The sequence below is a fragment of the Miniopterus natalensis genome, chromosome 7 (assembly GCF_054644295.1).
Source record: "Miniopterus natalensis isolate mMinNat1 chromosome 7, mMinNat1.hap1, whole genome shotgun sequence".
Classification (NCBI taxonomy): Eukaryota; Metazoa; Chordata; class Mammalia; order Chiroptera; family Miniopteridae; genus Miniopterus; species Miniopterus natalensis.
This window is the reverse complement of record NC_142087.1, coordinates 27,890,251-28,034,429: the sequence shown is the minus strand read 5'-3', so window position 1 is coordinate 28,034,429 and position 144,179 is coordinate 27,890,251. Positions and strand designations below refer to the sequence as shown.

The 144,179-nt window shown below is 44.9% G+C and overlaps 3 protein-coding genes across 3 annotated transcripts; 2 read left to right on the top strand and 1 right to left on the bottom strand.

Moving 5' to 3' along the window:
- The first annotated feature begins 16,125 nt into the window (after window positions 1–16,125).
- On the top strand, window positions 16,126–17,890 carry NKX2-2 (NK2 homeobox 2). The gene is made up of 2 exons (XM_016211957.2): window positions 16,126–16,384; window positions 17,328–17,890. Exons 1-2 carry the CDS (start codon window positions 16,126–16,128, stop codon window positions 17,888–17,890), a joined length of 822 nt encoding a protein of 273 aa, XP_016067443.2.
- Window positions 17,891–64,078: 46,188 nt separating this feature from the next.
- NKX2-4 (NK2 homeobox 4) lies at window positions 64,079–65,346 on the top strand. Its single transcript, XM_087818593.1, has 2 exons — window positions 64,079–64,532; window positions 64,745–65,346. The coding sequence occupies exons 1-2, from the start codon at window positions 64,079–64,081 to the stop codon at window positions 65,344–65,346; spliced, it is 1,056 nt and encodes a 351-aa protein (XP_087674719.1).
- Window positions 65,347–71,356: 6,010 nt separating this feature from the next.
- Window positions 71,357–134,951, bottom strand: XRN2 (5'-3' exoribonuclease 2). Its single transcript, XM_087818895.1, has 30 exons — window positions 134,822–134,951; window positions 125,620–125,747; window positions 125,429–125,540; window positions 123,397–123,508; window positions 121,859–121,917; window positions 121,693–121,782; window positions 120,537–120,609; window positions 120,343–120,393; window positions 119,709–119,866; window positions 117,335–117,409; window positions 117,115–117,248; window positions 116,960–117,017; window positions 116,769–116,876; window positions 112,414–112,458; window positions 110,897–111,028; window positions 107,294–107,412; window positions 105,075–105,210; window positions 103,759–103,866; window positions 103,578–103,667; window positions 102,853–102,925; window positions 99,095–99,178; window positions 98,078–98,175; window positions 97,361–97,440; window positions 96,118–96,174; window positions 89,118–89,186; window positions 88,892–89,023; window positions 86,833–86,960; window positions 78,961–79,024; window positions 73,978–74,116; window positions 71,357–71,906 (listed from the first exon to the last, which is right to left on the bottom strand). The coding sequence occupies exons 1-30, from the start codon at window positions 134,894–134,896 to the stop codon at window positions 71,841–71,843; spliced, it is 2,853 nt and encodes a 950-aa protein (XP_087675021.1). The 5' UTR covers window positions 134,897–134,951; the 3' UTR covers window positions 71,357–71,840.
- Between the last annotated feature and the right edge of the window lie 9,228 nt (window positions 134,952–144,179).

Sequence of the window (144,179 nt, the reverse complement as noted above, 5' to 3'; positions counted from 1 at the left end):
AACCACAGGATTTGATTCAACCAAGTCCATCTCCTGCCTAGTGGTCCCCTGTGCATAAGAAAACTACACCATGGAGAGAAACCCTACAACCAGAAACCGAAGCATCACACTTAGCTTACATTAAAAATACAAGCCTTCTTTAAACCGGTGTTACTTGAAAATGACGTGATTTTCCATCTCCATCTTCCAGAGTCCTCTGCTGCATCCTTTTACTGGAAAGCAATCAAACCATCCATGAGTCCATTGTTTATTTAGTCCTGAATGCCAGCAGCCGAGACTGTGACCCTCATTGCACCAGTGGAATGGACCATGAATCAAACATTACAAGGGGGGAAAATTAAAAGGGAATGGAGAAGAAAAATACAAGGAAGCTCCTTTCAAGAAAAAGAAACACTCGCTGGAATATCTCCAGCTGCCACTCGGTGACAAAGTCCTGTGACATGATGTGATGGTCGAGAGCATGGCCCCTAGGGTCAGGAAGATCTAGATGGGAATCCCAGCTTCTCTGTAATCAGAGCTCATAATGATAAGTAAGTAAAGCAAGAAGCTGTTGAGTGTCTGTTATGCACGAGGCGCCAGCAGACTCTGCACTGTACATACAGCCTCTCATCTCATCCTCACAACACTCGGAACAGGTTCTAGTACGATCTCCATTTTACACAGGAGGGAAACGAGGCTCGAGAGGTTATGTAATTTGCTGAGCTCATAAGAAAGAGAAGAGATTTAGGCCCATGCACTCTGGCTCCAGAATCTGTGTGTAATGTCCTTAGCTTTAAAATAAAAATAACGCTTGGTGTTCCCAAACTCATGGGAAGTTATGAAACTCTAGTGAAATGATACACAGAGGGCCTTGGCGCAGTGCCAGGGATACAGCGAGTGTATAACAAACCACGTGCTGCTGGGATAGAACCCTGACACTGCCTAGAACCCTTACCAGGGCCCGAAACTGTAGTTGATGCCCATTTTACAGTGCTCATCATTCTCTGATAAAAATTAGCTGAATATTAAGCATGGCTTACCCCAAACTTGCATGATTGTTGGAATTCAATATCCCTATTGGGGAAGAAAGCAGTCATATGACCTTTAAAATGTTGGCAGGCCACCCTGGCCAGCGTGGCTCGATTGGTTGGAGTGTCATCCCCTGCACCAAAAGGTGCTGGGCTCGATTCCTGGTCAGGGCACATACCAGGTTTCAGGTTCGATGCCCCGTGGGGGCAAGGCAGGAGGCAACCGACCGATGTTCCTCTCTCACGCTGATGTTTCCCTCTGTCTCTCCCTCCCTCTTTCTAAAATCTATTTTTAAAAAATTAAAATGTTGGCAGGCCTCTTAATTCATTCAGAGAATCGAGGCAGAGATCAACATTGTTTCAAAGTACACCACAACTAGGGCGATTGAGGACTCAGGGGTCCGTCTCTGGTCCGCGGCTCAGTTGATTGGAGCACTAAAAGCCTGTGGCTTCAATGCCAGGTCAGAGCAAATACCTAGGTTTTGGATTCGATCCCTGGTCGGGGCACATATTCGATCCCAGTCGGGGCAACTGATCAGCAACTAATTGATGTTTCTCTAGCACATTGATGTTTCTCTCTCAAAAAAAAAAAAAAAAAAATCAATAAAACATATCATTGGGTGGGGGTTAAAATTAATAAAATAAAATAAAAAAATATTTAGGGCTTCAAAAAACAGAAAAAGATTTAGGGATCTGTGGATTCAGTTTACACAGGGCAAATTTTGCCCTCCAAACCCAAAACAAGTTCCATGATCTTCCTCCCATCTACAAATGACTAGGTATTTTTTGGACTGCAAAATTCATTATCTTGGTCAAATGCATTTGTCTTATAGGAAGTGCAACTAATGCCTAATTTAAAACTTTGAATTATAATGAAGGGTGTTTACCAGGAACATCACAGTGAGTGTCCAGGCCAATGCTAAGATACAGGAAGGGCAAGATTTGGAGCAGAGGACACAGCATCGGGTGGCTTTGGGTGGCTGTAGCTGCTCAGAAACTTAGTTCAAGACTTTCCACAGACACTCCTGGACCCTGGAGTGGAATTTCTAACATCAGTTAATCAGGGGGTATGATCATTAATTTCATGTGTCAGCTTGGCTGGGCCACAGTGCCCAGATATGTGGTCAAACAGTATTCTGGGTGTTCCTGTGAGCTTGTCTTCAGATGAAATTAACATTTAAATTGGTGGGGTTTGAGTAAAGCAGATTACCTCCCACAATATGGGTGAGCTTCACCATTCAGTTGAAGACCTGAACAGAACAAAAGATAGGTATCCCCGCTCTGAGAGGAAGGAATTCTCCAGCCTGATGGTCTTCAGACTTCGGCTGGAGCATCGGGTCTTCCCTGGGTCTTCAGCCTGCAGGTTTGCCAGCCACTGTAATCGCATAGGCCTTGTTGCAATGCTATAGGACTTGGTAATCATTCCTTATTTTGATTGATTTTAATCTGTAGCACATTCAAGTGCCCTGGAAATGGGGAACAAGAGCTTTTTTTGTGGTTGGTGATGAGCCATTCACTGTTGGTTGGAAGTATACACAGAACTCTTCTGTGATAACTGGAGTTGCTGAGAACCTGTGAATTGCTTAGTCTATAGGTTCATGGGCTCCTCCAAGTTTTTCATCATTTTCTGTGTCTGACTTTTCCCTCAGCACTTTCTAGTGCATGGCCATGCACTGGACAATTGGGATAATTTAAGCATCAAAAGAATGGTGTTAATTAATTGTAACATGTTAAAAAATTTAATTCTATGAGCCCATAATGGGGGCTCAGGGAAAGGAATCTTTTCTTTACAGAAAAATACCAGCAAGTTGTGTGGACTGAACAACAGAATTCAGGCAATGGATGCTAAAAACCACTGGGTGAAATTTGGGGGGGAGCATAGGGGATATGTACACAGTGATGAAGAATATTGAAACAGTGCCGAAGCATCACTTATCTCTCAGATTGCTTACTAATCACTTACTAATTCACATGGGACAATCTGGCTGTCACCACCTTAACCAGTGCTCAAACTTAGCTTCACTAAGGGGGACGTGATTTGTTCCCAATGAGATACAGTGTGATATACCACACATGTGGCATTCCTGTCACAAATGTGTGGCACAGGCCTAAGGCAGACCCTAGATCTGACATCCAGTTTGTGACTGTGCAGTGGGGAGAGGGGCAAGGGCAACGGCACCAGGAGAAAACGGCCTGGCCAATCCAGAGTAGGGAGGGCTCTACTAATGGTCTGGGTGCTGGAGGGTCAATGCCAGAGAGGGGAGGGGAGGGGAGGGGAGGGGAGGGCAGGGGAGGGCAGGGGAGGGGGGGAGGGGAGAGGGGAGGGGAGGGGGGGAGGGGGAGGGGGAGGGGAGGGGGGAGGGGAGGGGAGGGGGGAGGGGAGGGGAGGGGAGGGGTGGGGGGAGGGGAGGGGGGAGGGGAGGGGAGGGGAGGGGACGGGAGGGGAGGGGAGGGGAGGGGAGGGGAGGGGAGGGGAGGGGAGGGGAGGAGGGAGACAACAAGCATGGTCATGGTTATAAAGTAAGAGAATGAACATAAAAAACTATAAAATAATAGTAATGAAATGTAGCAATGCAATGGGTAAACCCTGAGTAGGTTCTAGGTCTGAAAAAAAAACAACTGACTATAAAAATACATTTTGGGGGGTTAAATTTGAGAAATTTGAATAAGGAATGAATAGCAGATAAATTATGGAATTATTGGTAATTTTCTAAAGTGTGGTAATGAAGCTGTAATTATGTTGAAGAATTTCTAAAAGGAGACACATGCTGAAATATTCAGTGGGGAAGTATCCTGATGTCTACAAGCTTAATGCCAAGTACTTTAACAGAAAGAACATGCATTTATATACAGTGACAAAGCACATGTGACAAATGTTAACAACTGCTGAATCCCAGTAGAAGGTATACAAACGGTCACTCTACTATTCCTTCAACTTGTCTGTGTGTTTGAAAATACTCAGAAGAAAAATTGGGAAAAAGAAAAACAACTTTTAGGATCCCTTGTCTTCCCCCAACTCCTCCATGCAATTGTTGAGATATAATTATAGCTTCGTTGGGATATAATTCACATACCATGCAACTCACTCAATTTAATGTTTGACTCAGTGGCTTTTAGCATGTCCAAAGAGTTGTGCAACCAGCAGCACAACCATTTTAGAACATTTTCATCACCCCAAAAAGAAATCTCCCACTCTTCAGCCATCGCTCCCCAGCCTTCCCATGCTCCCCAGCCCTAGGCAACCACTGATCTAGTTTCCATCTCCAGACGCATTTAATTTGTACTTCTTGAGGATCTGACACATATTGCCAAATTCCTCGGCTGCTGCCAGCGCTTTAACCAAATGATCTGTGTCCTGCTGTTCGCTCACCCAGGTTCTCTGCAGGAGATAAGAGGAAGCTGTTGTCATTCTCAGCCTCCCGGGGCCCGAGAGCCTCCTAAGACCCTGCTGTTTGCCTTCTGGCTCTGCTGAGGGGTGCACTGGAGGAAACGAAGCAGGTCTGCTTTCAGGTATGTCAGGCGAGCTCAGCTGGCCCTTTCACTGGTTGAAGACACTGGCAGGAGGGGCACTGCCCATCTGCAGAATCTGCCCTTCCCTCCATTTTGCATTCTGATGATATTTGCAGATGCACAGAGCTCTCTTACAGCCCCATTGTCAGGGGTGGTGTGCACTGACTGTCCTCAGAGTCCCTCTCAGCTCTTCCCTCCATATAGAGCCGCTCTAGCCACCATGAGTGATGCCAAGGTCAAGTGCCAGCAAGGTACCAACCTTCCTTGATTGACTGCAGGGCACAGAGGCCCAAGCAGCTGTAAGGAAGAGTAACTCTCCCTGTGGGAGCCACCACATAACTCTTCTCAAAACAATGCAGTTATATCCTAACTTGGCTCAAGCAGTCTAAAGGTTATCTTGTTTAGGTTGACTCTGACTTGTAAGTACCGAGAACTGCTCACTCACAGGGTAACAGTGTAAGCACCTGCAGCTGATGATACCTTTGGGGAACTTCATGGAGAAAGGTTTTTCCAGGGTGAGGAGTCCATGAATTTTGAGTCCACAGATTGAACAGGAATGTCTCTGAGGTCATGATAACATAAATGACTATGGAACTAAGAAGACACTGCATGGAATCTGTTTAGATCTGGGGATACGTGTGTCCAGTTTAGCACGGGATTGCTAGGTAAGCCCAGAGAGGGCACGTGAGTTGCATCTAAGCATCGTATGTCATTTAAATCTTGCTCCCAACTGCATCTCCTTTGTAATGGACTTATTATCAATTACCTAATTGATGCCCCAGTACATTTATTATTTTTAACTAGGGCTTCCTTAATAGGGAAAGATATGGAGACTGACTTGATATGCGCTTCGCTTCATATCTCTCAGCTTTCCACTCCGAGTCTACGGCGCACAGGCTCTCTAAGCTCCCTGCTTTCATCTCTGTTCACTGCGTAGCAGGTAGTGGCGACATTGGCAGGAAAAACACATGAGCCTCTCTACAAGAAACTTGTGAGACAAAGCCACCCGTTCCCACGAGGGCACATATGTGAAGGTCAACCTTCCAACCCCCTCGTCCAATTTTGGGCACGAAGCAATCTTTTTACCCAAAGAAACTATTCATTGGTGATCCCAAAATTTACACTTGATGGTGATATAAACCCAAAAATACACTCTAGATTTTTTAACCACAAAAACTTAAAATCCAAGGGAAAAAAAAAGTGAAACGCAGTGGTAATTTTCCAAGATGAGTCCTTCTGGCTTGCCCCAGATGTCTCTGCACTAACGATTTCTGGGACTCGCTCTAAGGCCCAGGATAGCAGACCTGGAGAAGCGTCATTTGTGCATAGCGCTGACGGTTAAAAGGTTCATTTTCTGTTTGTTTTTGTACCTGTTGCGTGGGTTCCTCCTTGTCACCTCCACCCATATCCATTCTCGCCTTCTTCCCCACCCCCTTTCAGCAGCAGCATTTTCCCACCCTCAGCCGCTGCCTAAGGACAGTTATCCAGTGAACACAAACCCAGGGTAACTCCTAATAGTGAAGTCAAATACTTATGATTTTCCCTGTGGCAGGGCAACATTTTTCATCTATTTTCTTTGGCCAGATGGAAGATGTCATTCAGGGAACCCCAGGTGTTCTGAAGATGAAAAGGGAGGTGGGGGGCCTGGCTCGGTGCTTATTAACCACAGAGAGAATTTGGTTCACTTCAAGAAATAGTAAAATAATGGCACAGGGGAGACAATGACTCTTAATGAATTCATGTGAGTCAAGTGTGAGGTGACCAGTTTGGGGACATGGAGTCCAGAGGCCGCGCCTTCCTTCTGGAGGAGAAATTGAAGCAGTTGTTTTCTATGACTACAGGGCATTCGCCTCCCTTCCCTGAAACACACAGGGCCCCTGGGACTTGGCGTCCAATGCCAGGATCGCCTCTGAGCGTCTTGGCTGTCATTGGGTTTCAAAGGGGGCTTGACATGTGACACCGGAGTCCACAGTCAGGCTTGAGGTAGAAATAGGCTCAGCTCTCTCACCTCAGCCCTGCCATCTCTGCCTCCCCGGCCCAAACATCCCTTCCAGGAGGCCCCCCAGCCTCAAACCCTACCCAGGCCCAGGCTTGAGCGTCTTCAGCTTTCAAATTCCACCTTTACTGTCCAGACCCAAGTCTCAGGGAAGGTTAACAACCTCCTGGAAAATAAACCAGCCTCCCCCGCCCTGTGAAAGGAAACAGAAGAGCTACAGGAATAAATCACAGAGGCTGCCTCTGATCCCGGACAGGTGGCACCTTGGCACAAGTGCACCGAAATCACTTTCTTCCTGGGCTGCCCGGAGCCGACTCCCTTTCCCAGAAAAACCAACACCCCTCAATCTGGAGGCAGAGGAGCCCGGAGCCCGGGGCGAGAGGTCTGTGACCCCCCGCGAAGCCGGCCTTGGACCCGCGTATCTAGTGTAAACTCGGTTTCACACGTAAATAACGTGCCACATCTGGCCCTCCGGTTTTATGGCGTCTTAGCGACCGAGCAATTTATAGATGGCGACCTTGTTAAGCCAGCAGCCGGGGCGCACCACGCGCAAGCCGCAGGGTCCAAGGCACCGCCCGCGAGCGACGGAGAGAGCGGGTCCCCGGTCTCCAGCTCAGAGGGGCGCTAAGCAGAGGGGACCTACCCGCCTACTGGGGGGTCGGGGCCCCCGCAAGGTGGCAGCCCCCTCCCCCACCTGGCCATGTGGCAGCTGAAAGAGCCATCGAAGCCCAAGTGTGTTTGCGCTCATACCCAATTTATTACCGCTGAACATATGGCCAATATTTTGACTCACGTCAGTCGGGCAAGAAAAACAAACAGAGAGCGTGCGGCGCGGGGGAGCGGCCCCCTCGGCCCCGGCGGCGGCTGCTGGGCCCCGGCCCGGAGGGTGGGGCCGCGCGTCCCGAGCCGGGAGGGGGGCGCTCGCCGGCCGCGCCGCCGCCCGGACGCCCAGGGCCCCGCCGCCGCGGCCGGGCGCACGGCCGCCGGGATCTGCGCGCTCGCCGCCCGCTCGGCTCCCGCGGCGCAGCCGCGCTCCAGGTGAGTCCCCGCTCGGGCGCGCGGCCGGGGGGCTGCGGGACGCGGGGGGCGGGGGGCGCGGAGCCCACAGGCAGCTCGGCGTCGGCGCTCATTGCCGGGCACCGAGCGTCGGCTCCTCCCGACCCAGCCCCGCGCGGGCCTGCGCCGCCGCCGGGACCCGGGCGCGCTCCTGGCGCTGCCCCGGCGGCCGGCCCGGGAGGGGGTCCCCGCTCAGCGGTGCCGGGGGTCGGGGTGCCCTCGCTCCTGCGGCCCCAAGCCTCGGCGTCCGGCAGCAGCAGGTGCGCGAGGCTGGGCGTCTGAAGTCCTCAGCGGACTTCGCTGGTCCGGCCCAGGGTCCCTTGGGAAGGAGCGGGCCCCGCACGTCGCGCCCGCGGATCGGAAAAGTTTTACCTCCCGCCGAGGCCAGCTGCCCCGCCGCCGCTCACTTTCCCGCACTACTACAGGAGCCGGACGGCCCAGGGCGGGGGGGGGGCAGATGCGGGGCACGGAGGAGCGGGAAGCGGGGGCGGGGGGGTGATGGCGGGAGCGCCGCGGGCCTCCAAGCCCCGCCCGGAGAGCGCGCGGCGAGGGAGGGGCGCCTGGGAAAGGGTCCGGTAGGTGGAGGGCTAGATAAAGACGCGCCCGGAGATGCAGCGGGGCAGTCGCCGCAGCGCCGGGGAGCGGGAGGCGAGCGCGCGCCGAGCGCCGGGCCAGCCGTCTCCCCGCCGCCCGGCGCCCGACGCTCGTCGGCTGCCTGCGCCGCCGTAAGGAAGCGGCCGCCTCTGCACCTACCTTTGCCCGGTAAGTCTCCCCCTGTGCGTCGTGGGGGGGGGTCGCGATTGGGGGTTCAGGCAGAGGCAGAAGTCCCGAAGGTAATTTGGAGATGGCGCGCAGTGGAGAAAGGGGTTCTCCCCAGGCAACTGGGCCGCGAGGTGGGGGGCTGTGAGGAGGAGGAGGGGACGGGGGGGGGCCAGGGCCGGGCTGGAGCATCGGTCAGGGGTCGCAGGGGAGTCAGCTCCAGCTTGGACTTTGAGGGGGCAAGTGTGGCCCGGGCTGCGCCAGGAGCTGGACAGTTCTCCTTTGCGTCAGTAGAGATCGCCAGAGGATCAGAAATGAGCCTCCGTGGGGTCAGCCGAGGTCCTGGTCTCCAAGGGGCGACCCCTCTTCTCCAGCCCCCCCCCCCGTCCCCCCCAGAACTCATGGAACCGCTCTGGTGGTGCTTGGGGTGGAAAAGGGGGCGTTGCGTCTGGAGGAGGGTTGTAAACCTCTGGTGCTCAGATTGGAGGAAACAGAGGGAGATCCCCCGGGAGCCCCCTCTTCGCGTGCCCGGGGACCCTCGCGGGTCGGCTCCTTGTGCTTCCAGGCCCCAGCCCTTCCCTCGCAGGCGGCGAGTGCGCCTCCCCCGGGCCGGCGACGAGTGCGTTGCGCCGCAGCCCGCCTGGGCCGGCTTTCAGGGCTGGATTTTAACCCGTTGGAGAGGCCGCTTGGTTTTCGAAGTCCTGTGGTAACGAGTTTGTCACGTGTTAAGAAGTAAATTCAGATAAGAAGGCGCTTTCAGCGCCATGTTTCCCGGAGAAACCCCGGTCTCCGGCCTGGAAGTCGCCCTGGCGGGGTGGCGGGGCCGGCGGGGGAGCGCGCGCGGCCGCCGCGTAATCTCATTGTAGCAGATCTAATCGTCGGCGCCGCGCGGGCCGCGGCCGGGGGCTTTGCCCGGGGGGACGCGGCGTTTGGTTCCCCCAATAAACCCTTGACAATGGATTGGCTGGGGACAGTCTCATTTGGCCCAAGGGGGGCTTAGAGCTGCGTTTGAAAAGAAAATATTGGAAGGAGGCCGGTTCCATTTTGTGTGTAGGGCGCCCCGAGCCACATTTCGTGTTCAATTTAACATCCATGAAAGTTAAACGGCTTTTCTCGCCTTTTATTTTATTGGATGCATTTTTCAAAGATCTCATTAAAGTGCATTTATCAAAGGCCTAACATATGTCCGCGGGGGTCTTACGCCCACGCGATGAGGCTGATTAATAAGAGAAATCCTGATTTCTATTACAATGTATGGCCTCGGGAGATATCTGTCCCTTTTTAAGGCTGATAATTGGGGAAATGTGTATTTCAACTTGAAACACCAAGAGGGAAGAGGTAGCGACCTCCGATGTGTGCGTCCTGCACCCACAATTAATTGCACAGGGGCTCCAGGCTCAGATCCTAAGATCAGTTCTCTCCATGGCTTCACAGAGTCCCTGGGTCCCCTGGGAAGGTGAGGGGCAGCTTTTCCCCAAGACACAGAATCAGAGCTTTGTCTCTGGGTCTAAAAATCTTACCTGCCCAACACCTTCTTGGTGACTTGGGAGAACTGTCCTTTTCTGGGAGACACTCACTCATTCTTCCCCTCCTAGGGCGATTTTAAGGGGTTAATACAATATGGGTCAGAGAAAGAAAACACTCACCTTCAGCTTGAACCCAAAATGGGCAGAGATTTTCTTTTCCTTCACACTAGCCCTCACTTTCTGGTTCATCTGTCCAATGGCTTTGGGTCTCTCCCGCCCAGCCCCTATCGTGGCCTGGCCTCATTAGAGCTGCACACTGACCGACAGTGCTTTAGGTATCCTTGACCCAGTGGCTCCACTCTGCTGCCCAACAGGCTGCAGGGGCTTCCAAGGACCTCAGTTTCCATCTCCCAGGGCCAGAAGGTGCAGCCAGTAGGGGCTTGGACCCACTGGAGACAAGCCCGACTTTCAGTTTTCTGGTTAGGAAAGGCTCCTGCTTGGGGTAGTACCCAGGGGCCACACTCCTCGGCTTCTTTCACCAGAGAGGCCAGAGTGGGCACCCGCTTCTTGCAGCGTCTTCTCCCCCACCTGAAGTTGGAGATGCCTTTTGGACCATTTTGGAGGCGCACCTCTTAAAGGGGAGCCTCTGTGCCGTCAGGCTTGGGAACCAGATTGGGCAAGGTTTTCCTTCCCCATTGATTTCGAGTGCATGCCACGCTCCGAGTCTCCAGCCCGAGATAAAATAAACCTTACCCCTTGGACAAAACCTTTGTGTCCCCGGCCGCTAATCCTTGCTGGAGCAGGAAGGTGCAAACCCGCTTTGTTTCGGGAGAGAAAGAAGACAAACGCGTGCACCTTGGCGCTAACCAGACAATAACCTAATCCACTTGAAGGCTGTTATCTGAGATGGGATTGGGGAAGGGGGGGGGGCTGAGAGCTCAGCCACACACTGTACCAGAAAAGGAGTTTCTTTTCAACCCCTTTTCATTCCAAAATAATAATAATAAGAGAAGAAAGAAAAGAAATGAAGTCAAACAAATTAGTGTTTCCAAATAAAGGGAAAAGACCTTGTATTTTTAATCATTGGAAGCGCTTTTATGGGTGGGGAGGGCAAGGGGTGCCGCCTAGGGCTGCCCAAGCTTTGGGCTCCTCAAGGCCACCCCCCCCTTTAGAGCCCGCCCCCAAGGCACTCCCCCCACCCCAGGACTTTTCCTGCCCTCAACTCCACTGGAGGACTCACCTACCCAGCACCGGCCTGAAAGGGGAAGGTTGTGAGCAGAGCGCCTCGCGTTGGGCCCTGAAGCTCAGACCCGAGGAGAGATGGGGTGGCGGGGGCGCGGGTGCCACCCCAGCTCGCCCACTTCATCCTCAGGGCCCCTGAGCCGGGCTCCTAGGCATGGGGCGTGCCCAGGCCTCTCCTCACTTGCCAGAATCATCTTCCTTTCTGCGGTGCTCGCCGCTGCTTAGGCCTCCCCCCTCCCCCACAGGGGGCGTAAAGCCGCGGGGTGGGCAAGTGAGGAGCCCGGCCCCGGGGCTCCGAAAAGGCGCTCGTGTTTGAGCTACCTGGGAAAGTAAACAGGTAAACACTGGGCCGACTTGGAGGGCCACTTGTCCTCGAGTGGGAACACTTAGCCTGTGTACATTCACCCCCCACCCCCGGGCCTCCGCCGATTGTTCCGAGGCCCCGCCGCCCTCTCCAGCCTCCGGGGGTTCGGTCTCTTCTGAGCCCTGAGCTGCAGAGAACAGCTTAAAGGCCTGAGAGGCCTCGGAAAGGAGGTTCCCCCAAGCCTCCCGGCAGGAAGAGTCTTTCCTCCCCTCCCCCACCTCCCCTCGGGGCCCGCAGCTCCCTGGGCGCGCGTCCCGAGCCTGGGAAGCAATCGAGAGCTCGGGGGACCTGTAAGGATCACGGAGGCCCGACGCTGAAAATAAAGACCAGGCTGCCCAGGTGACCCTGGCAGGGGCGACGGGTGGAGTTCACAGACCATGGAGAGCCAAGCCTGTCTCCCCCCGGCCTAGAAACTTCTGTGATCAAACTTCCTGCACGCGCCTCAGCTTCGTCCCCAAGTGTGCAGCAGACGAGCTCAGAGCTCTCCCGGTGCTGGCCAGAGACCCCCAGGGCCCACACCCAGGCCTCATGGAAGGCAGGACGTCTCTCCCTCCCAGATGGAACCTGGAAGGAACTGACTCAAGAATTCGAGTCGGGCAGGCCAGAGCCTATCCAAGCAGAGTGGGAACCGCAGTGCGAAGGGTCACTGACACGTTCAGAAACGACAGGGTGGAATGGCGGGGACTCTGGACAGGGGGCAGGGCGCTGGCCTTGGCCCTCAGCCCTCTGGGTGTGCGGGATCTCACTGAGCAGGGGATCCCTGGCTCTAAAAGGCCGGGGTGTCGTGCTGAAGGCGACCTCTTGGGGAGTCCTCGGAAAGCAACCACCTGGTTAGTTCGTGTGGAACGGTGCCTTAGGTGTCGCCCCCCCCCCCCCAGCCACTGGGAATCCGGGAGACCCTGGCGCGTGCTGTGGGCACCGGACCTGCCACCAGCCACCAGCTGGTCCCGCACCGGCCTCCTGGCGTCGGCAGCCTGCTCCTGGGGGACTGGCATTTTATGATGTTCCTCTAACAAGCCGAGTTTCTCCCCTTCAATTATGAGCCTCCCAGGGGTCTCCCTGCGACATTTCAATTGCAAATGTCAGCGCTTTGGAAGCGGGCGCGGGAACCGCACGGGCGACGCAGAGACGCAGAGGCGAGGAACCTGGACTCGCGAGGTCCCCGGGGAGAGGGTGAGCGCAGCGGATCCGCGGGTGCGCAGCGCGGCGGAGGCGGCCAGGCCGAAGCGCCCTCCCGGCCCCGTTGCCCCGAGCCCAGGGCAAGGGAAACAAAACACAAAAAACCGGGGGCACGGACTGGGTGAGGGCAGAGGAGGGAGCGGGGATCCAGGCGCCGGCCTGCGCGGGCGAGGGAAGCGTGGCCCTGCGAGTGCTCCTGGAAGGAGGCCCGCGACCTGCGGCCTGGAAGGTCCCAGCTTGGCCGTGAGGCCCAGGGGCCGGCGGCGTGGGGAGCGCGGCCTTCGGTGAATTTGGCTGGGGCCCACCTCAAGGCGTCATTGTCAGCGCTCCCTCGCCAGGATCAGTTCCCACGAGCCAGGATTCCCACAGGAAAGGTCTCTCCTGTGCTCTGAGGTGCAGACCCCTGGGCGACAGACAGGGAGGAGGCTTGACGCACAGCGGCCCTGCGGAGTCCATCCAAGGAGAGAGGCCCACTGGGCTGCGGAAAGCGAGGGAGAAGCTGGGAACCAGATGGAACCAGGTGGTTCCGAGGTGAAGACCTGAGCAGGCTCCCTGGAAGACGTGGGGGGGGGGGGGTAAATCCTCCCAATGATGACTCATGGGACATGCAAAAAGGGACACTTCTCACCCAAAGACCCTTTTCCACCCAATCCAAGAACTGGCCCGACCCTTCCCCACCCCTGGAGCCTGCCCTGATAGTCTCAGAGACAACCCACGCCTCTCCCTTGGACGGAGGGGTAAGAGGAGGGACTCAGGAGGGCCTTTCCTGCAGCGCCTGGACTGGGGAACTTTTTCTGGCCAGTTATGTATTCAGCAGCTGAGTAACAATGGCTGGGGCAGGCCCACCCGACACCCCCCCCCCTTTCCAAACTCCCTCCTACCCCCCTCCCTCCCCAGGCTCCTGAGGAACCAACTTCCCTGCTCCGACTGGACGGGGGGAGGGGGAGACGGGCGGGAGGCGGCTGAGAAAGGCGGACTGGAGAGAGAAAAGCACAAACAAGAAAAGTAGTGGGTGCGAAGGACTCGGGTGAAAGCGGCTCTAATTCTTGCAGGAAAAGGGAGGAAGGAAGGCGAGAGGGGAGAATGGAAGAGCAGGGCGAGAGCGGGACGGGGAGCGTGGACATGAAGGGGCTTCCTTAATGTTGTGGACGGATTCGGACATGAATGAAGAGATAGTCCATTGAAAAGGGGTGAATGCCATGACAACTCGGAACAACCTTAGATTTATTCCAAACAGTTAGGGCGCATTGAAAGAGAGCGTCAATCATGTATTATTTCACCACTGAAATAAATGCAAAAACCGAGCCGGGACAAAGGCTTCCAACGGGAGCGGGACATTTGTCTACATTTCGTTCATTGTCCGCAGCTTAGCAATCGGTTTGTATTTGTGTTTGCCCGGGTCCGACCACCCAGGACGCGGCCGACGAGGCGCTCGCGCTAACCTGGGCCATTGTCACCCACGTCACATACTGGAGGCCAGGCAGCGAGGGCTACAGAAAGCGTCCGAGCGGCTCGGGGACCGGCGCCCTCGCCCGGCGCTGGCCACCCCGGGGGCGACACGGGCGCAGCGGCGACAGCAGCTGCAAGCGACAGGGACGCGGGGCCTGCGCGCTCGGGAGGGCCCGCGCCACGGCGCCCGGGCGGGAGGCGAGGCCGGGATGCGGGCGCGCGGCCCCGTCTCGCCCCTCCCGCCCCCAGGCACAGCGCCCCGCAGCAGCTCAATTGGGGGGCGGGCGGGCAAAAGGTAGCAAGGCCCCCTCCCCTACACAGACACCCCCCTCAACAACCTGCAGGGAGGGGCAGGAAGCGCGGCGCCAAGGAGAGGTTCTGTGCCAGGAAAGTTCTGCCCAGGCTGCCCAGAGGTTGGGAACGTGACCCGCACCTAAGGCAAGCTGGGGGCCCGCACCGCGTCCTCCGAATGCGCCCCTGGGGCGTCCAAAGGGGAACGAAATGAAAACGCGCTCGGAGCAGGAAAACGCAGCGCCATCCGCCCGCCCTGCGACCCCCACCCACCCCGCGGCTTTCGGGGTCCTCCCTTGGGCAGGAGACCGAGCCCCCACCCCCACTCCCTTCGCGTCTCCACGGCCGCACGAGGCTGCAGAGGGAGGGGCTGGAGAGAGTGACCTGTTAGGGGGCAGGAAGGTTGGGGGGGGTCTGCCTAACCGTGCTCCACCCGAAGCGCGAGGCCAGCGGAACCCCTGAGCCTCGGGCCCGGGTACCAACCCCTCCTAAGTTCCCCACCCCCACCCTCCCCTCCCGGGGCCGCCCCAAAAGCCGCCAGTGAACTGCGCGGAGACGGAGGGGCAGGCAGAGCGAAGGAAATAAAAAGTCTTTAGCGAATAAAGGGGCGCAGGGGGGCGGGGGCGTTGTCCCCGGCGTGGCTTCGGCCGCGCGGCCGGCCCTCTTCGGGGTCTCGGGCTCCCTCGCCGCGAACCAGAATCAATTAGTTGCCTTGTCATTTCCAGTGCTCATCCCTAAGCCTCAACCAAAATATTGACCTAGGCGGCTTACAGAAGTTGGGCTCTTGCCATTTGAACCGGATCTTGTTCGGGAGCCACCAGCGATGCGCAGGGGAGGTTTCCGCGGCTCGGCGGCCGCCCCCCCTTCCCCAAAGGCGCCGCCCGTCGCCCCTTTCCCGGCTGGGGGGGGGCCGGCGCCCGGGGCGGGGAGGTGGGGACCCGCGGGTTTCCTCGGGGGGACTTCTTCCCTCCTCTCGGTTCGTTTGGTACTCTCGCCCCCTCCCCCCGCCCCCGCTTTTTTAAAGATGCAATTTGTTCAAACGGCGCTTTCAAGTGTGTGGGCTCGCGAGCGACAGCGGTGGTCCTTTGTATGTAAATACCGAGTTTTTAGAAAAAGGCTCTCCCCGTCTTTGCAATTAATTGACACGTTACACCTCTCATCTCGCTCTAGAGGGCCGCTGGCTGGGAGCGCGGAGCTCCCCAAAACCCACAATTTCAAATCTGCAAATACAGTCTTCATCCACTTGACTTCCGAGACCCGCCCACACGTGTCCAACCTTTGGGTTTTAATGTCTCCCCCCCTTTTTTTTTCCGCCCTCCCCTCCCTCCCTCCCCCCTCCCCCTCCCCTCCCCTCCCCTCCCCCTCTCCCCAGGTTTGAGAGAGGAGCCCAGCCTTATATGGACTGATCGCTCGGGCAATGGCCCATTTCCCCCGCGCCACCAGCCGCCACCGCGCGCCCCGCGGCCGCCGGAGCCCGAGCTGACGCCGCCTGGGCTCCGCGCCGACGCGCACACCGGGCCGGCGCCGCGCCGCGCGGCTCCCCGCGTCCATTTCCGCGGCCTCTCGGCGAAGACGCAGGCGCCGCGCTGCGCTCTCCTCCTCCCCCCCTCCCCATCGGTTGTTTTTTTTTTTTTCTTCCTTCCCTTCCTCTTTTTCAAAATAATTATATCAATAATTAAAGCCCACCCCCTCTCCCCTCCCCCACCCCTCCCCCCCCACGGCCCCCTCCCCGCCCCGACGGGGGAGCGCCAAGAACTGACCAAGTGCCGCTACAACTTTGAGACCTAAATCCCGAGGTCCCGAGCCATGTCGCTGACCAACACAAAGACGGGGTTTTCGGTCAAGGACATCTTGGACCTGCCGGACACCAACGATGAGGACGGCTCCGTGGCCGAAGGGCCGGAGGAGGAGAGCGAGGGGCCAGAGCCCGCCAAGAGGGCCGGCCCGCTGGGGCAGGGCGCCCTGGACACGGTGCAGAGCCTGCCCCTGAAGAGCCCCTTCTACGACAGCAGCGACAACCCCTACACGCGCTGGCTGGCCAGCACCGAGGGCCTGCAGTACTCCCGTAAGTAGCGAAACTTGGCCGCCGCGGTCGTGGCCGCCTCCGCAGCGCTGGACGCGGGGGGGGGGGGGGGGGCCGGGGAAGGCGCCCTGGAAGCCCCGACCCCTCACCCTGCGCGCCTGCAAGATGCTTAACACTTGCTGGGGACGCCTGAACCGCTTCTCTCGTCAAGCGCTCCTAGTCCCCTAGATGGACTTGGTCTCAGATATATATTTTTTTTTTTTCAAAGAGAAAAATTAAGAGGAACAGGGCAGGGGAGTAACTCCCCAGGCGGGGTGCAGAAGCCAGCCCGGGCTGGGGCTCCCCGGTGGCTCCCCAGCCCCGTAAGGACAGGCCCCGAGCCCTGGAGCCGGCCAGCGAGCCCCGGGCGCCCGCAGAGGGCGGGGGAGGCGCTTGGTGGTCCGCGTATAAATAGCTCGCCCTGTCCCTGGAACCATCATAGAGGACGCTTTGTGCGGACCGGAAGGTGTCCAAAAAGGTCCGAAAACAAAACAAAAACGAAAAGCCCCCAAAAACCTGCCTTAAATGGCCTGGCCGATCAATGCCCGGATTGTGGGGGTTTTCTTTTAAAAATCTGCCCACGTCGCTCCGGAAAGAAAACTGCTTAAGGGGGCAGAAGCCCTTAACCCGCGATGATCTTCCCCGCGCGCCACTGCCCCCCAGATATGAACCCACACTGTGCGAACCCCTAGAAACACAAGACCCGAGTCCCCAATCCTGCCGCTTCTGCACGTTTCGCCGGGCGGACGCCAACGGCTTGGCCCGGCGCGTAGCAGGGCCGGGGGCCGGAGGGGGTGGCGCAAGGCGAAGGCGGCGGGGGCGCGCGGCGGGGCGCGGGGCCGGAGGGCGCGCGGCGGGCCGTTGGCGCACGGAGGGTCGGGGCGCGCGGGACCCGGCTGCCCGGTGCGCGGCCTCCGGGCGCCTCACGCGCTTCTCTCCCCCGCAGTGCACGGGCTGGCGGCCAGCGCTGCGCCCCAGGACGCGAGCTCCAAGTCTCCGGAACCTTCCGCCGACGAGTCGCCGGACAATGACAAGGAGACCCCGGGCGGCGGGGGGGACGCGGGCAAGAAGCGGAAGCGGCGGGTCCTGTTCTCCAAAGCGCAGACCTACGAGCTGGAGCGGCGCTTCCGGCAGCAGCGGTACCTGTCGGCGCCCGAGCGCGAGCACCTGGCCAGCCTCATCCGCCTGACGCCCACGCAGGTCAAGATCTGGTTCCAGAACCACCGCTACAAGATGAAGCGCGCCCGGGCGGAGAAAGGTATGGAGGTGACGCCCCTGCCCTCGCCGCGCCGCGTGGCCGTGCCCGTTTTGGTCAGGGACGGCAAACCGTGCCACGCGCTCAAAGCCCAGGACCTGGCAGCCGCCACCTTCCAGGCGGGCATCCCCTTTTCGGCTTACAGCGCGCAGTCTCTGCAGCACATGCAGTACAACGCCCAGTACAGCTCGGCCGGCACCCCCCAGTACCCGACAGCACACCCCCTGGTGCAGGCCCAGCAGTGGACTTGGTGAGCGCCGCCCCTCCGGGACTCGTGGCCCCGGGCCCGGGCTCCACCCCCGCGGCGGCCGCCGAGGCGAGGAGAACTGGGTCCTGGCGGCGGCGGCGGTGATGGTGATGGTGATGGTGATGGATCGTGGAGTCGAGCTGACTCTGGGCCGCGTTGGGGAGGCGCCGCCCCGGCCCCTCTCCCTGCGACCCTCGGAGAGGGCTGAGCTCCACGAGCCGTGTTTACAGGACGGGTGCGCGGCTTCGCTCTTTGCCCCCCCCCCCCCCGCGGGACCGAACCGAACCGACTCCGCGCTCACGTCCCAACTCGAGGAGAAAAAGACCAGCGCCCCTGCCCTCCCCCTGCTTCTGTGAATTTTGTTGAATCTGTTTGCGTGAGTAGCGATATTGTCAACAGTCTTCTAAAGCAAGTGGAGAACACTTTAAAATAGAGAGGGTTTGGGGTCTCCCCTTTTTTTTTTTTATAAGAAAATACTACATATTTATGGCCATGTAAACGTTCTGACAACTGGCGGCAGATTTCGCTTTTCGTTGTAAATATCGGTGGTGATTGTTGCCAACATGACCTTGGAGACGGGCCTGTGCTCCCCAGAGGCCCAGCTCCTTCCTTTGTGGTTTGTTTTGGTTTGCTTCTGTTCGGTTACCTCTGTTTTCTTTTCTTGCCCTTTTTATTTTGTCCAGTGCGAACATTTCTTAAATATGAAACAGGAAAAATGTATGGGCGCGAAGCCCCCGCCCGTCGCCCGCGTCCTGAGCCCCGGAACGTGGAGCTCAGTGGTTCCGGGAGGTTCCCCGAGAGCGCCGGGCGCTGAAAGCTTTCGATTTTTTTAAATAAGAATTTTAATAAAAATCCTGTGTTTAAAAAAAAAAAAACAAAAACCAAGCCCGGCCCTCCCGTTTGTCACTTTGTCGCCCTGCGCCCGGCCGGGGCTTTGGGCAGGGACCCCGGCCCAGCCGCGCTCCTCCCCGTCACCCAGGCTTCTCCTCTGGGCGGGGACCCGGGCCCGGCCGGCAGCGCCTGGGGTGCGGGAGAGGCTCGCTCCCGGCCCCGCCTCACCGCGCCGACCTCGCCGGGGCGGGCGGGGCGCGCCCCGCACCTCGGGCCCCGCGCTGGGGAGCGGGCGCTGCGCCTCGGGCCCGCGAGCTCTGGACCTTCGCCCGGGGTCGCCCGCGGGCTCCGCAGCCTCCCCGCCGGCCTGGCGCGCCGAGCCCCGGGCCGCGGCCTCCCGGCTTTGGCAGAAAAAGTGACTTTGGAAAATGCAAAGGCGAGGGAGCGAGCCCCCCTCGCTCGCCCAAATCTACGAGTGGCTCCTTCAGCCTGAGAAGCTGTTGAAGCCACTACACTCGATGACTTTCACTTTGTTGCATTTGATTTACCTCGCGCTAAGGAGGGAAGGGGGGGCGCAGAGGCTGAGGCGCGCCGGCTTCCCTCTATTCCCCACCCCCTCCTCAAAATCCCCGACCCGGGCTGTCGGGGAGACGGCCCCCCGGCGCGGGCTCGGGGGCGGGGAGAGGGGAGCCCTAGGCTGGGGCTGCAGGGGGGCGCCGGGGAGGGAGTGGGGCGCTGCGCCTCCTCTAGGCTCTTTGGCGAGGGAGAGCCGGGGAGCGGGGGTCGGTGGCAGCCCCTGCTCACAGGGGTTCCGCCCCCACCCTTCCTGCGTTTCAAGCCCCCTGCCCTGGGACTGGGTCCCCACCCTCCTCGCCTAGCCTTTGGCTCCGCGCAGTCCCCCAGGCCAGCTCTTTGGCCTGAAGTTGGGGGGATTGCTTGCTAAAAAGTAGGGGTTTGGGGGGGGGGGTGCGTCGGCCTCCAAGGCTGGGCTGAGAGGAGCGTAAAGTGAGCAAAAGCCCCGAGTTCGCCCAGGGGAGGGCGCATCGGTCCTTCTCTGGCGGACAACTGGTTGCATCCCCCGCTGGTGGCTGGGGGATCTCCCTGGCCGAGGCCGGCGCACACTTGCCCACGCAGGGGAGCGTCCAGGGGGTCGTGCGGACGTGGGAGGAGGGCGCGTCTCTCTTCCATCTGACGGATTTCCAAAAATACCAGGGGTTCGGTAGCTCGGAGCCGAGCGGGTGCTCCGAGACCCCTCCGCACTGAGAGCCCGCCCCCCTGGGAAACTGTAGGTCTCCTTTCCCCAACTCCACTTTCGTGGGTGGATGGGGGGGGCTGGGCGCGGAGGCTGAGCCAAGGGAGCGGTCCCAGCTGACTTTCTCGCTCCCTCTAGTTGATGATCAGATTTAATTCAATATCTAAAGCAAACATGATTATCCGTGTGACCAAATCTGCGCGTCAATAGCTCTCAGCGCTACACGCCCAGGGACGTGATTAAACGCCTTTCCCGCGTTACGCGCCAGCCTTGGATAACTGAGGGCGCGGACGTCTTTCTAATATGCTCCTAAATGTCCTTTCCCATCTGCAGGTTCATCCGGGTCCACCCAGGTTTTTCTAAACGCTGAAAAGTCTCCCTTTGTTCCCCACACTAGCTTGGAGACTGTTTTTGCTGTTGGTAAAGGCCAGGAGAATTCTCCCCTGGTCGTTTTTTGTGCAATAGTCCAGTGGCCGACTGGCCCTGGGACCAACCACTCGACATCCCACTGGCAGCTTCCCTGTAAACCCCAAATCCAGCCGGAAGGGAGCTGAGAGTTCAGAGCCGCGTGGAGTGGGGCTGTCAGGAGGCCTGGGGCACAGCCCCGAGACTGCATTCTTTGGCCCTAGGGCTTCAGAGCCAAGATGGATCATAGGAGCTTCCAGGCTTCCGAGGAGGAAGGAAGCTGCCTGGAAAGTCCAGATTCCCGTAGGTTTCTCCTGCGTGCGCATTTGGGGCAGTGGCCGTGCGCCTAGGCCTGCAGTTTGGGTGTGCCCCGAGCGGCAGGGAGCCAGGGAGGTGGGCCCGGCACCCGCCCCTCTCTGTCCTCGGGTCCGCATGGAGTCAATAAAAGCGCCCGTGGAGCCCTGTGTGGCCCTAACCCCAGCGCCCTGGGAGCGCCCCCGGCGGCGGGTCGCTTTGGCAGTCTATCTTCGCCCAATCTACAGCGGGCTGCACAAAACCGCACAATGGGAGCGCTGGGAGCTGGGGATGTTAGAGGCGTGCATATTAAAAAGGGACAGAGAATGGATCTCAGGGGACAGAGCGAGGGGAAGCAGGAGAGGGCCCCCCCTCCCCCCACCCACCCCGCACCATTCAGCGCGCTTATCGCGGGCAGTGAATCCCGGAGTCAGGCAGAAGTCTCCTTGGGGTTTTGTTGGGCCTGTCACTGGGTCCCTTTGTCATCTGCGGGCTCCATGCTGGATTCCATATGGCCAGCTGGGCCGAGGGAGCGCGAGGAGGGACCCGCACAAAACCCAAATTGTGTCCGGCTTTCAAACCCTTTATTGTTGTCTGTGAAAGGAAGACGCATTAAAAATTCGTGCTATATCTATTGGGGAGGAGACTAGAGGAGGGAAAAAAGCCACCCCTGTCTTTGATGGCTTCAGAGGGCGCTTGCCCTGCCCAGGCCCCGTGACACGCTGAGAGCTGGATCTCTCCCTCTCTCTCTCCCCCCCCCATTCTCTCTCTGAAGAGATCTCTCTCCCTCTCCCTCTCCCCCCTTCCCCCAACCTGGGTCTTTCTACCAAACATCTCTGTTGACTCCAGGGCTCGGGCCTTCAGTGTTTGGACTCATTGCGCTCACTTTTTGTGCCCTGGTTCCTCAGAACAAGCAGCTAGGCTCCCCCTTTCCGGGTGCCCTGCGTCGAAGCCTTTGGACTGTGCCAAGCTCAGAAGGAGACAGGGTGCCCAGGGCCTTGGGGATGCTCGGCCTTTTTGGGCTTCTCAGTCCAGGGTAGATGAAAATCCAGTCCCCTGGTTCCTGTACCGCACTGTCCTGAGCCCTGGGCCAGGGAGCCGCCCTTCCACGCGCTGCAGGAAAGGCTCGGGGAGGCCGAGGGGCCCCTCAGTCCTGGGCCCAGCTGGTTCCAAGCCACGTCCACCCCGCAGCAACACTGGGTTACCAACATCGTGTCATTCGAATTATGCACAGACATCCCACCGGCATCGTGGTGTGACCGGAAACCCAATTTAAAAACTTCTTTTACCATCCCCACCTTACTCCCTCACCCGGCGTCAGAGGACAGAGGGGCTTCCTCTTTAATCCTTAATGTCTCCAGCATCGTTTTGTTTGCAAAACTCAGCAACAGGGAGGCAGAGCGAAGCTTCCAGGGGATTTGCGGGGTTTTGCCTCACCTAAGCGTGAGTTTGCGCGGGGCAGTGGGAGACCTTCTGGGCCATGCACCTCCCCAGTAACTGGCTCAAAACCCCCACAAGCAACCCTAAGCAAAAAAATATGTGCTAAACAAAAGGAGCTCATGCTGAGTGCTGTGGAAATAAAAATAGAACCCACAGGTGTCCCCGCTTTAGCAAAGTCACTCAGGCCTAAGGAGCACAGCAGAGATGGTGGAAATTACAGCTAATCCAAAATGTGGGTGCTCCCCCTCTCCTAGTCAGTACTACTGGCAGATTTAGTAGATCAGATAACTTGGTAAGAGTAAGAACCCCCTTCACACACACACACACCCCGCCCTCACCCCGGCCAGGAAAACTACTTATTTTTCTTACCTATTGACCGTTGGGCTTAGCTGAGACCTGGTGTGGATTTCTCCAGCCTTTTCAAGAGCCTGGTCATTGAAAACCTAATCCAATATTTACCGAGCATAAGGACAGATCTCAGACGTATTTATTAAGGCCCGTGGCTAAGTGATTGTTTGGACTGAAGACATAGGCCAGGGGAGGGGCATCCAGCAGACCCAGGTCCTGGGGGTTGGGGGGTCCCCCGCCCAGAACTAGGAAACCAGGCGTGGACTTGTGAGATGCTGAGGTGGCCCTCCCATGCTTAAGTGGCATGTGGATTAGATATTGTGTTGGCCGGTATTTCAGGAAATATGTACTTGTGGCTTCCTGAGAGGCCAGGCGCAATGACACTCTAAACCGTGTCGATATATCATCTTTTATCCAGGATCTTCAAATAAACCCCTGATCCCCCCAGCGCATTATAGCCGCCGCTATCTCGCCAAGGAAGCGATCTGAGTTTTATTGCTTTCACCAGCGCCCCAAGTCTCTGTCTCTCTCTCCCCGCGCGCGCGCGCGCACAGGCGCACACTCACCCTCCCCTCCCACCCTGTCTGGTTTTTAAAGGTTTTAATTTTCTTTTTCCTCCCAGGGCGTCCTTGTTAATAAAAAGACGAATAGGCCGCGGCGCCGCCACTCGAGCAAGTGGGAAAATGCAGGCCCGCGCGGGGACCCCGCGTCCCGCAGACGCACCGCCTCTGGCGAGGGCGAGGGAACCGTCCTGGCGCGCGCGCCGCCGCCAGGGGGCGCCCGAGCTCCGCGCTCCGGCGGCCTCTCCGCGCCGGGAGCCGCCCGCTGCCCGCAGGCCCGCTGGTGCCCGGCTTGGGAAATGCGCGTCGACAGGAGCTATCTGCACTCGGGAACCCTTTTTACTCGCTTCAAAATACCCCCCATCCTTCTTTCTACACGAACGCGCCCCCTCCCTCTCCACGCCAGCTTCTGTCATGTTTGGGAACAAACAGTGAACTTGGTCCTGTGGTCCAGACGCGCCCTGGCCACGAGGAGGGCTCCACAGGGACGCCAGGGGCGGTCTCCGCGAGCCCGAGCGATCCTCAGGACCACAGGGACCCCGGTGGGTGAAGGCGGGGTGCGCGGCTCTCCAGGGCGCGGTGAGCCGGGAGTGAGAGCGTGATGCCCAAGGATTCTGATTTGGGTTGGGGGGAGGGGGGAGGGGGGAGGGAGCGCTAGGAAGAAGAGACCCTCACCCCTCGCCCACCGCGGCGTCGGGGGTGCAGCCACCCCTGCGCATCCCCAGCCCCAGCCAGGCGCACGGGCCACCAGCTCCGCGGAGTCGCGCCTTTCCCGGGCCAAGGGCGAGCGGTGCAGTGGTGCCATCTGGCCACCAGGGGGAGATGCCACACCGACACCTGGCCATTGGGTCTGGGGGTGACGGAGGCGAGAAAACGCCCCTCACCCCTGCTGAGATGACCTCACTTATATTGAGACCTCGCCTGGAGCGCAAGGGCATCCGAGACTGGAAAGGGCACCGGGTTGTAGATGCCTCCTGCGCCCCTTCCCGCCCTGTTGCCTTTCTCAGAGGATGGGTCTGGGCAGTGGACCAGGAACCGAAAGGGTTAAATTCTTGTGTTCGTAACCCTCCCCCCAATAGGGCCCGAAATTCCAGCTTTTTCAGCAAATGCACGAGGTGGCACTTGCTCCCATCAAAGGCATTCGTGACCCCAAATGTTGATCCCCGCCCTTCCTTAGGGCCGCCCAGCCCGCACCTGCGGACGCTTGGCAGATTAGGGAGCCTGCAGTGCCCGAATGGGCCGCCTGGTGGCGCGATTGGATAAAAAAAGACTCCCCTTCGGGCACTGGCCAGCGCCCAGGGTTGGAGAGACGTCTGGGTGAGGTCCCTTCACGCCAGGGCTGGGGGCGGGGGCAGGTGTTGTCCACTTATTTTGGAGAAGGAAGGACAGGTCGCCAAATCTTAATTCCAGAACAATCAAAACTCCCTGCCCTTGCCCAGCTGGCTTAGCTCTGGGCGTTGACCCATGAACCAGGAGGTCAGGGTTCGATCCCGGTCAGGGCACAGGCCGGTTACGGACTCCATCCCCAGCAGGGCGTGTGCAGGAGGAAGCTGATCGATGTTTCTCTCTCAACCATGGTTCCACTTCTCTATCCCTCCCCCTTCCTCTCTATAAAAATTAATAAAAACATTTTTAAAAAAACAACAGTCCCTGCCATTGAACTTGGCGCCTGGAGAGCAATGGAAGAGGCCAGTTGCCCAGCCCAGCCCCTTTCTCCCCGCACCCCTTAGTCGGGCTGCTAATGCCAACACTCGTGGGGCTGTCACCATCCTAACCAAGACCTAGAACATTGGCACCACCCCAGAGTGTGCCTCCTGCCACAATACTTAGAGGTATCGAGTGACAACCTTCATGAGAAAATCCCGTCCCTTTTCTGGCTGCTTGTTTTCTGCCTGTGGTAGTTTCGCCTTTGTTTATAAGATGGCACAGAGAAAGCCACAGTTCCCGCCTCAGCCCCTTACCCGAGGCAGTCGCCACCACCACCCCTCACTGAGTGCCCACCATGCCCGGACCCCCCTGCCTGGCTGCCACACCCTCAGCCCTTGGGCGGGTGAGGAAGCTGAGTGTCGGGCGCCTGCCTGTAGGAACAAGGCAGCATTCTCACAAAAAACAGGTCCAGGGGTGGATGTGCCATTCGCCAGGGTGTCCTACCCCATTTCAGGAGACGACAGATTCCCTGTTCTTCCGAAGGCAGCTGGGTGGCGGGCTTCCCCTTCCCTGTGGAGCAGGACCCGCCAGTCCCCGTTAGCGGCGAGGCTCAGGTCCCAGCCAGGCTGGTCTGGTCTTCTTTCAAGAAGCCTGCACACAGACACACACACGCACACAAACACAGACACACAGGCACACACATGCACACACATGCATACGGTACTATGTGAGGGGGAACCGGCCCGGGGGCCCACCTCAGGGGCACACTCGGTCTGTTCTCACTCCTGAGCCTGTGGCCTGCCATCTCTTTGGTTTTGGTGACAAACACAAGTCCCCTCTCTCCCCGGAAAGATGAAGGATACAAGGAAAACAGATTTTAATTGCAAGTTGATCCTATGTCTTTAAATAATTACCTGCCGTTACCCGATGTGGAGGAAACAGAAAGTTAAAATGTTCTTTTGAGCATAGTGCTGAGCTCCCTCACCTGAGACATTTACAGTTTTCGTAGGTATCTAATTTCAGACCTCTCCTGTTGCCTTAACTCTGCCAGCAACAGCATAGAAGGGTGGCCTCAGCAGGCTGATGCAAAACGGGAAGCTGGATTTATGGGGTCAAGCCACAGGAATTCAATTTTTGTGTCTTTTATAAGGAATCAGACACCTGCTAGTCTGACCAGTGCCAAGCCCTTCACCAGTCACCATGGTCAACTCCTCCAAGCACGAAAGGGGTGGCTCTGGAGGAGTGTTCACCGCAGACAGCACCGGGGTGCCCATTCCGCAGGTGCCTGGCGCTGCCTAGAGGGGGAGCACGAGGGTGTGAGACCCCCCGGGACAGCTTGCAAGTGCTGGGAGGTTCATGGTCTTCAACCAGTTTCAGATGAGGCTGGTGGGTCAGGGCTGTGGCTTCCTCGGGGCAGGTGGAACTGGGAGACGTGTTCTGTGCCACCCTCCAGAGGTCTCCAGGGCCCGCAGCGGCAACCTGCTCATGAACACGCCCTGTAGTGACCTCCCTCCCTCCCTCGTCTCACCTCCCGCTTCCTTGCAGTTCCTCCCCGGGACCCTCTCCATTAACTACTCGTACACGAAACCTCAGGGTCTGTTTGGGGGGAGCCGAACGGAGGGACAGGAACTTGAGGTCTCACTTCTTTCTTCACCCTGGCCCTGACGTTGGTCTCTCAGAGGTCACCCAGGAGCTCATGTCCCATCCCAGAGTCCCCTCTCCCCATGTATTCCTCGGGGATGTCCACCATTCATACATTCTTCTGTGTGTGTGGTTTTTTTTAAAATGCATCTTTATTGATTTTGGAGAGAGAAAGGGAGAGGGAAAGAGAGAGAAACATCAATGATGAGAGAGTCATTGATCGGCTGCCTCCTGCACAAAAGCACCCGATAGGCAGTTGGCGTCCCTGGAGTCCAGCCTCCATGGTGACTTTTGTCTTGGGAACCCAGGCCCCTGGGACACACAGCATGGCCACAGGGTGTGGCACCACGTGCAGAAAGAGCCACTCTCTCAACTCAGGAGAGGCTGTGGGGCTGGCATGTCACAAAACGAATTGTGTTTCCCCCGCCCCAGATTCACAGGCCTTAGCCCCCACTCCCAGTGCCTTAGGGTGCGACTGCATTTGGAGACACGGTCTTTGAAGAGGCGATTTTTAAAACAAGGACCTATGGATGGGCCCTAACCCAGTGTGACTGGTGTCCTTACAAGAAGAGCAGGTGAGCACATCCACACACAGAGGGAGACCATGCGAGGACGGGGCAAGGTGACAGCCACCTAAAAGCCGCGGAGGAGCCTCGGAGGACACCCGCCCTGCTGCGCCTGTGCTCTCGGCCGGAGCCTGTCTCCCTGCCGGTTGAAGGGACCCCGAAGTGCACGCCTGCCCTTCCTCACTCAAGGCATCACTAGGAGGCCGTGGCTGCGGCAAGTCCTTTGAAGGCTGTGGAGCTGAACTCCCTGCGGGGCTCCCTCACACATCCTTCCCGGCCCAGGACTTGGGGAGGGGAGGCAGGCGGGGCTCACACACGCAGGGTGCGTGAGGACTGGGGGTGTTGGAGAGAACAGCAGAAAGCTGGGGGGACAGGCCCAGGCCAGGCCCTGGAGGGAAGGGTGCCCCGTCCATGGACATTTCTGCGGTGAGGGCCACGTCCCGTGTCTGCGCTCTCCAACGTGGTAGCCTCGAGCCACGTGTGGCCGCCAAGCCCTGGGACCGTGGCCAGTGTGAGTGCAGAACTGATTTTTAAATTCTATTTCATTTTTGTGAATTTAAATTTAAATAACCACACGTGGCCAGTGGCTCCCGTATTGAACAGGGAACACCTAGACCGTACCCAGGATTTGTGTGGAGTTGTGAAAGGAAAATTATGGGTTAGCCCTTCCTACCACCCCACAAAATGTGAATTAACACCGTCGCAGTTACCCACCGTTCACAACTCTTCAGCTGCTCTTACGAAGCCTCCAGTTTGCTCTGGAATGAAGAGCCCTGTGGCCCGGGCGGGGGAGCGGGGTGGGAGTGGGCTGTATGTTTACCCCTAAACACACTTGCCTGCCCGCAATCAACATGCCTCAGGCTGGATAAAATCCCATAAAAAGGAAAAGGTTTGTTGTTTTTTTAGTTGAGAGTTTTGGTTGACTCCTGACTATATATCTGGCTGAACTGGGGTCCAGTGGGTTGGGAAAATGCCTCACTGCTCAGGCACCTCACACGGTTCTTTTTTTTTGTTTTTCAACCCTCACCCGAGGGTAATTTTTCCATTGCTTTCCAGAGACAGTGGGAGGGAGAGAGAGAGAAACATCGATGTGAGACAGACATCGATTAGCTGCCACCCGGCACATGCCCCAGCCAGGGCTGGGGATCGAGCCTGCAACCGAGGTACGTGCCCTTGGCCAGAATCGAACCCGAGACCCTTCAGTCCTCCGGCCGACGCTCTAACCACTGAGCCAGACCAGCCAGAGCTCACATGGGCTCTTAATCTCCTGTGTACCAAAGACCCTTGGTCAGGCCGGAAAACCCTATAGAATCTTTCTCAGAAGAATGAATTTTGGTTATAAAAGAAATCAAACTGAAATATTAACTCTACCCCTCAGGGATGAGAAACTGCAGGGTAAAAGCTCTTAACCTCAGCAGAGGGACAGTCCCCTCCGCCACCCCTTCCTCTCTCCCACCGGCTGCCCCTTTTGCCAACTCAGGGGACTCGGGACAAGACGACCAGCCAGGACGTGTCCTCCTCCCTGGGGGCAGGAGGAAGGCCTCCCGGGTCAGGGGAGAGCGTCCGAGGCCGCTGCTAACCAGTAAGTCACAGTGAGCCAGCAGAGGCGCAGGGTCTCCCAGGCAGAATTTGGTTTCACTGGGCACGTGGGCTGCAGCGTTGGCCCCGTTAACCCTTCCCAACTCCTCTCTCGCCCCTTTCTGCGGGCGTGGTAACATTTCGTGAAATTAGGCAGGATACCAGCAACGGGAGAAAGGAGGGAGGGGGCCTGAAACACCACGCTTGACGCAGACACCGGTTGAAGTTTGCACCCTGAGCCCTGCAGTTGGACCAGGCGATCAGGGGCCCTGCGGCCGAGCACCCCCGCCCCGCGGCCCCAAGTGAAAGGCGCTCGCGGAGACCCAGGCAGCGCCGTCGGAGAGGCCGCAACCGTGGCTGCAACCGTGGCTGCAACCGTGGCTGCAACCGTGGCTGCAACCGTGGCGGCAGCTCAGCTAATCAATCAAATGGAACCGGATAAAAGCTCACCCTGCCGCCGCAACCCAGAGCGTTCCAAAGCAAAGGGCGCAAAAGGCACAAGGCAACTCCTTCCACCCGAGGCCTTGCTTTTCATGACTACGTTGAAGCCGGTGCCCTGACTGAGCTCAGCCGCGTGGTGGAAAAGTCGAGAAGGCAACGCTAACGCACACTCTGGTCACGATCCCGGAATAATAAGCTGGTGCTGCTGCGAGACAGGAATTTTCCCCATCTTAGATTTTTACATTTTTGCTCCCCCAGCATTTATCGTGTGCACATTTATGCTACAATGTAACAGCGGCTTCTGATAAAGCTGGTCTTAGAAGCAACGCTGTTTTTTAAACATCTGAACACCACATAAATGTTAAAGGTTTTTCAGGTTTTACAAGGCAGGCAAGCTACTCAAATATTTTAATGAATGTTTGGTAATGTTTGCAACGAAGCTGTTCGTGGTTGTCTCAGACACGAAAAACGTACTTTTACACTAAATATCAACATTTTAGGGGTCTCTGCCGGAAAGTTCAGAAAAATCTGTTTCTAAAATGTACGGGAGGTCAGTTCCTCATGGTAAAAGTAACAGAAGTCAGGCGTTTAGTAAGCTTTGAAATGTCTGCCCTGAGTAAACAGTTTAAATCCGTGTGAATAACTGTCCGGGCCCAACGTGGACTTTCTGAGGCGCGGGACCAGGGTTTCTGGCTCACTCTGCACCTACTGCGTGAGCGTGTCTCCGCCCGCGCAAGGCCTCCAGCAGGAACGGCTAAAGGGTTGGCTTCTCAGATACCCAGCCGAGGAGAAAACTTCACGGCTGTAGCTGGAGACATAAAATGCTCAAACCGTTCCAGTTGATTTTTTAAAATATTTTTACTGATGTTTGAAGGGAGAGGGAGAGAGAAACGTTGATGGGCGGCCTCCTGCACGCCCCCTACTGGGGATGGAGCCCACAGCCTGGGCATGTGCCTGACCGGGAATCGAACCCGAGACCTTTCAGTACATGGGACAGTGCCCAACCAGCTCAGCCACACCGGCCAGGGCCCAACTGACGTTTAGGTGAATAAAAATTATTACTTTTAATAGGACTTCAGAAAATTAAGGACAATGCTAACTAAGCCTACCCACTGAATTGGATTATTGGTTCTTAATGATTTCGATCTCACTAAAGACCATTCTCTAATTGAACACACCGTTCAAAAATTATCGCTAACATGACTTGGATAAAATTTACGGAAATTCGCCCTTTCCTTTTTTCAATGGGCACAATCCTACCCCCGGCACCCCATCCCCAAGACCAGGAAGCGGTCTCCAGCTTTACAAAGCAAAACAGCGCCCCCTCCGCCCTCCCCACCGGCTGCCTCCCTGGCCGCCACCCCTCAGGCCTGATGTAACAGTTCACTTCCCTGCCCCCCCCTCAGTGTCGAACCCAGGCCTTTACCACCCATCCCAGTCTGTCCTTGACAAGGCGGCCCACCGGACACCCTGCTCCTAGAACCAAAATTATGTGCAAAGCACCTAGGCCAGCACCTCTCTGCCAGGAATACCTAACACGGGGTCACCGCCCTCGGTGTTTTTCCTGCTAGGACCGTCGGTCTGCATGCTGAACACTGGCTTCAAGTCCCGGCTCCAAGACGGACCAGTCTGTGCTTAGGTCAGACTCACTCCCGCGACGGTCGGGGCTCATTACTCAAAATCGCTGCGTCTTCACACAAACTGAGGGTTGCCAGGTAGGAGGGGGTCGGGGGCAGGGGTGGGTGAAGGGATTAAAAGTACAAACTGGCAGCTACAGACGTCACGGGAGCCCGAGGTACAGCACGGGGTGAAGGGAGCGGTGCTCTAACGGCTGCGTGTGGGGTCAGACGGCACGAGGCTGACTGAGGCGGTCATCTCATAATTTATACAAATGTCTACTCGCTGTGTTGTTCACCTGAAACTAACATAATATTGTACGTCAGCTGTAACTGCAAATAAAAAATTAGTTAAGAAATGTTCTGCCCTTCCTGTTCCTCACGATGGCCAAGCATCAGGGTGGGAAGAATCCCAGGCGGGAGCCTCACTCCCATGGGCTCTGCCTCGACGTCTGTGGGGAGCGGAGACCGCTGGCCGGGCAGCCGAGGTCCTGGAGCGGCCCTCAGGCGGACCCTGTGCTCTCCACGCCAGGCGCGCCATCAGGTCCTTTGGCATCGGGAGAAAGGGAAGGACTGCCGCCCGCTGCACAGTCCCTGCGGCTGGGGCAGGGGAAATCTTGGAGAGAGGTCTAAAGGCGTGAGAGCGTTTGTGAGCATGCAAAGGTAACTTCGCTGAGGCCGGAAACTGAGGTGTTGGGATCCAGGAACGCACGATCCGGGGATCCGATGGGACCCAAGCACTGGAATCTCTGGCCTGGACTTCCGTGCGGCTGGGGAGGCCGGGTCTCGGCGGCGCAGATGAGAAACGCGGGGCAGGCCGCGCTGGGGCCCGCGCAGAGGAGGCCACGCGGTGCCAGCAGGAGGAGGGCGGGACCATCCTTCCTGGGAAATAAATTCCCGTTTCTACCCCGAAGGACAATCAGATGTTTTCAGTGGAAAACAATACTTTCTGCCTTTTTCTTTCTTTCTTGCTCGGTGGAATGGGGCTCACAGCAACCGGGGCCCGGACACCGGGCGGACTGGATGTGATTCTGCATGAAAAGCCTCAGCACGGTCCCGGCTGAAAGCTCTCGGTGAGAGAGGCCCTCATTCGCTGCCCCCTCTCTCTGGCTGGCTCGACGTGTTGTTTCGAACAAACCTTCATAAGTACAGTTTTCTACCTTCTTGCTTTAGAAAGTCACGCAGCTCCTCAGGCTCTGTCGAGTGAGACACCAGGCTGTGCGGCGGGGCCTGGGCCTGTCATCATTCGCAAGGGCGCCCGCCCCCTGCCCCTCCACCTGAGCCCCCAAAGGATTGTTTAGTCTACCCAAAATTCCACTCCTTTTCCCTGCCCTGGTTCCCAATTTCTCGGTTTTCTTTCGGTTGAAGGCGGGCTTGGTCGTTCGCACCCGTCCCCTTTAGGCAGGCTGGCCGCGACTCGGGACAGGGTCTCCGAGGCCCACTCCCAGAGGGGACTCGACGACGTTTGCTGCTGCGGCTGAAATGAAACGAGAAAAGGCTTTAAAACCCACAAAGCACGGTGGGAGCTGGAGGTGTTCATGGAAACGTCGCTCTCACACAGATCGTCAGTCACCTGACGAGAGCTCCGAGGTGCATCGGCGACGGATCCAGGGGGTGACCTCTCTTCCTGGCATTTGCCGCCTGACGAATTTTAAGCGTGCAGCCCGCGAGAGCCCTGGTGTAGCAGGAACCCAAGGAGTAGGCTGTGCTCAGCAATTCTGGAGGAATTACTGGGGGGCGGAGTACACCCCTTAATACGTTCTGGACCAGCTTTATGAAAAGCAAAGTTTTTTCCGAATAAAAACGCACATGTTTCCCAGTCGCCTCCAAAGTCAGTGCAGGAGTGAATCTTAAAACCTTATAACCAGCCCTGGCCAGTGTTGCTCAGTGGTCAGAGCGTCGGTCCTCGGACGGAAGGGTCCCGGGTTCGATGCCGGCCGAGGGCACTTACCTCGGTTTTGCTCCCCACCCTGGTCAGGGCCCGTGCGGGAGACAGCCAGTCGAGACGTGTCCCTCTCACATCGATGCTTCTCTCCCCCCCCCCCCGCCCTCCCTCCTTTCTACTCTCTTTGAAAAAGCAGTGGAAAAAATATCCTCAGGAGAGGGTTAAAACAGACAGACAGACAGACAAAACCCTTGTAACCAGGCTGTGACGGCCGTTGTTTACCTGGCTTTTGGGAGGTGACAGGTTTAACTGAGGAACACACCACCACCTCTCCCGCTGTGCTTTCAAAAGCCAGGATTGGGGACGTTCTGTGACAAGACGTCAGCTAGACGAACGTGAAATGCTGCAGAGCTGCAGTTACCCCTGGCAACACCCCAGCATACGTTTACCTCCCCAAGTTCCACAGGGCGCATTCCCGCGTCAGGGGAAGCTTTGCTTTTTCGTTATTTCAGTGGTTCCCGTAAGGCGGGGAAAACCTGTTCCGAATAGTTCATTATGATCATTTTTTAAAGCACTTTTATGGCTTTACATCTGCAGGCCAATGAAACCTGCCAAAGCAACTACCGGTATTTGGAGACTTCCAGATCAAAAGGACACTTACTATTTTTTTCTTTAAGTTTGTGTTTTAAAATTATCTTACACGTCCAGAAAGTTGCAAAAACAGTTCAGAGAGTTTCCACCTGCCCCTGACACAGATTCGCCCACGACTGCCCTGTTACATACCCACACAAGGATTAGCAAAACTAAGAACTGAGCAGCCGACCAGCACTCCCAGTTACAGGCTTCATTTGAATTTCACCAGTTTTCCCACCGATGGCCTTTTTCTGGCCCTGGACCCGCTGCAGGATCCCACTTTCCATTTAATTGTCACGTCTGCTTAGGCATCTCCAATCTGGGCAGCTCCTCAGTCTTTCCTTGTCTTTCATGACCATGAAACCTGTCAAGGGTCCTCGTTGGTTACGTTGCAAATGTCTTTCAGTTGGGGTTTGTCTGATGTTTTCTCTTGAGACTCAAATTGTGCATTTAGGCAAGAATACCACAGAAGTGATGTTGGGGTCCTCTCAGCACAAGCTGTCAGGGTGCATACGGTCCACGGGCCTTATCGCTGGTGATGGTAACCCCGGTCGTTTGGATAAGATGGTGTGGCCTGGCTTCTCCACGGCAAGGCTGCTGTTTTTCCCTTGGTAACCAACAACTCTCCTGGTGGAGGAGGGGAACATATGCAGACATCCTGTTTCCTTCAAACATCTGCCCGCTGATGGTGACATTCAGTGACATATCTTCCTGTGGAGCAGGTATCACTGTGTGTTGATTTTTAATTTCCCTCATTCGCAAGGACACTTTTGAAAAGACGTGTAGATATTTCAAAACGGAGTTAACGCCCTTGAGGATTTCTTCCTAATAACAACTTCCAGTGATCTCGAAAACTATCCCTAGGGTCCCCTCCTCTTACCCCAACTGAGATTTCTCACCGCTGACGTTTGGCCTCACTACACCAAACATTAAAGGTATCCTCAAAGATGAAACGCTACAAAATCACACGATGAACAGAGTGGGGAGGAGGGGGTGGAAGTGCACAGCGGGTGGCCACGAACGCCCACATTGCCCTCATTCCACAATAGCGCTGAACGGTCATGTCCAAGCGCAGCCCCTTATCTTCTCATTGGTTTCTCAGGAGAAACACGGTCAAGGGTGCAGGTTTTTTGCCGCGAGATGGGAGGTGAAGCAACCTTCCACCCTACAGTGTAAAAGGCTCGATGGGAAAAACTTGTTTTAAGGGGCCAAGGGTGCTCAAGAACTGAAAACCCAACAGGGTAAGTCAAGGTCATTTTGATTTTCATGAGTAGACACTTGGAAACAAAGCGGATGGAGGAAAAGATTGTTCAAAACATGACCTGCCCAGCTCGGTTGAAATCTAAAGTCTTGATTCCGAAGGAATCCTCTTGCTGTCAGAATGAGCCTTACCTGCCGCCTGGGTGAATGCTCCATGCGGGGATGCCCCACGGGTATCCCAGTCCACCCCAGTAAAGTGAATTCTGCAATAAAGCGACTCACACAAATTCTCTGGTTTCCCAGAGCATATGAAAGTTACGTTTACACTATACTGTAGTGTATTAAATGTGAAAAAGCATTTTGTCTAAAAAACAATATGCATACTTAATTAAAAAAATACATCATTGCTAAAAATGTTAACCATCACCCGAGCCTTCAGCGAGTCCCCTAATCTTTGCTGGTGGAGGTTCTTGCCTCCGTGTTGGTGCCTGCTGACCAATCGAGGTTGCTGAAGGTTGGTTCGGCTGCGTCAATTTATTAAAATAAGACAACAGCGATATTTTCTGCATCAACTGACTCTCCCGCGAACAATTTCTCTGTAGCATGCGATGCTGTTTGATGGCATTTTACCCACAGTAAAACTCCTTTCAAAATTGGAATCAATCCTCTCAAACCCCGCTGCTGCTTTACCGAGAAGTTTATGTAATATTCTAAATCTTTTGTTGTCATTTCAACAATCTTCACAGCATCTTCAGAGCGGATTCCTTCTCAAGGCACCACTTTCTCTGCTCATCCGTAAGAAGCCACTTTTCATGCATTTAAAGTCTGATCATGAGATGGCAGCAATTCAGCCACATCTTCAGGCTCCACTTTAGTTCTCTTGCTATTTCTACCGCGTCTGCAGTTATTACCTCCACAGGGTTGGAATCAACCTCTTCCAAACTCCCGTGTGTGGGGTGAGGTGGGGTGGGTCCTGAACAACTTTTGGCCTCCAAAGTGGAGAGTGGTGTTTGTTCAGGGGGAGGCCCGGTCCTTTGCTCTAGGAGGGACCACGGTGGTAAGCTCTTTCTAATTGAGCAGATGTGAGGTAAGGAAATACTTGCTTCACTGTTATTAGGAAAGCCTTTCAGACTGAGACGATCAATATCCTGTTTAATGCTGAAGAGTGTTATCTTCTATTAGAGACCATTTCCACTGAGATTTTGAAGACTGACACTGGCCTTTTGTCCTGGGACTTGGAAGCAAGGACATGTAGGAGAAAGACAAAGGGGAGGGGATCTCAATTCTGGAACAAAATGTGTGGGTCATCGGAGCGAAGCCCAGGAGGGAATCCTGTGTGAGGGATATTGGCCCAATGGCCCCCAGGAGTAGCAGTATCTAATATTCCCTTTCAATCTTCCTTTCTATGTTACAGTTTTGTCTCTCTCCTTCAGAAAAGTTTGCAAGCATTTTGAGTTAGTTGTGTCAGCCTTATTGTCTGTTGCTTTGGCGTTGGCTTGGGCCCACCCTTTAGTACAAAACATCTCTGGCAGAAATGCTGCACGGTAGAGAACCAACAACCGAAGACAAAGAGGGGATGGACACTGAAGCCCCTTGCAAGCAGCTCCGAGCGACCACCAGGATGCATCTGTAGAACTTGACGGCATCCTGTGGATTCTTAGGGATACAAAGGAAAAGCTTCCAATGAAACACAGGGACCCTTCAGAAGAAACTAAAGATGTGATCTTGGACACTGTCAGTAGTAAAGGCCCTTGAAGAATGAAGACGGGTGCTTGCTTATTTATCTTTTAGTGTTTTAAAAGTTTAATATTCACTAAAAAAAAAAAAAAAAAAGACACATACAACAAGTGTATGGCTTGATGAGTTCCTGCAAAGTAAACTCTCATGAAACAAGCATCCAGATCAACAAAGAGAACATTCCCAACACGCCCTGGAGACCCTGCCCCTTCTCAGTCACCATTCCACCCAGATGGAATTATGACTCATAGTTTCTTATGTTCGGCTTCTTTCACTCAAGATTATAATTTCGAACTTCACCTCTATAGTTACATATAGTGTGGTTCCTGCACTCTCATTGCTGCGTGCATTATGTGAATATAGCACAATTTACATATCTACTGTACTATAGATGGGTATTTTGGGTAGATTCCAGTTTATAAGGCTATTGTGGATATTGTTTTCATGGACATTCTAGTCTATGTATTTTGTAGAGCAGATATACACATTTCAGTTGGGTGTATATCTAGGAGTGAAAATGAATTTGTTATTTTTTAATTTTAAATATCACCTATTTCCAAAAGGAATTTGAGACTGATTAAGGTAAAAATAAAATTCAAAAGTATTTATTCAAAATTAAAAGCCCTAAAGAAGGGAGTGTATTTTTATACATGCCAACAAAAATTAACTGTCATCCCCAAATACGGTTCACCTTATTTACCTTCTTTTTGTCAAAGAACTAAAACAAACTCTGTCTTTTAATGATGAATTAAAATTTATTTCTGAATCGGCAGATTGCTTTCTACATAATTTTCACTCCTAATAACTTCAGGGAAGGGTAGCAGTTTATTATATATACTGTATATACTGTGTATATGTATGTATATATAAATACACACACACACACGGTTTATATTTATGCCAAATAAATTACCACACAGCAACCCAGACCAACTTCAACCATATTTTATTATACATATTATATAGTAATAGATCTATATTTGCCTTGATAGTATTGTACCAATACAAATTTCCTGGTTTTGACAGTTACTGTGGTTTTAAAGATGACTATTTTTGCAATTTCTTGTGTCTTACTTTATCTCAAAATAAAGTTTTAAATTAAAAAAATAAAAATTTTAATTACCTTTCATTCTTTACCTACTAGAACTACCTTAATACTGCATATTTTCTCCTACTTTTGTCCCTATAATGTAAGTGCAATTTTTATAGGCTAATGTTTTCCATCACCTAATATATTGAAAACATTTCCCCAAATTTTCACACCAATCTTTCTAATGGTTGCATGATGTTAATTTATCCTGAACACTGAATGTTTAAGTTGCTTCCAATTTTCAGCCAAGATAAACCAAAGCCATACTACAGTTACACAGCCTCCCTAGGGAGGAGCAGTGAAGCAGATTGAGCCTGAGATCCCCTGTGTCTCTGTGGAAGACTCCTAATCAGTGTAAGTGCCACAGAGAGAAGGAGACGGTGCACTGGCTGAGCCACCTGTCCTGCAAAACAACCATCAGGTGACTGGGGAGGCTGAGACACTGGGCCCTACAGGACACCTACTACACAAGGCCACTCTACCAAATCCAGAAGACACAGCAGCTCTGCCTAATAGAGAAATAAACACAGGGAAGCAGCCAAAATGCAGAGACAAAGAAACATGTTGAAAATGAAAGAACGGGAAATCTCCAGAAAAATAACTAAATTAAATGGAAGCAAGCAAACTTCCAGATCCAGAGTTCAAAACAATGGTTATAAGGATGCTGAGGGAACTTAGTGAGAACTTCAAGAATCTTAGTGAGAGCTTTAACATCATGAAAAAGGACATGGGAACCATAAACAAGAACCAGTCAGAAATGAAAGATATACACTCACTGAAATGAAGAATAATTTACAGGGAATCAACAATAAAACAGAGGATGTTGAGTACCAAATCAGTGATTTGGAATATGAGGAAGCAGAAAACACCCAATCAGAACAGCAAAAAGAAAAAAAAAAAATCCAAAAATATGAAGACAGTGTGAGGAGCTTCTGGGACTTCATGCGTACCAACATTCGCATCATGGTAAAACCAGAAGGAGAAGAGAGGGAGCAAGAAACTGAAAACCTATTTGAAAAAATAATGACAGAAAAAAGGTATAAATGAGTGCTTATATCTACTAGCATACAGATGCTAGCATGTTCATAACAGCCAAATACTAGAAACACTCAAATGTCCATCAACAAATAAAGTATGGTATATCCATAATATAGAATACTACACAGCAGTAAAAAATAAAAACTACAGATGTAAACTGTAACATGGATGAATCTCAGAATCATTATGTTGAATGAAAGACATCATATACAAAAGAACACATATTGTGTGCTTCCATTTATATGAAGTTCAGGAACAGGCAAAAAGTAACCTATAATGACAGAAGTCAGAGTAGTGGCTACGTCCGGTTGAGGGTCCAGTATGAACAAGAAAGGGATATAAGAGAATCTTCTAGGGTAACGGAAATAACCTCCACTCTCTGGAACTGAGCGGAGGTTACATACGCAAAAATTCCTGGAGCTGTACATATGAGGTTATACACTATGTGTTCGTAATGGTTCAATAGAAAGAAAGGAAGGAAAAAGGGAGAGAGCGCGTGAGACTGGGGGTGAGGAGAAATGGATCTGGAGGGACCGAGAGAGGAAGAAAAGAGAGAAAGAACCAAACCCAGGAATGTGTCCTCACTTAGCTCCTTGTCTGTTAGGAGAGGCAGGTCGAGTATCCACCTCCTTGTAAGGAGCGAGGTGCTGAAAGAAGTAATTCGAAAACGAGATTTATAAAGCTCTTGTCAAAGCACTGGGCCTCATAAATACCTCCAATGGTAATGGCAGGGCCGAAACAGGGACATCATTTACTGAGTGGCCAGAAAAAGAAAAGGAATTTTTATTCATTTTCCCTGTACCACCATTTGAAAGTCCCACTTGGTGTCAAGGAGTGAAAGGGGTTTGGGCTCTGCGGTGACAGTGTCTTTAGTGCTGCGCCAGGCCCCCGTCTGCCAGGGGCTGCAAGAGATGCCACAAGCTCATTCGCTGCTGCTGCTGCTGCTGCAGAGGCTCAGAGGCAACAGAGAAGCACAGCAAGGATTCAGTTCACCTGGAGATGACAGAAAATTCTAAACGACAGCAGCTTATCTCAGATAGAAATTTCGTTTTCTCTCTCACAAAATAACTTGGGAGGCAGACAGTCCAGGAATGGCAGGGCAACCCCGCAAGTGTCAGCAGGAACGTGGCTCTCTGAAGTTCTCTGCTCTACTGTCCCTATAATGACCCCTGTTCTCATGACGCAGACAGTGATTGGAGGCCCAGCCATTGCATCCACCTTCCAGGCTGGCTGGAAGCATAAGGAACAAAGACAGACTCGCCCCTGCTCGTGAGGGGTATCAGACAACAGTTCTTCTTTCAATTCATTGGCCAAAACCTGGTCACAGGGCCACACCCAGCTGGGAAGCTGGAAAATGTAGCCTTTTGGTGGATCACACGTTTGTCCCAAGTAAAGTGGAGCTTCCTTTATAAAGAAGGAAAGACAGGGGTCGTAGCTGGCAAACAGCGATCTCCCACAGCAGCCAGTGTGTATTACAGATGGAGGTTCACGCACGTAAAAATGGCAATACTTTCCCCTCCACAATATGTAATTTTATCTATGAATAGAGTTAGCGGCATTTTAAAACCCTCTCTGTGGGTTTCCATATTTGGAAAAGATGCTCGTAATGGTTTTGCACTTTGTGGAGTTGAAGTGAAGCAATCATCTCGATAACAATATTGAGAGAATCATCTCTAAGTTTTATGTCAGTGCTCACAAAATCTTAAGGACCAAATAATGCAGAGAGATACTCAGTTTTTCCGTGAGTTTTGGATAATTCTGTGTCTCAAAGAACAAGGGATCGCACTGACCTCCGGTGAGCTAAGGGATTAAGAGTGAAGGGCAAATGAGGAAGGTTAGTCCCTTCTCATTCCTTCCCTACCATTAGAAAGAAATTCTACCCTCTACCTAAAGCACTTTTTCAAAACCACCTCTTTAAAAAGAAAATAATTTGTGAGCTGATCAAGAACCGAGGCTACCTCGTTTCCATTTATTTGGGGTCAGTGAAGCTAAAGATCAGCAAAACCCCTCCGTCCCCACATTGTGCAGGGACACGTGGCTTTGAGATGATCGCCACGTGGCTGTGGTCACGCCTATCACTTTAAACAGCACCGGCTGTTCTCCCGACTCATGTTCCAGTTAATAAAAGCTTAAATCAAGAGGTCTGGTGCTTTCCTTTCCTCCAGGAAGCAGTCCTGGGTTTGGGGCAGGCTTAGGATGGGTCGTAGTTTCCATTTCAGTAGCCGTTCCTGATGATTCTCCCGTCACGCCTTTTCTAAACTCTACTGTTGTTTAAGCAAATTTACTTTCAACTCTCTACTGAGTTCGCCAAAGACAAGTAATCCTCCTGCAACTGGCAGGGCTGAAGATTAAGCCACCCTGGGCCATTAAGTACATCCCGAGGTTCAGCTGGTAGGCCGCAATTTACATTAATCGCAGCCGTTTAGAAGGTTCTACGGCTTACGCCCAGCTCAAGGAGAGGATTTGCTCCCTTCATTAGCATTCCCGTGTCAGGCGAGGATGCCGGGTGGACCCCACTGTCAGGCCGCGTCCCAGCCTTCGGAGATTAGGGCCGCAAGCCCAGCCCGTCTGCCTCGAGTGCAGCCCTCGGGCACTCGGCCTCCTGGAGCAGCTGCGGCGCCTCTGAAGGCAACGCTGGAGCGGGTGCCAGCGAAGACGTGTACACAACCGGGCTTGACACACACGCTTCTGAAACTGGAAATCGGGGGTTCAACTTGGAATCAGGGCCCAACATGGGCACAAACGAACATGCCTTTCAGGATCTCCAATCGGATTTGTTTTTAAAGCAGCCCTAAGTTTGGTAGCCACGCGGCCGATCAGCGACCTGCTGCCGCGTGATAAACACTGTGCACCGGGCTCAGGAGCGCACCACACGCACTCGCTTCGCTCACCCATCTGCACGGCCGGGCGCCCTCAGTCTGGCGGGGGCCTGGCTCCGCTGCCTCGGCTCCGCTCCGCTCTCACGCTACTCCCGGGGCTGACAGGTTAGCCCGGACACGTCCTCCTCGTGCTGACGGCGAAACAGAAGAGCAAGAATCCACAGGCTCGCGCTCGTGTCTCACCCACTGGCATCTCATCGGCCAAAGCGGGCCATCTGGCCAGAGTCAGGGTGTGTGGAAGTACACCAGGCTCTGCAAAGTTACACGGCGAAGGACACGGACCCAGGAAGGCTTTGAGATGATGTCACCCGGTCACTGGGGACTGACAGCTGAACCAGAGGCGCTCTCCGCTGGTGCCTCCTGTGGGCCATCGGCCACCAAGGAGCCCCGGGGTTATCACTAGCGGTGGCCGTGCAACAGATGCTGGCTCCATAGGACAGGGGGCTGTTTAATTTGTCTCTTGCGAACATGAAGCCTCTTAAAACTATTATGTACTGGACATTGTCTGGAAAATTCCATTCTTCTGCAACACGGTTCCCCTTCAGAAAGAGCAGCAGTTTAGAATGAAAATGAGAGACTCAAACGAAGGAACAGCACGTCCGATCATCTGTGTGCGTCGTGATTACAGCGACGAGGGGACCCAAAAAAGGGGGCACGTTCCACATTAAAAGCAAAAGCCTAAATGGATAGGTACTGAGCAGGTGATGAAAAATTAAGGCAGAAATGGGGTTTTGCCTCCTGTCATTTGACTTTACTGCCCAAGAACGAAGTGGGGGACAGAGTGCGCAATCTTCACCCCACTCACCGTCTGGCCTGCTCAGCCTGCTTTCAGACAAGAGAGGAATCATTTGTTAGGTACGCCGAGCCCCGGGTCTCCACACGGCCCAGCACGCACATGCACACACACACACACACACACACACACGCACACACGCACACGCACACGCACACACTACTATGACAGTCCTATGCCATATTTCTCTACCTTTTCTTCTCTCTTCAAAAATGGGCAAATTCCATTTTTATTTTGGGGCACCCTGCATATCGCCAAACAAGTGGCTGCCACCCTTGTTTCAATAACAAGAGATGTGCACAAGACCATTAAAAAGACTAAGCTGTGGAAGTGTGCATTGATCTAAACACCGCGGAAAGAAATTTGGCAATTTTAGCAACAACTACGACGACTTCGAACACTGTGCCCCAAAACTCCATTTCTGGAAATCTACCCTTAAATAAGTCAAGGTAATAAAAAGGCACATCACTAAAACACATTATTTTAACAGCAAAAGTGGCATTTTTATTTACTTATAATCCTCACATGAGGACATGGTTTTTTAATTGATTTTAGAGAGAGGAAGTGGGAGGAGAGAGAGGGGACCATCAACTGGTTGACTCTCACACACACCCTCACCCTGGTGACTGAACCTGCAACCAGGTCTGTGCCCTGACCGGGCACCGAACCCACGACCTTTCAGCATGTGGGATGATGCTCCACCCAACGAGCCGCACCGGCCAAGGCCACTTTTATAACAATAAAATTGGAAGCAAACCCAAATTCTTACATGAGGTTATATTTAAATAAATTACTTTAAATTACCTAACAAAACATTTTGCAGCCATTAGAGTTATGGTTATCAAGACTAAACATGAGCACATTTACGCTATACATTAAATGAAGGAGAAATGCAAAATTGTATATATATGATGATATATCCTTGTAAAATATGAATATGGCCCCAGCCGGTTTTGCTCAGTGGTTAGGGCATCAGCCCGAGGACTGAAGGGTCCTGGGTTTGATTCTGGTCAAGGACACGTGCCTCAGTTGCAGGCTCGATCCCCGGCCTGGGTCGGGGCGAGTGTGGAAGGCAACCAATTTCTGTGACTCTCTCACATCAGTGTTTCTCTCTCTCTCTCTTTTACCCTTCCACTCTCTCTGAAAAGCAATGGAAAAAATATCCTTGGGTGAAGATTCTTTTTAAAAAAAGCTAACTGGCATTATGGGAAAGGTTATAAAACTGTTGATTTACTGAGGTTTTCAGCTTTTTATGGCTAGGAAGTCTTAAGCCAAAATTTGCCAACTACTGCAATCTAAAATTTTTTTATATTTGGTATTTGGTAAAACACAAAGATAGTATGTTGTATTTCTAATGAATCAAATAATGACACTTGCTGATATAACAACAGTACTGGGGAAAACTCTATTTCTGACTGCGATTTGGATTATTTCTCAGTATGCATTCTTAGAAGCGGAATTATCAGGCCAAAGGCTCTGGCCGCTTCCCTGTCCTTGGCACACGGTGCCACCCCCCCTCCCATGCTGGCTGCACAGAGTCTCACTCCCACAGCCATTATGAAGGCCCAGAGTCCACACATCAACAGCATAGCGACCTTCAGCCTTTTTAAATTTCCTGAACAGAATGGTATCTTATAGCTGCTTTAACGGACATTTCCTTCATTACAGATGAGTCTGAATTTTTTCACACCTTTGTCACTTACACTTATTTTGCAAAACTACCTAGTCTTTTCCTTTACCCACGTGTGTCTAGGGATTCGAATGTATGAATTTTTAATAATTTAAAGCCGTCATATTTGGAAATCATGTATCCACAGACTTTACTTTTTAGTATTTTATCATTTTAAAGCCTAAATGTTTATAAACTCAAAAATACTGATCTTTTGTGATTTTCCCCCCATTGTGCTTAAAAATGTCTCCTAGATACCAGTCAAATATTTATCAATTTTTTCAAATACTATGACTTACTTCTTTTATATTTAATTCTAAGTTCATCTAAAATTATAAGGTTTTAGCAAAGAATCTGTATTTACCCCGAAATAGCAAACTTTCTCAAAACACTGAGTTATCCATCTTTTACCTATTAATCTGTAATGATGTTGCTCTTAGCAAATGCTGTTTTCATAAGTACAATCATGTAGTTACCTATCCTGCCGTAACCACTCTGCTTTAAATGGTGCAGCTCTAAAGCACGCTTTTACATTTTACAGGGAATCTCCTCTCAGTGGCTTGACAGCACCTGCCTTTTTCTCTCTTTCAGGTGAATTTTAGAACTATTTCTAAACATCCTCAAAAACAAATCTTAAATTGCCTTAAATAAATTATCTAACTTGAGATTTATGTCTCATTACCCAAATTAGCCATCTCTCCAGAAACTCAAGAGTCTTCATTTATTTGAGGCTTATTTTATATTTCCTTTTATTGCTGAGATTTCATGTTAAGATTAGAGATTTATTTTTAAATATAAGTACTCCTGTTACCTGTAATATTTTCAAATTAGGTGTTATATGAATAGTCTTAAAGCTCTTGGAAGTTCAGCTGATCTTCCTCCCTGGCGGGCAGGTATGTATATGTGTTTGCATATTAATTTCAATTATGTTAATTCATTATCTCTCTTAGGTTCTATTTATACAGGAAAATATAATGAAGAAACAAGTTCAAGACCAAAAGAAGATTTACATGGATATTTCAGATAAGAGGGAAAGAAGAGGGCTGCTTATTTCAACTGGATCATTTGTAGAGATCTTAACTTCTCATAAGCAGATACAGTTTATTAAAAGATATACTACACTTGACTTTATGACAGTTGTTCTAGCTTAATACTGATGTATTTGTGTGGAATGTAAAAAGTTAAATGCCCAAAGTGCTTACTGAACACAGCTTTTCTTCTGATGTCTTTGGGTTCCTGGTAATAATTCCTTTATCGGATAGTTTTGGAAGCATTCAGGTTTTGCCTCATTTGGGCTCCCTGATACCAAAGCCACTGAGAGCACATTTCCCGCATGATGCAGGGGTCCACGTGGCTATATAACATTGTATTAGATGTTTGTTATTACTATATTATGTTAGTAATCTTCCAAATTGGTGATGTTTCAGGGTGACTCACTGTCCCTAGAATTTGCACTGTATACCGGGGGGGTTTTCACTTAATTCTCGGAGAACTGCAGGCACACATATTTGTTAATACTGAACACACGTCTGTCACCACTGGCTTCTTCATAGAACAGGAGTATGAATTACATCCTAAAGTGAAAAAAAAAATTGTCTTCTCAAATATATACATATATATCTATCTATTGATTTCAGAAAGAGGAAAGGAGAGGGAGGGAGAGAGAGAGAAACATCAATGGTGAGAGAGTCATTGACCGGCTGCCTCCTGCACGCCCCTGACTGGGGATCGAGCCCACAACCAGGGCATGTGCCCTGACCGGGAATTGAACCTCGATCTCCTGGATCCTAGGCCTACGATCGACCACTATGCCATGCCCGGCCGGGCTCAAATATTTTTTAAATCTAGAAAATATGATAATGGTTCTTTATATCAGAAAACTTTCATTATATTCACTTAGGAGAAACTAAGCCTTCCAACTGCAAAACACTTGGCTTAAAGATGAGGAAAGATTTGAAAACATTATACCATCAACATGGCACACAAGAGAAAGTGTTTTAGAGATAACACTGGCTTTTGATTAAAAATGTTTACAAGTTTACATAACTCAATACATATGGAGCCAAACTGCCACAGAGACACTTCCCCACGTCTCTCAATCTGCACTTGAATTTTCTACCTGGATTCTCAGCGACTGCAACTCTCTCTTCATTGAGTACTTAGTTGTGGTCTGTGATTTTTGAAGGTTTTTAATAGTTTGCTTAATGGACCAACTCTCCCCATTTCCCTGCAACAAATGCTTTCTGAAGGACGCTCACAGGCCTCGATCACATCTCTGCTTCACAGAGGGCTGAGCACTGCCACCTGACCCAAGCTCAGGAAAGCTAGACACTGCTTGATAGGAAGGAGTTCAATTATATATATATTTAATCCTGACGACTAAGCAATTCTTTTGAAGAATTTAAAGAGGCCAACTCTCCAATCAGACCGAAATTCAAAATCCTCTTTCTACGTCTGCCATATGGATTGATATCATTTTGAAAATCTGTGACGAGTTTTCTGAATTTCACCTCTATAAATTTCTATCCATGAGCAGTGTGCTTTTTCTTTCACTGCACCTTCAACCTACAGCCCTCACCCCATCCAGAGGCTTTATCCCCCCAGTTAACAGCAGTGTTTTGGAGATTATTTTTTTAAAATACTCATAATAGATAGAGGAATACAGTATATATCTTATCTTCTGGCGAGGAAATATCTATTATCATACCTTGAAGAGTGTTGACAGGGTCTTGTTTCACTCTGCACAATTTTTTTTAGAAGAAACAAGGGATATTAAATATTCAAAGAGGCAAAAATGAGAAAGAAACTTTCCTGTAATGACCTTATAACTACAAGTCAACCTATAGATAATTCCGGAATTAAAACATCTGTTCAGGATCTCTCAGTGTCATCAGCATCAAAATCATCAGGATTTGCAAATGTCTGTGGTATGTTCCCTATGTGAAGGTCCCGTGATTAGCACTTGTATGGATCAACTCAGTTAAGCCACGCGAGTTACTACTATTTCCACGCGCAGAGGAGGAGAGTTAGTGAGCCCTTGGCTGCAGCTCTCACGGGTAGGAAGTGGGAGCCGGGTACGAGCCCCGAGTCTTCATCACCCACTATCCCGTCCTGCTCGCGTCCTCAAGGTGCAGCCGGGAGCCAGTCTCTGACTCTTCCTCTCCCCCCCCTCTATCCAACCCCCCAAGTCTCACCGACGCCATTCCTCCCCCCGGGGCCCGCACCCGCTCTCATCAAATCTCTTCTCCAGACTGCAGCCTCCTGCCTCGGTCTCCCCACTCCGCCCAGTCCGCACCGGCACTGGGCAAGAAGCCACTGAGTTCGGGTTCCACCCGACAATGGGAGGGATGTGACCATGTCACTCCCCACTGATGGCAGAATCAAGTTTCACACCTTGAGAACGATATTCAGAGTTCCTGGAGCTGGGGTTGCAACGCCCCCTTCCAGCCTCACCTTCTGCCACTGGCCCCGCCAGCCCACGGTCCAGCAACCGGGATCGCCAGTAATTAATTATCCAGACAAGCCAGGGACCTTCCCAACTGCTCACATTCCCCCCTCTATTCAGAATGCCCTTTCTTCTATCTTCCCTTTGATCACCATTTTCTGTTCGTCAAAAGCCTACACTTTTCTCAAAACCTTGCTCAAGCGTCATCTTTCAACGCCCCCTGGACGTCTCGAGCCGGAAGCACCTGCTCTCAGAGCCGGTCTGCACAGGCCCACACTCCTCTGCTCACAGTTCAGGAATGCAACAGGCTCCAAAAATCAAGACTTCCTTTTGCAATTTTGATGCAAACTTTTTTGGAAGGCTAACCTAAACTGACGTGAAACTATTTATAGTCAGTGTGAAAATTCACATGTCACTCTAGAAATACTGACTTAAGAAATAAAAATTGGGTGTGATCACTGCATGCTGCCCCGATTCCCTTCAAAATAAGGACCAATATTTAGTCAGTTCCCATATGAGGAGACAGTGTCCTTCTGAGGTATTTACAATACATGAAAACCTACTTAGCAAACCGAAAAATATAATACATTCTGCAATCAAAAATTGGATCATGACTGCCTAGTACTAAGTAAGATGATCTATGGTTGTAAAATGGATTTTTATGGGGAGACTTTTATAATCATGAGTGATGCTATGTAAACGTCTCTTCGCAGAGGCAATGTAACATGGAAAAGGCAGTCCTTGTTCTGCCAGATAATTGTAAAATAGGAACTACCTGGAAAAAAAATCAGACATACTTTTCTATGTCAGGTTGTCTTCAGTAACATTGGGTTTGATTAATGTGGGGAAAAAGCAAAACTGAAATGAGAAAAATAAAAAAGGTTATTTACATCCTGCTTTGTCTGCATGTCCTCAAAGAAGCTACAATGCAGCACAATTTCAATGATTGTCACAAAATTGGTAGTTCTCAGCACATCTAAGATTCTCCATTGACCCGACTGTTCCTGGAATTCATTATAAGAGGAAGAGAAGGATAATTTTCCTGGGATTATTGTCAAGTGTCTGATTGTAGAAGCAACTGCCATTTTCAGGTGTTTCCTGATCATAAAAGCACAGCAAACAGAAAGCCGCGATTAGGGATAAATCCACAAAACACAATATTCAAATTCCTTGTCTATGTTTATATTTGTTCTGTCTTCTTTAGCATTCAAAAATCTGCCTTGGCTGGTCTTGCTCAGTGGTTAGAGCATCAGCCTGTGGTCTGAAGGGTCCCGGGTTCAATTCCAGCCAAGGGCACGCACCTCGGTTACAGGCTCGATCCCCACCAGGGCAGCGTGCAAGAGGCAACCAATCAATGACATCAGTGTCTGTCTGTCTGTCTCTCTCTCCCACTCTCTTTGAAAAAAACAATGGAAAAAATATCAAAGAAGGCAGAAACTTTTATTTTTGGATTCAATTTCACTTACTACTTACCTTCTGGTAGCTTATGTAAATATTTTTTTCTACTTCTTATATTTTGCATGTTAAATGCTTTATTAAAAAATGAATCTTCGCCCGGCTGGGCGTGACTCAGCGGCTGAGCGTCGACCTAGGATCCAGGCGATCGGGGTGCGATTCCTGGTCAGGGCACATGCCCGGGTTGTGGGCTCGATCAATGACTCTCTCATCATTGATGTTTCTATCTCTCTCTCTCCCTCTCCTTTCCTCTCTCTGAAATCAATAAAGCTATATTTAAATAAATAAATAAATAAATAAATAAATAAATAAATAAATAAATAAATAATAATCTTCTGGAAAAAAAGGCATTTTCTAAATAATGCATGATCCGTTTCCAAAATAAAATGTCTTCCCCAGCACTTAAAAGAAGTACATTCAGTTACAAACAGAAGTTTAATGATGCCTAATAGGAACTAACTGTATGATCATATATGTGATGACTTTTCTCGCTCTGCGACATTAAGAGCCAGTAAGCACAAATGTTTCAGTGTAGGTTCCTCCAAAATCAAGCCTTGAGACAAGGATTTCAGTGCAAGTGGTTTACTGGGAGATGACTGCAGGAAGCACCTCTAGGAGTGTGGAAGTGAGCGGAGAAAAGAAGGGAGTCAATAAAGGGTGCATTACTGACAGGTCACCACCATGTGCCAGTGGGCTCAATCCTGTTGGGGACTTCTGGGATTACTATGTAGAACATGTCTCAGAGTTGTCCTCCTTTGGAGACTTATATACCAACCAACCCCCATCTAGCATGGGGAGGCATTAACTTCTCAGTATTTCAGTCTTAAGGCTAAATAAAACCTTCAGCAAAAAAGTCAAGGTGCTGGTGGTTGGAAGCTGTAGGGTCAACATAAACAGGGATGGTGAGTGCAAAGGAGATATGGGCAGGGAACCAGCAGTTTCTGCTATAATACTTTATGCCCATTTTTTATCACTATTGCATCACCTAGCAGAAAGTGTGCCATACAGTAGATGCTCAATGTGAAATAAAGGAATGAAGAAAGGAATGGAGGGAGGGAGGGGAAGTTGCTTTTCTAAATCCAAAACCAATCTAAGCATCACAGTGAAACTGAATAATTGACGGATTTGTTCTTGATATGTCCTATGTATTCTATGTTATATATCAATATTGCCTACTGTGCACTGCAGCCTCCCCAAATTCTTTGAGGATGTAATAAATGCAATTGAAAAGTTAAACAGAAGCTAACCAGCTGAGAAAAAGCATAAGGAAGGGCAAAAATTTCATTTTCAGACAATCAGGAAAACCATGAAATGATGCATGCTATTCACTGAAGCACCATTCGTAATATCAAAAGACTGAAAACAACCTAAATATTCATCAGTAGGGGACTAGATGAATGTAGTGAATCCTAAAGATACTGCCAAAAAAACTACTAGATCTGATAAATGAATTCAATAAAGTAGCAGGATATAAAATAAATATCCAGAAATCAGCTGAATTTTTATACACCAATAATGAGCTATCAGAAAAGGAAGCTAAAAAAATAAAAATCCCATTTACAATTGCATAAAAAAAAAAAATACTAGGAATAAATTTAACCAAGGTTGTAAAAGACCTGTACTCAGAAAATTTAAGACACTGAAGAAAGAAACTGAGGAAGATACAAGTAAGTGGAAGCATATACTATGTTCATGGATAGGAAGAATTAACATCATTAAAATGTCCATAGTACCCAAAGTAATCTACAGATTCAGTGCAATTCCTATTAACATACTAGTGACATACTTCACAGATCTAGAACGAATATTGCAAAATTTATATGAAATTTAAAAAGACCTGAAATAGCTGCAGCAATCTTGAGAAAGAAGAACAAAGTTGGAGGGATCACAATACTGGATATCAAACTGTACTACAAAACCTCCTAATCAAAACAGGCTGGTATTGGCACAAGGACAGGCATACAGATCAGTGGAACAGAACAGAGAACCCAGAAATCGACCCACATCATTATGATCAATTAATATTTGACAAAGGAGGAAAGAACATACAACGGAGTAAAGACAGTCTCTTCAATAAATGGTGTTGGGAAAATTGGACAGATACATGCAAAAAAATGAAACTAGATTACCAACTTAAACCATACATAAGAATAAACTCAAAATGGACAAAAGGCTTAAATGTAAGTCGCAAAACCATAAAAATCCTAGAAGAGAACATAGGCAGCAAAATCTCAGACATCTCACGTAGCAGAATTTTTGCCGATACATGCCCTAGGGCAAGAGAAACAAAGGAAAAAAATAAACAAATGGGACTACATCAAACTAAAAAGCTTCTGCAAAGCAAAAGAAATTAGCGTCAAAATGAAAAGGGAACCCACTGAATGGAAGAACATACTTCCTAAAAGCACATCTGAATAGGGGTTAAGTTCCAAAATATATCAAGAACGCATACAATTTAACAAAAGGAAGCCAAATAACCCAAGGACCTGAATAGGCACGTCTCCAAAAAGGACATACAAATGGCCAAGAGACATATGAAAAAATACTCAACGTCACTAATCATCAGAGATGCAAATTAAAACTACAAAGAGATATCACCTCACACCTACCAGGATGGCTCCATCAACAAATCAACAAACAACAAGTGCTGGCGAGGGTGTGGAGAAAAGGGAACCTAGTACACTGCTGGAGTGAATGCAGACTGAGGCAGCCACTGTGGGAAATAGTATGGAATTTACTCAAAAAATTAAAAATGGAACTACCATGTGACCCAGTGATCCCATTTCTGGGACTATATCCTAAGCAGCCTGAAACACCAATCAGAAAGAATATATGCACCCCTATGTTTACAGCAGTGTTATTTACAATAGCTAAGATCTGGAAACAGCCCAAGTGCCCATCAGTAGATGAGTGGATAGAGTTGTGGGACATTTACACCGTGGAATACTACGCAGCCGTAAAGAAGAAGGATCTCGTACCCTTTGGGACAGTATGGAGGGACTTGGAGAGTATTGTGCTGAGTGAAATAAGCCAGTCGGTGAAAGATAAATATCACATGACCCCACTTATAAGTGGAATCTAATGAACACAATAAACTGACAAACAAAATAGGTCCAGTGGCATAGAAGCATGGAACAGACTGACGGATCTCAGAGGGAAGGTGGTAGCGGGGGGAGTGGGTGGGAGGAGATTAAGCAAAGAACTTACATGCATAAATGCATAACCCATGGACACATACGTATGAAATATTGGGGGCAATTGTGTAAAGAACTATATAGACACAACTGACATCATCAAACTGGACTCTTTGTTCTACTCAACTTCTATGGTGCTCATAAGATTCTAGTTCAACAGACCCATCAGGAAGTGACTTCATATTACCCTTCCCCATTCAGCATGGGAAGCCATCCTATAATATTCCCCCCCCTTAACAGATTCCCCATGCTTAGAAGGTTTTGAAAAATCACTAGAAGCAATAAATACATTTAAATATTTTCATAATCGTTGAGCGGAAAAGGTGTGAACCAGAAGCCACAATGGAAAATGCCAACACATTTGACTACATAAAAAATTTAAAGTCTATTTGGCAAAAGACACTAGAATCAAAATTAAACGGCAAACAACAAACTGGGGGAAATACTGCAATATACACACAAGAAGACAAAGAGTCTTTACTGTATAAAAAAAGAACTCTTACAAATCAATATAAAAATACGAACAATACAGTAGAAAAAAGACATGAACAGGCAACTTATAGAAAAATCCAAATGACTATTAAGTATCTGAAATGATACTCAACCCCACTAATAACCAAAGTGATGCAAACGGAATGAAATACCACGTTCCCCCGGGATGGGAATGATCTAAGACACATGAAAAAGAACATGAAATTCATCGCTGGCAGGGAGCAGGGAAAAGGCGATTCTTACCTACTTCTGGGGGGAGCATAGGTGGTGCTGCTTTTCTAAAGGGTGGTGTGTATTGAAATGGAAACTTCAGCCCCACCTGTGGAACCTGGAGGTCCTGGTTCTGGTCCTGGTCCTGGTCCTGGTCAGGCACAGGCCAGGGTTGTGCAATCAATCCCCAGTAGGGGGCGTGCAGGAGGCAGCCAATCCATGATTCTCTCTCATTATTGATGTTTCTCTCTCTCCCTCTGCCTTCCTCTCTCTGAAATCAATAAAAACGTATTTTTAAATATATTTATATGTGTGTGTGTGTGTGTATATATATATATATATATATATATATATTAAATCGATTCCACTTCTAAGGATACACCCTAAGTAGATCATTGGTCAGGTGCACAAAGTGGTACAAATACGGATGTTCATGGGGCTGTTCACAGCACCTGGAAGTTGAGGCAACATGAGCGTCAGTGGGTAAGGGCCTGGGGAAGTCAACGATGCTGCAACTATACAATCAAGTGTCGTGCAGCTCAGACACGGGAAACCTCAACATAGGAGTAAATAACCCAAGGCGACTACAGTCTTTGCATATAACCCCACGTATGTTTTTAAAAACGCATAAAAGAAACTAGAAGTCTATATACCAAATTTTTAAATGGCTGGTTCTGGGGATCACGCCTTAGAAGAGGGCTGAGGGAGGCGTGGCCAAAGGCCCTGGGGTCGTTTGCACAGGTGCCTCCTTAAAAGACTGAAATCTGGAAAGCCAACATGCAGTGATGACACCCGCAGGTAAAATCAGCTGCTGCTCTGGCTCCAGCGGGCTGCCATCCAGTGGTCCATCATTAAGGGGGGCGGGAGATGTCCTCTACATTGCAGTCCCTATAAATAAGGTCCCACGGGCACAATGGGGGGGGGGGCTGACCCAAAGGCTTAGAGTACACGTTCACCTAGCACCACCCAGCTGGCCAGTCCCGGCTGTGACCCCCTCAGGAAAAGGAAGGAGGGAGGGCACATTGTAACACTGGGGGGGGGGGGGGCACAAGGTGCTGAGGAACTCTGTGGCCCCCCCAGGCCGCCTTAATGACTTGAGCTCTGACCGGGACAGCGGGACCGTAAGGAGGGTTACTCAGCTCATCAGGGAGAAGGGAGTGGCATGGCTCAGGCCAGACAAGCTTCCCCTCTCACCCCGCTCCCCTCCACGGCATGGCGATCCCCAGGGATGAGTAACTAATGGAGACCTGAAGACCCCTGAGGTGTAGGCAGGGGCACACTTTTGTGTGGTTGGTGCTCCGCCCCTTGCTCCCTGCACCCCCACTATCCCAACGCGAGAGACAAAATCTACCTACAGTTAAAGCCGGGCTTGGACAGGTGAGTACTATAGAAACAGAGCACCCAGGGCCTGCAGCTCTTGTCAAAGGCACCGAAGCCGTCCTGCTCTGGACACAGACACAGGGGGAGCCGGGGTCCCCCAGTCTTGAAGTGCACCCTGCAACTCAACTCAGGCCAAGCAAGGTGAAGACGGACAGAAACGAAGAGGCTTTTATTAGGAGTCCAGGGGAAGAAATAGCTCAGCTTTCTTAGTAATGTTCTACTCTTGAATAACTTTAACATTGAAACAGATTTTCTAGAAAGTAGAAAGTAATTATGAAACGAGAGACAACCAGGGTTGCATAAATGGTGTCATGATGATATCAGGACAGGTTTGAGCATGTTAACATTTTCATTTCATTATACCAGCAACATAATTAGTTTCAGAATCTAAGTACCAAAGGTGTTCATCCAAATGCAATCTCTGTATTTCAGCTCTGAAATAGAAATGCCAATGAGTTCCAGTTGCCTGACACATTTTTAAAAGTAAACACACACACACACAGAGGGAGCTTCGCTTCGTACTTTCCTGGCACGTCACAGCTTGGGTAAGTCGTGAGATCATGAAGGCATCAGTGTTAGGTCTTAACCACACGAATGAGCTTTAAATTTGTGAGAATTATAGACGTCTAGGTCAATGAAGCAGAAGGGAGCGCTCAGAAGTTTTAGATATACACATATAAGGAAAACCGATCTTCCACGAAACAAAAAGGCAATTCCACACCTGGTTCAGAATAGCTGGATATCCACTCTCAAACGGAGGGACGAAGGGAAGGAGAGAGGAAGGTGAATTAAAAAAGTAAAATAACTAGATCCATACTTCCTTACATCCTCACAAAAATGGGCTGGAAATGAATCATAGACCTAAAAGTAAAATATAAAATTTGAAAAGGCGCGACTGAATTTTTTAGGTTCACAGAAATATTCCATGTTTTGATCCTGGTGGCAGTTACATCACTGTTTGCGTTTGTCAAAGCTCGCAGAACTGAACTTTATGTATGTATGTTACACCTGAATTTAAAATTTGTAAAAAATTATGAAAGGATCAGAAAGGATCACTTTGCGTAAAACCTACCAACTCTGCCACTAACCGTCACATGTAACTTGAGCAAAAACCTACATTTTCTGCGCTCAGCTCTTTAATAAATTCATTGAAGTCAGTATAAGTGGTTCCTGGAACACACAAAAAATATATTCATAAATGCATCTCGATTAGAGAGGAAAAAACAATGAATTATATAGAGTTCAGAAACCATGAGTTACAAAATTCAGAAACATTATTATTTAAAAACAATATCTTAACCCCTGAAAACAACTTTTAAAAGACTTGGTTTATTTTTTTAACCTTCGGGAATATAAACATTTCTTCAAAATAAAACAGTAAGATGTAGAACAGCTACCCAAAGTCTTTCCCTGTTTTATCATTAGCAATAATACAAAAGTTGTAAAAGCGGCACAAAGCAGCCAGACCGCCCCGGCCTCCCGTTTTCAGCCCGCTTACTGCTCGCAGCGTTTTCCAGCCCTGGAGATAAACCTCCGGTCCCCTGGAGCCCGACTCTTCCCTGCGCCTCAGCTCCTGCAGAGGGGAAGTCGCTTAAGGGGCTGTGCACAAGGAGGCCTGTTCTCTTTTCCACCTCACACACACACTTGTAAGCAACGTCACAACAGCCCAGCACCACACGCACGTGCAAATCTGCCCCTGGGGCCTGCGCTGCGAACTCCTACACAGTCTCGGGCCCCAGAGCCTTAGCTGCAACCCTGGCAGGGGCTCAGGGGCCTCCATCAGCTCCAAGGCCACCACCTTTGTGTGTGTAAATGGATTTAAACTCTTTAGCCTAACTTTAGAAGCGGACTTTTTCTCCTTCAGAGAATATAAAGGACACATTGTCTGAAAAATCAGAGTCTCCACGTTGGAGGTCACATAGCGCCACCTTCCATCCAAGACAGGTCCTCCTTTAGCATGATCCCCGAGGCGCTGGCACCTGTCTCTTCTTTCACAGACTCACCCAGTTACCTTAACCGAGTGGCTTGGAACTGAGGTCTCTTTCCCAAATCAACGCGCAGTCAGAAATGGATTTTCAAATTCATAAGCTACCACCTATATGTCCAACGCTGTTGAATCATTTTGCTAGAAGGTTCTTATACTGAATTAAAATGTTAAGATCTGCCTCCATATATAAAATTTCCACTAACAGACTTTTGGATACCATCAAGAACAAAGCTAATCTCTATTTTACATTATAATATTCTAACTATTTAAAGACAGCTTTGCCCGGCTGGTGTGGCTCATGAATGTACCTCCTATATTAGTAAAAGATTAATAAACGTTACTGGTTTTAGCTTTATCTCCACCTTACAAATGGGATATGTTCTAAAAAGTTCATTAGTGAGTCAGTTATTTAGACCCTGGCATGCACTTTCTTAGATACGATAGAGATATTCGTCTACATTCACATGCATGTATATAAACATATGTACATATAATTTTAAATAATAAAGCGATAGATATGCATACATACAATTTAAAAGTACTGTTTCACCCTGGCCAGTGTGGCTCAGCTGGTTGAGCGTTGTCCTGTGCTCAGAAGGGTCACTGGTTCGAATCCCGGTCAGGGCATGTGCCCAGGGTCTTCCATCCCCAGTCGGGGTGTGTACCAGGGGCAACTGATCACACTGATGTTTCTCCCTACCTCTTTCCCTCTCCCTCTAAAATCAATAAAAATATATTTTTAAAAAGTGCTGCTTCAAGATCAGCATTTGGACACCAAGAATAAACTTCCTCTCTCTGGTATCAGAGGAGCTCCCTTCCCAGTCTCCTAAAGCACTCAGGCCACCCTTGGGCAGTTAGTAACCACTTGATTAATTCTTGGTCCACAGAATTGTGTATGTTCATTCCAGGTCTTTTCTTTCTGGGGATTTTTTTTTTTTTTTTTTTTTTGGTATGAAAAGGTGGAAACGAGTAGAACAACATGATAATACAGAATCTTTTTTATCTGTAGAGAGCTTTATGGGAGGTGACTACACCTAGAGTCTGACATCAGAGGACTGAACTTTCTAATAACCAGACTGTAGAATAAGGTGATTTCCACAGAGTCCTCCTTGAAATGTACGCAGTTTGTTCCTGGAATCTGAGAAAGCACATGCCAGGACCCTAGTATTTTGCTCCCGCCGTCGGAGTTACCGTAATGGGGCTGCTTTGGTAGGAAGGTCTCCAATTTTTGAGGAACGGCCACTATGCGGAGCCGACGCTAGGAAATAACTTCATCTACAGAATTTCACATTCGCGCTCAGTGGGTGAAGCCCACCCACCCCACCCCACCCCCACGAGAGATTTCTCTTAGAGCCAAGCGTCAGGAGAAGCTCCTTTCACCAAGGAATCAGGGGGTTTTCCTTCCTAAAAATACAGAAAGTGTAACGGCGCTTTCAGTTCCCCCGGGAAGCTTGGAGCCACGTGAGGTCCAGCCATGGGAACTGGGTGGGCTCTGGGGTCCGCAGAGTTGATTTTTTCCACCCGCCTCTTAACTTTCTGCTCTTCTATAAAATCCCTATTTCTGAGGTCCTCATTCTTCCCAAGCGTTTCAAGTGTGCAAATATGGTCATGGAGAAACTGCCTCATCCCCTGTATGAGCCCAGGGAGGAGAAGATTAAATGCGTAATTTCCCTTTCGCCTCTTACAGTCAATCCCTCCCGGGTCTCTACATCTAAACACCCGTGAGAGACGCAGCCTACCTGGGGCCACGCTCGGGGGCCGCGCCCCGCGTCCAAGGCTGAGCACGCTCCGCGGTGGGCTTTCTCGGGCATCACAGTGTCTGCTTTTCACAAGCACTGCCCTGTCCCCGTCGCCTCGCAGCGCAGCCCAGCCACGTCTGGGGCACCCGCCGCGCCCTCCGTTCCGCGCTCTGAAGTGGGCCAGACACTCCGGTCCGGTCGTTCATGACCCACGGCCAAATCACCTCTTCATGCCGCATCATTTTTTCCCAGGAGCAAAGCACTTCACAACACGCGTGCCTGCTGAACCCAGGTCTTGTGTGAAAATGACTTCAGAGGCCGCCGGAGACCTCAGGTTTCTTTTCGACGCCCCCGTGTCTTTAGAAAGCGACTCCTAAGCCACCGTCCCCGTGGCCCGTCCACTCCGCACACTGCTGGCGAGGCTGCACCCAGGCGCCTGCCACCAGTTCGCTCAATCTTCCGGGCACTGATTATCCCAAAGAGATACCGATTTAAGAAAAGAACTCTAGAAGAAGTCACACACACGCCAGACTATTTACAGAAAAAGAAAACTTCGTGTGTGCAACAGTTTTCATTCAGATCTCCCCGAGTACTTTGTTTCCAATGGTAAGCATATTATAAAGCACCTCAACCACATAGTAAAACTATCCCCTTGTGGGGTATTTCATCAGCTAATTCCTAGAACAACTTACGTATCACATTCAACCTTAATATACCCTTCACAGGTCAAGGTTTATTTGGTCCATTACAAAAATGGACTTTAAGCAAGTATCAATCTTTCATTACTGTGTAATTTTTAAAAATCTTTCACCCAGTGAGGTTTGTCATTTATCCTTAAGGTTAATTTTATTTTTAAATGTGTTTTGGATATATATGGCTTTTATTTCAGAAGGGATGATCTCCACATGGTACATACGTCTTCTATTAGATAATTGTGTTTTTGAAAGACATACTGTCTGCCAATGATACGCTGCTTCCATTCAAGCTGGTACCTACCGGCTTTCTCAAGCAACTCTGCTCTCTCTAGTTGGCATTTTGGGTTCAAGTCTAATAACTTGTGGTTTGTGGCACTTTTTCGAAATGTCCATTATTTCTAAAAGCAAAAAGCAGTTTGAACCACCTTTCCAGTATGACCCCTGCATAAGTCCCCGCACAGTGACAAAGTCAAACTACCTTTTAAATCCAGAACTTCACTCTCAAGGACTTAATAGACGCTAGATTTACTGACGAGTCAGATTCCATTGTTAGTGTACTTCACAAGCTGGATATTTTGAGGCGATTATTAGTAATATTCGACCCCATCTGACGGGTTTGTTGTGCTTCAAGACTTACCAGGTTTTGTTTTTAAGGGAACCTTGTGAGACAACTTTTATCATCAGTTCTCCTCATGACCCTCAATGTCGGTATAAAGTGGACTAATGCAGTTATTTCGTATTAAGCTTTTTAATGTAAAATACTGAATCAATGATTAAACTGCTTTAAATCTACCAAAACTGAGAGTGGCATATGAGGTGAGCACTGGCATGTGGCCGTACAATTACCTGTGACGTTCCTCCTCAGCGTCAGGGTTTCACACAATACAGGGCAAAATTGGTCAAACTATTCTCTAGTTATACTCTTACCTTAGTTATTTCTTTTGAAATGTCTATAGTAAAACTTTATTAATAAATGCAACAAATAATCTACTTATCAAACTATCAGAAACTGCAGTTTCTCCTGTAAGTAAGCGATAGCAAGAAATATAAGCCAAGTACCAGATTCAGGTGTGAACAGTGATACCTCCCTGATCATTACAAATTAATTTATAAGTGTAAGGTGGCACATCTTTAATGGGAACTGTAGGACAAAAAAAGACTTTACATTAAATTAACTGAACCTCTTAGATTTGGCAAAGCTGAGCGCATATCAGAAAAAATTATAGAAGCATGTATTATTTAAAAAGCTATATGCAGGCACTCTAATCAGGTGTGTATAAAGATAGGGTAGAACTTTTAGAACGACTAGCTCTTCATACAAAATAATAAATAAAAATACGGCTTTGCTTATAACTCAAAGGATTTTTCCCCCCTATGAGAGCCACTTGATGACATTCCAAAACATCTAAAAACTGTTAAAAGATCTTGCTCAATAAAAATGCCGCTATATTCTAAAAAGTTTAACTTTCTGTGTCAGCAAGATATACAAGTAAACTTGCTATTCAAAAATAAAAGATATATTTCAATATTGCCATTGTTTTTCCACACCATGTACTTTATTTCTCTAAAAGGTCATTTTACAGACAAAAATTAAATTTCTAGTTCAAGCTCCGAATCCTAGGGTGAGAGAGCTTTAACATACTAGGGAGTTTTCATGGTTTACAGGCCGGCACAGCCTCGTGCTCTTCTTGGCCGTGACTGGAAAACCTGGTATTAGAGCTGGACCCAGAAAGGGGCCTTCACACCTGAATCAGGGACCTGGGTTATATTTATTGCTATCACTCGCTTAAAGGAGAAATTCCAATCTTCGATAGTTTGATAAATTATTTGTTGCACTTATTAATAAAGTTTTACTAGATCCATTTAAAAAGAAATAGCTATGACAATGATATAATTGAACTCATTACTACGACAACTTCAGCGACATCTTTAACACCTATCATTCTCGTACTGTCCTGGCGATCATGTTAATTTAAAATAGATTCATTGGTCAAAAACTAAAAAAACTATTTTCAACCTAAAATATCTGAATCTCAGGAAAGGATGGCTCAGGGTTTTCTTTATAGGAGTTAAATTACAAGGAAAGAATTGCATTTTGTGAAGAAAATACGAAAGGCTGACTGGCACACAGAATAGCAAAGCCATAGAAACACAAGTGTGAAGTTATAAGAGATTAAAAAACAATTCAGGTGAATGTTCAAGCAACAAGACTTTGGGAGGGCTAAAAAATAGAAATAAAAACGAGAAGAACCAGATTTTAGAAACTGGTGAAATTAGCAACATTTTAAAAAGAATTAAACTGTTTCACGTCTACAGCAGTTTTGTTTCTTCTTCATAACCTTAAAATTTGCTACAGAACAGCAGTATCCTGACATACTTCTTTATTCCTTCCCAGCTGCACAGAGGATACTTTAAAGTCACTTCCATAAGATGAAGATTTTTATTAACCAAATCACACAACTGTTTTAAACTAATCACACATGCTTCCAGGTCTCTCATTTTTAAAAGGTACTTATCTTCCTCAGTATCAAGCAGAAAGCTGTATTTTCAAGCACAGTTTGTCCTTATACATTCATTCCTTCCACACTGGACATCTGCTTGCCACCCTCGGAAAGCATTTCCCACTCAGCACTGGCCGGTTAGGCCGGAGGGTTCCTCCGCATTCCTCAGGCCCTTTCTCTGAGCTGCTGTCTGAGAGCAGCAATCCCCAAATCTAGGGAAGGCCCCTAGCGCCGATTTTATTTTTCCAAGTATCTTTGGCTCTAAGGTTGATGAACAGATCCGAAAATTTCAACAAATACCCCATTTTTGTCAGAAAGCCAAGACATCCCACTGAATCTTTTTGTCCATGGAATTTTTCTGTATCTGCCACAGCCAGTTTAAAAGGTTTCGGAGCTACGCGCGCCGTGTAAAACTGCAAAAACATAAACTGTAAAAAGAAAAGGTGCCGAGCAATACAGAACATGTTTCCAGAGGCGTAGGCGTCCCAGAAGGGACAGGTTAACAGTGCCTGTGAGGAGGGCGAGGGGGAGACGGGAGACAGGAGGGGGAGGGTCTCTTCACCCTACCCCCTTTCACAGTATTTGCTCCCCCCACCCCAGTAGCAACACTGTTTTTAAGGAAAGAAAACGTTCCTTAGAAATACATTATACACTTCCTATGAAACCCAATCTCGCCACTAGCATTTAATCATCTACTGAGGATAAACCTCCATACATAAACCAGGTAGGTGATAATCTGATGACATCAATGTGATGAAAAGCTTCAAGGAACCGTTACTTGGATTTTAATTTGTCTACATAAATGTACACAGGCATCCTCCAGAATCGTCTGCCCACATCCACGTAGCTCAGCATGGAAGTATGTAATTTCTGGAACGAGACACAGATCTCTGACACGGAGAAATGTTAAAGACTGTGGGTTTCTTTTCCCAGAACTGCTCACCAGTGGATATAGTACTATTCGGTGTATGAAGTCCCCCAGCATTTGGAAAGGGACTCTCTGCAGGCAGCCTCCCGACTGGTCAAGGGCTGTTTTCTTTATCCACGGGAACCTTCCAGATGTAAATGCACCTGTAGCAGGACCCACGGTGTTGAAAAACAAAATACGCAACCACCTGTGGTGTAACCACTTACCTAAACTGCTACCCCCAAGTCCTATTTAAAAAAAAAAAAAAAAATTACATGAGATAAAATGTATAGCCTGAAAACATAGTGACTAATAATAGTCTGGGGGAGGGGGGACTAATGGTAAACATGTTTTCAATGGGGATAACAATCAACATGAAGATTATGACCCTGGGCTTCATTTCTGAAACATGCCTGAACTTGAAAAATAAAATATAATGGTTCGCAACTGGCTTTTATAGGCACAGATGTTACAACAACTATTTTTACCTACCCTGTTGTCTCGGAGGAAAGTTTGGAAGGAAAGGCTTTCTGCTACTTTTTATTCAAGCGAACACAAGTAAACACCACTGAGTTAAACCACAACGTAAAACTCTACAGTTTTCGGGCTTCCAGCAAGCCCTGAAATAGGCGCGGACACGCTTCTTCGTGTGTCACCAACTTAAAGGTCAGCAGCCCGCGGGCAGTCCCGAGCCGGTGGGAGCGCGGCGCCCGCCCGGCGTCTCGGGAGGGACCTGCGGGCGGAGCGCGTCCGAGCGGCAGCCCGACCTCGCCCAGCGGGAGCAGCGCTGCGAGCCCTCGGGCCGCGCGCGGGCTGTCCCGCGGCATCAAAGCGCCGCCCGCACCCTGCCCTGGCTGCTGCTTTCTTCTCAGAGGTGACCCCACTAGTCCCCCCCAAACCCAAGGGCAGATTCTTGGCAGAAGCACAAAGACGACACAGCAACGACTGAACAACAAGGGCAAAGGCACTGGGGCCGAGGCTGACGCGGAGCGGGACGGATCTGGGACCGTCCTGCCCTCAGGACGCGCCCCCGGTTAAGGGGAAGCGACTCGTGCGCAGCCTGCGGTGTGGACTAGAAACCCCCGCTCAGGAAGCACCCCACTGGCTCCTCCTCTTCCTCCTGCCCAGGCTCCAGAAACCCCAGAAGCCGCACCGTCCTTTCCCCTTCATCGCTCTTTTTAACGGAGAGATTGCTTTCCAAAGTCAGCAGGCTTCGCGCACTTCTCGTCTCATCGGTCTGTGCAGCGCAGGGGGGGGAGCTGCAACGTCTCAGTTCTTTGTTATGCAAGAAACCACCATGTTCATTTTTTCAAGAGGAACGACTAGTCTCACCTGATTTCTGCACCCATTTCATAGCCCTTCTTTGAACAGGTTGTATTTTCCTCGACAACAAAAAGCCACATTTTGAACAGCTAGAAATAGTTGTACTTTGGGCTTTTTCTCTCTCTCTCTCTTCTTTTGGATTATGGGAGTGACAGGAGAATAATCCCTAAGAATTGAGGGGGAGAGAGAATGGGGGGAGAGAGGGGGGAGAGGGGAGAAAGGGGGGGAGAGGGAGGGAGAGGGAGGGAGGGGGAGAGAGGGAGGGGGAGAGGGGAGAGGGGGAAGAGGAGTAAGAGGGGGAAAGAGAGGGAGGAGGGAGGAGGGAGGGGGAGAGGGGGGAGAGGGGGGAGGGGGAGGGGAGAGGGGGGAGAGGGGGGAGAGGGGGGAGAGGGGGGAGAGGGGGGAGAGGGGGGAAGAGGGGAGAGAGGATGGGGGGAGAGGGCGGGCCAGCGAGCAAAGGGAAAGAGCAGGAAGGAACTTTACAGGTGCAAGCTGAACCTGCAACCTTTTGGCAAATAGAAGTTACTCTCTTTCCCCGGCCCAGCCCCAACTCCCACCGCGGAGGCGAGGCGGACCGTCACCAGGCGGCACCTGCGCATCTGCGAGCGTCTCTGCGCGCTCGCTCCTCCGACTGCGATACTTGGAGCTAACCGGGAAGGGCCCGTGTGGTTCTCACAAAATGACGCTAACGGGTCTGAAGCCGCATAAATTAGGAGCCCGACAATGGCGAAGGGCGGTCACGCACCTCTCCTCCTCAAGCGCTCTCAGGGTGGGACCCGAGAGCTTTTTTTAACACTTAGAGGAGCGCGGGCGAGCAGCTGGGAGGCCCGCGAGCGCCGCGCACCCCCCCCCCCAACTTCGCACACCCGCCGCCCGCAGTCGTCCCGGCCTCGGCCCGCGACACCGAGGGAGGCGGCCGGGCGGCGACGCGCGCGGCCCCGCACTTCCAGCCCAGACGCCCGCGGGGGCTTCCACCCCGCCGCCCGGGCCGCGGCGACTGCGGGCGGAGGCGCGGGCATGGGGAAAGCCAAGGGGGTCGCCTTGCCAAGCGGCACCCACCTGCCCCCTTTCCCTTTCCTGCCTCCGACACGGGGGGGGGGGGCGACGGAAAAGGATGCCAATGACCATTGTTTGCCCGGTTGGGATGTTGCTCCGCCCCCCGAGTCTGTCGTAAACCCGGCGCGGGACTAAAACAGACCCCGAGCCGCAGCTCCCCGGGCTCGCGGCGCCTCCGACTCCTCGCGCGGGCCCCGCGGCCGTGCCCGGGTGGCGGCGACGAGGGGCCGCGTCCCGCCCCGGCCCCTACCTGGCGGGCCGCCGAGCCATGTCGTTGAGCCCCAAGCATACGACGCCCTTCTCCGTGTCCGACATCCTGAGCCCCATCGAGGAGACCTACAAGAAGTTCGGCGGCGCCATGGACGGCGCGCCGCCCGGCCTGGGGGCGCCCCTGGGGGCCGCGGCCGCCGCCTACCGCGCGCCGCCCGGCGCCTCCGCGCAGGGCGCGGCCGTGGCGGGCATGCAGCCCCCGCACCCCCCGCACCCCATGGCGGGGCCCAGCGCGGCGGCGGCGGCGGCTGCGGCTGCGGCGGCGGCGGCCGCCACCTACCACCTGCCGCCCGGCGTCCCGCAGTTCCCGCACGGCGCCGTGGGCGGCTACTGCAACGGCGGCCTGGGCGGCGTGGGCGAGCTGCCCGCCTACGCGGACGGCGTGCGGGGCGGCGCGGCCGCCGGGGCCCCGGGCTGGTACGGAGCCAACGCGGACCCGCGCTACTCGTCAAGTGAGCGGGGCGGGCGCGGGCGCGGGGCCGGGCGGACGGCGCGGGCGCGACGGGGCCGGGCTGCGGGCGCGCGTGGGGCCGCGGGTCCTGGGCTCCGACCGGGGGAGCGCGGGAGGTCCCGGGACGCAGCCGGGGGGACGGGGGTGCTGGGGCGCGGCCGGGGTGCGAGGCCGGCCCCGCGCTCACCGGGCTTCCCTCGGGCCGCTGCCCAGTTTCCAGGTTCATGGGGCCGTCGGCGGGCGTGAACGTGGCCGGCATGGGCTCGCTGGCGGGCATCGCGGACGCGGCCAAGTCGCTGGCGCCCCTGCACGCGGCGGCCCCGCGCAGGAAGCGGCGGGTGCTCTTCTCGCAGGCGCAGGTCTACGAGCTGGAGCGGCGCTTCAAGCAGCAGAAGTACCTGTCGGCGCCCGAGCGCGAGCACCTGGCCAGCATGATCCACCTGACGCCCACGCAGGTCAAGATCTGGTTCCAGAACCACCGCTACAAGATGAAGCGGCAGGCCAAGGACAAGGCGGCGCAGCAGCTGCAGCAGGAGGGCGGCCTGGCCCCGCCGCCGCCGCCGTCGCCGCGCCGCGTGGCCGTGCCCGTGCTGGTCAAGGACGGCAAGCCGTGCCAGAACGGCGCGGGCGCCCCGACGGCAGGCCCCGCCGGCCCGCAGCCCGCGCCCGCGCCCGCGCCCGACCTGGAGGAGCTGTCGCCCAGCCCGCCCGCGCTGCACGGCCCGGGGGGCGGCCTGGCGGCCCTGGACGCGGCCGCGGGGGACTACGGCGGCGGGGTGCTGGGCGCGAACCTGCTCTACGGCAGGACGTGGTGACCCCGCGGGGCCCGGGGCGGGTCCTGCCCGAGGCCCGAAGGCTTTGCGGATCGCTGCGGGAACGGCCGAGGAGACGTACCCGAGCGGGCTGCGGGGCGCGCGGAGAGCGGCGGACGCACGGACGGGGCGCGCGGAGGGCCGGCTGGGAACCTCCGCTGCGGGCGGAGGCGCTGCAGCCCCGGGACCAGGGCCTGCGGCGGGCCCGGTGGCGTCGAGGCGGCGCCCCCCCCCCCCCCCCCCCGAGGCTCCCGACGCTGCGGAAAGCGGCCGAGCCCGCGCCCGCCGCGCTCCCAGCCGAAGCGCGCAGAGTTTTCAAACGCTGGAGACTCGGTTGGTGTTTGTAGCTCTAAAAACCAACCCAGCTTTAATGATGAATCTTTTCTAAAGTGGAGCTTATCTTGGGAGATGAATTTTCGAAGAGCCCCCCCCTTAAGTGCAATTTCATTAACGCTTGATTGGAAGTAAATTGGTGGATCATGCACATGGCAACATTATTGCGGAGGAGCTATTAAATGGGGAAAAAAATCAGAATACTGCTTATGTGGACTGATGCAGCTTTCTAAACTTAATGCTGATTTTAAAATGTTTTGGTCATTATTTGGCTAATGAGTGTGTGTATATTACCCTAAAACAGGACCCCCCCACCCCAACCATGCAGTTCATCGTCAGAAAGAAGGGTTGTAAACGACTTTTTAGATGGAATCTGGCCTCCCCAAATCGACTGATAAAATAAATACACCCCTTGCCCTGTAGACATATTATGTGCACTTCCTAAGGTCTTTGCTGGTCTGATTGCAAATGCCTTGATAAAACGCTAGAAAAAGAAAGGAAAACTGCTAAAATTGACATCCATTAGTCTGTATTTCAAAGCATGTCAAGAAGGCAGAGAATAGGTAACTTATTGGACTGTGTAGTCAGTACGTAAAGGATACATATGATTTTTATAATTTTCCATCCCATTAGAACTTAGGGTTGCACACCGATTCTGTTGGTGTTTTATTGTACAAATAATGTACTCTTTAATATGCCAATTTATATTTCCTATGTTTCAAATGGATATTTAAATATAACCAAAGAAACAAGTACTTTCTTGTGAAAGTCAAGTGGTCCTTTCTTTTTCACTAAGTTATGTAGGTTTGTTTTTTGCTTTTTTGTAATAGCTGGCATGATGTGACAACACAGCTCCGTTTACGTCTAATTGAAATAACTGGTGGTGGCGTAAAAATACTAAAAGGAAGCTAAAAACTGTGAACTTACAAAATTAATGAAAATTAATGGACGTAATGTGGATAGAGCCTGATTTATACATGATAGAAACAGCTGCCAGAGAACCTAGACCTACATGGGAGGAATTACAGTTTGAGATGGAAACATTTTCACTTCATTTTTGTTTGTCTGTTTTATCTGAAAGTGCAGAGTGAATCCTTAGGAAGGTGTTTTACAGTTAAACTTGCACTTCCTCTAAACTGTACTTTGTATAGTAGGTAACCAGAAACTCCAGACACTTCCACAGGAAAAAACAAAACACAAAAGCAGCAAGGGAGTCAGCCTTTATCAAGGGGCCGTGAGTGCATTTTTGGAAACAACTAATTTTTAAAACATTTTACATAAAAGTAAATAATTTAAGCAAAATAAATAGTATGAAATGGTGCAATACACCTACAAAAAATATACTCCCTCCCAGTCTGGGGTTTTGCATATTGATGGAACTGATTTTCAAAATGTTAACCAAGCAAGCGTAACTATTACTGATGTACTTTGATTCCCTCAAAGAAAGTAGCACCAGAATTCGAAAATTTTACTTCTAGAAAACATTCCAAAAGTCCACATGGCTTGATATATATATATATTTAAATATATAAAATATATAATACTATATGTGTGTGTATATATAAACAGCCCCAAAGATAACAATAATAGCTTATGGACTAAGGGCTCCAAGTAACATTTAAAGAAAATAAGTCTTCATGGGCAGTTTTTTCCTTTATTTATTTCTGGAACAAAGAATCCTTTAGGCTAAGTGAATTCTGTATCAAAAAATCATTAATAAACAGCCTCTTTATACAATATTTTCTGCAAGTGTATCTGCCACAGGCATCTCCTTCCTTCCAGCATTCTTTTAAGGAGTAAAGGGCCCAGGCCCTAAGTAATTGCTGCCGAGGGCTTAGCATTCTGCGCTCAGACACTACTGAGTTTATGTGTGCACATCCTGAAATCAGGGTGTTTGATTCTTGAAACATGAACATTAAAAAAACGTTCTTACTATAGGATTCCACATTCTGATTCATGCAAAACAAGAACTTTTTTTTTTTTTTTTTTGCAATTAGTGCTTTGCAGATCTTTTGTAAAAACACAAACAGCCAGACTAGGTGAAACTCATTAACTGGAGAGGGGGATAAGTGTCTTCACAGCCAAGAGGGAGGGTGGGCACAGGGTCCAGTGGAACAAAGCCCCTCAAAGTTTAGCAGAGGCCACAGCCAAACTCTGTTTCAGAAATGCTAACCGCAGATGGGACCTTTTCCTAAATGCGTGTGGGTTTTACAACAACCTAACTTATCTTTTCTAACCAAGACACAGGAACTGAATCCCACAATCAAGATTGCAAGAGGAACGGTGGGGATTGCAGGTACCTCGCTGTCCTCTGGGATGGGATGTAAATTGAAGTGTGTGTGTGTGTGTGTGTGGTGTGCAGTGTTGAAGTAAACAGGGTGTCTTGTATATGGGGGGGTGGGGGTGTAACCCAGTTGTCTTCTGTTTAAGGCTTAGCTCAGAACAAGTAGTCAATCAGACTTTTATCAGCTGGTGTTGTGTTCAAACTCTCTGCTAGCGACTGTTTATCTCCAGTTTAAAGCAAATCAGAGACTCAATCCTGCTCACTAAACGCAGGCAGCTTGCAAACACTTGCTTTGTTAGCCTCACTGAATACTGACGATTTAGAAAGACTTTTAGAATAAATTTGTGGACCACAATCACGTAAAAACCCAACGATTGCACTTTTAGGTATGAAATTGTGTGTAACAGAAAACATAAATTGCCCAACTGTTTGACACAACACCGTGTGTGGATAAAACCCTGCATGTTAATTATTTCAGTCCAGTTTTTAAAAATACTACTTGCTGAACACAAACCCAATGAAAAAGGGATCTAAGGTAGATTTTATTAAGAAAATGAATAGCCTTTTACTGCTAGTGAGGACTGATGAGAAGATTTAAAGACTGTACCCGCCAGCCGGTCAGGAGCTGGCTCTCTCCAGTTCCTACTCAGATCACTGATTTCAGGGTCACTTTGATTTCATTATTAAGTCAGGAGGTAATGGAAGCTCCTGGGAGAGGTTTTTTGGTTGCGTTTGTTTTTGATTTGGAAGGTTTACCTGCAATTGAATGAAACGCAATTTTGTTTTAAATTCCATGTAACCTATTTTCAGCAATTGTCTGGGTGGCTTCTCTAATCAGAGTTTAACCACCAATTTGCCCAACTCAGCTGTGCGAACTGTTTTGCGGTCGTGGATGGTTCTGTTTCCGTTTCACACACAAACATCAAAGCCTGTTCTCTCGCGGCCTCAGCCCATGAACCTGGTGTCGGGAAGCAGGCGGCCCAGGGCCGATTTGACCGAGCGGAGGGAAATTCATCGCGGATGGGTCGCTTGTTATTTCACTAGTTTGTTGACTTTTTCCTGCGTGGAATCAGAGCACCCATCGCCAGGAAGCCTGGCGGGGTGTCCGCCCCGCGACGCGCTCCGGTGGGCAGGAGGGAGCGCGCACAGGCGTGGAGCCAGCGGGGCAGCCGCCGGGCCGGGAGGGCATCCGGGCGGCCCTCTCCGCGGGCCTGCGCCGCGGTTTCCGCGCGCCGCTAACCGCGGTCGTGTTGACTAAGCGCTGAAACCAGCAGCCTCGGGAGGGAGGCCAGTTTCCGCTCTTCCCTTTCAGGTCCGGGGCCTTCGTGCAGGGAGCTGAGATGAAACGGGTCAGCTGGAGACGCTGCGGCGCCGAGTCCGGGAAACCGAGGGACGCTGCTGCGAGGTTCGGCTCGGGCCCGGTGGCGGCCGGGCCCCCAGGGGTCGACCTGAGCTTTCCCGCGCCCGCCCTGCTCCACCCGGCAACTCGCTGGGCTCGCGGGGCTGCGGAGCGAGGGCCCGGAGCCAGGGCGCAGGGCGCAGGGCGCGCCCCAGGTGCGCCGAGGGCCGAGCGCTTCCAGCCCCCGCCGGGAGGGCGACTGGGCCCGCGGACCCGGGGCTCGTTTCTGGAGAGCAACACGTCTGTCCCCACCGCACCAGCCCCGCGGCTTCCCGGCGCCACCGCCGTCCCTCTGCGAAGTCGCTGCGCCCCGCTAGAGGTGCGCCCGACCTCCAGCGCGCCCCATGGCAAACTCGAGCTCCGGCCCCCAGCCCCCACCGCGCTCCGCGCCGTCACTCTGAAGTTAACCTGCCGGTCATTACACCCACTCTGCCCCCGTCCGCTGAAAGGCAATCTAACAGTCATTTGCGGGTGGCTTTGTGCTTTAATGTGCATTACCTCGTTTGATCTTTGCGGGGCGGAGGCTGCTCGGCGAGGACCATTAGCGCCACAATCAAGCCGGGCCGCCTCCAGGTCCTAAGATCGGTAAGAGTCGTTCAAGGCCCTCAGAAACTTCGCTCTGCTTAAAGATCATCTAAGGGAGCAGAGCTAATTATTTACGCTCGGCCGTTAGCTTTACTTACACCTGAATGTGAAGGGGTAGTTCTGGCTTTAAACACTGAACTTAAAGTTCTCAAAAGCTGTCACTGGTTGAAACCGCCCGGCATTTTCTGGAACCCTCCCAGGCGGGACGAGCTGGGCGGCGGCCTGCAGGTGAGGGCTGGGCGGGCGGCGCCCTGGGGCGCGCCCCCGAGGAGGCAGCCAGCCTCTGAACTTTCCCATCAGGCTCTTTGCTTAGGCGTCTTCAAAACGACACGATACATAGTAATTTTCAAATTTAATTTGTTAATAAGTTGCATGTAATTGTGGAAAAGCCAAGTCAAAACGGAATTGTTTTACAGACATGCTCATGACAGCTTAAAACAGTGCTAATCAACCGAAACGGGGGTCTGAGAGCAGGGGCCCCGGAAGCAGAGCTCTGGGTACCCGTGAGGCTGCCGGTGCGACCTTTACATAAGCTCCTTGGGAATGGGGCTACACATTTTTAATATTTGGAAGAGAAATTAGAGAAACTTGAAGGAAGGCATTACCATTTTAACGTACTGTGAAGGTAATACCCAGTGGGCTGTTGTTAATTCCCAGTGGAGACTTTGTCTCAACAATACAGGACTCCGCTGTTCTCACACTCACCAGCAATGAACTCAATAGCTTCAAAATACTTTCTTATTTAAGACTAAGGTGGGATTTTTAACACAGAAATAAGATTAACAAGTGTGCATTAGTTGATTATTAAAGCAAAAATATCCCAAGTCAGAGGTCAAAGAGAAATCTTATTTTACAACCTTAGGCTACAATGGCAGAAGGAAACAAAGCCGCAGGTCTTTATAACGCACCTACACTGCTGTGGCGATCAACCGAAAGCGCGCATGGAGTCTGCGTGTGAACTCCAGCCTGACTCAGGAATTACAGTGTGCTTAGCAGCAAGGAAAAAAAGGAGTACAAGTTGGAATCTATTATGAAATACACACACACAAATATATATATGCATGCTAGGAGCATAGACTATTACCTATGTATTAAACTTTTTATTTTTCAACTTTTCTTAAAAATTTTTAAAAAGTCCTTAAAATTGGTACAGAAGTCCACAGGAAATTTGTAAAATGTAAACAATTTATCCTCACAGATTTTACTGTTAGCCAGATCAGCAGCTAACGGGTTGGCTGGGTGGTCATGTGAGCGTATCACCTTAACATCTACTTCTTCATTGATTTTCTTTTGACTTCTAATTATAGAAATGAACTGTTTTCTGAAAAACTGCTTTTAGAAAAACCAACATGCTTGGCTAAGATTTTCAAAGTTGAAATACTGAAAAAGAAAAAGAACACGAGAGACCAGAGTTTTAAGTTTTTGTTTCGTTTTGTTTCTTTTTTTACTAAAGTCCAGAAAGTTCCATAAGACAAGTACATTAATGAAATGTTTCCAAAGAAATACTGCACAATATATACTCTAGTTGGCTGAGGGTTCCAGCTCAAGAGTTCATACCTAATTCTTGTGCGTTAAAAATCAGCTGGATCTTGGATGATCTAGAACACACAGTTTTGAAATCCACGGCTGGTTTGATTTTTAACCATAATGAAAATCCAGTATTCCTATCCCATCAAAGTGTTTTACAAGCAATAAATTCAGATCCACTGTATTATGTAACACACGTCTTTGGAAAGCAACATAGAACAGTGAGATCAGATCAGTAGAAATATACAGTTAAAAGAAATACACAAAGTACTGTAGTTTTCTTAAAAACTACTACTTGAGAAAGAAACCTTTCCACAAATAGCATGAAACTGTAGAATGATGAAGGATTTGGGAAAGCTTTATAAAAGCCTAGTTCCAATTGTATCTTCCTGAGGGTGGTGGCAGAGGATATTTCCTTCCTTCTCTGGGATAGCCCTAAAAATAAGCAAAAGAAAGAGTTTCTGGATTAACACTCCTGCAAAGAAATTAATTTTTCATCTCTATGGAAAAATACACCATAAAGAAGGCAAATATGTCTTAAAGGTATATCACATGGAAGGTCTCCATAATACACAGGTGCTTTTGGTCAGCAGCTTTATTTATACAAAGCTTGGTGCAAAGTGGAGCATTAGTAAATAGCACAAATGCTATTACTGACAACTAACCAAACAAGCAATGTAAAAATTCCTCAAAATCCACATGAATGAACTGTATAGTTAAACGTTTTGTATAAAACCCCTGAAGTTCTCAATGTTCCCACCACCTCCAACAAGCTACACTGGGGCAAGATGCCAGCAACAGCTTTAGATACATTTACACTAGGAAAGTCAATCTGCTTACCCAAGGCAAGAAGTCAGGTAAGGCCTAAATAACTATTAATTTTAGGGTGGGGTTTTTTTTTGGCAGCTATAAATAGTACAGCATTAAGTAACATATCAGGTTATTATATAATCAATTACTAGGGGCATTCCTAACATATCCTAGGTATCCTGCAAATAATGTTTCTCATAGACTCCTCAAATACACACTGTAGGCTAAGGCCTTATTTAGTCATAAAAATTTCACTATAAATACAGTGAAATCATAATCATATTGTTTTTAACAATGATCTACTATAATTTAATAGTACTTCAAAAATTGTGATTTAATAAAAGTGGAAAAGAGATCAAAAAAAAGAAATGTATTTCCAAAAGGTCCTAAAGGAATTATAAATGTACCAAGGGTTTTGCTCTCCCAAGTGTGTTAGACCTTCGCCTCCTGTAACAGCAGAGAGCTCCTCTAAAAGGGAAGATCTCCTCTGGAGGTGGCAGCAGACAATGAACTGGGTCAGAAATCCAGGCGTTCCCAGCTTCGCTGCCACACTGCCAAGTGTTGGAGGCTTTCACCTCCTGAATGGAAGTGAGCTGACTGGACTAAACACTCTCCCAGATGTCTTCTAGGTACAAGCATGTCTTTGTCTCAGTAACATTCATTATTTATATTGCCCAGTATCATCGACTCTAGTAGCATAAACAGTCTCAATCTACAGTATGATATTTAGAGATTAAATATGAACTGAGTCTAATAAACTGTTACAAAATTCTCTCCAAAGACAATTAAGATGATTATTTTCTTGTAAAGTGAAGCGAGACTTGTACGACTACACAAAGAAAAAGTGTAAAAACAGTTTTTCTTAACTATCAGAATAAGGAGACACATAGTTAAGAACTTGAGTTACAAAATTAATATTCGGAGCACTGCAAAAGGCCTGCAGGCAACTCCAGGTAAGCAATCTGAAACCACTTCGCATCACCACAGGTGCCAAGCTCCACAAACAGCGCACACTCTGAATCACAGCACTCTGACCTTGTCCTCTGGCAAGGATTTGATGAAAGAGCATGGCTGGGAGACAAAGAGAATGAAGCAAATAGACTTCAGTCTTAAATGTTGCAAAAGCTGGATGCTATAAAGAAAAGGAAATGAAGCTTACACCTACTAAAGGTATTTAGGAAGAATTATACTCATTCAATGTATAGCTGTTTACATTTGGTAGGAAAATATGTGGAATTTTTTTTTGAAGGGAAGATTTTTTTCCATGAGGAGAGGTATCAGATAAGACAGAAGACTTCTAAGGTAAATAAAGAGACCTGAAAAGTAGATTCCTGCTTTCATCTGCTAGAAAATTACCATCTTTGAGAGATCCAGTTTGTAGTAAAACAAAAAGCAATATCCTTAAAAGGATAAACAATGTGTCCCAGAAACTGACCACATTCGTGCTAAAGGTCACTGACTGCTATGATTAAAAGAGCTTTTGGGTCCAGAAACTGTGCAGCATCTTCAAGGTCTAACCTATTTAGTGAGGCAGATACTTGCCCTACATACATTCTTAACGAGGGACCCAAGTTCAGCTGAGCTAATCTATCAATATCTTATCTAGAAATGTTTTTAAGAAAATATGGAGTCTTGAAAGGCATGGCTAAGTACAAAGTGAGCAGTATGCTTTTCACCCCCAGCCCAACCATATCACCTGTCTCCCTCCACGGTCATCGCGTCTGGGTGGATACCCGCCAGGCCCGGCTAGCATCTGGTACTGGTTTGGCTGAAAGGCTGCGTTTTGGGTTTGGAGCATCCGGTTCCATGGCAGGAGAGGTTCAGCCCCAACACCTCTGTGGAAAAGCATAGTGTGTGCGTTAGAATCAAGCATGTTATACAGCCACAGGCCTAAAACTGGCAGGTGTCATATCCAAATTTGAGAACAATCCAATTTTGCTGCATTTGTCATATGGGATACATAGTATCAAAGTGGCCTTTGTATCCCACACATTCAGTGTAGTCTAATGTTTCATAAAGTACCAGCGTTTATTAAAAAGAGTGTTTCAAACTCAAGTGATTCAGAAAGGCCTGACTTTAAAAATATATTTTGTTCATTTTCAATTGTGAAATTTCCTTTTTTCATGTAAAGATTTGGACCCAAGATCTCCAAGTTGGCTACATTTAAGATGCTATCCAAAGAGTAAACATGTACAAGACAAGAGAATGAGGCTTTATTTTAAAAATGTCCAGACTCGTTCTTGGGAGTCTATTCTTTCTAGTTAATTGCAGGTTGCAAATGAATTCTTACTGCTGAGTATTTTGAATCCAGGGTAGGGGACTTGGCTGTTTTTTCCCATCCATTATTCTGCTCAATATGTCAGAAGGTCTGATCGGGAGGAAACCTTTTCAAGTTCTATTGATGCAGCTCTCAATTGACCACGGTGACCTAGCAACATGAGCACTAATTGGCATGGGCCGACTGGCATTTGGTGTACAGTTTACATGGGAACACAGATTCAACAGCTATTATAACCCAGTTTGCCGGCCCAGATTACTAGTCAAAAGAAATGTTTTAATTGTCTTCAAGTGCCTATTTTAACTTTGCAGATACAAAGCAACAGGTATGATGTATGAAATCATAACTTAATTTAAATTAAAAAACAATGTAGCAAAGACATACTTTCTAAAGGCAATCACTATTTAAAACATAACTTTCTCCTCGAGACATTTTTCTGAACTTCAATTTTATACAACAGTCACTACAAATAATAAACAAAAGCAAAATTCTCCAGTATATTTTAACACTAGAAGCTTTGGGGCCATTAAAGATGTTAGGAGGAATCACAATAAAACTTTAAATTTGCTGAAGCACTGACGAGCTGGGATTAGCTGTGACTGTATCAGCATATGAATTTTACCTCCTGGGTCTTAGGGGAAAAGAGCCCCAAGTTGGGCTCACTGGAGAATGTATTCTTCTTACAGCTATTCAAGCCTGAGTCCATCCTCTCCCCACCCCACCCCCATCGCCTCCCTTCTCTTGGGTCTGCCTTTTTTTTTAAAAAACACCAAAGATGATTATTTTTGCATGACGGCTTAAAAGAACAGCTCTCTGAAGAATTCTACAAAGGCCAATGCTATTCTCTATAGCTAGTGGTGAAGCCAGGGCTCTAATAATATAACTCACTCTAAGTGAGTCCCAATAAAATAAATCTACATTTCAGAAAGAATATGTCTATATTCAGGACCTGTTATTATTTTTCGGGTTCATTATGAACACAAATCTGTTTTAGCAAGAACGCCTCATCCGTTGAGTGATAACAGCACTGTGTGCAGAGACAGGAATAGTCTCTGGTCTCTGCAGGAGTGAGGGGTTAAGGGGGTAAGGTTTCTGCTGTGACCAGAGAGGTTCATCAAAACTGGGCCATTAATGCAAAACCCACACACCCAAAATGTACCTCACACATTGTAGTAACTCTAATAAACTGTTTTCAGTTTTACAATGATCAAACTCACTCAACTGAGTTACAGGTCAATCTGCTAGTTAGACTCATATACATTATAAATTTTTTTTTTACATTATTTTATGTTCTAAAAATAGGTTAAGAACAAAGCACAGTTTAAAAACACAAAGTTCTTTTTGTTTGATATTATTTAAAATATTTTTGACAATGGTAAGTTTTATAAAATAATTTAAACAGAAAAAACATGTACTTTCCACAAGCTTATTATATTTTTATACTAATTATATTAATTTGTAAACACAAACTGAAATTGGCCTTGGAAAATACATCTTAAATATAAGACAGAAGTGTTGAGATTAACACACTAAATATTAGTAGCTACTTATGGAGGCACCTAATCTGAGGCATTGGGACCATGGATGGCAACAATATTCTTAGGTACCTAATTACTGCTTTGGAAAGTAGCTGGCAGTGTGAAGTAACAACTCCAATTTGGATGTTTTTAATTTGTACGAATGGCAAATCCGAGTTTTTAAAGCTTTTCCATGACTAAGCTTAACACCCATAAGTTAAAGACTAAATGGCCACTTTGGCCAGAAAAGAAAAGCCTCCACTGGCAAGAACATAAATGATGGGGCAAGACTCGAAAGACACAGTGCTGGACACCTGTGGGTCTGTTAGCACTAGGCTGTCTTTGTGTGGGGAGGTAAGGGATATGTGTGGGTTCCTGTTGTATTTTTCAATGACATGAATATATGAATTATAAATACCATATCAGAGTAGGAAATAATTTAAAAGGAAAATTTAGAAAAATATGAACACTGAAAATTTTCTTTTCCATAAGGTTCTCAACCAAACATTCAAAATAATGCAGTGGAAAACTACTGAACTAAGGATCAGTAATACCTGGTTCTAGTAAGAATTCACTATTTACTAGTTGTGACATCTCAGTAAAGTCAAAGTGACTATGAGTTTGTATTTTCTCTTCTGTCTTAAAGGTCGGAAATGATTAGAATGACAAGCGCTCCAAAATGGGTGATGTACTATACCTGCTAATGAAGCTTAGGATGGCTGAATTCAGACTTTCTTTATGAAGAAATGGTCTAGTTCTTAAATGACCATGACTTAAGATACAAGTTCACATTAAACTTTTGTTTTAAAGCATGATTTTAAGTTTCTGACTAAAACTAAACCAAAAATGCCCCACAAAACTTGTCCCTAATCTGCTGAGTTCACAAAGTCAGCAAGAATAATACCAATATTTGGCTCGGGCAGAAAAAACTAAAAATACGACGGACATTGGGACAATGGTGATGACCTTAGGAAAACTTTTAACGCGTGGTGGAAAGGAGAGCTATTGGGAAAGAAAGTGCCTCAGAAATGGACGTAGATCCTTTACATCCTCTGAAGCGCCTATGGCTCTACTGTACTATTAGGCTCTGAGTAAGTTGTTCTCAGGAGTTCTGTTCGAGTGAAAAGTTTCTGAGTAAGGAACGGTACAGAAGGAAGGCCTTCAGTAAGTTTCTGAACCTCTGAGCATTCACTTTCTCATCTGTAAAAATAACAGCATCTTAAAGGGTTGCGAGGAGGAATGAATGAAGTCATGCTTCTAAGAGTTAGCACAGTGCTGACACTTTGAGCAGATGAATGTTAGCAATTATTAATAATATGGGAGCCCGGCCGGGCATGGCTCAGTGGTTGAGCGTCAACCTAGGATCCAGGCGATCGGGGTTCGATTCCCAGTCAGGGCCCATGCTCATGTTGTGGGCTGCAGCAGATCAATGCCTCTCTCATCATTGATGTTTCTATCTCCCTCTCTCCCTCTCCTTTCCTCTCTCTGAAATCAATAAAGATATATTTAAAAAAATATATATATATATATATATGGGAAAGAGGAAAGCAACAAAGTGAGGAAACCAAGTTTTAAAATCAAACTTGACAATAGTAATTCAGAAAGACAGTTATTTAAAAAGAGATCAGCTTTATGTGATAATATGTAATTTAGAAAAATTTTACCCTTTACTCATTTAATTTCTTTTTGGAAATGGTGCAACTCTGAGGATGCTGAAGTAGTAAATCTGGTGTATGCTTTGAGCAATTAGTTGAAAACAACAAATAGGGGCATTACCAGTTGTCTTAATTTAAAATGCAGCTTGCAATAAGTAGTTGAGACTATTAACAAACAACTGAATAACACGGTTTCTTTTATCTTTTTAAAGAAAATAATGACGTTTTAGAGTCTTTTAGTCTTTAGGAGAGAGTTTTCTTGAAAGGGGTGCAGCACTTATACCACTGTTCATAACAACACTTGATTCATTTTACATGTGAACAGATCAGACCTAAAACACTGCGGAGAGGGGAACAAAACAGATCAGAACTAGGAAGGTAAAGAAGGAAGCCTTACTATGACAGGCTTAATTCATTTTAGCACAAACTGAGGCAGCAAACCAGCATGAAATGATAGATTTTAAAGCTGTTCTTTAAAAAATTATTCTATAGATGTTAACATAATTATTCATAACATGCCTAGCAGTCTAGTGGTGTAGAGACCAACTGACTCCGAAGCACACAACTTATCAATGAAAGAACACATGTCAAACATCCCTTGTTATTAAACCATGTCACATTCTTCCTAGTCCGCGGTACTTATTAGACTGCAGATCCCATAATCCTCTTCTGAGTCCCTTCTGCGTTTAATTCAGTTCAGTCTTAAGTAGTTAAAGAAACTGTTTTCAGTGGCAACTAATAACTACTGACCTACAGTGACACTGCCCTACAATAGGCTTGTCAGCCCTGAAAAAGTTGTACCAAAGAAGCTGATTAGGACTTGAAGAGGTCTGTGGCGGGAATCAATGGTTGGTCTGTACTGGTGCTGCGCTGCCGGCACAGAAATGAGAAAAGTGGAACCCCATTAGTTATGCCTCATTAAGCTGCACAACCCCCCTAAAAAGAAATTTGTTTAGCCTTACCAAAACCTAATACAGTTTTAAGCTCTCTGTGTTGCATTTTTCAGGGCACCTCAAAAGCTTCAATAAAATAAAGGCCAAGAACCAAGAAAAGTTAGGAAAGTATATAAATATGAGCATTTTACTTCGATGTGTTTCAGCATCTATTTTCCTAAAGATCAGGCACAAGAGAAACTGTTTAGGAAGAAAGTATATTTCAAACTCGAAAAGCCCAAACCTCACACGTTGACGTGGAAAAGTATTTGAAAGTGTTGCCTGCTTTGTTATTACCTGTCAAACCTTTGCTGCTGGAAAAGGGGAGGGGGCCCTCGCCAGGAATCCTGGGGCCTCATATCTGAAAAATAAACAGGGAAGAGTTAAACAGCAGTTGCTGTTTTTTTATAAGTAATCACTATTCAGCTACCCACATGTTTTAGAATTAAAAATTCTTGCAAAAAAATTGAGACAATATAAACTAAATAAACTAGCAGAATTACACAGAATGGAAATGCAAAAAGATACTAAACCAACAGGGTCAGTAAATTTGTTCATTTTTCCTTTGGTAACAAAACACAGTTTTAGTAACCTTGGTCATTAAATTCACTCATTTCTCTCTCTCACTATGTACGTGTGCCTGTGTGTGTAAAGATATGTATGTATTTTTACATTTATATTTTAAATGCTGTGCTAAAGGAATGGATTAGGTTTTTTCCACAAATACAAATTTAGCGCATAGTAACTTTAATAATAGAAATCCTGAAATTTTCTCCCTAGATGTGTAAACTAAGGAACCCTGACTTACCTAGCTATCGTAACAGAGCAGAGAGCACACAATCTCTCCAATGCAGGCCAGAAAGGCATGTTAATAAAGGGACCACCCACCTTTCTACTGCTTTCTGAGTCAAACCTCTTCCCCTAACACAAAGCTGACGAGCAACATATCACTACAAGAAACAATTAAACGGCTACTGCTCCTCCACATGAGCGGGGTTAAAGGAACACACCACACCACCAGTGAGCAGGGGAGGCTAGTAGCTCAGTAGACTGCTATCAACCAACTGCCCCTCTGGTCTCCAGTCCTGCAGTCACCTTGGCCACCCTTCAGCAGAGTGTGTGTGTGACCTAATTAAAACAGCTGGTTCCAGGAGTTGTCTAATGAGTTCACTGTGTCAGGACAGTAACCTCCTCCAGACGCTTGAGACCCAAGGACAAGGCTTACCATAATGTATTCAGGCTCACATTTTAATGGAAACATAAACTAGAAACATGCTTTGCAAATTACTTCCTTAAAGGAAAGAAGAAATAAAATCTTCTCTCTCTTTAGACCCTCCCCCTCCCAATGCAGTCTGGGTTTACTTAAAACAAAAAAGAGAGAAAAGAGAATTGTGTTTTAAAAGCCCCTGCAGAGGACAATACGGCACAAGTAAAGCACCTGGCTGCTCACGATTCCAGTGTGAGACAACTGGCTTTTTCTGCCCCAGGCTTCCTCCCACCTCAACTCAGCTGACAGTGTTAGACTGAGAAAGTTTCCTAAATGGACAAGCTACCCCAGGGAAGCAGCCGTGACCAGCAGCATCTGCAGCTCCATAGCCCGCTGCCCATAGGTCCAAGACAGCCAAACCCATGAGATGTCTCTCTTGGAAAGGAATGGAGAAGCCGTCATCACCATTATTTCCAAGAATCTCATTCTAAATTGAAAGAGAGGTGGCATCTCTAGTTGACTTGAATTAAGTCCCTTTTTAATCTCTTAAAATCCAGACTAGTAGCAGTCAAACTGAGAAACAATGCTGAGGAGGTTTCACGGTGGTTATTAATATATTCAAAACCTGGACAGACACTCAGGGGGCTAATCACCACGCAGTCCACAGAAAACAGGGCGAGAAGGATCACAGTGTAGGCCCAGAATAACTGCCAAATCACTACTACAGACTGAACACTATCGGAAAATCATAATTAGAGGAGGTAAAACCAGAACTACTTAGAAGACAACCATCATTTCATCTGTGCGGTTTATTTCTATGGGAAAACTTAAGGTACATTTACCTCAATACATTATGTCATTTTCAACGAGTTAACTAACATTTATGAGAAAGCAAACTACTGAAAGTAAAATCAACAATTGGGCCACTTTTCTGATCATTACTTTGTAAAACTTGAAGTCCTTTGGTCTATTCAAATATTGTACAAAAATTAGGGAAAATCAGTTAAGAAGTATTTTATTTTAGAGTGTTATATATACAAAATTAGTTAATATAACAAAAGTCAAAAGAAATACAATGGATTTCATTCAGACTCCCGTCTAGTGCTGCACTTCACATGCCAGAACCATTGTGGCCAGTCTGAAAACACGACCCTTTTACCAGTAAGACTCAACGCCTTGATTCTGGTTTCATGATGTCTCTTTATACATGGTATTGCCAAAGAAGACACACACTCCATAGTGCTTACAGAAGCTCCCATACAGGATCACTAATAAATTTAAAAACGAACAAAAATTATTTAAAAAAACATATATCTGCATTAAGAAAAGCCCTCAGTACTTACAAGCACACCAACATTTCTAAGTAGAATTGGAATGTAAAATTCATTAAGTATAAATGATTTTTTTTGGAAAGGGGGAACCTTTCTATTGAACTATCCATTTGTATGGCTGTAAGAGAAGATTCATTGGAGAGAAAGAAAAAAAAATCTGAGATAGTGAAATGCACTTCAGAAAGGTACAGGTGAGAGAGGAAAAAGGACAGTTAATTTTTTCCTTTGGTCTTTAAAACTGTATCCCTTTTCTAGAGCTTCTAAGGCCACACAAACCAAGGCTTCCCAAATAACTCAAGTGACAATTTACATAACCAGCGTGGCAATCACAGAAAAATTCCATGTTTACTGATTGCACTAATCAAAAATCACATTTCAAATGGGGCTCAATGTCAAGTTTACAGACTGAAATGAAGAGAAGTGATATAGCAGGTTCTCTGGGTTGCAGAATGGAAATGCTCCATTCACACTGAGTGCTCAGGGTTGCACAGCTCTCCAAGAAGTTATCAGTAACTGGACAATACTCATCAGCCAAAAACTGACACATTAAAGACAAATCAAAGACCTCCAGTAAGAAACACCTAAGCAGACACTTGACAGAGTTGGCAGTTTGACCAAATGCCCTTCTTGAGTGTAATTCTGCACTCCATAAAGAAAATAGCTGTGACACTAAAAATATTTTAAAAGATTGATAAAATGATGTAGATTTCAATTTAACTAAAACTAACTAAAATTCTACAAAAAAGAAACCAGACTTTTTTTAAAAATCACATAATACTTCCATAGTACTTACTATGTGCCAGGCCCGGTTTCAAGTGTTCAATAACTAAACTCGTTGATTGTGAATATTCTGTGAGATGGGTATCCCTATCATTTTAGAAACTAGGAGATGGGGTGACTGACAAAAACCTGCCTGGGAGCACAAGGCTACTAAGGGACAGAGTGAAAGCCACAGCGTAAGCCCTCTTAACCTCTCCCCACTACACTACTCCAAGTTTCACGTGTACTTGTGCTGTTGGCTGAGATGACTCTTTCTGATATTTTATTTCAGAAGGACCAGAGGAGAACCACCGCCTCAATCAGGGGACTCAGGAGCTTAGGGTTTTTCAAGGCAGGATTAGGGTTTGAAATCTTTCAACATTTTGAAAGTGTAGAATGAACGTTATTACACGTATCTAATGAAGACAGGAAGGAAAAATAAACACACTTAACATATGCTTAACTATACTTTGGTAGTAAGCATCTTGACAAACAAAGACTCATGGGGAGAGAAAAAGAGATCTTGGTTAAAATATTTGAAAGCACTGCCCTTTTTAGGAGGGTAATACTACCCTAAAAGACTGAGTATTCAACAAATCATAAATATAAGGGATCAGATAAAAATTAAAAGATAAAGACAAAGAGGTATGGATGAATACACAGATGAATAGACTGATTACAGGTAAGAGGGATTAGTTCTGTCTGCATAAATATGAAATCTAGAGGTCAAAACAGACCATAAAGTAAATATGCCAGAAAAGTCTTAATAACCATAAACTAAAGAAAACAGAAGTCAAACTATATGTTGAATGATGTATAGCGTACGGGGGGATCACAGAACATGGGATTTCCTTTCCTGACAGCAGCATTTGTCTAGGCTTATCATACGACTATGACCATTTATTATCTGGCAATGACCATTCCAGATTAGGCCAATTATTTATCCAACACACCTCCAAAGGTTATCAGGGATAGTACATGGTATGTACGATACAGTTCCTTCCAGGAAGTCCAACTTCACAACGCCAAGTTTTTCCAGGTTCCCTTATAACCAAGGGCAATTCAAATCCATTAACCTGCCCAAACCTTTCTTGAACTTTTACACTTCTGGCTTATGTGCAGATAATTCCCAATTTTCTCTCCAGCCCTCCTCCCTCCTGAGCAAGTCTGGGACCCACACTTAGCCTCCAGCAGGCGACTTCGATGCCCTCGTCCTTCAACCTCCACGAAGATCATGTTCATCACACGCTTCCGCAGTTCTTCACCCCCGGGTTCGAATTCTGCTGATGGCCCCATCATCACCCAGGTATCACAGGGCACACGAGCCTTGTTCGGAATCTTCTCTCCCTCACTTGTCACAGTCCCTTACCTGGCCCTTCAGTTCCTCCTCTCCACCCTCTCCACCCTGAATCTGCTCACCACAGACCACTTCTGACCTTCATTCTCTCTCCCTAACTAGAACCACCAAGTTTTTTCCATAACCAACACAGCTGTGGTTCTAGAAAGGAGATGTGACTGTGCACTCTTCTGCTTAAAACGAGATTTAAAAAGCTCTCACATATAAAGAGAAAAACTTGCACACAAAGTAATAAATCAGCAAGGGATAAGAACAGGCAATTTATGAAAGGAAAAATGGGTTAGTGAAAATGTGATCAAAGCAGCAATTTTTAAAAATCATACCTTAAAACAAAGATACACTCTTCCTTGCTTATCAAATTAGCAAGAACTTTTAAAGAACAGTAACACCTGATATTGGTGGGAGTTAGGGTATTAGAAATTTTCCTCTGCTGCTGTAGGAAATACAAATGGGTATGCTCTTATCTGGAGATTAATGTGATATTAACCAAAAGTTCAGAAATTCAACATAACCTTTTCATCCAGCAGTACTATTTGTAGAAATTTAGTTTACATTTAAATTTAAAATTAAAAAAATATGTATTATTAGAAGCAGCATGCATGTTTAAAATTTAAGCAATATTACTCCTAAATGATCTATGCATATATAATTCTAAAAATGGAAATCAGAAACATTATGAACTGAATGACAATGAATATATGACACAAAATAAAAGGAATATATGATATGAAGCTAAAGTGAAATATATAGCACTCAGTGCGTATATTAGATATGAAAGACTGCAAATAAATTACCTAAGTTTCCATCCCCCCAAATCAGGAAAAAAACAGCAATTTAATTCCAAAGAAACTAGAAGGGAATAAGGAAGACAAGCAGAAATCAATAAAAAAAAAATATACAATGGGGGGGACCTCACAAAGCTAAAAGCTAGCTCAATGAAAACAGAAACAAAACACTAAACCAACAATGTTAAACAGGCCCTCACAATACTAATGAAGAAGAAAAGAGGAGCAGTACACATTGCCAATACCAGAAATTAACTTTAAAGTCCTATAGTCATTACAAAGATATTAAGAGTATATCATGAGACAACAGAGGCAAGAAAATACAATGAGATAAAGACAGCCTCTTCAATGAGGCTAGGAGGACTGGACAGATACACGTAAAAAAATCAAACCAGACCATTTTCTTACACTCTATACAAAAACAAACTCAAAGTAGATTAAAGACTTAAATGTAAGACTTGAAACCATAAAACTCCTAGAAGAAAACATAGGCACTAAACTTTTGACATCAGTCTTAGCAATATTTTTTTTGGTATGTCTCCTCAGGCAAAGGCAACAAAGGGGACGTCATCAAACTAAAAAGCTTTTACACAGTGAAGGAAACCATCAAGACTAAAAGGAAACCTACTGAATGGAAGACGATATTTGCAAATGATTTATCCTATAAGGAGTTAAAACCCAAAATATATAAAGAACTCATATAACTCAACATCAAAAACCGAACAATCCAATTAAAAAATGGGCACAGACATTTCTTCAAAGACATAAAGATGGTCAACAGGCACATTAAAAGATGCTCAGCCTGGCCAGTGTTGCTCAGTGCTTGAGTGGTGACCCATGAACCTGGAGGTCACAGTTCTATTCCTGATCAGGACACATGCCTGAGTTGCAGGCCGGATCCCCAGCAGGGGGTGTGCAGGAGGCAGCTGATAAATGATTCTCTTATCGTTTCTCTCTCCCCTTCTCCCTTCCTCGCTCTGAAATCAATAAAAACATACTAAAAAATAAAGAGATGCTCAAATCACAAATTGTAAGGGAATGAAAATTAAAACCACAATGAGCTATCACCTCACACCTGTCAGAATGACTATGACTATTATAGAGCTACCACAGACCCAGCAATTCCACTTTTGGGTATTTATCTGGTTAAAATGAAAATACTTCAAAAAGATACATGCACTCCTAAGTTCATTGTAACATTGTTTACAATAGCCAAGGTATAAAAGCAACCTAGGTCCACTGACAGATGAATGGATAAAGACAGACACATACACACACACACATACACACACACACTGAATATTACTAAGCCATAAAAAAGAATGAAATCTTGCCATTTGTGACAACATGGATGGACTTTGAGGCTGTTATGTTAAGCGACATAAGTCAGACAGAGAAAGACAAACACCGTATGATTTCACTTATATGTGGAATCTAAAAATTAAGACCAACAAAATGAAACAGAAACAAACTCATAGATACAGAGAACCACCTGATGACTGCCAGAGAAGTGAGGGGTGGTGGGGAATGGGCAGGAAAGGAGAAGGGGTTAAGACGTACAAACTTCTAGTTATAAGTCACAGGAATGTAATGTACAACATAGGGAATGAAGTCCTCTTTTTTTTAATTTAAATTTTTATGAAATATTCCAAAGATTCAGAAAACTACTGAGATATCACACTTGGATTTAACAAATATTATTAGCATTTTGCCACACTCCCCCTGCCATTCTGACATCGTCTGGTTAGGTAGCAACCAGACAACCAGGAACGAGGAACAAAGGGCTGCATGAAGAAAGTGGTTTTGAAAATTTGGCACATGACTTAGACTTTCTTGATAAGGTAGCACAACCATGGAGTTCAAAAATAACATTAAATGAGGATACCATTTAAAATTAATGCAAAACCTATGAAGCCTAACATTCAACTACTTTGTCTCTTTTCGACTGCAATCCAAATGCCATGCAGTTATTTTCATGGTTACCATTTCTGAACCACTTCTGTCCACAAGCAAATGATAAGGGGTTAGGAAAAAACTGAGGTCTTCTGAGAACCACAGGGTTAAAGGCATATTCCTATCTAAAGCAATGCCTGACTTTATATTGGTGGTTCTGAGGCACAATTTGTTCAAGAAAGGGATATTAGCCGGCTGGGCGGGGCTCAGCGGCTGAGCATTGATCTGGGATCCAGGAGACTGCGGCTGATTCCCAGTCAGGGAACATGCTGGGGCTGTGGGCTCCATCCCCAGCAGGGGTGTGCCCAGAGGCAGCTGATCAATGACTCTCTCATCACTGATGTTTCCACCTCTCCCTCCCCCTTCCTCTCTCTGAAATCAATCAAAATATATTAAAAAGAAAAAAAAGAAGGGATCCTGTTGTCTTTCAATTAAGCAGTTGTTAATTACGTATCTATGCATGTGATGCAACTGTCCCACCACTTGTATTAATGGAATAAACAGCAACACATGCCACATACCTCTTTTTGCATATGCTCACTCAAAAGATTTATAAATTAAAATAAATCCGATTCATATATTCAATTAACTATATATACACAGTAAAATATCTGAAGACTACATCAAGTATTCTCTTATAATTCTTCTAAATTATACTTTTTTAAGTCCACTCTCTCTGCATGGATACAATAAATCTTTTAGCAATGAAGATTAGAAACCAACCTTTGCTGTAATGTTTAATGTAGCATGTAAAATAACCAATTAGTAAAAACTTACTTGACATAAGCTTTGGAATCTGGGCCTGTCCTCTCAACAGCGGCCGGTATAAGTTTCCCTGATAAGTTACAGGTGGTGGCGCAGCATTGCTGTAAATGCCAGTTCCTGAGCCTCTCGGCATAACATGGCTGTAAAAGGAGCCCCCCAACCAAAGAAAATTATTATTATATCTAAGAGATATCACATCACAGTTGATACAAATTAAACAAGTGCTAGGAGCCATCTCTTCACAATTAGATCTGATTAAGATAATGCAAATTTAAAAGCTCATTAACAAAGCTCAAAACAGTACCTAATATTAGTGGTGACAGCAAATGTTCATTTGTCCCATCAAGATTCTTAATGGATAATCATTTAAATATTTATTACTTAATTTAAGCAAAAATTCTTTTTCTTTTTTTTTGCATTATATTTCAGTGTGTCTTATCACTGTACAGTTGTCTCTTGGTACCTGGGGGATTGGATCCAATACTCCTTGGGGATACCAAAATCCAAGGAGTCCTTATGTAAAATGGTTTAATATCTGCATATTTGCATATAAGCTACAATCACTTCATTCACATGGGTTCAGTGTAGTACTTAGCATGTGGCAAATTCAAGTTTTGCTTTTTGGAATTTTGGGAAATTTTTCCCTACAATATTTCTGATCCCCAGGTTGGCTGAATCCATGAATGTAAAACCTGTGGATACAGAGGGCTGACTGTATACACTACTCTGTATCATGCTGTTTTAAATTTACTATATCAAACATTTCCCTACATCTTTCATTAGTGTTCACAACTGCAATATGTATAACTACAGACTACTTTCCATGTTCATGTCTTCTATTTTACTAAACCATTCCTCTAGTTTAGTACTAGTATTATAGATATCAATGCTCTGGAGATAATTAGGCATAAACTTTATGCTCCTCTAAAATTATTTTCTCAGGAAAAATTCCAAGAATAAGAAATTTGGATCAAAGTTAAGAGTATCTTTAAAACTCAGAACTCCATTTAGAGGTGCTTCTATGTTGCTTTAGAAAACAGTTGAAATAGTGCAAAAAGATATCTTAAGGATATTTTAAATTTGCATTTCTTCTACTATTGGGAATAAAGATTTCCAAAACAATCAACCACAATAGCAGCTAACATTTCCACAGCATTGAGGAACTGTTCTCAGCACCTGACAGACATTAGCTCACTGCATCCTCACTACAACTTCATAAGGTAGGTATAATTACTATTCCTATTTTACACACACGTATGGAGGCACAGAATGGTTCTGCAACTTGTACAAAAATATCAAGTGGTAGGAAAGGCATCTGAATCCAGGCATTTAGGATCCAAAACCCATGCTCTTAACTACTTACTATGCCACACTCATTGTCCCCTACTATTCACTGTAGAAAGTACATGGTGATGGCGACCTAATGCCTAAATCCCATTTTGTATCTTATGGTTTTCCAATCAACTGAAAATACCTATTGATGAGTTATCATTAATTAATAAACAATAGTTCATTCATGTTTTCCCCAGCCTGTTGTTTTTATTCCAGCTTTTCACCTGTTATTGTTTTAAAGTCCCCCTCTCTATACACAGTTCTTTTAGTAGCTAGAAAAAAGGCAATTCAAAGCTAATAAGAGCACTCAATCTAACTAAAAGACAAATGAAAATTCAAGCAAAAATGAGACATTACTGTTCAAATACTGGTTAAGCAAAAATCTAGGAAACTGGTGGCTTTGTGTACTAATGTACACTTTAAAGGGATTCTGTCAACATTAATTCAGCTAAAACTTTCTTGAGAGTAAAGAGAATGTTTTATTCTCTTGAAATAACTGTCAGAAAGATAGCAAAATTTTTAGAGAGAAAACAGTGGAATTCTCAAGCAATACATAAAGTAATGCATAAACCAAAGAAACAGCCGTGAATTTAAACAGAAAGCAAGAAAAGTCATTAAAATATCTGCAAAAAAGTTCCATTTAAGTCTCTTAAATATCTGTGGCATAAATGCTGACTTAATGCTTCGTGGATGATTCAGAAAACTCAAACTATACAAATGACAGAAAGCTACCACTCACCCCAAAGTCCGGAATGCTGCCTGATCCAGGTGGACAGGCCGCCGGTCCCGATTAAAGCCGAGCTGGGGCTTCCACTGCCGCCCATTGCTGGATTTCTCCCAGTCACCAGGCTTCAGGACTGGTGCTGGTTTTCTGACCATTTGAAAAGACAGGAGTTACAGGGATAAACACTGTTCATAAGAAACAAACCTACATAGTCTGTATTCTACAGCTGCATTGTTGTTACCTTGCTCCTGGCAGCATCACAGCTTTGAAAACGTAATCTTCGGCGAACTGCGGGTCTTTAAAATTGACGCTGGGAAAGAGCGAAACACAGTTAGTGATTCTACTGCATTAGCCCGACTTAACCTCCATATAAAGTGGGGTGCTTTTCCTGTTTAGACAGAACAACTAAATTCAAAAGTCTTCTCCAGAAGTTACTCTGGTCAGTATCTTCCTCCCCTTCCTCCTCACGCCGTGGTTGGAAGGGCCACACGCTAGCTGACTGCGGCTGGGCCTCAACCCCCAAATTCTACTACGACACCAGAGACAGGGCAAGGAGGGCTACAACAACAACACACCCTTCACCCTGTTCAGTGCCTGGCAAAGGCTCCCCCTCCAGCACGCTAAGGAAAATCGGCTCTTGTTGCAATAAGGAAAAGATGCAAACATCAACAGAAATTTGTGAAATTTGTAAAATAAACACACACACGCAAATAATCAGGGAGGAAAAACACAAAACTTTCCAGTTGAACTCTGTATCCTGCTCTACTAATGTGTTTGATATTGAAACAGTCATGATTTGGAAACTACACAAAGACCTATTTTATCAGGCTGTGCATTCAGACTGAGTATAACAAGCTGGGCCAAACTTTCTCTCTGGCGGAGCGTGCATGTGTCTACCCCACAGGCTGCTAAGTAGACAAGTCTTCCTCTGACAAAGCAGTGCCTCTCTGGGACTCCGGGTATGTGTCTGACTTATACTCACTGATGTTCATAACATCGGTACCATAATGTGGAAAAACTGCAAAACCTAAGTGTATAAGTAACAGCAGACTGGCTAAAGAAACTATGGTTCTTCCTAAAAACGAAATACTTAGCTGATATTTTAAACGTTTTGGTAAAAGAATAATGACATGGGGAAAATATATTTATGAGAGACTGGACATGTATTTACTAAAAGGTCCCCAGTGATATTCTCTATAATCAACCATCCCTTTTCCCCCTTTGTGCTTTTTTATATTTTCCAAAATTTCTCTAATGATTACAAATTACAGTAAAAAAGGTTTTAATGAACTGGATGACATTTTAGATAACTAACTTTTTTCTCTTCAAATACTGCCACTTTAAATTATTAGGGCCCACCTGTTATAGAGAAATTTTCCTTGCAGTACAATTTAACTATATATTTTAAGTACACAAAAATAGCTTCATTTATAATAAAAATGCTATAAGCTCAGCTGCACTTCATTTACTCAGTCTGTTCTTACAAATCACTTTTCACTAGTAACTGTCTTTATTTCAAATGTTCTCTACTGGGCAGGGTGGTGTTGGCAGGGCAAGTCAGAACAGGCAGTGTTAACGGTTTAAGAGGGTGACAGAGAAAACAGTAGTTAGGTATTTGGGCTCATTAGTGCTTTGCAAATGCAAAGTAAAAAGAGAAAATTGGTAATAAAGATCTGCAACTGAAGCAGTTCCCTCTCTGTCAGCAGGGCTTTTCAGCCCAAACAAACTTTTACAGTGCACACATGGTCTCATGGTGGGAGCAGAGGCACAAACAATAAGCTTGCCTCCCCTTCTAATAAAGAAAATAGGAAATGTTTAATTCGATTTATAAGGAATAAAGTGAAAAAGGCAACAAGAGGCAGAGAAAGGACGCTGTGTCAAAGTATGTGTGTGCACATACTTTCCACACACGTGCCTTTGTGTGGGCTACAAGCATGCGTGCAAGGGGGTGGAGTAAGGGGATCCTTTTACCTGGGACCAAGGAAAACCTCATCACCCAAACGGTTATGGTTATAGGATGGCAGAGAAAAGAATGGAATGAAGACATAGAAAGGGTCCCAGGACCAAAGAGTAGTTTAGTTTCACTGGAGCAGCCTTCTTAATAGGGACCTGGGAGAGAAGTAAGCCCTCAAAAATGATTTTGAGTGACTATATCCTCAATTCTTCCAAGGAAGGTACATAACTCGTATCATTCTAAAGACACAGGACACAAACTGATTCATTACATGCAACGAATGCTTTAAGTTCTGAGACTTAATTCTCAGGTGGGACCCGGCTGGGAAGGGCTGGATTGGAGTGCCAAAGCATGTGAACAGAAGTGGGCAGAAAGACAGGCTGGTTGAACTGGGACACTGTTGTGAAGGGATTGTCTGACTACAACGTGAAGCCACTTCAAAATGTCAGTAAGGAAGTAAACACAGTCCAAGATGCAATTCAGAAAGAATCACCCGGCAGCAGTGTGTAAGAGCAGGGGGAGAGAACCAAAGGAGCTTCAACATGTGCTTGAGGTGGAAATGTTGGGCAAGCAAAAGAAATGGCAGGGCTGGTAACATAAGCCACAACTTAAACCTCGTAAAAGTGAGATACACAAGGCAGGAACCCAGTAAGCCAAAACCAGAGGGTAACTTTAATAGGAGACAGGCTTTGGAAGTTCTTTCATTTTTCTGATTTATAAAAATTCTTATAGGTTGAGAATTAAAAATAATAAAAGTAATTTTATCACAATACATATAGAAATAAAAATACTAGAAATCATAAAGGGGAAACAACCCAGATCACTCATTGACAATTTCTACCACCAGAAACAAAAGCGATGAATGATGGAGTTTATCAGGGGAAAGCATAACACTGAGATAAGACAGAAGCACTCTCAGGGCAGAAATGAGTTAACAGAACAGCGACTGAAAAGGCTGCCCAGCTAAAGTAAGAGACTTGTGTATTTATTTATATTGTTTCATCTAATTCAGTAAACAGGAGAAGTATTTTTAACCATTGCTTCCCGGTGAAATAATGCTGACACACCCAGCATAAGGTTCCACCCACCAGACCAGCTCTGAGCCAGGAGTAGCATAATGGATCCCTTCCTTGGCAGATAACCTCTCTATTACTTTCATCACCTGTCTTCATAAACACACCAAGGACAAAAATAAATATAAATTTAAAACCTAAGTATGGTTGAAAGTAAGAAACTGAACAGTAGTTTTATTTGTGCCACAAGCAGCACTTCAAAACTATTTATAAGAATAAAATACTGTAGCGAAGTCTCAATAGAAAAGGAATAGAATGTACGACACCTTTTTCCAATTCAGGTCTCTTAAGAATTATCCTTAGAAACGCTATTCTAAGTACCATTATTGTTTGAGGGTGATAGCACTCTTCACAAAGACAGAAAACTCCAAACATCAAGTTTAATTTTTCCTCTACCTTTCCCTGATACATTCCATAATTAATGCTAAATCAGCACACCAATGCAAACTGTTCTAGCAGAGAAAATTTTGATTCAAATACTTGACATTTTAAAACACTTAAAGAGTTTATGGGCCTTAAGACATCTTTTCTGACATCCTATCAGAAGAGGTTAACCAGTTCAGTGTCCTATGAAGCACTACAGGCAGTGAAAGTTAAACCCTCCCAAGTGTTTTCAAAGATTAAGTCTATCACTGATTGCATGTACTCCACTTCTTTCAGGCTTTGGATTTCGAGTTATTTGCTTGCCAACCACAAGCTTGACAATTACTATAGTAATGGTTACATTAAAAAAAAAATCTTCATTTATATGCATATATCCATATGGTGAGGGATTGAGGAGGGGCGAATAGGGAGAAAAAGGGACATCTGTAATATTCTGAACAATAAAAAGAAACAAACGAAAATCTTACACACATATTCACGTTTTTAAAAAAATCTCCTGGAAGAGATAAAACATTTTATACCTTGGCTGATCCATCCAAAGGTGAATACAGAAAGTTTGAGAAACATTCCTCTGAAGAAATAAATTTGAGTTTAAAAAAGAAAAAAAATTCTTTTTCATCCTCACTGGAGGATACGTTTTCATTGATTTTAGAGAGAGAGGAAGGGAAGGGGGGAGGAAGGGGAAAGAGAGAGAGAGAAACATCGATCAGTTGCCTCCCATAGCACCCTGACCAGGGACTGAACCTGCAACCTAGGTATGTGCTCTGACCAAGAATTGAACCCGCTGTCTTTTGGTGTACGGGGTGATGCTCCAACCAACTGAACCACCAGGCCAGAAGACTTTGGTAAACACTGGTTCCAACACTATTAGAACTATTCTAAAACCTGACAATACTACTGATGAAAAGAATATATAAAGATTATATAAATTACAGATTACCTTTTAGAAGAGAAGTAATGGAGGGCAGGCTACAAAGGGAAGAACATCCCAAATAATGGGAGGAAGGCTAAGAGGTCAACGGGATGCGGACAGGACCAGCCTGGGGAAGGAGGCATCCCTGAGGAACTACAGGGAGTCAGGCACAGAACCAGAGCTCTGCCAACTGATGGAAGGCCTTGGAAAAGCAGGAGTGTGATTCTACCGGCACTGCAGAGTAACCAAAGGCTTCCAAAGGGTGGTGGTCTTTAGGAAAAAGAAGCCTTACATCAAATGCCAACAGATTCAGTGGGAAGGAAGGTGGAATCAAATGAATCAGCTGGGTGATCACTACAGCAATCCAGGAGAGGAGCACAAAACAGGCTCACCGGGAAAGGGAAAGAATATTCCAGAATAGTGGTGCAGATATGGTGAGTAATGTAAAGTGAGAGCCTAAAGCATATAGCGAACTCCTAAGTCTGGGCAACTGGGAAAACAGGCGGTCCAGGGAGGGAAAGGACAAGCCAGCCAGGAGGACTGAAGTCAGCTAGAACACCGAGTCTGAGGGTTTACCCTCAGACTGCGTGTCTCTGTATCTGCTCTGCAGGAATGGAAAATTGCACCAGGGAAATAACTTCTCTGTAACTTAAAATCACATGCAGGATTTATATATTGAAAGTTTACAAAGAACTGCTCTAAAAAGAACTATGTCTAAGCAATTACAATGGCAGGGAGAAAAATAGCTCAGCTCTATTAAGCTACTACTAGGGTGAATGATTTATGAAATCAGAATTGGGGGGGAAAATCTCCTGGACCACAGCTAACCGTCTTCTCTATAGGTCCTTCCATGACCTTTAGACACCTCAATAATCTCTAATAATACTTTCTCAACACTTCAGACAAGACATGACATGATGGGAAGAACTCACCTAAACCCAAGCTGAAGGAAATTTTCAAGTATGGAATGGAGAGTGGATACACCCAAACAGAGAAGGGGAAAATAATGCCCGGAGTCACAACAGAGAGAAATAACTGACGACTGGAGCTGGAGGCTGCACTTTCAGATTTAAGGTTATAAAGCAAAATGACAGTGGGTGTACAACAAGAAACTGCAGTGAAGCTGAATCTCAATCTCGACATGCCCTCAAAGAAAACACTGAAAATGACCTCATACGGTAAAAGTTAACTTTGCTCTTTCAGGAATCTCTACGATATCAGCTCAATTTAGTCAATTTTATTTTGAAGTTCTTTTCAACATATATCTGAATAAGTACCTGGGTCTGAGATTTGTTTTATAATTTTTTTTAATCCTCACCCAAGCATATTTTTTCCAGTGCTTTTCAGAGAGAGTGGGGGCAAGGGGGAAGGAGGGGGGGGGAGGGGGAGAGAGATGGAGAGAGAGAAAAACACCGATGTGAGAGAGGCACATTGATGGGTTGCCTACCACAAATGCCCCGATAGGGGCCGGGGATCGAGCCTGCAACTGAGATACGTGCCCTCGATCAGAATCGAACCTGAGACCCTTCAGTCCAAGGCTGACGCTCTAACCACTGAGCCAAACAGGCTAGGGCTGTTTTATAAATTTAATACCCTTGTGAACGCAGTAGATACCAAATAATACCAAAGGCTCTTTCAGGATCAGAACCAACCAACCAACCAACAACATCATACAAACAAAAACTCCAGGATTTGTCAATTTTGTAACATTCCCCTTGGGCAATACTCTCTATCCTAATTAGAAAGTTAAGTAGAATTAACTATTTTTAGAGAGCTGGGCAGGAAGGCCCTTGAAAAGATGCACAAAAATTGAGGCACACAAGCAAACATGTGACAATCCAAAGAGAGAGCTGATAGGATTAAGCTGTGCGGCAAGCCAGAGACCCCAAGGGTTAATACACAGTGTCCACACCGGATCTGTGGGAGCCAGGCTGTTTGTAATGGGCACAGGAGCATGGCTTACAATTCTAAACTCCACCCTTAACAAAAGAGCCCAAAGACAAAGAGCCTGGACAAATTATGTGTAAAGACAAACAAAAGCAACTAACCTAGGAAGATTTTCCAAATTCGCGATGGTTTTCTTTAAATAAAAGCCTTTCTAGTATGGCAGTTGCTATCTAAATCCATTGAAGAGATGAGAAGAAACATGCTTATACGTCACAGTGAGAAATCGAAAATATTTCCTGAGAGAAATACTAAGAATGAGCGGGAAAGGAGGATTCAGGAATAGCTTTTACAAAATCCTCGAATTGCTAGGATGTATTTGCCTTACTCTTGTCAACATAAACAACATAAACCCTGTATTCAAGATTAGTGATTACATACAATAATTATACAAATGAGAAGTTTGTAGATTTTTATTCTAAACAGTCACATTACATTTTACAGTTTTACTCAATAGAAAAACCTGTCACCAAAGAAATAAGGTATTTATACCTTATTTATAAGTTTTCCACATAGCAGAAATTAGAATTTATAATAATTGATTAGAATTACCACAAATTAATTCTATCTCATCTTAATCAAAGTCAAGTGTACAATAGTTTTTAAAACCATCTGTTATTTCAAAGAGAAGCGGTATGAGCCTCTGGTGTGCAGACCTCTGTTTGCTCCCATACAGCAAACTACTCCTAGAAACTCCTCCTTTCTATCTCCCACTTTCCTAATCCAGGAAGAATTAGAGGTTGTCAGGGGAAACCAGAAAGCAGAGAAGCAAGCTTGTTAAATCAGTAACCTTAACAATATACGTAATTTAAAGTCAAGAGGCTCTGCTCCGAAGTCTGCAACACAGGGGCTTCTCCAATCTCAAAGCACTGGTGGAACAATAGCTGCTATTTCCCTGTGAATCAGAAGTCTTCTTAAACTTATTTGCAAGGCAGAGCTGTGTTCTGAATGCCATGAATTTTGGAAAACTTACCTGATTGCAGTGTTCTGTGTCAGATCCCGTAACATGGGAACTGGAGAACATACTACTCTAAGGAGAAAGAAGAGGAGTATCTATTTGTAAAGTGTAACCTTGTAGATGAGTAAAAGTAAGAGAAATAATTTAAACACACCAACAAAAACAATATAATAATTTACATCTTTAAAAAAGGCCCCTATCTCCCTAGTCTGTAATCTCATCAAAACAATCTCAAAAACAATTGTGGGCAAAAGACTTATATCAGAATTTGTAAAGAACACCTACAAACCAAAAGGGGGAGCGGGGGAACAGAAAAATAAATAGGAAAACAGAGCAGATCCAAATATATGGCTTCATTCTCATTAATAATCAGAAAAATGCAACTGTAAACCACAAGATGCCAAGAAGCATCCATCAGATTGACAAAATTAAGGTTGTGACAATTCCAAGGGTTTTGCAAGAACAGAGAGTAACAAGCTCTCTCACAAATTGCTGCTGAGATTATAAAATAGTGTAATCACTTTAAAAGACCACTAACTATTATTCAGAAAAATGAAGATACACATACTTGATGACCAGCAAATTCTATTCCTGGATATATATCCTTGAGCAGCAGTTCTCAAACTGATTTCAGAATCCCTTTACAAATTATTAAAAATTGAGGACCCCAAGGAGTTTTTATGCTAGTTATATCTATCAATATTTACCTATTAAAAATTAAAACTAAGAAATTTAAAAATTACTGATTTAAAGATACCAACAATACACCTATTACATGTTAAGTTAAATAACATTTTTCATGAAAAACAAATATTTTACAAAGCAAAACAAAAAATAAATGAGAACATCATTGTTTCTTTAACATCTATCTAATAGCTGGATTCTCTTATATGCTTTGATTCAATCTTGAGATATCACACTACATTTAGCCTCTGCAAAACTCCACTGCACACTCAAGAGAGAAAGAGTGGCAATAGTAAATATCACCATAATGTCTTAGTATCGTTATGAAAATAGTTTTGACCTTGTGGCTCTCTTGAAAGGGTTTTAAGGACCCCCTAAACTCCCTGCACAAAGCAACATAACTATTACGTCAAAAAGCTGGGCTTTGACTCCAAGTCTTTTTTAGTCCAACAGGTTTTCTGTTCTTTTGTTTTCTATTACTAGAAAATAAAACATTACACATTTATGGAACAAGGTAAAGATTCTAACTAAACTTCGTCCCAGTTACCCCAATTATACACAAATGAAAGCTTACTGATCTGGAAGGATGGCTTCTTCATCCAAAGAAAACTTTCCTTGAATCCCATGACATAATTCAGGTGGTACATCCACTGGCTGTGGAAAAATGCACTCCTGATTATATACCCCAAAAGAACGGAAAGCAGGGACTCAAACATATACTTCTACACCAAAGTCACAGTAGCTCCATTACTCTGAAGAGCCAAACGAGGGAAGCAACTCGAGCTCCGTCAACAGATGAACGGATAAACAAAACATGGTGTGTACGTACAATGAGTATTATTTGGCCATAAAAGGAGTAAAATTCTGTCACATGCTACAACATGGGTGAACCTTGAAACATGCTATGTGAAACGAATCAGACACAAAAGAACAAATACTGAATGATTCCATTTATGTGAGGTACCAAGAACAGGTAAATTCATAGAGATAGAAAGTAAAAGAGAGGTTTCCAGAAGCCGGGGAAGTAAAACATGTGGAGGTATTGTTTATTAATACTGTTTAATGGGTGTGGTGTTTCTTATCGGAAAAATGACAGTATTCTGGAAATGGATACTGGTGATGGTTGCACAGTATGCATGTACGGTCTTAATGCCACAGAATTACACACTTAAGAATGGTTAAAATGGTAATTTTGTTTATACTTTACCAAAACCTTAAAAATGCATTCCTGATTAATTAACCAAAGAAATATACTGTCTAAAAACACTTCATGATTGAAAAGAGACCATACCTCCGTGGAACCTGTCTGATATAGCTCCAAAATGAAGTCATGAAGTGGATGACATTTCCCCACAAAGAAGACATCACCTCCAAGACTGTTTCTTCTTGCTGGGGACCAAGTAAGAAAAGAATTAAGATCAAACAATCACATCTGCAAGAGCAACATTTATGAGAATGACATACACAGCACTTATATTTTAAAAACGTAATTATAAGTTTACAAAAAATAATTTAAAAGCATTAAGACCTGCATGTGTGATCTCTGTAGGAAAAAACTTTGACAATAAGGTCTCAAATATCAATGATTATCAGAAAAATTAACACTAAAAGATATCTGAATATAGCATTACAAGATAAGGGACAAAGTTTTCTTATTTACAAAGAACTCAATTTTTTACTGTAAGAAATAAACATTTCCTGAGGAAACACAAATTGTATCATCTAATAACAAAGGTATTCTAAGGATGGTTGATATAGAAATTATTTCTACAGGTTTATTATACTGGTATTGAATAAACTTTCCAGTAGAGCTCAGCTTTGCAATTTCCCTATACGTTTAACTATCAGTAGTATGACAAAATACCTCTTTTTGTGCAAAATAACGTTTCAAAGTTAGCACTCTGAGGGCAAATGCTTTTGTTTCAACCTAACCTTTTAAGAAAAGTTATTATTTGGGGGAGAGAATGGGGAAAAGGGAGAGGGAGTATTAATAATACTCTCCTCACACCCACAAAATACTTGTGTGTATGCATGTCATATAAGAATCAAAAAGTTAAAGGATATTCTTAAAGTGATGCTTTCTTATAAATGGAATAAACATTTGCAACTTAAAATTTTTATTTAATTATTATTCAACTTATGGATAATAAATTTTAAGAAGCAGAGTTAACTTTTGTTATAAAGAGGTAAAATAAACGATTTATGTTCCATTTATGAGGAATTTGACACACAAAAAAGAATTCTGTAAGAAAAGTAAAGTCCATATTACACAGACTCAATGCTGACCAAGTGGAAGTATAGTTCTTACTCTCTTCTGGAGTGAGGTCTGGGTACACCTCTTCTAGGGCAGCTCGCAGCCTACGCTCATCCACAAATGGCAACAAAGCAACGCCTGGGAAAACAAATGCACGCCATTCACCCCAGATATTAGAATCATCAATTTAAATATTTTATATTTTCCATTCTTAAAATGACTTATATGAAAAACTATGTTTGCTAAACCTTAACTCTCTGACGATACAATTTTTGAATAAAACAAACAAGTGGCCCCCTGGACATCAGTCTATGTTCTGGCCTTACTTACCAGGATGTCCTGGGGCGAGCCAGTTATTTCCCAAGGGCTTGAGCTTATCCTTTCATCTTTCTAGGTGAAACCCATCTTTCTGGTTTCTTCTTTTGTAAAAAGAGATCATACAACTAAAATACTCAGTAGGGCTGTTTAACTAGAATACTTGGAATGTCTCTTCTAGCTCTAAAATTGCATAGCATTGTTTACTTTTTAAAACCTAGTAATTTATTTACAAAATATTTTAGGGTCTTGGTTAAATAACTGGGGGGTGGGGCAGGGATTAGAATAGATGTTCACTTTCAGGCTGAAAATTGTCCTCTGAAGTGTGCTCTAATTAAGGTCATTGTTTTATTTGGACATACATGCATAATTTTCAAAAAGCCCACTAGTAGAACAGTATCCATTACTCGAAAAATATAAAAGTTATTGAACCTATGTATGTTCTGCTGTATACACTATAAATAGTATTTGGCTAAATAAAAATTTTAAGATAAATAGTAAAGAGAAATGCTATAATTCTAAAACAACTGTCACTCAAAACTGATGTATTTGTGATTACTGCCTTTAAAATGATGAGAAATAAAAGATTTAAAGTTGTTAGTAATTATTTAGCTACCATATTTTCAAAGTTAGAAAACATGTTCAATTTTCTACCTAGAAGAATATTTTTTAAAGTAAAAAAGAAACTAAGTTTTAGTGTGAATTTTGAAGGTTCTAAAGTTATTTCAAGAACATAAACATTTACCATCTGAGTCAGGCTATTTCATTTACTGGTAAACACATGGAAAAAAACGTAGGGAGGAGTTCAAGTTTTATTTAGTCATATACTTAAATTTATATCATGAAAACTTATATTATCTAGCTTTTGTTTACTACCTACTAGATATAAGATCTAAACAAATTATCTGACTTTCCTACAATATCAACTCTAGACACTAACTCCAAACAGTAAACAACTTGCAGTGCCAATGACAGCAATTAGGTTACTAAGAAAGAAATCTGCCCTACTGGCCAGGGGAGGAAGGAATGCCTTACACCCAGATGTGATGATGGTAGTGCCTGACAGTAAGCTTACAGTAAAAATGACAATAGCAGGCACTTTTTTCCTGAGCACTTATTTTCTATGTTACATGCATTAGTTCATTTAACCCTCTCAACAACCTACAGATAGCCCAAGTAGTGGTAATACTAAGGTCAACATAGGGGTCAGACCCTCTGGGTTCAGATCTTAGTTCTGCCACTGTGTAACTGGTCAGACTACTTAAATCCCCTGTTCATCCATAAAATCCACAGCATTTGAAATGACTATGATATACTCCTGTTATATATACTAAGCAAATATTGTGAAAACACACTGCTATTATTACAGTCATGTTGGTAAGTACACATGTTCAATAAATGTTGAAAAAGTGCCCAGATATATTTTATCTTCTACTATTTTAAGATATACTCAACTTAGAGAAGAACTTAAAGTACTGTCATTACTTTCAGTAAGTTTTAAACACATATGGAGAAATAACTATATCTCCTAATAGTACTAAATTTTACATCAAGAAAGGTGCATTCTTGCTAGTCTAATAAACTACAATATTTATATAAACTGTTATGTAAAATATAAAAATATGAAACGTCTGAGTTTAAACCCATCCTAAAATTCGTTTGGAATCTCAAAGGACCCCAAATAACCAAAACAGTATTAAAAGAGAACAATAAAGTTGGAGGATTTGTACCTCCTGATTTCAAAACTTAGTATAAAGCTACAGTAATTAATTAGCATGATACTGACATAAGAACAAATTAAAACAGTCTATGGTACTGGCATAACGACAGACATATTGACCAATGGAAAAAAGAGCCCAGAAATAAATGCTCACATATACCGTCACATGATTTTCAATGAGGGGGGCAAGAACATTCAATGGGAAAAGGAAGTCTTTTCAACAAGTGGTACTGGGAACATGGATGCAAAAGAATCAAGTTGGACCCTTACCTTACACCATATACAAAAAGTAATCCAAAATTAACCAAAGAGTTAGAACTACAGAGAGAGGAAGCTTCATGACGTTGAATTTGGCAATAATTTCTTTGATACTGACACCAAAAGTATAGGCAGCAACAACAAAATAAAGCAGTCCAACAAAAATCAACCTGCATTAAAATGAAAAACTTGAATGTGCCTGGCCAGTGTGGCTGAGTTAGTTGGGCATCACCCTGTGCACAGAAAGGTTGCTGGTCTGATTCCCAGTTAGGGCACACGCCCAGGATTGTGGGCTCAATCCCCAATAGGGGGCATGCAGGAGGCAGCCGATGCATGTTTCATTCTCATATAAATGCTTCCCTCTCTCTAAAAGATCCCTTCCTCTCTCTCTCTCTAAAAAAAAAAAATCAATAAAAAAAAAAATATATATTTTTATGTATCTTTATTGATTCCAGAGAGAGGAAAGGGGAGGGAGAGAGAGATAGAAAAATCAATGATGAGAGAGTCATTGATCGGCTAGCCTGCAACCCAGGCATGTGCCCTGACCAGGAATCGAACCCTGATTGCCTGGATCCTATGTCGACCCTCAACCACTGAGCCATGCCCGGCTGGGCCAGAACACAACACTTAACCCCATCAATGGGTTGCATTTCACATTATCATCTCATTAATATGAAATTTCTGTTACTATATAAACCAAAAAGTCAGCCCTAAAAATCTCCAAATGTGATAATTTTAAATTGTAAATTATTTTTTATCTCCCTGTGCCTCACGACTCCCTTTGAGTCGCTTTACTGGTCATCCGCACCACAGGGAATAATCAAAGGAGAAGAGAGAAAACACGATTTTACCAAACATGCTTGTTATCCTAGAAAAATATTTGATGGAAGGAAGGTTAAGATGATTTGATGAAAGGGGCTTTGGTGTAAAACAACACTTGGCCTACTGTGTGAGAGACTCTATTGTGTTTCACAGTCAGTCATCATCACACATTTGGTGAGTGTAAAATAGCATCTTGAATTTAGTACTAATTTTATACTGCCATTCTTACAAAGTCTGTGAACAAAGGAATGAGAAAATAATAAAGAAATAAGAAATAAATTTTAAGTAATGATTAATGTCAAGTATTTAAACTAAATTTCTAACACATTTTTCAAAAGTTTCAATGGAATACAAGGCAATCGCCACAGACACTCTCTCAGCAACCTACCAAGATGTCAACGAACTGCTAACTGGAAGAACCAAGTCCCAAGTCCCATAAATTAATCACAAAGAAGGCAAAAGATACAATAATTAATATATTTCAACCCAATTTACTGTTTATCAGAATGTTACTGTTAAAACTATTATTAATCATTGCTAATCCCAGGTTGAACGAAAAATATCAAATTTTCATTTACAATTCTTAAAATATTTTTTCTTTTACAGAAATTCTTTCATCCTACAAATCATGTCTGCTCACAGTTTTTCCAGAAAGTTAGAATTATTTTAACCAAAAAAAATAATGTCTAAATTTTACCTTGCCATGCATATTTCTTTCCATTCAAATCAATAGCAAAATCTTCAGGGTAGAAGTCAATTATACTAGAATCCTGTATCAAGAAGAAAAGTAAAGATTCAAAACAAAGTTACATGCTTCTGTTATATAGGATTTGTTTTAACTTTCATTCAAGTTATCAAGCCTGATAAGAAAATGAGGCTTCATTCCTTTTAAAAACTGTTAAGATACCACGTCATTAATCCCAGGTCTAGTAAAACAAAATAACAATTTTATTTTAAATGATGGGGAAAAAAGGCATTATTCATGACTGTAGAGATGACAACTGTGGACCCAAGACAGTGAGCAAAGAGTTTACTGACTGCAATAATTCCTACTTCCCAGCTTGGTCTCACTCTTTCTAGCTAGCACACAAAACATGCTCAGAGGTGGCTTCAGGTAGGTCAGTCCTCTGAGCTCTTTAGCCACCACACAGGGCTGGAACAAGTGAAAGCTGGCTGAGAACAAAACAACCTGTTAAAAAAAATTTTCCAAAACACAAATCAATTTTACTTGCTGGGTGGGGTACTGGTGATAAGAAAAGCAGGAAGGAAAGAAGTGAAAAATAGGCTGCAGAACTCAAATACTTTTGCTTTGTTTCTATACTTCATAGTTTTGACTGAGATGCAAAGTAACTGTGACTAATGTTAGTAAAACCTCTGACAAAAACCCAGTTACCAACACCCTCAAAATACTAAGAGACTCACTGGATCACTCATGAGCTTCCGCCATGATGGAGGTAGAAAGTTACCACTTGCAGCTGGAAAAACTCCCATAAGTTGTTCCAGTGGTTTAAACTACAAAGAAGAAAGAAGTTTAAGACAAGATACACAATTGTTATCTAAGCCAAAATTCTGTAATTTAATGGCTCTAACTAATCAAACTTACCGGTTTAGTGCCCTTCTCAAAATCAGAAGGCATGTCTGCAATACCCTCAAAGTCTGAAGCAAATGGTGCATAATGGAACGGGTAATACCACTTCCAGGAGGCGCAGCCCTGGAGTCATTCAAAACAACAACAAAGCCAAAAATCCATGTTAATGATAGTCACAGCACAGATACAAACAAAAATCAGAATGTTAACCTCCCATACTCTATTTACAAAACACACAACTTCTAGTATATATTCCATATGTTAATTTTTCCCACAAGCCCTAAAAGTTGTTTTATTAAATCTGAACTTTCTGCAAAGCATGTTTAATAATCAGTTAACATTTACAGGCACAAATGGTCAAGATTTTTATCCTTAAAGTGTGTTTCATGACATTTCTCTACAACTCTAGAGCTGCGGCTGACACTTACTGAACCTACATAGGTGGGTAAGGGGCATCACTGAAACAGAAATTGAGGATAAAATGGCCAAAAGTTTCACTTGACAATTCCCTATTACATTTTCATGTGACAACTTTCTCTTTACTATAAAAATATTTAAGTATACCTATTGAAAAGGAAACAAAAGCAAGTTATGCTCATAGAAAAGAGGAGTCTTCCTGATATGTGTTGCATTTTGACTCTGTGCCTAGGGAATTAAAATCTTAAGGGTAGGAGTAAAACATGAAATTAGAGTATTTTATGATCAATACTGTATTACTGTTTACTGCATTAAATTACTTTCTACTTACCAACAAACTTCATCTTTGCTCAGGTCACACCAAACATAACTTGCTTCACTCTCGGAGCATAAAACCAGATATTATCTAACAGTGTTATGGCCCCTGTATGTTTCCCTAATCTCTCATCAGTCTGACATCTCAGTTACACAGGTTTGCAGTCAGATAGAGATTACTCTAATTAGAATGCACTTCATGTAGCATCACTACATTACATGGAGGAAATGATATTCAAATTCCTTTCAAGTTCTTACTAGCATTTTCCAGTCTATTAGTTACTCAGTTATTTTTTATTCCAATTAAAAAAAACACCAAACTTTAATCATATGAAAGACAAAGTACACTCAACCACACAATTTAATGCTAAAATCCTTTAAGGCAACAAATATTAGCTTTGTTTATATGTTAACATTTAAGGAACTTTACAAACAATTATTTAAGGTAACGAACTTCTAAGTAGTAAGCTTTAAAAAGCTTTTAAAAAGCTTACTGGGTTTAATTACAGAATATAGCTCAATAATACACATTATTATAGAAATTGCTATCTTCCTAAAACAATTAGCTGGAGATTTAGAGAAAACTATTCTTTTTGTACCTGGTAATAATATCGAAGAACCCAGCAGAGTCCTTCAACGTACGATTGTACAACTTTACGACGGAATTTCTCATCAGCCGCATCAACGTCAAATTTGTTCTTGTAGTACCGCTGCTTCCAACCAGCTTCCCACAACCTAAAAACCAGTCAAAGCCAGTTTATACTGAATAAATATACTTTCAGTAATTGGCTGCTAATTCATCACCCAAATCAATGTATATTTACTATCCAGGTGAAACATAAATCAGTTAAACAGTAAGGTTAACACAACTTCATTTAGCTATTTCTAAAAAGTCCACTTTCACAGGATTTATTATCAACTTAAAGATAGCTAAACATCAAAAACCCAAACACAAACTAGTAAGAACATTATAAAACTGCACTTTGAAAAAAGAATAACCATTTATTAAACTAACAGCACTTGTTTGCTCAACTTTTCATACTGTTTTACATGTTTTGGATTGTGGAACAATTCTAAAACTACCTTTCAAGATTCAAATACTGAAGATTTTATATTGGTCAAGCTCCTCAATTTGTTAAAATATATTTAAACTATACAAAAAAAGCCCAATTACTTTTTAGAAAATAAACTGCACAATTCATTTTTTAAAAGGTAAAAATTGGTTTATATAAACAATCTAGGAACCAAGCAGAAATTATGTGTATTACCTCCTCTATCCTTGGGCTGCCTTATTTCTTTCAGATAAGATTGCTGTTGGCTTAAGGTGTGCACGTATGTACGTTCTGCTAAACTGAGAAGCAAGTCAATCAACCCACTGAATTATCACTAATTAAAAAGGCAATGTGAAGAACCTCACTTTCACCCTAAGTATGTTTTTTAAGTACTTATTTCTCATTCTCTGAAAGCTTTAAACATTTTATTGAAGGAACAAAGAAGCCAAAGATCACTTAAAAAACACACACACAAAAACCACACCAGGACAGATCAAGAACATCAAAATGATTCTCCATTTAAGAGCTATTTTCTACCATGCACCAGATCTTACAAATTAATTGCAGTCATGTTTCAGAATACACCATACCAATTTTAATTTCACACACACACAAAGGATTCACAGAATATCAAGTCAGAGAAATATCCACTATCTATAATGTGAATTGGCACTATTTTCAGAAAATATCGATGAAATAAATGTTAAAAAACCCCAAACATTTCCTGATAGAAGCACTTCTACCTTGGTTATCCTCAGCAACAGGATTAAACAATAAAGTACTAAATAAATCTAGTTAACTATTAAGCTGGTATTGACCATAACGGATACACAGTAAAACAAAAAGCACTCTAAAAGGCAAGTCCAGTGTCATAGAATCAGAGAATAAAAACTCTCATCAAGTAAATGTTTAATCACAAGTCACCATAGACCTCAGAATCTCACATCAAAGAATATTAGGAAAATGCAGTATCATATAAGACACTTGGGAAGTTTCTTATCATAAAGACAGCATGAGTTGTGGATCACTATTGTTTGTTTAACTTTGAAATATATCATTTCGCTACATTCATAAAGAGTTACAATTATTGAAATGGTTGGTCTTTTGTATGTGGAGCCCTGGCTCAAACCTGGATTTACTTACACAAGAGGCTGTTAATTTAAACTTACTATATGATGACAAAAAACTCCTGGATAAATTAAATAATCGAAGTTTCCTATTATAAATTCTACACAGCTAAAGGGAAACTTCTCGCCATGAAATATAACTGCATATGTAAGTTTGTGGTTTTTTAAAAATACACATATTTATCTCTTAACCAAACGTATTTTGCATATTTCATTTTGAGGCATAATCTTTTCAAATGAGAAGATTAAAGCAAACTATATTAAGTATCCAAGTGTAGCTGAACTTTCTAGATTAAGCAGCTTGAAAATTTAATCTCAAAATGGTAACACTCAGATCACATAGTCAGAGCTAAACTCCTCACGTCTAGCTGCTGTAGTGCCTGGTCTCAGAGGGAAAAGTGGTTTGAGGATGGAAACCTGCACGCATACTAATCTAGATACTCAGTTTTAACAGCGATAGCAGCTTACACATCTCACTGGAATTTCCAGACTATTCTAAACCTCCATATTAATGACTAGTGGATAAAAAGATCACAGCAAGCATCTGAAGGCGCTGCTGCTCTAAGCTAAATAGCATTAATTAGACCACATCTGTTTCAGCAATTTGCTAACAAAGTGCAACCAAAAACATGTCTTCACCTGACGTTATCCTCTGGCTCAGGTTCACTGTCACTGTCATCTGCTTTTCGCTTAATTCCTCCTAACGGAGACGGGGAACCATCAGAAGTGAAACTTGTATTAGGAGATACTGAAGGACTCTGCAGACAATTAGAACATTACAGAGGAAGGATTTAATTATTCATTCCACATAAGAAGTTACATCAGACTGTTATTACCACCATGTTTCACAATGTCACATTTTTAAAAAAGCTATCGAATAGAAATGGTAAATGTATTTAGAAAGTACAAAGACTGATCTTGGCCTACTCCATCTACCCCAAATAAGTAATACAGTACAAGCTTCCTATGCTTACACTAAAAAACAACCTGAACATTCTTAGGATAAAAACTGCTTCAAAAGAAAAAAGAAAAATATAATTTTATACACTTTTAAAATTATAAGACTTGAATATTTTTTCCTTGGTGGTTCCCTCATGTTACAAATTCATGATCACTTTCCACCAATTACGTAACAAAATTTTAAGTGGAAAATATATATGTATATAAATTAACAATATATAAATAATACATTAAAAAGTCAATACTGGTGAGAATGAAATTAAATGAAGTGTTCTATCTAGTACAATCACTCTGAAAAGCAACTGATTAATAAGACTCTGCCAGATAACTATTAAATCATTTTATATAGTTTTAAAATTCAAAGTACAAATAAAAATCTATTAGTCATCTTAGAAAATGAAGATTTTATTATTTCAGAGTTAGATACTACTTTAAAGTATTATTTTAAAGTATTATCAGTATTACCTTCCCTCTTTACCTAACTCAATACATAGTAGCACCCCAAAGTATTTTAGTATTTAATTTAAATATTATAATCTTCTGCAACTTTAGTTTTGTGTAAATGACCAAAAACTTAAGTGGCAGAAAAGGTTTTTATGGCAAAGGTGTTATTCTGTTATTCCCAGTATATTAGATATTTCAAGTTATCGGAATTATTTTGAAGTTGAGAACTGAGGAGTCTTTTTTTTTTTTAATTTATTGATTTTAGAGAGAGGAAGAAAGACAGAGTGAGAGAGAGGGAGAGAGGAGGAGAGGGGGAAGAGAGAGAGAAACATCCATTTGCTGTTCCACTTACTTATGCATTCACTGGTTGATTCTTGTATGTGCTCTGACTGGGAATCGAACCTGCAACCTTGGTGTATGCAGGCAACACTCCAATTAAAGGAGCTACCCTGCCAGGTCTGAGGAAGCTCTTTTAATACTATAAGTAAAACCTTAATATAAAAGTGGTTCACCCCATAGGCCAAGAAAAGTTACCACAAAATAAAATTATATTTCATAGAGCTTATGACACTTTCCTTTTTAAAATGTGTAATACCAATTTTATCATGATACTATATGTCCAATACTGTAAAAAAAAAAAAAAAAAAAAAAATACACCAATAAAAATAAATCCAGGAAGGAACTGATATGCTTGGAAAATGAGGTGAGTATTTCTAGTTGGATAGAGCTGAGAGTGAAACACCCAATCCAGTATTTACTGACTGCGTGGCCCTGGCCACTTTATTTAACCTCTGTCAGCCTCTGCTTCAAACGGGGATGGTAATGTTCTATCTCTTTAGAGGTACTGCAAGCAGTAAATAAAACAATACAAGTGAAAGACCAGTAACACACCGCCTACCGGCACAAGGCACTTACCATTAGGGAAGTTACTCATTTTTTTAACCCAACACTAATCCATTTGTATCAAATTATGAAAGTGATGTTTCTATCAACCATGTAAGTACAGAGAAGTTGTAAAAAGCAAACTTTCCCAAAGTGACCAACAATATATAAACTCTATCTTTAGATGACAAAAATAATGTACCATCAAGAAAAAAAAGGCGTTTGCTCTTCAATACTAAATCTCTGCTGCTCTCCTTTCTGCTCCTTCTCTACCAATGAAAGTATTCTTTCCTGAACATACCAGATTCTTACCACTTCAGATTTCTTTTGAAAAAGCTATTTTTGCAATCAAACTCATTAAACTGAGACTGGCCACAGATATAATGAAACCACATCTCAGAATGCAACATTTTAAAACATATTTATATTAAATAAATAAACCATGTTTATGAGGGAACAAAGCTATCTAATGGAACAGTAACAATGCAGACCATCAGTAGACACCAGTCAGCTACTGGAGGCTAAGATGCCCAAACATTTAGAAAAAATAAAATATAATCGTAAAGGCTCCCTTTAAGTGAACTTCATAACTTTCAATGAATTTCATAATTTCACTTCACGATTTCCTTAAATTTGGAACATTTGAGATGAAAATCCCTCCATGGGACAACTCCAATAGAAATAACTGTGTCAAAAGGAATTAAGACAGGCTCAAATAAGCATCCTAATCACCAAACTCTCCACTCCTCTTCCCATGGCAGGCATTCATCAACAGTGGGTCTAGTCCTGTGGAGTCTGAATATAATATTGGAATCCGTTTCAAAGCATCACAGCTGGCAAAGTTTAAACCTACTTGTCTCCCTGAGATTAAGAGAAAAGTGGTCTATCATCAACGTAGTGTTTGAGAATATCTGTCACTCTCAGTTCCACTCTGAGGGGACTGTAGTCACTATAATCTTAAACAATGGACATCAGTTTTTTCTGTTCTACTCACATCTCATTGCCATCCCTTTCACTGACCCTCCATATCCCACCCTGTTAATGGTGTGAGGAATAAGACAAGAAAATAAAAATCAAACAACAAAAAACAACAGAAACCTCAGCCGCTTCTCTCAAGAGGTACAAAGTCTCAGTTCTCAAAAATCGCAGGTCTGAATTTATGGCAATATAAATCCAATCAGTCTCCTGATACGGTAAAAATTCTGCACACAGGATTGCCCTGTAATAAGGGATTTGAGCATCAATACAATACCTATCAGAATAATGAAATTTAAACATCCAAACATACGCCTTTTCTTTGGCTATATCACAGTAATGGTTTTACATAAGATACAAAACCTTACATATTATCTTGCCTCCCTCTATAACACTCTCTCTCATGCCTACTAGCCCAAAATAAGCCATAACTGATTATCTGCTGTCTGTGAATGTTGGCTGATGGTCTGTTCCCTCATCCCTGCTGCTGCCCTGCCATGTGCTCTGAGGTTCATGGTCTGTTGCCACTGCTACAGGAGGCTGAGCTGGAGAGCGAGAGTTTAGATAGTCAAGAGAACCTGTATTTGACAAACTGAGGAATACTATTCTGCAAAATGACCATGACTCATCCCTGGAAGGAAAGGGGAAATAGGCAGCAAAACCCACCCTCCTCTCTTGCTGCAGCTATAAGATATACGCATGTCCATATCATGCTTCTATCACCATCACCACTCAGGACCTTAGGCCCATTTGCATTACAGAATCACTGTAGCCACTTACATACATTTTCTTTCTTTCGCATCATTTAGATATTTTCATATTGATAAAAATGAATTTAACAGAATTAAAAATATCTCAAGGTAAAAGAAATTGGAAAAAACTACAAAACAACTCCAGGCTGAGTGATGAAATTCGCACACAACTGCAAGGGACATCTGATAGCCACCGCTTTTTAATGCCACCTAAGAACAAGTCACTTACCGAGTTATTCTGCACCCTCATTTCATAGGCTGCCTGTCTCGGATTACTGGCAACCTGAGAACCTGGCGAGTTTCTTGAACCCAAGGCATGCGGGGTTAATATTCCACCAGGAGTGAAAGCTGGTTGATCTCTCTAACATAAATGAAAATAAATGTAGAAATTAAAATTAAATCACAACATAGATGACAGGAAGAAAAGAGGACAGCCAAATAGAGTCCCCCCCTCTAAGCACTTAAAAAATGAAATGGATTTCTGTTAACATTAAAGGTTGTTGACACTTTGATTTGACTATAACTTACCCTATAAATAATAGTCTGTAATATTTAATAACTCTGCTCTAAAAGTACATGTAACTCACTGTTTTGATATATAAAGAGAATCTATTCAAGTCTCATTAGGCTATTCTATTATGTGTACTTACAATTTCAAAACACATTTAAGACACAATTAAAGGCAAATAAGTAATAAGACAAAAAAATAAGTCAAGAGTTTGATTTATACTAAGAAATACAACTTTTATTTACTCTTCACCTTGCTAGAATTTAACCCTTTCCAATTAATTAGAACTATGATTAAAGCTGTAATAGGTGTCAGTCATGGCTGACTGATAAAAGATTTTTAAAACAGATATTGACTGAAGGAAAATAATTATACATAAAGTAGAAAAATAAATATGCCCCTCCCAATCTAAGTGATTTTAAACCTACCTACAATAATAATGAACTCTACTTTTCTCCCTTCCAGGTTCCTAAAATTGCTTAATTCCAATAAAATACAATAATAAAAGGCAGTCCCTAAACTCCATGAGTTTAAAATCTAGTCAGGAAGACAAGAAAAATGGGAACTAAAGAGGTCAAGTGACTAACAAATACCACAGCAAAAAGCATCAGAGTTAAAGGAAAGAACCACTCAACCTAGACTATGAGCAGAAGCAACGGAGACTTTGTTACAAAGGTAGGATGTGAGGGAGCCTTGGAGTCAAAACTCCACTTGGGGGTACCACCAAATGAAGGCAATTCTCTGAGTCTGGAAGGACATGGTATATGTGGTATATTTAGAAGGCAGAGGGGAAAAGCTGGGCAGCTAGAATATGACCAGATCATAGTGCGCTCTGCATGCCAGGCGAAGACAAAACTGTATTCTGTGGAAACTAAGGAGTCATCGGTGATTTCTGAGCAGTGAAACAACAGTTTTGAGTGTCACGTTCTGGGAATACTAACGTGACAAAGATGTAGACAGAGTGTAGGGTTAACTGTTTTTATTACAAAAGCAATACCTGGTTAGTATAAAATGCCAATCACTCTCTCCTGCCCACCAAGTGTATCCCTTCAGACACTAGGCCTTGAAAAGGACTTCTTTACAACCCAGCGCTCTTTCTCCACGTAAGAAGACAGCTGAGTGAACACCGTCCCTAACCAGCTCCTACTGGGTAAAGAATAAAGCTACTGCAACGAATGTCTTCCTCCCAAATTATAAGTTATGCTATTGCCAATCTTATGAAATTAATTAAAACTCACCTTCATTCTCTTTCTTTTTTCTTTCTGTCGTCTTCTAAAACTGTCCTAAAAGTATAAAATCCACATATTCTGTCAAATAATTACACAAAAATGTAAGAGTTAAACATTATTACCAGGAATGATTTGAGAGACAATTAAAGTTTTAAAGGAGACCCCAGAAACCTAGGTACATAATTAAACCAGATAATGGACTATATGTTTAGAGTGCTGCTTATCAGAACTTTAGATGGGTAGAGAGCATTCTATATTGAATTTAGATACAATTTAATTGTTCCTGCTAGTTTTTTTCAGATAGTTTTTGATACCAATTCAGGAAAGAATGAAAGACTCATGACAGACCATTGGTTCTACCCTGGCGCAAATAGTCTGCCAATAGGGAAGCCACAAATAAGTAAGAAAACAAAGAATTCCTAAGCTGTAGCTGAATTCAGTTAATAATCAAGATGTCAACTTAAAAATATTGAGAAAACAATTTAATAACGAGCCTCTGTTACCTAGACAGGGCTTGACAGTTCCTGACTCTGTAGCATGTATGACACAAGTGGGTGAAGAGAGATGGGGTCTCTATGCAAACACTGCCCCCAGCCCCCATTCTAAAAAGCCAATCTAATGAAAGGAAGGAAATTCAGACGTTCACACTGCTTCTTATTCTGGGCCAATTTAACTCACAGGGAAGGGGCCAGTCTGCACTGTCAAGTTTTCCGAATGTAGCCGTGGTTTCAACTGCATAGGATCTGGGGTTGATCTTTCTTCCCCACTAACTGTTCGGACCATCCAAAGACCTCCTTGACCTCTCATGCCCAAGATTCTGTGACTATCACAGGGCACTGAAATGACAGCTAAGGTGGCCATAGCTGCAGTTGAGGCCTAAAACAGGGGCCAGCTGGTACTGTACTGACTGCCATCCTACTAGCTTTCCTGCTATCCCTTCCAAGTACTGTGAACTGCAATGTGTTAACAAAACTTGAAATCTGTGCTTTCTACCAGGAGAGGGGCTAAATGTTGAATACATGGTGAATGACTTCTCAAAACCTCCTGAGATATGAAAACCAATTTATTTAATCAAGCTTTTACCCTCATCTTCAATGAAACCTCTTATCTAAGTCACCGATGACTTAGAGACTGAAATCCATTACTCAGTTTTCTGTCCTTATCTGACCGTGACTTTCCTACTTGAGTCATGCCATTCACTTAACTTCCAGGACACTGTGCCCACCCGCTCTCCTCTTTTACTCCTGCTGCTACCCTCGCTCCTCAACTCCCCAACCTCCTAATGCTGGTGTTCCCGAGGCCAATACTTAGGCCTCACCACTTCTCTACTCTCATGGCAGTAATCATCCAGTCTCATGGCTTTAAATACCACGTATATACTTATGGCTGTCCAACCAGGATCTCTCTCCACTCACTCAAGATCTCCAAAATGGAAGCCCACCCCCACATCTGCACCTCCCACGCTTCCTCATCAGCTGCTCACACCAGTTTTCAATTGCTCAGACAAAATATGATGAACTCATTCTTGACAGCTTCCTTTCTCTCACACCTAGTGTTTCACCCACTAGCCAATCTCACTGGTTCTAGCCTCAAAACATGCAGAATCCAACTACCTCTTGTCATCTCTACTACAACTATACTAGCTCCCCTGGACTGGGCTTACTGCTTCTATCTTTGCCTCCATATAGCAAGTCTCAATATAACTAGTGACCCTTTTATAATATGTGTTAGATCTTGTCACTTTTATATCCCAAACCCTCCAGAATGAAAGCTAAAGTCCTTATAATGACCTACAGGGTCCTACCAGATCTGACCCTCCATTATCTTTCTGACCTCTACTCCTACTACAGTTCCTTTGCTTCCTCTGCTCCTGCCACACTGGCTCCTTGCTGTTCTGCGAACAATCTGGGTGTGCTCCTGCCCAAGCCTTCCCACTGGCTAGTCCCTATCTCTGAAACGTTCTGCTCTTCCTGCAAACATCTGCATGCTTACTCTCTCATATCCTTCAGAGCTTTATTCCAAGTCATCTGTGGGCTCGGCCCTCTCTAGCCACCTCTTCTAGAATTGCAAACTACCTATCACCACTTTCCCAGCTATTTCCTCGCCTGCTTTAGTTTTCTTTGTGGCACTTATCACTAACACATTACAAAATTACTTAAGTTTTTGTGTTTGTCATCCATCTCCCTAAGAAGAATATCAGCTCTGCAGGGTTAGGAATTTCTGTGGTTTTCTGCTTTGTTTAGTTCTATCAGTAACACTCAGAATACTATCTGGCACCTGGTAACAATAAGTATTTGCGGAATAAATAAAAGATATTTGCAAGATAGAAGGCAAACCTCAAAGATCACAAAATAAAAAGCATCACATTTCTGACCTAACTGCTCAATTTAAATAACAAAAACTGATGCATTCCTCTTCTATTTTGCCAGTCAGTTAAATACCTACTTCTAAGGGTGTAGTCACACATAAGCAGAATAGGCCCATCTGGGAGCCACAGACTCCTTTGGAAAGCTGTCAAAAATGGACACACTTTCCAAGAAAATATATACCATCGTATACTTTTATACTGAATTTCTCAGAACTCATAAATCCTACTCCCCATACCCAACTATGCTGATGGACATCACATGATGTTGAGGACACCAAAAAAGATACAAAGTTTTAAAATGTCCTCTTTGCCAGCCTGTCTGAAAACCTTCATTACCTAAATCTGAAGCACTCTGGTATCTATCAAATCTCATACAACCTGCCCTAATGCCAAATATCACCAATATTTAATAGTATAAATACTGCTAAAGCCACATAAAAGGACTGTTCTAACATGAAGCTTTTACACCAAGTAGTACACAGTACAAACAGTTTTTTCTTAAAGCATGAATGGCAGCAGGTCAAGTGAAGCCACTATAATTGTGGAATGGCTAGTCTGGTAGACATTTGGTATCCCAGACAAAGTTAGTTCTGTTATTTAAATTTTATATGTGAAAAATTCTTGCCTTCACAGAAGATTACCAAGTACCAAAAGCTTTGGAAGGAATGCTTACAGCTCACTCACTCTTTATGCGCCCCACCCCCAACCAAGTTCTAAAATAAGAGATGGTAGCTATAGTATACAAAGTTGAATATGAAATCTTGTCAGATACAATGGCATGTTTTATCTGTTAGGAGATCATAAAGCAATATTATGTTGCTATTTACTCAAAACAGCCATGACTTCTTATGAAGTCAGTTTCCAAAAGGATTTCCTTCACTCTCTAAGAAGCTACTACTATCTGCTCATTTTACCCACTGCTTGCCTCTCTTGCCACTCGCCCCAATCGCCCTCTACCCACTCAGGCTCCAGGCTGCTGCCCCTCTCCCGCACTCACGCCTCAGGGCTGCAGACCAGGGGCCTATCCACATCACTCTGACACCTCCACTACTGGCTTCTCCTCCCTCCAGGTGTTTCCTCCTCTCTCTAGAACTGGCTCCTCTTTCTCCTTCTATGTCCAAGCCTCTTGAGGTTTCTGTTGGAGGCACTTTCACGCCAAATAAGCTCCCAGGGATTTCAAGTTCATACTCAAGACTTGAAGTACCTCCTCGTTGCTAATGGTTCTCAAATCTCCTTTCGAAAAACTTCTGCTCTGAGCTTTACACATATCTATCAAATTGCTTCCCAGGCTTTTCTCCATTCAGGTGTCCTGAGTGCTTGGGGCATCCCTCAAACTCAGTATCTCGAAAATGAAATTCTATTTCTACCTTGTCACCACCCTAACCTGCTCTACCCTCAGTATTTGCTATCTCAGTAAATGGAACCAGCAAACTACCACCTGTCCAAGTCAAAAACCTGGACTTCTCTCCTAGGCCCTCACCCTATCAGATGTAATCAATTTCTAAGAGCTTTATTTCCTTCTTTTAAGTTTAAATTTCTTACTCAAAGCTGCAACCCTCTGCCTTGGCTGATGCAGTCCAAAACACAGCCCCTACATTCTACCACCAGGGTACAAAGTACCTAGCTCTTAACCTGTCTTTCAGAGCATCAGTATTTTCTACAAACATGAGCAGCTACTAGCTCAATCCCAGCATTCCTGTAGCCTTGGAACCTTCATTTCACATCCTACTGATCAGGCAGGTGTTTGGATGTATTCTTAATTAAGATTATGAAGAAAGAAAAAAATTACAATGCAACTCGCAGTGTACAATATATCGTTCTGCAAAGCAAGCAGCACCACCTTTATGACATAACGAAAGCACTGGCACTCATGGTCGCACCAATGTCCGGCACACTATAAGGATGTGACAGCACACTCAGAGGTCACAGCAAGGTCGCGGGCCAGGAGGGCCCAGGAGACAGGGGCAGTGTGGCCACTGCAATAGGAGCACTTTACCTCATCATCCTTCCTCTTTTTAAAAATGCTATCCTCAACTTCACCAACTGCTAACATGATCATCTGTACTCTCTGCAGATTGACATAACCACTTTCTGTAAGGTAACCCTGTAAGTGACAAAATACATGTGAAATGACCTTCGTATAAAAGCAAACACTTTTGTTTTGAAATTATTCAAAAGTGAACTTACCCCAGTTTTGTGTACCACATTTTTGTATATGTTAACCAAACGGTCAATGGCACCTTCCCTGCCACCAGGAAACAAATATTATGCATTAGGACCAGTGTGCACCATAAAGGCAGGAGACTAAAGCAATAGTCTGAAACCCACAGAAACACACATACCTAATCTCTAATGATGGTAGGTGAGGAAGGAAGTCATTTCCCACAAAGAAGCACATGAAGACCCAGTCATCAATGCTCCTCTCAATATCAAATGTAAATGGCAGACTGGCCATGGTGAGCTCTCTTTCCAAATACTACAACCAAAAAGGAAGACGGCCATTAAAGCTACTGAAAGGCATCCTGTTTTAGAGTGCCAACTCCAAGGATTATGACTACGTACCTCGCGAAGAACATTGAGACGAAGGAAGATAAACTCTCCCTCTGCACAGGGAAGGCTATCTGCAAGTTCATCGTGCTACAAGAAAGGGAGTAAAGATTGAACAAGTCTACTCTAAACTCAATCAAATAAATACGGCTTTTTCTAAAGCAAGATCCATTTTAATACTATAATTTTTAAATAAAAAAAGCACTCGCTAAACAATTTTAAAAATAAATAGTACTCATAAATCCCAGTAACACACCAAGAACAACAAGTGAGTTTTTTGAAAGGGGACATGCTGTAGTTTGCCAATCCCTGACCCACACCCAACCAATATTAACATTTTGATGCAAATTCCTTTAGATATTTCTCTGTGAACATAGTGTATTTTCTACCTGCCTTTCTTCACTCAGCACGTCTTTTAAAAAGGTTCCATAATCTTAAAACAGATAGAAACCCCTTTAAAGGGGACTGGATATAATCAAATAACCCAGAATATGTAGGAACTAGGAGTAACTTTAATATTTAAAACAAAAAGTTTAATATATTTGACTTATAGTTCCTTTTAAGAAGAATAACCACTGAAACAAGTAACTCCTACAAATAAATCATGTGCGATAGGCATTATTACCTATAATAACTAAGTCTCACGTAGATATGTTAGAAAAAGTGGAAATAAAAAGTGTGAATGGCCCGGCCAGGCGTGGCTCAGCGGTTGAGCGTTGACCTGGGATCCAGGCGATCGGGGTTCGATTCCCGATCAGGGCACATATCCGGGTTGCGGGCTCGATCCCCAGTCGGGGGCATGCAGGAGGCAGCTGATCAATGACTCTCTCATCATTGATGTCTGTCTGTCTGTCTGTCTCTCTCTCTCTCTCTCCCCTTTCCTTTCTCTGAAATCAATAAAGATACATTAAAAAAAAAAGAAGTGTGAATGCTTTTAAATGTCTGTTCACTTAAAAGTTTTAAAATCATATGATCAGATAAATAGAGAAAAAACATTTGACAAAATCCAGCGTCCATTTATGATAAAGACTCTCAGCAAAGTGTGAATAGTGGGAATATACCTCAACATAAGAAAGGCCACATCTGACAGACTTAAAGCTAACATCACACTCAATAGGAAAAAACTAAAACCATTTTCCATAGATCAAGTTCCACTTTCATCACTTTTATTCAACATAGGTATTGGAAGTGCTAGCCACAGCCTTCAAACAAGAAAAAAAAAAGGCATCCAAACTGAAAAGAAGTAAAACTGTCATTATTTGCAGATGACGTATTATATAGAGAGAATCCTAAAGATTCCACCAAAAAATTACTAGAACTGGTAAATTCAATAAAGTAGAAGAATACAAAATTAATATGCAGAAATTGAATGCATTTCTATACACCAATAATGAACTATCAGGAACAGAAATTAAGAAAACAATCCCATCTACAATTGCATCAAAAAAAATTAAATACCAAATAAAATTAACCAGAGGTAAAAGACCTATACTCAGAAAATTATATGACATTGAAGAGAGATTGAAGAAAACATAAATGGAAGCATATCCTGTGCTCATGGATAGGAAGAATTAGCATTGTTAAAATGTCCATACTACGCAAAGCAATCTATAGATTCAACACAATCCCTATCAAAACACAAATGGCATTTTTCACAGAACTAGAGCAAATAATCCTAAAATTTAATATGGAACCACAAAAAAAAACCACAAATAGCCACAACAATCTTGGAAAAGAACAAAGGTGGAGGTATCATGCTACCTGATGTCAAACTATACTAAAAGGCTACTGTAATCAAAACAACATAGTACTGGCATAAAAAGGCCCAGAAATAAAACCAAGGGTATATGGTCAATAAAATATGACAAATGAGGCGAGAATATACCATGGGAAAAAGACAGTTTACTCAACAAGTGGTGTTGGTAAAATTGCACATATACATGCATAAAATAAAAACTAAAACTAGACCGCCTTCTTACACCATATGTAAAAATAGATTAAACTCTCTGGCATTGCGCTAAGCAATATTTTTTCTGATATATCTCCTCGGGCAAGGGAAACAAAAGAAAAAAATAAACAAATGGGACTACATCAAGGTAAAAAATGTTTGCACAGCAAAGGAAACTACCAACAAAACGAAAAGGCAACTACTGAATAGGGGAAGATATCTGCCACTGATACATCTCTGTGAGGGGTAACAGAGCATTAGGTAAAAATCTAATCAACCATAGTCTCCTCTATCCATTTTTAAAATGAAGCAACCTAAATATATTTATTTCCATTGAATTGTACACTCAAAATGGTTAACATTTTGTTACATTAAAATGTACATTTTATCACAAAAAAATAAAAATTTAAAACGGAGACAACTACCACCTGAAATCCTTACCTTTCCCTTCTTTTCCCTTGGCAAGCCTTCGCAGTCTTTCACCTCATGCCCAAACTGGTTACAAAGACCACATGGTTTGGGCTTGTTCGGTTTGAATTCCTCTCTAATAATGGTAAAGTTGGGCTCATGCGTAGCAAGGCCAAGCATGATGAGATCAGCTGCCAGGGACAAAAGACCAAACAGTGAGTACTTCAAGAAGATCCTCACCATAATGAAAGGCACAGGACATTATCAAAAAAATTAGACACTAGCGCAAATCAAAGTCCAACGGGCACACAAACAGACCACAAAGCCAAAAAGGCTGACATGTCTTAGCAGTCCTCAGCCAATAAGATGTCCTCAAAGACACGTGGGCCTAGAATTCAGACTACTACTCGGGGGGTCAACACTTGGAAAATTTTCCATTTTAAAGGTATGTGCAGTGATATTAAAGGTTTTAATGTAAAATATAATTAAAACATAGGTAACTTAATCACAGAGAAGTAACAACTCAACACTAGTTCCCTCTCAAACATAAAATAAACAAGGCATTTTAGAATTTCCAGGCACCCATGAATAATCCACTACTACACACCAACTCATCAAACTGCTATGGTTTAATCCAAGAGAACCAAATCCCAAAAAAGAAACTTACCATCCGCTCCACATAAGCAATGATGAGTGTTTGGGTCATGGTTAGGCTGGGCTAAAAAAAGGAAAATGTATATTTATATAAATATATTTTATATCACAGAAATATCACATTTTACCAAATATTTTCTATATAATGGCTTATCTTTCTTCCTTTCTAATAGAACATATAATCAAATATTTACAAATGAGTTTTACCTCTTTGTCTTCTAATATAATCCATGATTTTATGTTCTCCTTCGCCGGGAGCACTAGCATCCGATAAAATAACCTATAAAGACAGTTTTTAACACTTTCAGTTCATCTCTAATTTTTAGCACAAAAATGAACAGAACTGAATATCTTAAAAATACATTGAAATGACTCTAATATGATAGTGTTATTAATTGGAAGTGTTTCTTAATAAGGGGTGTGTGTGTGTGTGTGTGTGTGAGAGAGAGAGAGAGAGAGAGAGAGAGAGAGAGAGAGAAAAAGAGAGAAAGACAAACATCCAAACTATTTCATTAATTAACTTACTACATGGAACAGCAAAAATGGAACATTTGGGTCAAACTCAGTCATTAGAAAATCTGATGTTTGTAAGTTTTTACTACTCCCACCACTATCCGAAGATGTAGCACTGAACCATATAAGCCCAGGGAGTAATCAATAAAAGATACCCATTAAATACAATTTGCCATATCTATTTAATAGGAAAAAAAGCTTGTAAACCTAAAATTACATAAAAGCTCCTTTATATTTTACTTAAATACTTACAAGAACACAGCCATCATTTAAAGACAGAGCCCACAACTTAAATCTTGCTGTAATTTGATTTTTTTTTTTTAACTGATTTTTTAAAGAGAGAGGAAGGGAGAGAGAGGGAGAGGGAAGGAGGGAGGGAGAGTGAGATAGAGAGAAACATCGATTGGTTGCCTCCCACAGGCACTCCGACTAGGGATGGAACCTGGAGCCTGGGAATGTGCCCTGACCAGGAATTGAATCAGCGACCTTTCAGTGTACAGGCTGGCTCTCAACTAACTGAGCCACACTGGCAAGGGTGTAATTTGATTCTAATAAAAGAAATTACCATTTAAAAATTACTTTCATGTATACACACACATATTTTTAAGAACTTAAGTCCCATTTTATGGCTTCACAGTGATAATAAGAGGACAAAGTTTACATTGAGAAAAAATTCAGCAGTCTAAAACTGGACCACGCAAAGCATCCCATTTCCAATATCCCTGGAAACATCTCTCCTATGACAGTCAACGAACATTTGATGGGGGGAAAGGACAAATAACATCAGTCATAAAGTACAGCCTCAAGTGATCACCCTAATCTTGCTGAAGTACCAAAATGTGAAACTTACAGTCAAGTTTTTCCACCCGGGGTCATTATTTAAACGATCAGCTATGTAATAGCGAAGACATTTAGCAAGATTGTCCATGAATTCTGTTCCCTAAAATGATAGAAGAAAACAAATTAACTGATCACTTAAGAGTTAGCAATAGCTAGCAAAGTATGAGGCTACTTACTGGTGTAATACAGTTGCTATCAAATCTTTCTTTTATTTCTTCTGGGGGAAGAAAGCCACCTATGGAGAAAGAGGCAAGGTTTGTTCTCCCCATAAAAGTGAGGTAAGTTACTCATAAGCCCAAACAAGTTCAAATACAAGAGGAAGAGAAGTACCGGCACCTGGGGACACTGTATTCTCTTTTGGGAGAAAGTAAGATTCTCCCTCAAATTTAAATTAAGCTTAACTGATTGTCAAAAAATACACGGCACACAAAAGATACAATGTTATATAAAAACATTAAAATGCTTACGTTCTTCCTGATGACCTCTGAGCAGCGCACTGTCACACTCTCACACACACACACACACACACACACACTCACTCACAAACACGCAGAGTTTGGAGTTTTACTTCTGATAAGTTCTTAAGATAAAGGTGCCTTAGTAAAACAAAATTAAAATGCTGAGTTTATCGCGGCGTTATATAAGAAATAAAACTGTCAACTAGACAGCTATAAAAATATTATTTTCCTCTATATCACTGATTAGCTTCTTCTCAAGACACAAATATATTTCATAGTATCTTCAAGAAAGAAGACATCTTTAAAATAAAAAGCAATGTGTTATAAATACAAACAGTTTTAGAGTATTAATTACAAGCTGCAACTAAATAATTATGTATTTGTGTACTTCCAGCAAATTAAAATAACGTAAACATTTATCATAACTGCAGTCCTGAGCTGACTACATCATGGTATTTATTTTCATCTGCCAAGTGCAGTATCTCCAGCCAATAAAGTATGGCTTTCCTGGTCTAGCATATTGCCTTATGTAAGAAAACACCAAACAAATCATCCTATTACAATCACACCCCATCTCACACACAGATGTCTTGGGAGAAAATCAGTGCAGTGGGCATCAGGACCCCTGACCTTCCTCCTCTCTGAGACTTAGTCAACTCCTACCTATGCACCCATCAGGAATTTCAAGACTTTGGAGAACTGTAAAGATGACAGCACTCCATTCTACTCACCCCCCAAATGGTTAAAGCCTGGGTAGCTCATTGCCTCAGCACCTGCTACATCAATCTATACTGACGCTGTGTATGACTCAGTGAAAGCCTGTTAAATATGGATCACATTATCACAGACCTCCTCGTATAGAGAGACCTCCCTCTGAATTCTTAGGGGAAGCTATAAGCAAGCCACGAGACTGATCTGAGGAAAATGTTTACAGAAATGTAGCTTTCTAACAGCCCCCACAGAAAAAAGAAGCACTCTAAATATATTTTTATTTTATAGATGTGCAAAAGTTAGCTGAAAGCTGCACACGCCCTGAATGGCATTGACAATGTGCTCTCCCTATCAGAATTCCCTCCTGTTATTTCCAAGTGCCCCTTTGATTACAGAGTGTGGAAATGAACAAGCTGATTAACAGGAGTAAAAGGTTCCATGAACTACTTTTCTCCAACAATGAACATACATTTTCCTTGCATATTCTGGGATCCTAATTAAATTAAAACTATAAAAAGTTCAACCTCAAAAAGCATATTCTTTACCTTTTGCCAGTATCTCTTCCCTGACTCGCTGCTTCTCTACTGCTGCTTCCATTCCTTCTTTTGATGCTCTGAACCTCCTAGAACGCTGTTGATTCATTTTAGCACGTGGTGCCTGCAAAGATGTATTTCACATTCAAAGATGTATTTCACTACCAATCAAAATATTCACAACTAAATCGACATTATTTTGAATCAGTTGTTCTTGTAAAAATAGTACACTAAGATGGGAAAGGTAAGTAATATATCTAACAACCTTTTCATAACAGACAATAGACCCTGAGAACTTAAATTTGGACCAAAAACCTAAAAGCTGAGCTCAAATGGACATTCTATGAAGCCATAGCACTTAATACTGCAGGGCCCACAACCTAACATCAGTTCCACTGGGTTATGGTTTCCCAACAAGGAAAGCTCATTTTACTCAAAGGCCCAGCCAGCAGGCAAAGACAGTTTCTACAGAACCAGAATCAGGAAGACCTTCCCCATGTCCAAGCCTAAAAAGAAGGATGGTCTCCAAATGGGATTCACAATGCCCCATAAAAGCAATACAAAAGCAAAAGAAAACTATTTCTTGATCTGTAAGACCTCAGGTACTCCTACTTTGTATTTCCCTCAGTGAGGTTCATAATTACTACTCTGTCTCTACAATAAGGTACAGCAGTTAAAAAGGAGCAAGGTTTTAACCAAAGTCACTTTTAAATCACTCTGACAAATGCAATTTAAATCACCAAGTAAGCTTGAATGACGTGAGCTGAACTGTAAAGGTTTTGAAATTATTGAAATGAGTTCTGGGGTTGGAAGAGACTCTGAAGCATCCTGACCACATCTAAAATAAGTGATTTTATACTGTCTTTAAATAATTCCCCTTTCTGTAAAATGAGACTACCTAATATCTTTCAAGTACCAAGTTCTATTATCTACATTTATATTTTAACAAAAAACGTATTGCAGATATGTGCATGTCCATATGTATACAAAGATGCACGTTTTATACTTGATCTAGCAGTAAGGGCACCTAGAGTAAAGTTAAAAATTTTCTTCAAGAAATTTAGCTGAACATAAATTGAAATATACTCCAAATAAGACACGTTCTTGTTCCCTTTATTCTTTACTCCACTTTAACTTCAACTTAAGTTATCAGGGACCTAAGATTTTTCACTGAGTAAATAGAACCTCACAAAAAAGTTCTTATCTTTGGACCCAAAGCTTTCTGGATTTTCATTAGCCACTAGGACTACCAAATAGAAAAGAAAGAACATTTATTTGCTTCTGGCTAAATAAATTTAGAGTGATGACTTACCTTAATTTTCCTTGAACCCTGACACGTAGTTTGCTGGTCATTTATAACCTAACTACTTGGTATCACCATAGGTCAGTAAGTTATTCCCCTCTTAAGTAATTTTTATGGCTACTCACTGCCTATAGGATAAAATCCAAACTCCTGAGTGTGGCCGGTAAGGTGCTCCCAAGCCATGGCTCTACTTCCCTTTCCAATGTAAAACGCCTGCAGTCGCTCAGGTGTGTCAGTGTGGTCACAAGCATGGAGATGTGTTTACCTAGCACATCTGAGAAATCTGGAAGGTCCTCCTTCCCCATTTCTGTCCCATCCATTCCCCTCTACTGCCCACCAATCTCCAATTATTCTTTGTCCTTCAAGAAATGGGAGAGAAGTCACCTCCTCTCTATCTCCTAACTTCCTGAGTAGCACGACTCCATCTTCCCTCAACACCCTGCATGTGTTATTTAGTGCCTATAGAGCCCACTAATTAATTAATTAGTAAATAGCCTCACTCATTTACTTATGTCTCTGTCCTTTTAGCCCTCTAAAGCAAAAGCAATCATCAATATTCCCAGCATCTCACGGTACCTGGCACAAAACAGGCACAAAAATGTTTGAAGGACTGAAGATGAGGCTGTCCTCAAATTAACAAGTCAACATTTTCCATTGTTTAGCTGAGACTTTCATTGTAGACATTGGGAACAGAGCAAAAACAAAAATGAAGAATTCTAAATTAACCATTTTAGTACTCACCACTCCATCTATTGCCATGTAGAGAAGTCGCCTTGGTCTTACAATATTGAAAAGTCTGTCAATGTACTCAAAAATTGCAACCATCATTTCATCTTCATTTTTTGGTGCTGGTCTATAACAAGCAAACAATGTAATGTAATATAGTACTCCTCTGTAACTTGTGGTATCAGTGACAAAAATGGGTTACGTACTTGTCTTCAGGATGAGTACAGGGGTGGATGATTCCATTCATATCCAAATACAGATTATCAAACTCCACATCATTTGGATTAGGTTTACTGGCATCAACAGGAACCTTTACACCACTGCATTCTTTTGGCTATGGGGAAGTGATAATTAACAGTAGTTTGATTGTTCAAGTCTAAATTAATACATCCTAGGCTCAGTATAGACCAGTTTCATTTCTGAATTGGATTATCAAATAGTTATTTTACTTCTTAGAGCAAACTGAAGCAGAGATTTCATCTGTAGAAAGCAATAGCGTCCAACGTAACAAATTAACCTTAATTACTTGGGGGATACTTATCAAATTCTCAACTCAGTCAGCTGTCCAAGTGAGAAACCAGGGGAATCACCTTAGAAGTCCTTTCCCTCACCATCCATTATCAGTAAGTCTTGCCCATTTAATCTGAAAAATGCCTCTCCATCTCCTGTCATTCCCACCACCATTACCAACATCAGGGTATCATCTCTCAATAAAAGATCAGAACAGGACTGCTCCACCTCTAGACTCTCCCATCTTAATCTTGCCTAGTTATCCCAATGATTCCCATAGCAGGTGCACACCAATGAGCCTGGACCTGTCCTAGTCTCCTGTCCTGCCACAGCATCAATCAGGCCCACCTCAGCTCTCATCTAAGTTCCTGGAAAACGCTTTCACCCTTCAATGCCTTTGCACACTGCTTCTCCTTCCTCCCTGCCAACATTCACTTCCTAAAGTCTCAGCAGTTTTCCATGGTCTGGACTGAGATCAAATGTCACTCACCTTATAACACTTTGTACACCGCTCCCCAAAACTAACTGCTGCTCCTCCTGCAGTCCCTCACTCGTTTACTCAATATTGGGATGCAGTCAGCGATGAATGTATATGCAATGTGCACGCCCGTGGTTTTTATAGTTAATCTGTCATTCTAATCCAACCACACTGTGGGTTCTTCACAAGGTAAGGACTGTGCCTTATTTACTGCTAGAGGCACTGTTATATATTTGTTATGAACATTACCTTTGCCTTTTTCTTCCAGAGCTTCAGCAAATGGTAAGGATATGAGATCTGACTTTTACTGATAGTAATAGGAGTTCTTTAAAAACAGTAACAGTTCTCCCATACATATAAAGCATCATTTGTAATAGAAAGAAAAAAAAAAAAGTCAACAATTTAAAAGCTTATCATGTACATAGTACATCCTGGATGGACCTTAAAAATACCCTGCTAAGTAAAAGACAGCCAAAAAAGACCACAAAAGATCCCATTTATATGTTCCAGAAGACAAATCCAGAAACAGAAACAAACTGGCTTCAACATGAGGGCAGGAGAAGGTTGAGGGAGATGGTAGTGACTATAAATGGATACAACATTTCTTTTGGGAGTGATGAAAATGCTCTAAAATTAAATAGTGGCAATTGTTGCTCAACTTTCTAAATATACTAAAAAAACCACTGAATTTTATACTTTACACAGTGGACTTTATGATATATACACTTTATCTCAATAAAGCTGTTAAAAAATAAAAAGAAACGATCAACTTAATTAGCAAAAAAAGAGCCCACTAAATATATTAATAAACTGTGGTATGTTCATATACAGGAGTGCCAGACAGAAGTGAGAGTCAAAGAAATAGAGCAGGATAGTCACAAATATATTGCTGAGCCAAAAAAGCAAGTTGCAAGAGAAAAAAAAGTATACCACGTATAGAAAACCTAAAATAGACAAAACAGTATTAGGTATTATTCAGGGATGAATACATATGCAATGTAAGCACAGAGAAAAGCAAGGGATAAACATCGATGTCAGAGGTCACTAAAAAATACTAAAGAGCCCAGCTGGGCATGGCTCAGCAGTGGAACATCGACCTAGGATCCAGGAGATCATGGTTCCATTCCTGGTCAGGGCACATGCCTGGGTTGCGGGCTCGATCCCCAGTCAGGGGCATGCAGGAGGCAGCCAATCAACCATGACTCTCTCATCATTGATGTTTCTATCTCTCCTTCTCCCTTCCTTCCTCTGAAATCAATAAAGATATATTTTAAAAAATACTAACGAGATGAGTCCAACAATATGTGTTTACAAGACATAACTCTAGTAAACACATATGCACCCAATATAGGAGCAACTAAATACATTAAAAACCCGCCTGGAGGACTCTGAGAGATCAACAGCAATACAGTCAGAGTAGAGGACTTAAACACCCCTTTGAATTCACTGGATAGATCTTCCAGACAAAAAATCAACAAGAGAACAGTCTAAATGACACACTAGGTCAGATAAATTTAATTGATATTTACAGAATATTTCACCCCAAAGCTGCGGAACAGGCACTCTTCTCAAGTGCACATGGGACATTCTCAAAGATAGACCACATGTTAGGACACAAAACAAGTCTCTACAAGTTCAACAAGACTGAAATCACATCAAGCATCTTCTCGGATCACAATGGCATGAAACTAGAAATCAAGTACAATTAAAAACACTCGAAAACATTCAAACCAAGGGAGGCTAAATACCATGCTATTAAACAATGAATGGGCTACCAATGATATCAAGGAAGAAATCAAAAATTTCCTGGAAACAAATAAAAATGAACACACAACCACCCAAATCTATGGGACACAGCTAAAGCAGTCCTGAGAGGAAAGTTCATAGCACTACAGGCCTACCTCAAAAAGCAAGAAAAATTTCTAACGAACTATCTAACCCTACAACTTAACGAATTAGAAAGAGAACAACAAGAAATGCCCGGAGGAAACAGAAAGGAAATAATAAGGATCAGAGTGGAAATAAATGACATAGAGAATAGACAATACAAAACATCAATGAAACCAAGAACTGGTTCTTTGAAAAGATAAACAAGATTGATGAACCTTTAGCCAGACTTACCAAGAACAAAGAGGAGCCCAGGCGGTGTGGCTCAGTAGTTGAGTGTCAACCCATGAACCAAGAGGTTGCCCGTTCAATTCCCAGTCAGGGAACATGCCTGGGTTTCGGGCTTGACCTCCAGTGGGGAGCATGCAGGAGGCAGCCGATCCATGTTTCTCTCATTGATGTTTCTATCTCTCTATACCTCTCCCTTCCTCTCTCTTTAAAACTCAAAAACATATTAAGAAAAAAAGAGGAACCAAATAAAATCAGAAATGAAACAGGTGAAGTAACAACAGACACCACAGATACAAAGGACTGTAAGAAAATACTATGAACAACTATATGCCAACAAGTAGGAAAACCTGGATGAAAAGGACAAATTCCTAGAAAAATACAATCTTCCAAAACTGAATCAGGAAGAATCAGAAAACCTGAATAGGCCGATAACAACAGATAACATTAAAGCAGTAATAAAAAAAACTCCCAGCAAACAAAAGTCCTGGTCCTGACAGCTTTACAGGAGAGTTTTACCAAACACTCAAAGGAGAACTAACACCTATCCTCCTCAAAGTATTACAAAAAATTCAACAAGAGGGAACACTTCCAAGCTCTTTTTACGAGGCCAGCATTAGCCTAATTCCAAAACCAGATAAGGACACTACAAAGAAAGAAAATTATAGGCCAATATCAATGATGAACATAGATGCTAAAATCCTCAACAAAAGATTAGCAAATCAGATCAAGCAATATATTACAAAGATCATACACCATGACCAAGTAGGATTTATTCTAGTGATGCAAGGCTGGTACAATCTTCACAAATCAATAAGTGTGTTACATCACATAAACAAATTGAAAAACAAAAATCACATGATCATATCAATAAATGCAGAAAAAGCATTTGACAAAATACAACATCAACTTTTGATAAAAACTCTCAGCAAAGTGGGATCAGAAACATTATACATCAACATAATAAAGGCCATATATGACAAACCTACAGACAAAATCATACTCAATGGGCAAAAACTAAACCATTTCCACTAAGAACAGGAATAAAACAGGGTTATCTACTTTCTCCACTCTTATTCAACATAGTACTAGAAGTCCAAGCCACAGCAATTATACAAGAAAACATAAAAGGCATTCAAATTGGAATGGAGGAAGCAAAACTGTCATTATTCGCAGATGACATGACATTGTACATAGAAAACCCTAAACACTCTACCAAAACACTACTAGATTTAATAAATGAATTTGGCAATGTTGCAGCATACAAGATTAACACCCAGAAATCGAGGGTATTTTTATGCACCAATAATGAACTCTCAAAAAGAGAAACTAAAAAACAATCCCATTTACCACTATAACAAAAAATAAATGAAAAGATACTTAGGAATAAACCTAACTAAGGAGGTAAAAGACTGTACTCAGAAAACTACAGGACACTGCAAAAAGAGACAGAGGAAGATATAAACAAGTGAAAGAATATACAATGTTCATGGATTGAAAGAATTAATATCCTTAAACTGTCCATACTACCCAAAGCAATCTATAGATTCAATGCAATCGCTATTAAAATACCAATGGCATATTTCACAGATCTAGAACAAATACTCCAAAAATTTATATGGAACCCAAAAAGACCTTGAATAGCCACAGCAATCCTGAGAAAGAACAAAGTTGGAGGGATCACAATGCTGGATATCAAGTTATACTACAAAGCCACTGTAATCAGCCCAGTACTGCCACAAGAACAGGCATACAGATCAATGGAACAAAACAGAGAACCCAGAAATTGACCCAAGCCGTTACACTCAATTAATATTTGATAAAGGAGGCAAGAACATACAATGGAGTAGAGACAGTCTCTTTGATAAATGGTGTTGGGAAAATTGGACTGGTACATGCAAAAAAATGAAACTAGACCACCTTACACCATACAGAAGAATACACTCAAAATGGATAAAAGACTTAAGTGTAGATCATGAAACCATAAAAATCCTAGAAAAAAACTATAGGCAGTAAAATCTCAGACATCCTTCATAGCAATATATATGCCAATACATCTCCTAGGGCAAGGGAAACAAAGGAGAAAATAAACAAATGGGACTACATCAAAATAAACAGCTTCTGCACGGCAAAAGAAACCATCAACAAAATGAAAACTGGACCGGCTGTATGGGAAAACATTATTTGCCCATCTAATAAGGGGTAACTTCCAAAATATATAAAGAACTCATAGAACTTAACAAAAGAAAGACAAACAATCCAATAAAAAAATAGGCAAAGAACCTAAACAGACATTTATTCAAAGAGGACACACAGATGGCCAAGACACATATGAAAAAATGTTCAAGGTCACTAAGGAATAAAATAGATCCAGAGACAAAGAAGCATGGAACTGACTGAGGGATCTCAAGACAGAAGGCAGGAGTGGGTGTGGGAAGAGATTCACCAGAGAACTTATATGCATATATGTGTAACCCACTGACATAGATAACAGTTCGGTGAAGGCCTGGTGGGGGCCAGGTGCGGGGTTTAGGGGGTCAACAGGGGGAAAAGGGGGGGGGGACATCTGTAATACATTCAATAATAAAGACAAATTTTTAAAAATTTTGCTCTGCTTTGCATGTGTAAGAAGTAAAAAGGCAAATCACAAATTGAGAGAAAAAATTTGCAAAAGAGATATCAGTATGTAAGAGATTCGACAATTCAATAAAAACCAACTTAAAAATAGGCAAAAGATCTGAATAGACACCTCACTCAAGATACACGGAAGGCAAATAAACATCTGAAAAATGCTCAACGTCACTTGTCACGACGGAAATGTTATTTGAAATCATAATAACGCTACACCGGAATGGCTAAAACTAAAGGGACTATAAGCACACTAAGCACTGGCAAAGAAGTGGAGCAACTAGATTCCTCACGCACTGCTGGTGGCAATGTAAAACGGTACAGCCACTGTGGAGAACAATCTGGCAAGCTTTTTTTAAATAACCACACACCTACTGTACAGTTTAACCACTTAACTGTTAGGTATTTTCTCTAAAGCATCGATTTTCAACCTTTTTCATCTCATGGCACACATGAACTAATTACTAAAATTCTGCGGCACATCAAGAAATATTTTGCTGATCTGCTAAAAAACTGGTATAATTTTGATTCATTCACATTGGACAGCTATTGTCATTTTATTTGACAATCTAAGGAGAAAGAGGTCAGTGCCCCTGACTAAATAGTCAAGTACTACATGTTTTAAAAATTCTTGAGGCATACCAGTTGAAAATCGCTGCTCTAAAGAAATGAAAGCACATGTACACACAAAGACTTGTACACCAATGTTCAAAGGATGTTTTTTTTAAATAGCCAAAAACTGGAAAACAATCCAAATGTTCATCAATCTGGTGAATCAATATACAAAATGTGATCTATGTACAACATAGCATACTATTCAAAAATAAAAAGAAATGAACCATTAATACATGTAACAACATGGATTAATTTCAAAATAATTATCCTGAATTAAAGTGAGTCAGCTTAAAAAAAGGAGTAGATGTTGTATCATTTCATTTATATAAAATTGTAGAAAATGAAAACTTATCTATAGAGTCAGAAATAAACTGGTTTACTAAAGAATGTGGCAGGGATGGGTGGCAGGGAGGAATCAGGAAGAGGCAGGAGGGAAGTTTGAGAGGCAATGTTCATTATCTTGATCATGGTGATGGTTTCACGAATACCACATGTCAAATGTATTAAATTGTGTACTTTAAATATGTGCAGTTTGCTGTAGGTCAATTACACCTCAATAAAGCTACAAAAGGGGAAGGGGAGGAATTGAAGGAGGAGAGAACAGAGAAAGGAAACTTTTCCTCAATCCAGGAGGACCAGTATCCAGAGTTCAGAGAGGGCAGAGAAAAAGGAGATACAAATACATGCATAATAAAGAGTACTCCCTAGAGCTGAAGAACACAAGTCTCCGAACTCAAGAAGCAGCCAAGTACCAATCAAAACTCTATACTTAAGTACAAAATCATGAAAACTTACATTACGAAGGATAAAGATCTTTTAAAATTCAGAAAGAAAAATAGATCAACTACAAAAGAATGAGATCAGAACACAGAAAGTAAAAGCATGTTCTTCCTGGTTTTGACACTGGCTCTGACATGTACTAGATGAGTGAGCTTGAGTATATTACTTAACCCCTCTGTGTTTCAGTTTTATCGTTAGTATTGTTAGAGTAGTAGTCATATTGTTGTTACAGGAATTAACTAATTAGTAAAGTGCCTAGAGCAGTGCCCGGTAAGTGGTAAACACTACATAAGTGTTGGTTAAATAAGTAAAGCACATTAACATCAGCTTCTCACCAACAATACTGGCTGACAACAGTTACAAGAAAAATGCTTTCCAAGTTTTGAGGGAAACTTATTTTCAAGCTCGAACTCTATGCCTAGCTAACGATCATTCGTGTGCACAAGGGTAGAATGGACTCAGAAAGCGCACACCCCACCCAGCATTTCTTGAGGATTCAACTGAGAATAAGAATCAAGGAAGAATTTAAGCCCAGAAAGATGAGGATCAGAAAACAGTAACTCCAACTGAGGAAAGAAATCTTCTTAAACATTAAGCAGGAGCTTTCCCGCAAGCCTAAATAACCAGGGTGACAGCAACAGAAAAAAAAGACCTCAAGACGCCTTTAAGGAGAAAGAAGATTTGAGATAAAATGTAGTTTGGAGGGGGATCCCCCGTAAAGAGCAAAAGAGAAAGGCAACACCAAGAAGAAAGACAAAAGTAGCTCAAGCAAAGAAACAGAATCCACAGTACATAACCTGAATCTGCACAACGACAATAATCAACAACACTACTTTATTTTTCATCTTTTAAAACAAATCTGTGTAGCCAAAGCCCCGACAATACTGGATGCCAACAGGGCCGAAATACAGCCGACAGGCTTGGGATGGAGAGTAAGGGCGACAGGGCTAGAGAAAGTAACACCTAACCTCCCAAATGGAAAAACCAATGGATACTTTATATAGGAGGTGGAATACAAAAACAAAAGCGTATCACTTAAAGTTATAGAGTTTACCAATAGAAGAAATAAAGATGTACGTGATTTACCATTATTAGGAGGTTGGGGGGGGCGGGGCGGAGAGGGGCTGCATAAGTGACCAACACCTCTTCTATCATGGCTAGAAGGCAACAAATACACTCAAAACCAATGAATTAGGTATAAACGTGATATGCAGAGACAGAACCAGAACAGTTAAAAGTGGTTATCAACGGAGAGTAAAACTGCGATGATATTTAAGTTAATAAAGTTTGATAGAAGTTTTTAAACAAAGGAAACAGGCATTGAGTTGAAGAGTTTCTCTCTGGAAAAAAAACGCAAGGAGTACTGAGAAGGCCGTCAATACGAGGCTTCCGGTTCCTCCTTGGGTAGGAGTGAAACAAAAATCAAGACCTCACCCACCTAAACAAACGGACAAAATCGGGTGAGGTCTCTGCATATCACGTTTATATCGGAAGCGAAGGGGCAGGGCGCGCTATGGCCCCAGCCTTCCCCAGCCCAGAAACGCCAATTAGGGGGGGAACAATCGAACTCGGACGAGAGCTCGGGGAACGACACACACAACACTCAAGAACGGACAGAAGTCTACGTGCACGTGAACAAACTAACAACAAAAGAGTGACGTTAGTTCCAGGGCTGCCAGGAATGAGGAAAATGTCAGCGGGCGCGCCGGCCAGCCGTCGGGGCCGCCGGGGGAAGGGGCACTCCTGCCTCGCCCTGGGCGTACGAAGGAGCCGCGTTCATGCTGGGATCCACCAGCAGCAAACGGTCCCTCACACCAGGAGAACACCTTTCGGGCCCGGCTAGGCAACAGCAAAAGGCTGGCCGCCGGGGGCTGCTCCACCAGGCGGTGAAAGGCCGGGTCGGCGCGCGCGTCGCCAACTAGCCACCTCGGCGGACCAGCCAGCCCCGCGGGGCCCCATGGCCCCCGAGCCGCTCCCGAAGCCCGACCGGAGGAAACAAAGCCGCGGGCGGGGCCTTCCGGTACCGGGGATAGCGGGCGGCGGAGGAGCGGCTCTCTCACGGGTTCAGGCCCCGCTCGGCCCTCGCCCCGCCCCGGCCGCACGCCGGGAACCCCGCGGGCGAGGGCCGGCGCCCCGCCGCGGGTGTGACTGCACCTGCCCGCGGGGCCCAGGCGGCGCGGACCCCTCACGATGCCGCCCGGGCAGGCGGCGGGCCCCGAGGCCGCGGCCTAGGCGCGCCCGGGCGCTGGGTTCCAGCGCGGCGGCCGCGGGGCGCCCCTCACCTTCTCCTCCACGCAGTTGACGATGATGGACGGGTACTTGCGGCTGAGCCAGCGGAAGAACGCCGGGACTCCCATAGCGCCGGCCGCGCAGGAGGCAGCTGCCCCGCCGTGGACGGACGTAACCCGAGAGACAGGCTGGGGCCGCGGCCGCGGGCATTGGCACTTCCTCCCACGTGCTCGCCAGCGACGGGAAGTGACGTCACGGGGCCGCGGGGGGCGCCGGGAAGGAGGCTCGCGCGGGCCCCGCGGGCTCCTCAGCCGGTGGGGCGGCGTCTGCGCGGCGCAGCGGGTCGGCCGAGGCGGGTGCGGCCGCGGAGCGGGTGAGGAGGGCGCGGCGGCGCGGTCCCCGGAGCCCGAGGTCGAGCAGCCTTCGGCGCGGCTCCCTCGGGACCTCCCTCCCCAGCCCCCCTCCCCCCGAAGGCCCGCGGGGAGCTCGTCCCGCGGGTTCGGGCGCCGCTTTCTCACCCATCTCAGTTCAGAGTCGAATCAAAGCTTCGTTGTTTATACCTTCTGGTTTCTCCTGGTTTTGTACGTACCTAACCTCAGAAAGTGAAAAATCGAGGGATACCGTATATAGGAGAAGGAGTGAAAAAAGAAAAGCGTATCACTTGAAGTTCCCGAGTTTGCCAAAGGAGCATTTTTCAGTATTGCGCGCTAACGATGGGGGGGGGGGGGGGTATGTAAGTAACTCACTTTAGGTATTAGGTGGAATGTAGCGGGCATTTAGCATCTAATTCAACCCTCCAGCTCCATTTTTGAGTCTAGAGTAGCTGTTGGTGCCACTGCAGCTTCCGAGCGCTCAGGGCGCACTAAGGCCTTGGCCGCGGGGACACCCCCCAGCCGCCCTGGAGCCCCCGAGGGCTGTCGTCGCCCGGTAGCCGGTGAGAGCCAAGCCGCGGAGGGGTCCGGTCGCGCGCTGATCCACACAGCTGAGGTTCAGACCGAGGAACCACTGTTCAATCCTGTCCCTGCGCTCACAGCGTGCTTTTCTAGCCTTTGTTTTCTGGTGGCTTCCAATACGCTTCTTCAGCGTATGAAAGGAGAGGCCTGGAAGAGGGGGGGTCTGTCCCCTGGCTCAGGCCCGCCAGCCCGGCTCCCTCGAATCCCCTCTTGGCCTCACAAGTCGCACTCAGTCCGGAAGGCTCACCTCCAGGGGCCTCTGTTTCTCCTCGCTCCCTGGCACGCAGCACTCATGCCCCCCCCCCCCCCCCCGTGGTCTGAACTGCCGGTGTGGACATTAGAGAAATGGTTCGCCCATGTTTTCCTAAACGACAACGAAAACTGCCCCAGAGTGTTATGTCTATGGCGAGCTCCCTCATTTCTCCCCGAAACAGCCCCTCCTTACCAAGGATTTGGCCTCCCCGGGAGGTGCTGTGTTTTTCTAGGAGCGCACAGGCCACAGACGGTTGGTACAGGGATGAACAGCTGGGCAAGTTGGGCCGTGATCGTCCTGGCCCAGCCTTTTGAACTTGAAACTATAAGGAGGGTAAGGAAGCCCCTCCCGGGTGGTTGAACGCTGAGAAAGAATGGGCTTGTTGCCAGTATGCAATAAGAGAAGCCGGTTTAAGTCCCTGGTTCAGTGGTTTCCGAGTACAGCTAAATCCCTCTTCCTACAGTTTGGTTGGTAAACCTGTCCTTTAACTCCGTGAGCCAATAAATTATCTTTTTGCCCTTTGCTAGCCTGAGCTAAATTCCTATCTCTTGCAAAGAAAAGAGTCCAAAAAAACCAGTAACAAAATCTGAGGAGTTGGGTGCTAAAATTGCTTTGCATAAAAAGTACAAAAGTTGGAATTTTGGGGACTCAGACAAGGGGAGGGTGAAAGGTAGAAAGAAAGGGGAACCTGAACGGTGGCAGAATGATATGGGCTCAGTGTTGTGACACCTTCCCCAACCCATTGTTCCCAGTAAAGTCTACCAGACTCAGGCTTGGTGTGGGGTTTTTTTGTTACAGAAATCGGAAAAGAGGATGTGTCACGTTTGGGTCACTATACTCTAGAACCAAGGGCTGGGCAACATAGCAGAGCTCAAGAAGCAGAAGAGGCCAGGAGAGTTTATAAGCATAGAGAATTAGCAGGAATACTGAACCAGGCTTTCAACTTCTGCAGGCTGAAGACCAGGAGGTTTTGAAACATTTTCGCCTAAGATTTTAAAACGTACAGCAATGCCAATCTTCTCATTAATTTTTTTTTTTTTTTTTTAGGTTTGGGAAATACCGTTATTTTCACAAAAGCATGTTAACCTGGGTGTCTTGTTATTTTTAAGTAAATAAGTTAGTGTTTTTGAATTTTCTCAGGTTTGACTTCTAACATGGTAAAATATTGATAATATAATCCACCCAAACAAAAGCTCCTTGGGTTACTCAATAATTTGTAAGAGTATAAAGGAGTCCTAAGACAAAAACTTTGAGACCTCTGACTTGGACCATAAAATTAGAAATAGAATCTATAAGTTCCTGCTCTTAGGACCCATCGAAAGCTACTTTTTCAAATTTCTAGGATTTTGTTTCAAATGCTCTTGCTACCTACAACAATCTGCAGTCATTATCACCAAGCATAATTCACAGGTACAAATGAACATGACATTGGAGAGCTAATATACAAAACACTTGTTTATATTCCATTTTATACTCATGGAACTTAAGAATGCAACTCAGAGATGTAAATAGGAAAAGGTAATACAGAAATGTAGGTAACAGAAAGGTGTGTTTTTAAGGCCTCAATATGTACAGGTAACTAAATGTATTCAGAAAGATTAACTCCAAACTTTCTCCGTCTATGCTTATACCTCAAGTTAACTGAAGATGAAACGATGAGTAGTGTACCCCAAAGTATGTAGTACACAGAAAGGAGATCTGTGGTCAAATAACTTTGGGAGCTCTGGGTTAAATTGAGCTAAGCAGACTGCCCTTCTGTGGCCGTCTTAGAGCCTTTTTGTATGCCTCATATCCATATTTACTAACCATGAAAACCTTTTTTTGCAAGATATTTCATGGGCCTTGTATCCCTCAGACACTTTGGGAAATGATGCTGTCTATGTACAAGGGTGTACAGGCCACTACTGATATTTTAGCAAGCTTTGGCTATATGTACTTAGATTTCAAAGAACAGGATGTGACCAAAACCACAAATCTAAATCCATTCATTTATTACATGAATTTAGATGGTAAATCCCGTGCTCTAAAACATAAACCCAAACAGTCAAAGCCCACTAGAACATGACCTGCTTGTAAAGCAGGTACAGGAAGGCCTAGATCCAGTGCTATGAAAGGCTCCTACTACATTTCAGTCCCTAATATGACATGAGAAAATTCTGGCAGATTTCTGTTTCAGGCCACAGGTTGTATTGTCTCCTAGAGCAAAAGTCAGGAAGTTGACAGGAGGGACATGTTTCAAAGAGCTGAACGGTAGTGATTCCCTTTGGGGACTTAAATGGAGGAAGCTGGATGGAAAGACCTCGTTTAGAGGATAACAGAGTAAAGAAGTGTTGAAGGTAAGACCTCAACCCTACAAGCTGATAAGCATGCCCAGGCATTTATTTGTAGGGACATGAGTGACATTTATCTGCCTTTCGTTAGGACATCTAATCCACTTGTCAAGGTGTGTCTTATACGGGAGCCTGATTTCTGGTCAGAGTTGGCAGGCTTTGACTACACATGTGACTGCCCTGGCTGAAATTCCTGATTGAAAAAAATCATTGAGTTGTGAAATCCTTGGGTAAATATATCAACTCAATTTCAGTCTGCCCCAGAAAGGACATTGTCTAGAGAGAGTCTTGGCTTTGTGATAGAAATTATGGTCTGTAAATTAAAGTAGAAGTGGAGATAAGTTGCCAAGGGATTCACAAAGTACAGTACCTCCCCACTTAGTCCCTAAGTAATCAGAATAGAATTGTAGCTGTCTTTTCCTTACCCCAAATTGTTAAACAGTCCAGTTTTAGGAACTGAAAATCAGGATAAATCAGCACATCTACAAAAACTGCACAGCAGCTGTAGTTAAAGAACTGGGAGATCAGGGTACAGTCCTCTTTTGAGGAGCTTGTGTGAGAAGAGGCACAACCACGTCTAAAACAGAGCAGCAGTTAGCAGTTCAAGGAAAGGCTGGTTATTAGCAAACATACTGAACCTACGCTAGGAATTGAGAGGGAACTAGGAACAGGTTGCCGTGTGTGCGGAGTCAAGCAAGAAGTTAGGGAGGAAGTGAGATTGGAAACAGGTCTTTTTTTTTAATCCTCACCTGAGGGTATTTTTTCCATTGATTTTTAGAGAGAGTGGAAGGGAGGGAGGGAGGAGAGAGAGAAAGACATTGATGTGAGAGAGACACATCAATTGGTTGCCTCCCACACGGGCCCAAGCGGGACCAGGGGTTGAACCTGCAACCCAGGTACGTTCCTTGGCTGTGAATTGAACACGCGACCCTTCGGTGCATGGGCCAGTGCCCCAACCACTGAGCCACACCGGCCAGGGCTGGAAACAGGTCTTGATGAAAGAGTGGCATGAGTAAGATCTTCACCCGAGTGATGTCTCATTAATTAACCACAGGCCATAGTGAACCCCTGCACGCGCACACCCACTCCCCTACTCGTCCATATGCTGCCTGGTCACTTCACCCGCACTGCCCTCCCTGGTTCTTCAGCGTAGGATGGTTATACCGCAGAGCTGCCCCTCATCTTCATACTGGATGACAGGCACTGTAGGGAAGTCTCCCCTGTTTCCTCTTTACCTTGTGCCCAAAATAGTTTTTATTTTTCTACAAGTCAACTGTATTAAAGTATAATTTGCCTACATTAAATGTATTTTAGGTGTACAGTTCAATGAATTTTGACATTTGTATACATTTGGGTAACCATCACTCAACCAAGATACAGAACAATTTACAAACGTATACACTTGGGTAACCACCAAAGACATAGAACAATTCCCCTGCCTCAGAAAGTTCCCTGTGCTCCTGTGCGCTAGCAACTCCCTCCTCACCCCGGCCACAGGCAACCATTGACCCACTGTATGTCCCTATAGAGTAGATTAGTTATGTAAAGTTTCCTACAAATAAAATGATACCATTATAGTCTTTGGCCTCTTAAGTGCTAAGTTTTTAAAATTCATATTGTGTGAATCAGACATTTTTTTCACTGTGGTATCGCTGTAGATGTACCACAATTTGTGTACACATTCACCCTTTGATGCATATTGGGTGGTTTTCAGTGTTTTGGAATAAAGCTGCTGTGAACATTCATGCAAAATTCTTTGTGGAAATAATGCTTTTATTTCTTTGGAGCAAATACTAGGAATAAAGTTTGCATGGTAGGTATATGTAAAAAACTGCCAAGCTTGTTTCCACAGTAGTTGTACCATTTTACCTAAAATATACTTGATGATACAGGATCGCCTCCATGAGCATTGTTGTCATTGTCAAAGCCTTGGAAGGCCTCTGATTTCTATGGGACGGAATTCACACTCCTTGGTCTAACGGCCTTGGCCCTCTACCATCGGTCCTTATTTCATTTTTCAGACCTTGCCTTCCACTGCTCTGGTGTATACTCGCTTCACCCATTCACACACCTTCGGACTGTTTGCTCATCCACAGTTGAGTCACGCATACGCGATGGCGTCCCCAGGACTGCAAATGGATTTCTACTAGCCCAGCTCCTCTTTTTGCCTTGTTGACCACGTCGCCAGTGGCACACGCTGACCCGCCAAATGGTCAGGGGTAGGCGCACTAGCTTAAATGTGCGATTCACCACATTCATACAAATTTCAGGACATTATTAATCTTGACATTTTACTTGTCTTTAAACATGTTTAAACTTGCCAAACATGTTTCTAGGATTTCAGAAATCCTGTTTTTGAAGGGAGGGGAGCACAGAGGGCATTCACTCCATAGATCCATCCACAAACATTTAGTGAGCACCTACTATGCGCAGACCTTTGAGAGAGACACAAATACGGATGCGGGTCACCGCAGCAGCCTAAAAGGGGAAGTAGCAGATGGTTCTTAGAGAGCCTGAAGTGACTAAGTGGGCTGATGCGATTTTCACTGAAGCACAAACTGGAAAATTGGAATGAATGTACCGTTGATGACAATTACAAAGAAGAAATGCAGCCCACCTTGCCCCATCATTCACTCGGTGCTTAAGCAAGTGAACTTAAATCATTCATTTGATGATGCTGAATTTTAATTTTTTTTTTTAATATATCTTTATTGATTTCAGAGAGAGGAAAGGAGAGGGAGAGACAGAGAGAGAAACATCAATGATGAGAGTCATTGATCGGCTGCCTCCTGCATGCCCCTGACTGGGGATCGAGCCTGCAACCTGGGCATGTGCCCTGACCAGGAATCGAACCCCGATCTCCTGGATCCTAGGTTGACGCTCAACCGCTGAGCCACACCCGGCCGGGCTGAAGTTTTAATTTTTAATCGAACCGGTGACCCTTCAGTCCAAAGGCTGATGCTCTAACCACTGAGCCAAAACGGCCAGGGCTGTGATGCTGAGTTTTGATGAAGTCTGTCGCTATTAGAAGCATTGTCATGGGCAGGACTTGGCCCCATAATGTCTCCTGGGCTCAGCCTGGGGTTTCTTCAAGGTAATGCTGATCACAAAGATGAAAGCAAGGATGGAAGGGAGGGGAATTGTGCCTTGAAAAAAATCACCATTGTCCTATTTTGCTTGTAAGAAAATGATATCAATTTAAAGAGAAAATATGTTAATTTAGTGCAAGCAGCATTTCTCATTTCTATTTTTTAAACTTGATTTGGCCTGTTCTGTGAATCCCCATATTCTTCTCTGAAATGAATCTTCCACCTGGACTAGTGCGGTTCTTTGTCCTAACACATGTCATTTAAATTGAATCATTCAAGAAACTCAAATAAGAACTAAAACACAGAATTGGACACTTGTGTTATGCAAATGTGAGGCGCCACTTGGCGTATGGCTGCACAGTGTGGGAGCCGCCTTCCTCCAGAATGTAGAACAGCACAATGGGAGAGAGCCTCCCGCGAATTAGTGCTCTCAGAAGCATAACAAAGGTAGGGATCCAGCAGCCTCTCCCAGTGAATGGCGGTCACACGTTTCCCTTTCTCTATCGTGGAGTCACTTGCTTAAGGAGAACCAGCTGAGAAAACTCTTTTATGGAAAGCACATTAGCCGATGGTTGGGGAGAGAGAAGGATTTTATGTCATCAAAGACCAGGAACGGTTTTCATGCAGCTGATCCAACTACCCAAGGTAAATCAAACGACCTAAAACTCCAGAGAAGATGCATTTCCCTCCTGTCGAGTGCACCGAGATCCCACAGTGTGTGGACCTCGCTTTTATTGTCTAAGTCAAAGTGTTTGGCACTTTCTAAAATCTCATTCGTTTTTGCCCAGCCAGCACTGGCAGGCTACGAGTGCTCCTTTCCTGAAAGATCCTGGAATAAGACACCTGGAGCTTCAACTTGACCTACTGACTCAAGTTAAAGGGCCTGGCTCCTGAATCTCCTACTATGTGACCTGGAAGAAGGAGGAGCCTCTTGCCTCCTTTGGGTCCTCCCACTCTCAGCTGTAAAAGGACTTGCTACCAAGTCACCTTTGAGGAATCTTTGGCTTTAATGGCTTTAACAGTCCAGGATTAGACGCTCCCTCCCTTGTCTGGGTGCCTGGGACATTTGGGATCTGCCTTACTGCAGCTTCTGTTCAGCTGTGTGGTCGTCCCTTCCAGGGTCGCTGAAAGCACTCAGCAATGTTGGACAGATCCTGACTGAGCGGCTGCTGTGTGCCATTCTCAGGTGCCAGGGCTGCGGGCCTGTTCTCCTAGATTCACACTCTTGCTTGTGGTGGGAAATGGGGTGGGTGAGAGGGGCAGCAAATAAGTGAAAAAACTAATAATACTGTGTTGAGTGATAACTGCTATGAAAAAAAACAGGGTAAAGGGATGGGGAGTTCCAGTGGGGTGGGGCCTCTATTTTAGGGTCGAGGTAGGCCATTTTTTCATTTTTTTAAATTTGGTATGATTGACATACGATTCTGGCACCAATTCCAACACGTGGGCTTCCCCCCACACACCACCAAGCAATTCTCTAGACCTGCTGGGAGCCCTACAGTTCAACACAATTCTGACACTCTCCGCCTGGAGATGGTGTCAGGTCTCACAGGTTAAGAGCTCAGTCCTACAAGAATCTTCCACCAACATCCCCCACTTCAGAGGTCAATTGCAAGTTCAGATTGTCACCAGTGGTTCTGACCCCCAGGTGACAGATTGGAGGTTTCCATGGCCTACTCCTCCATCTTATTTAGGTCTTTATCTAGAGATTCCTCCTTTTCTTTCATTTGGGGGTTGGTTATTTGTCTCCCCATTTCCATTGTCTCTCTCTGTTTCCATGTGTTAGACATACCTGCTGTGACTCCCAGTCTTCATGGAGTGGCCCTTGTTAGAGCATGTGTCCTATGGGACCCAGTGTGTAATTTCCTTGAGCTCCTGAGCCGTGTGCTCTAGGAGTGTCCCTTTTGTGGGTTATTTGGGCTCTTCCGTTGTAATTAGGCCTTGATTGTTGCTGTCCTGTTCGTGGGTGTGATGTCCTCTCTGGCTGGCTGACTGTGAGGCTCAACCCCGACCATGTGGTGCAAGCTGTTGTTCAGCTTGTCTCTTTCTAGGAAAGATCCAGGCTTCTCTAAGCAGGACTGTCCCTCTGTGTTTCCACGGACAGGGTAGGGTAGGGATGACCACACACTGGTCTCCCGAATGAACCATCTTGCTAGAGATGCTGGCTTTGCTCTCTTGCCTTTTTTTGCTATGGCCAGGGAATGGGCTGGGTCTTCTCCACCCGGGCTCTCCCAGCGGGAAGGACCTCTTGGTTTCCTGGAAGAAAATATTGCAGGAGAGCTGGGCGGGTTTCCTTTCTTGCTTTCCTTGGAAGGATGGTTCTCCAGGAACTTCATGCCTCTCCCCCAACCCCCAGCTTTGGATAGTCTCAACAGTAGAGCTTTCTTAATACTTGTCATGGCAACAGCTTCAGCCAACCTCTAACAGTGATTACAAAGAATGTTCGATGATGATTGATGATGCAATGTGGCATGTGTATCTTTTCCTGGTTTAGAAGCCACCCTCATTGCTTGGTCCTTGGCCCCCTCTCCCGTCCTTAAAGCCAGCCACATTACATTTCTCTAACCACTCTTCTATAGTCACATTTCCCTCTGACTCTTTTTTTAAATCCATTTCATCAATCTCTCTATTGATTGGAGAATTTAGTCCACTTACTTTCCTTAAGAGAGCATAAGGGAGAGGGGGAGAGAGAGACAGAAACATCAATGATGAGAGTCATTGCTCGGCTGCCTCCTGCACACCCCCTTCTGGGGATGGAGCCCACAACCCAGGCATGTGCCCTGACT

Bases quoted from the DNA above. Each gene is read 5' to 3' on its own strand.
- XRN2 (XM_087818895.1), bottom strand. From the start codon at position 134,896: ATGGGAGTCCCGGCGTTCTTCCGCTGGCTCAGCCGCAAGTACCCGTCC. The intron at 102,926-103,577 runs GTGAGTCTCTTA...TTCTTGATACAG, and splicing joins GGAAGCTCATGAGTGATCCA to GATTCTAGTATAATTGACTT. The intron at 96,175-97,360 runs GTAAGCTTTCAT...CTTTCTCCTTAG, and splicing joins GAAGCCATCCTTCCAGATCA to AGTAGTATGTTCTCCAGTTC.
- NKX2-4 (XM_087818593.1), top strand. From the start codon at position 64,079: ATGTCGTTGAGCCCCAAGCATACGACGCCCTTCTCCGTGTCCGACATC. The intron at 64,533-64,744 runs GTGAGCGGGGCG...GCCGCTGCCCAG, and splicing joins GGACCCGCGCTACTCGTCAA to TTTCCAGGTTCATGGGGCCG.
- NKX2-2 (XM_016211957.2), top strand. From the start codon at position 16,126: ATGTCGCTGACCAACACAAAGACGGGGTTTTCGGTCAAGGACATCTTG. The intron at 16,385-17,327 runs GTAAGTAGCGAA...TCTCCCCCGCAG, and splicing joins CGAGGGCCTGCAGTACTCCC to TGCACGGGCTGGCGGCCAGC.